Consider the following 123,203-nt stretch of genomic DNA (forward strand, 5'->3'; position numbering starts at 1 on the left):
CAAATGGCTACAATGTGTCCCGAACCCTTTCCATTAAGGACACCCGCAGGGAGGACATGTCAGCACTCACCATATCAGCCTCACCAGCAGCTCGAAGGCTCCAGGAAACACGAGATCATCGCTGGCGATAGCCCAGCGCCGGCCAAACATAAGCAACCCGGGCATCCTGCCGCCGGGCCGGGGGAAGGAAAGAGTGCGAGGGCCCCGGGGGTCCGTATAATCAGCCCCGTAGTTGTTAGGTTGCCTCTGTTTCCCGGGGGACAAGACTCCGTATCCACACCCTGTTTCCTGAGTGCCTCAACAAACACCATTTCCCCATCCCTGCACTCCGTGTGCGGCGCTGTTTACCGTCCGTGCGGAAACAACTGCTGCTACACTAATCAACGTGTCCACCCTTTAATACAATGTGAACGAACAGTAAAGATTATCTATAAAAAAAAAATATTATACTGATGCAAGGATAGAAAAATGTGGTCTTGTTGCTATAACAACCAAAATAATGTTACCACCGATTGGCCCATCCCAATAGTTGCCATGGTGATGCAGCCACTAGCCATCAGCATCACTTTTTTCTATAAAAGGCCCTTCTTGCCTTTAACATTGTAGAGATCATTTAGAAAATAAATATCGATCCGTTACCCGTTTTATTTAATTCACATTAGACCTTCATTTTCTTTATACGGTTAAGAATCCGATAACTCCGCTGTTTCCCTTTTTTATTTAATGATTTATTGTTCATTTTATCGGTAAATATTGCCCAGGTTTTTGAATATAAGTGTAATTAAGATATCAATTTTTTTAAGGACAGAAATTAAAATGCTGCCAAAAATAATTTTTGGGCATCCAATGAGGGGAATAAATTGGGGGATAAATTGGATATGGTCAAAAAACAATAAGCGGAGCGTACATCCCAACAAAAGGCCAGCGGCCGTGCCGATTCAGGGGCTGTTAGCGGCTATTATTGATGGCTGTTTATGTAATTGGGGCCACTTAATGGTTGTGGGTTTTTTTATAATCCTGTGATTAGTACAGAAATGTTAATGTAAAAGGCTATAATCTAAAACTAGGTACTAGATGTAATGTAAGGAAGTTTTACTTTACTGAGATGGTGGTAGATAAATGGAACAGCCTCCTATCAGAAGTGGTAGATGCTAATATACATATCTGAAAGCTCTCTGGGTTTCTCCTGGAGACTCTGGGGGAAGCGCCGCTTGATTCAGAGATAAACAAAAAGCATCTTGATCACTACTGAGCCTCGTGAACGGTTTTACTGGTCTGTGGGTTAAAAACAGACCAACGTTGTAATGTCCCGTATTCAAGCTGCAGAAAACACGGCCATCTCTGTCCGGTTGTGAAATGCATTGATGGGGCTCAGCCTAGGGGTTCCACTGCCGCCCGATCAACACATGCAATGACTAATATGGGGGAGCACATTGTGGGGGTCACCCCGCGAACACCCGAGGCAGACCTCTAGGTCGCTTATATAGTTGGGTCTTCCCAAAGTCCTACTTTTGTATGAACGCGAAGGAGGTTTTGGTTGTTTTTCAGTATTAAGTTCACTTGGCTTCTAGTTTGGGCCCTATTGCTTGCCGTAGCTGGGAAGGCTTCAGTATGTTTTCAACAGCCTCAGATGGTACTTTTTATTATTATTTTATTGAGCTGGGGAACCGTCACCCAAACAATGGAATGCGGGGACTCTGAAGCGTGTCCCTCTCTGCATGACGGCCAACGCATCTCTCGCGGTACAGAGGCTGGCTTTAGCTGTAAAGAAGATACCCATCCAGAAGCAGGCCGGGCATTCACGCCGACAGTGACGCTTCCGTACACATTCGTGTTAAATCATGAAAACGTTGAGGTTTTATTATGACGGGCAGAACATTTTTTTAAACATTTCTTAAATAAAAATGAAAATATATTTTTTTTACTTTACACCATACGAATATTCCTTGTCCCGCAGAGGATCTCAGTTCCATGTATTTTTATGGCTAAATTAAAAGGGAGCCGTGACATCGTAGCTTTTAGGGTAACTATTCCAGTTCTTCTTCCCAAGCATCATGATAGATCCTGCCGAGAGGCCCTCCAACACCAGTAGTGCCTCAAAGTGGAAACCAGGGATGTACGCCTGTTCTCAGACAGGAGAAATATTTACGTGGCTACATCCATCAGGATCACGTTACCTGGGATGAGAATGTAAACCCATATTTTGGTGCACGAAACAAAAAAAAAGTAAACGGCTAGATTTTGGGAGGCTGCCAGAATGATTGCCGCATAAAAACTTTAAAGCCCCCAAAAAGTCTAGTCACCATGGCAACCAATAAAATTATTTGCTTTACTTTACGTGAAATCCCCTGTTCTCTAGAACCAGTCCCTTCTGCTTGGGAACCACCCGTCCCTGTTCTCTACAACTGAAGATCATCTTAGCACTGTGTTTTTGAACAATTAGACCTGTAGAGCATATCACGATTCATTTAAAACGTTCTTTCCAAGACCCCTAAATGTATATAAATGATACGTGTGATGGGAAGAGGATAGATCGTGCAAAACCCACCTTCTCACCCCAAAAATACACAGCTCCAAACCTGCTCAAAAGCCTCCATGAGCCGGATAACCGGGGAAGAATAAAAAGAAGCCGACTAGGGGTTTGAAAGAATGTTTTAAAATTTACAAAAAAAATAAATTACTGGATGATGTAGAGTGCGAGCAATGAAGGTCTTTAAAATCTTAAAGCTCTGAGTAACCCTGCAGAAATACTATGCTCGTATTATATGGATATCACTTTCATTTATTACAAGAATTAATTCGCTGCAAAATAGCATATTTTGCCAAGTCAGGGCTACCAAAAAAAGTTCATCTACTTCCAAGTGTAGACTCCTTAAATATATGGTCCATTTGCCACAACACTAACAAAACATACAACGCAATGTAGAAATCACTTTTATTTTGCTTTGTTAATAGACAAATGTCCTTTTACAAGATGTGGCAAAGGGGGGCAAATGCTGCAGAGGGGAGGGCAGTAGGAAAAAAGAAACAAATGGCATTTTATATATAAAACAGGAATTATACAGAAGCCTTTCACATTCTGATACTGCAATAAAAGGGATATTTTAAAAACCTGCAGAATGTTAGAGCTACGCAGAAAAGACACACAAAATGCTTCCGACACATACACTCGGGATATATTATCTTCAATTTTAATAACACCTGCTTAACAAAGTACGAATAATGAAGACAAAAGTGTTCCGGGGGCAAGGGGCTTATACCTGGCTTTGTAAATCTGTGTGTATGAATGTGTGCGTGAAGGGGAATTATACATTTCTGCTGCAGAATTCTGGAATGCTTCTAGTTTATCTTGACCCAGAACACACAACCCATTATACTTTGTCACCCGAAAAACGGTTCAAAGTGGGATTTTAGGGCAAAAAAATTAGTTTCAAAACAGATTCTTTATGAAAGATACATTAGAGGGTCTTCAATATTAAAAGGTCCGCTCATATAGTTGGTGGGTATCATTGTCTGTTAAGCTGTAGCGAGAGGGGGCCATTTAGTTATTTTAATGAGATATATGATCTGTCATTCTTGTTTATTCGCAGATTTCCCGGCAGTATTTTAACATTGGAAAAAAAAAAAAAAAAAAACACTTAACAAAAACCATTGTGTCAACCAAGGGAAGGACTGCATGAACGCCGCTCCAGTTCAGAACGGTTTCAGGAGCATAGAACATTTATTATTTCAGCAGCGAAAGGAATTATGAAAATGTGTGTTTCTGGGAGTGGGTAAACAAAATAAGTTACAGTGGAATGATGAAGGAAGTCATAGGTGTTAAAATGGATAAATATCATCCAATCAAGAAGCACAAAAATATGAATCAATTTCTCCAAAAAACAAAAAATAAATCAGGGCAGGGGAGGGGTGGATTTCATGTGAATTTAGTTGTAAACGGCACAAAAATCTCACTTTTACAACTATTGAACTGAAACTGTGCACTGAACTTATTGTATGTAAAAAAAAAACATTTTTATACATCATAAAAAACAGGGAAGGCAAGATGCATAAAACAAATCAGCTGGTTTCCAAGAGTCGCTGTTTTCGGAACTACTTTGCTGAGGGAGGGCCTGGCCTCTGGTTTGGTTGGGGGGCTCTCCGGCAGCAAACGGGGCTGTTCTGCATATAAAAAGTAGTGTTTCTGACTCTGCTTCAGGCATCTTACACCTTCACTAGCGGTAAGAATTGTACTGTCCGACCGGTGGATTGGACAGACGGCTGGTCCCAGTCTTTGGCACTTACGCTGGCAAACTCAGCTTCTTTCCTTTTAGTACTGTAAGAGAGAATAAGTGAGAATAAGCACATTTGGACATAAATGTCACAAAACAAAGTTCATTACACTTTCACGCTTTGTTTACATAGTTTAAAAAAAGCAAAAGCCACAAAAGCTGTTTTTTTGTCCCAAATAAAGTATTTGCATTCTGAATCCTGATTGGAGTGTTGTGTCCTTCTTGAGGTCTACATAGCTTTACTAGCTTTCCAAGATGACTGGTCTACATTTAGAGCTTTGGCCTGGAATGCCTCTTGAAAAATAAGATCAACACGGTGTGGGAAGTTTTATGAACCATCAACCAAACGTGTGATGTTGTAGAAGGTGGGACCATGGTCTAAGTTAACCCCCCCCCCCGAGAGAAACCACTGGGACCTCTGTGCCGTCAATCAGGAACAGGAGGTGTTTGCAACGAGGCCAACGTACCTTTTGTAACATACAAGTAGAAGAAGTCACAGTAAAGAATGGTCTGAACCACGCCAGCTACTATGGCAATCAGATCAAAGAAGCCTTCAAAGGAGTAACGCCAAATCCAGTTGAAGAGATACAAGGCACGGTACAAGCCCAAGAAGAACAAGTAATGGGTTGTGATTGTCTCCGCTTCTCCGGTTTTACTGATCATGAAAAGCTGAGGTAGGATGGCCACAGACTCCAGGTAAATGGAGAAAGTCCACAGGATCTGCAAGCGACAGAAAAAAAAATAGATTAATAGTTGGGATTCTTGAAAGGAAAAAAAAATAGAAAATTCTTCTAAAACTATATATTGGAGGGAAAACACTTTAGGCTGTAAAAAGCTCAACAGTTGCCCTCTGGCAGCTTTACCACTATTTATTATAATGTATATGTATGTATAGTTTATTATACTGTAAAGCAGAGAGTTCATCCATTACAGAATCAGTTTCTGAAGAGTAATTCTAGTATATCCCACAAGGGGGCAGCACATGTACATGAAATACCGCAGCTTCCACCAACAGACGTCATCATTTTAGCATTCTTGACACCAAGCATTTTTCAACTTAACATACATGACGACATACATTTAATGCAACCTCCAACGAGAAGCTGCAATTAAAAGTAGGTCTTCCTAGTTTTCTGCAAGTCTGTTTAAAAACCTCTATGGTGTCCAAACATCACAGTTCTAACCAGACTAGCCATTCGGCACACATGGCAAATGCACGTCTGTCCATCAGCACCACACTCACCCAGTCTGCCGCTGTGGCATAAGGCCAATTACGGGATACACCTAGCCGTGCGTTATGCAAGCGTGAAGATGTAAAGTGCCACTTGTCATATCCAGCCTAATTACATGGTTAGGTGGCCACAAGTTTTAAAGTGCCAGAGCTGCCTCACTATACAGCTTTCAATAGCAGAAAGGGATATACCTACAAGGTACAATAATCTAACAGGGTTCAGTTTTGGGTTGATGTGTGGGTTAGAGTACCATGTACTCATTTATTACACCAGCAAGGACTTAGGCTACCAAGACAAAGTACTCAGATAGCAGTTGCCAGGCAACACAAAAGTCACATGCAAACTTTAAGGATCCTTAACACACACCTCAAGAGGAGAGAAATCGTGATTCACGAGGACCGCCAGCCCACCGACAGGAACCACAAGGAACTCCACTCTAAATGTGTCATGATTGCCGTCGTAGGTAGCCTTGAATTTCATGTAGACCAGATAGATGGTCGCATACGAGCAGGCAATGTAGATCAGCTGAAAGGGGAACAAACAGTTTACACACAAGCAGGATAAAATGTGCCCCCCCAATCAAAATAGTCTAAATTCTGGCTTCTAGATGATGTGTTTAGTTACTCCATGGCCATACAGTGCAAGGGCTCACTGCACTTACAGCCCAGCTTGGCAAATGACAAAGGGGTTAATAACTACCAATAAGAATTCCGTTAAGAAGTTAATAAAAGAGTAAGTACAGAGTAGAGCTCCACTCAGAAACCTGGCAAGAGAAGATCATCGGCGAGTATCTAATGCAAGAAAGGTTACCATCTCGATGCACTTTACCCGTTAATGGCAAAGTACAAGATAAACCACCCACCACAATAAAACAGCCCTTTAATATCTGCCATACCTTCATAGATGTGTTGTACAATGAAATGAAGGATGTGAACAGATCCAAGTATCTGGTGGTGAACACGAGTGCAAAGAGAAGCTGGCTCTTACCAGAAATACCTGAAAAGACAGAAGAGTTTATTAGAGAAATAATGGAGAATATGGACATGCATATCAATCCAGTAACCGTTCCCAAGAAGAGTATTAAAATCTCTCGCTCATAAATGTAAAAAAGCTACAACTGGCTGCAGGGCTACCTGTTGACAGTATCAGGACTAAGGTTTCAGGTACCTTGGGTGATCCACATCTCCTGCCAGGCCCTCCGGCCAGCCACCGCTCGGTCACATAGGAAACAATCTCGTGGTGGCACCGCCAAGCAACTGCTTGCCCTAAACAGCTGTCCCTGCATGCTGGCAAATGCTTGTTTTGATTCCCTTACAATACTAGAGAGTGCTATTAATGTTCTAAATGGAACAGCAACTTGAGGAAATTTAAAGAGATTCCATGTATGACGGCGACGATGGCGTAGAGCATCAGCTTCACGAGAAGCCACGGTTACTTTTCTTACCAACGGCAGCTTATTACCATAAAACAATAAGACCCTAAAAACCATAATGATTTCACAAGTGGAAGATCTTCTTTTAAAGACAATCAGCACACAATTCGGCAGCATCCTGTCTCTTTAAATTAGTATGTGTTGCCATAGCAACACAGATAATTGGCAGTTAATTACTGCTTTGTGACAATGACAACACATTGTTAAGTCACGTTCAGCTTACAGCCCGGCCAATATGAGTTCTTCCATGCAATATCAGCAATATTCGGATATAACCTGAAAAGTAGTAGTTAGCGGAGATGTAAAAACAGCCACTCGCTTTATGGCAAACCTGTGACTGAGGTCACCAGGGGATCCAAAACACGCTGATGTCAAATGTCAGAACAGCTTTGAATCTTCCAAATTTAAAGATAATTTGCATGAAGGGCCATCGCATTAAGGTGGAGGGATTGATGGGGAAAGGCCTGCATTGTACTGCCAGAGACAGATTTACAAATCTGTTTGCTTTTCTTATAAAAAAAAAAAAAGGTTTTTCTTTCTATTTTATGCGTTTCAGTCCCGCTAACTGCGGTCGATAACAGAATGCCTCGGTCTTATTTGCCAAGATAGACGCTGACTAATTAAAGTCTCTGGAGAAAAGGATTTCATTAGCATTGCCATGGAGTATCAACTTAGTGTGGTGCGGAAAGTTACCCAAAACATGGACTTGATTTATAATGGCAGCGTCCGGGTCGATAAATTACATTTATTGAAGCAAAGTGAGATAAAACCAGATATTTATCGATAAAATGTATGTCGTATAGTAACCATTATATATGAAAAGCCCTCTGCAGATTTCTATAACTATGTTTCAATCTTTTGCCCCCCCAAAAAATGCATAAATTATAATAATAATATATTATCGGCGGACCCCCTCCCCCGCAGAAGGGCCACTGGTTAATTCGGATTAAGGCTGTATACCCATGCAGACAGCACGTGCGGCTTCAGAGCGTCACGCTAACTCCTGGGGCCGTGCTCAAATTTCAGCAACGCGTATGTCATCGGTGATCACGCTACAACAATTTCACATATTTAACAGAAGAGACGTGTCTTAATTGTTAAAATAAAAAATTTAAAACCTATCCTGCTCCCCATCTCACAAACATTCGCACTTCATTAATCTACTACTGGTTCTTCCTCCCCATAACAATGCTCTGGAAAGTTCTAGATCATGAAATGCACTTATCTAGATATCACGTGTTAACCAATAGATTTTGTGATGATGTGGCGGCATCCCCCTGGTAACCTAATGCTAACGGTGCAAAATCAACACAAACCCGGCCCCCTCCTGTTCTGTATCCGGCAGCTAATTGGTTACCAAATATATAAGAGTTGGCAGGGGCCTCCGCTGAAAGGGTTAAGCGCTGACATGTAATAAGGGGATCGGATGGCTTACGGCTCACCACGCCTTGCAGCCGGCTGCCACGTCACGAGCGGTGATGGCTCACACCAGGCTTCCCCTGCAGGAGCCCGATTCATATACTTCCAAGCACATGCATGGATCAAGCGGAGTATGCCCTGTGCATGGAGAACCCGCCACCTACAACAAGCCCCCGCAACAAAGTATCCTCTTCTCCTTGACATCATCAGTTTTACACTCATGATGTCACTACGTATAGCTTCCATTCTATCAGCTTTTACAGTCACCGTGCCAGGTGGCATCACAGCAGACAATATGCCCCCCTACAAACAAAGCAACCTGTGAATGGCAAGAGACCCATACTACTCTCTTTAAAGGAATGTAAGGCCAGGGGCTATAATGTGACACTCAGCACAGACCTATAGGAAAGTTAGAGAATGCATGGCATGTCTCCAAAGAGACCGAGTCTGCAGCTACCCTATGCATGCTGCACTATGATGCGATACACCGATATACCATTATTTATAATGGAAATACCACTGCAGCAAAATCTAACAATATCACACAATTTATTACCCCGTTGTATCCTACAGCAGTGCATGCACAAGCAGCAATACACCCCAATAATAGGCTGTTGGGGGAAACCAACTTGCAGGGAGAGATTAGTAGATAGAGGAATTAACAACTTATTTAGCAAAAAAAAGGACACAATGCCATCATACTGATTACTTACAGCTCATAGGGCAACATGCAATATAGTGGAAGGGATATGCACTGCCCATTATGCAGTTAGGTGTTGTATAGAGACATGTGAATTATTATATGCAATGTGTGGGGGGATGTAACTCAAATTGCAGCATGTGATATAGGTGAACTATATATGGGGCATTCATTCCCCCGTCACAATATGCTATACAGTGATAATGTATAGGGGTTATATATACTCCACGTTGCAATCTGTGACAGAGAGCCACCGTGTATGTGGCATATGCACCCAGCCTGCAACAAGAGATATAGGGGCATTCTATAGGTGTTGCGTGTACCGAAGTTACAACGTGTAATGCATAGGCAATGTATAGGGGCTTACATAAAGCTGGAATGCATGACCCATGCATCCTGAGACTGCTCGTGCCCGGGAAAGAGCTGCAAGTCTCCCTGTTTGGGGATAGCATTTACCGTACGGCAGCATATGAGTAGAAACGGGAGCAGCACACAGCCCAGCCAAAAATCTCACTTACCGGCACAGGACCGGGTCTTCCAGATCTTCAGCAGCAGGATGATGATGGCTACCAGGTGGGACAAGTCCCCGGTGAGCCTGAAGATGTTCATGTCGGCAGGTAGGGTGCTATGAGTCCAGGGGGCAGGAGAGGAGGGCAAGCTTAGGGACCGCGGAGTTGACTCTGACGCTACTGCTGTCGGGTTCAATCCGTTAAAATGGCGAGCGCCGAGCTACGTGGCCCGGGGACGTGGCCTAACTGCAGCGAGCACGATGCATGCTGGGAAACACCGCTCTGACTGAGTGTCACTATTCTAGCCCCGCCCTCCAAACACGCCCCTTGACAATAATGCAAACCAGAGGTTTTAACTCTATCAGCATCCCTCTGGTACTTAAAGGGTTTATCGTGTTCAGGCAGAAATGATAGAGTCTGGCGGGAAAGTGCGCCTAGAATGTCTCCAGAGCCAATATATCTCTCTGTATCAGCCTCAGCCATTTCTGTCATTGTTAGCGGTTGTTTTGTGTCTCTCTGCTGACCTATAAACCTCAGGGCAATGTTCAGTGCTTATAGTGAAATGACTCATTAATAGGGCAATTAACCCGGGATGAAAAGAACTGGCCTGGTAATGCAATGTATGAGCGGTCAGTGCAGCGGTACAAACCGGCCCTCGATATATTGGCTTCTAATTTGGGCTACTTTGGTGTTCTCTATTGACTCCAAAGCCAGGGCCTGTGGGTTTCCAGAAGATCTAAACCATAATTCCAATGATGTCTAATCGTCGCTTGGTCTACTGACATCACAGAATCCAAGCCTACTACTGCACATAGGGAGCTGCTATATGGACCGCTACCAGAAGCTTAAATGCATTTCAACATAACCGAGAGCACAGATATAGATTCATATATTGTAGAGGAGATCGGTGGCCCGGCTAGGGGTGAACAAACAGGTTCTCCTAATGATGCCCTCACACCTTAAGGCATATGGCCTTATGGTGTGCATTTGGAGATGATGTCACTATCATACGCCTGTCCTTGAGCCCCAACTGATAACTACTTGATAAGTAAATATCAAGAGGACTCCTAATGTATCCCAGCTTCCAGAAATCACTTGTTGGTTCATTTAACATGGAAACTTCCGAGTCTCCAGCAGACTCATATATATATGAAAGAATGGTAGAGTCAACATATGATGGAGCACATCCATTCTTTCCCACCGCACATCATGTCAATACATGTTCGACTGAGGAATGTACTTAGGGGCAAAAGAACAACCCTACACTAAATGTACTTGAAAACATGGGATCCCTGGCACCCTGCATTCTCCAAAGCTGCAATAAACCCTTTCACTAATCCACGGAATAGTAGTGATTTATTCAAACACTTGCTTCAAAAGGGTTATTGATGAATATTTTTCTCATAGGTTAAGATGTCATGGTTCACACTTGCTACCAACCACCATCAATCCTAAAATGCAAAAAGAATAAGGAACATTTAGGAAGCCTAGAGGTCAAGAGTTGAACTAAAATTCCAGTTCACACCCATCAGACAGAGGAAAAAAATAAGATTGAGTGTTAGAAATAAGTTCTTACCCCGGTTTGGCTTATTATATACCTTCTGTTTCCCCAATATCAATCTTGCTGCAGGAGGTAGAATTTCAGCTTCGTATAATCACTAGTCCGCGGTCTCGTGGCTTTTATATTGGCCAAACAGCAGCTCACTTTCAGAGTGATTGCCTGGACAAAATAGTTGATACTGTCTTGCTGACAGAGTCACTAACTTGTCGCCTGTGGCTATATTTAAGATAGGTGCTGCCCTTAATAATTCATTATGATTAAGATATAGTTAGATGTTTGCATAATTTAAGACCATTTTATCTGAAGCGAAGGAGTAATTTTGTATCAGGCCCTAACTGTCCTGACTCGTTCCCCAGGGTGAATGTTGGCAGCCCTTCTTCTGTTTCGAGCATACCTCAGCCCCAGTCCTGGATTTTGAGAGACAGTCCTGATTTTCGCCTATCATCCTGCTGTCCTGTTAGATGCCTCATGGTGCCATCTTTGAGGACATTGGGGAACATGGACAAGCTGGGGGGATCCTGTGATCTCCCTGACAGAGATGGTCCTACCACCATGATTTGCACACCTGAAATCAGGGCCACCTGATTTGCACACCTGAAATGTTGAGGGGTATGTTTTCAGTTTGTAAATCTGGTGCAACCTGAGCCACCAGTTATATACTGATTGGGAACCTGTCACAGGTGAGGAGCAGGAGATACAATGAGACCCCAACACATGCAGTCTGACAGCATTCTGACAGAACTCCCCAATTCTTCACACTACACCATCATACCAAAACCTATTTTCTTTAGAAATGGACATGCCCACAATCCACTCGCTGCACGCGTACTATTTGTTAGAAATTAAAGTTTTTTTTAACATTATTCATTTCTGAAATTTGGTTACGGGAGCATGATTTAAGATAAAAAAAAAGGAAATTGCCATATGGAAATGGGACAATGTGATTCACTCCTATTACAATAACTAGTTGCCATGGTAACTACTAATAATGTCAAAATGAACACAAAAAGCCAAAAAAAATATTTATGAAAAGGAAAAAGCTTTCACAGAAGTCATCTCAGCATGTATAACAGTTATCAGGATTTCGTGAAATGATTGAGCTTGTGTTTGTAAGTGCATCTGTACCGCCATGTAGGAAAATGTCATTTATTTCCATAAAATTGCTTTTACCCTGATTGATCTTGGATGCAAAGTCAGTAAATAAGAAGTACTAAAATCAGCGATTTCCACGGTTCAAAAATTTTAAGGTGTCGTTCCACCTACTCTGCATTAGAGACATCACCCCTGACACTGTTTAATGCTATAACACTTCCCAGATTGAATTATTTAATCAAGTAAATGTTTGCTTCGCTTGTAATTTTTGACAAGATCAGTAGCATCACTAGGGTTGTTTCACCCCATAGACATCCTTCTGCACCAGACAACATACACATACGCACTGTACAGCTACATACTGTTGGACCATACCATTAGTTGTTATAGGAGAAAACTATCTTCAGCACTAGAATTGTTCTTTATAAATAACTCATATCAGTCAATGGAAAGCTCCAGCTAACTGCTCCACCTTTAACACGTTGCATCCGAGTTATTATTTATACATACCTCCCTATATTTTCCAAACTCCACCCTTTGGAGATGCAGAGCCCCGAGTAAGATGATGTGTCCTTAGGTGCATTTTAGTGACTGTGCTAATTCTGCATCAGTGTTGGGTTAGTCAACGATTTCCCATTGCAATGTAATACAAACAGAGAACAAAACAAATCTGTCCCGTAAGCTAAAGCCGCACCTTAAAACAGTCAGCACTTGTGCGGCATCCTGCTGGTAACCGTACTGGTAGTGGAGAGAATGTCAAATGAATACGGTGGGATCTGTCACCTAACCAGCAATTAGAGCATCATAACAAACGGGACATAAAATATTCTTAACATGTACCGTCAAGTTCCTTTGGCCAAAAATATGGTGAAGTTGGGTTTTTAAAGGCCAAGGCGTTCATTAAACACGATGGCAAACTGTAATCATAAATTAACAACATTCAATAAACAGAAGAATAGACTTTCTGTAAACACATAACCAACCAAGCCCAGAGATCTCGCCCATGGAAATTACTCCTAGCACCGCAGTGACCAACACTGGCTGCCTGGGGACACCTGCTTGCTGCCGCCTCCACACCACTGTCCTTACTGCTGGGATATGATGTCATGTCCTGACACTCCACTTGTAAAAGAATCACGACGTAGAAGGAAACAGTAAGACTCAGCACTGTCCTACTTAATGTTAATGGGCTGATTGGGGACATCAGTAATCTCCTTTTTAACCAGCCCATTGAGTAATGGCATTGTGTGCTGAGCTGACTGCCTGAAGACAACCAGCCCCACACTAGGGCATACCTCCCAATTTCTACTCCCCCCCCCCGATTCCAGTTACTCTCTACCTCCTAGGCTATGTTCCCGGTGAATCGGGATGCTGGGGCCAGAGTCTGGGGCATAGAGCATCAGTGGCAGACATGTGCATAAATTCTTGACCGTGGGATTGTGGCCTTGAATCCCTGTCTCCTGCCAAGCTCTACCTTGGCAGGATAGAGTGGCAAATCAGGACAGTTGGGAGGTATAACTAACTCCAAACATGTCACTTGCAACACAACCAGAAAAAGGTTGTATAAAAAAATAAGGGAACCAGAAGATAGGGCATTAATAAAACATACTAAACCCCAACACCCTTTTACCCCATCCTACCAAAACCACTAATTACTTGGGGAAACTCCCTGCCAAACCTGGTCATGCAGCCTTTCACTATTAGGCGCTGGCCTCTCCTTTACGGTAAGATTGTATCAATAGGTTGTAAGCTCTCAAGGCCTGGGCCTCCTTCCATACCAACGCGTCTTGACCTGTTGTCCATAGATATATCAGGTGGACGGCCCTCTCACCATCACATCATGAACACATATGGGGCATTCTGCCAGCTCATTCCACATAATTCTAAATCTTTTTAAACTTGTTCTGTAGCCAATTCTGGACATGAATCAGATAAAATGTTTCCAGAGAGGTAGGGGGGCAATTCATTGTGCCATCTGTCACTAGCGTACAGAGTTCCACAGTGTGTAGGCTTAAATATATTATAAAGAACATCTTATAAACTATAAAGACGTTTTGGTTTTCTGTTAATTTATTTCACATTTATTTGCTGATTTTGTAAATTGAATTCTATATAATACGTATTTAAAATTAAACACATATGTAGATGCTATGTATGTGCCATGCCCAGCAGCCCAAGTGATCTTTTACTTAATGAAGAAGTAAAAAAACCTGAAAAACAATCAAAAGCTACATCCGCTAATGTACAGATTAAGCAAAGCCTTATGAGCCATTAAAAGTACTAGGTACAGTAAGCTTTCAAAAAGACCCTAAAGGCTCCGGTGATAAGACTGACAGTCCGTGATCGGCATCATTAAATAAAACCCGTTCTCCGGCACTAATAAGGCCAAAGGAGAGGAAATGCCTGGATCCAATTTTCTCAATAATAAGGGTATTTGAGAAAAAAAAATCAGTCAGGCTGACTTCCCTTTAACGAATCTCGCTATTGTAATAATAGCCGAAGTCTGATCTGGGCTTGTCATACATCCATGTAATAGGCAGGACTGCCACAAATGCTACTGGCTACAATCCTCTTCCAGAGGGCCCGGATTTATCTTATTTCAGGTTTTTAGAACAGAGCGTCTTTCCAAAAGAAGTCATGCTTTATAATTCTGGAATCTGCTCTAAAGCATTGTTGAGAGTGAAAGCGATGCTCATTTTCTCTACTTCTTCCATTTATCTCTTAAAGTAAAGAAAATAGCAGCCCTTCCAAATAAAGAGCGATTCGGATAATTATTTCGGGCGGGGGAAGTATGGTGTGGGCTATCTTTAATATGGGGCAAAAAGGGCCATCTACCCCAAGCCCAGACCTTCTGTAGTGGCTCATAAAACCTTTAACTGAGAGTCCACAAGCTATTAGAGGTAGGACAGGTATTTTGCATGGTATCCCCCTTTGTTGTTCAATATATCTGTATTTAACATTTTTATTGAACTGAATGATCATTTAAAACTTCTCATCATTTATAATTTTTGGCAGGGAGACTTATTTGCCATGTGACACAAAATCAGGCACTGATAGGTTGGTGGCATAAAAAAAAATGGTGGAAAAGTTTCTGTGTTGTTTCATGTGATTTGTAGTAGGCGTATCGGGTGTTACGTGTCCCTGCTATGTGATAAAAGCCAACGTCGTATTCTTTGGGAATGAAGGTGTTAACTCAGTGTTTGCTTTTTGGGTGTTTACCTGAAAAACCTTCTCAGATCTCTACATGGATTAGCAGTAATTGACTAAATGGCTCTACCACCTCCTCCGCCTGGCGAGCAGAAACGCTTCTATTTCAGTCTCGGAGATTTGTCCTTTAAATCGCCTGCATGGCTGAAAGGTCTCGGCTGCCGGATCCGTATCCTGCAAAGATCTTTCTGCACACAGCACTAGCATCAGCTATAGTATTCTCCCATTTCAACTTTGAACCTTTACTCCCTTTTGTTTCCAGTCAATCACCTAAACTATGAGCACAAAAAACTTACGCTGCAATCATTTAGTGTCAATCCTTAAATGTGGAATGTACTGATTCAAACGCATGGACTCTAGTGCGTATTACTAAATGCGTGCCTTCTTTTGCCACTGCAGTTAGACAGTGAGACTGATTCATTTAACTCCGCCCCCACCTATCAATATTAAAATCAGGAAATGTACTTAAGTACACTTTCTGCACATGCTCTGTAGTGTCCCCATTTCCATCTAGCTGCTAGAGCTGACTTTAAAAAAAATTAAATGTAAATATAAATAAATATTCATCCACTCAGTATAAAGTAGAGTCAGCTCCAGGGTATAGTTACTGGGGGATTTGGGTCCTAATTATGTATTCCCCCTCCTAAAAAGAGACATTTGGAGTTATGTTCGTGTACAAGAATTCCTGCCGTCCACCACTGCTGTAGTCCTTGTCCTTGAGAAAAAATGGTGTCTCTCAGTCATTTTAATAGTAAGAGCGATAAGATTGATACAGCAGGCTACAGGTCGCAGGAGACTGATGGTGATTACATCCAACTTATAAGGCCATTACCATTCTTTTAAATTGGACGCAGTCTAAAGTCTAATAACATAACATGAAATCAGCACGTATACATGGCTTATACAGTGCAATGATCCAAATCTAAATATTAACAAATTATAGTGTTGTATAGTAGCGTAATAGTAGAATTAGCGGGTATGTTATAGGCACACAGAGTGAATGGTCGGCTATGGCCTTTATTTTGTTGCGCCCATCATAGAAGCTCGTTTGCCATGTGATGATGTGTTTCAAGAATCTGGGGCAATTTATAATCATAGCCAAGAACTGTTTGGCATAAACACTTAAAATGACATTGCCGAGTATCCTGGCGTCACCGTGAACCAAACATCGGGGTAAAAAAATCTCTTCTGAATAGTGACCTCTGCAGGCAGGAGGTGAGTATTGCATCACAGGAACTTGAAATAGTTCTTAGCGCATGAAAGTAGGGGAATAAATAGATGTATCAGAAATACTAGCAGCAACGACAGAGAGTCCACTAAAGAGAGAGCCCACACCAATAACAGGTCATTTACTTGTAGAGTCACCAGTCCCTGTTTAAAATAATTGGGTTATGAGGACGGTGGTAGAGAAACAAATTCAGAATGGCTATACGTCATGCCCCGAACCAGCGCTCATTTTGGCATTTGGCACTACTAACCACAGGAGCAATTGAGCAGACCTTACAGGATAAAAGTGGTATAAATGGGAACTAACAAAACCAGTGTCATCTAGATAGTAGCAGAGAACACGATGGGTTCAAAAATAGCTAAACCTGGATTTCCAGTGAGGCGTATGAGGCATGAGCTTACTGAGAGGCAACTGGACAATCCTTAATGGTAGTCAGTTTGATCCATGCAGCGCAGATTTTGCGTACGTGCCACTATGAAGTAGTGCCTAATCTGTAGCGTGGCCTCTACTTCCAGGTTCCCTCGTGTTTTGGAATAAGACACTGTGGCACATCTTTCCCATGACCCCCAGGCTATAAGCTCATTTACAAGCGTGTGGGCTCTGTGTCTTAGAGCAGCCATCTTAACTTCCTGATCTCAGGATCTGCGTTATAATTCTTCCCCATCAAGTTATTTCTCCCCAGTTGTTACATTGCTGATAAGGAGATTCATTTGTTTAGTTAATTTGTTAAACATTGTGGAAGTTCCTCTATAAGTCAGGGCCGCGACCTATAACTGGGTACATGCAGGAGGTATATGTGCTGTTATGCGTGTCTTACCCTAATTTTTTTTCTAGAGCAAGAATAATTTCATTACAGATAATATCATGAGGATATCCACATTTAATCAGTTCCAGCTCCTGGTAATCAGTCCACATTACCCCACTATCAGTGGCTAATAACACATGGATCTCGTGCCCAGGCTGCATTATATACTCTCATACGTTATGCAAAAAACAAGGCAGTTGTTAAAACATGAAGTAGCAGACAAAAGCGGCCAAGATGGAATAAATCCACTGTCTGTGCAGCATCTGTAATACAAAAAAATATAAATTTTCTAAAAAAAAAAAATGGAAAAGCATTCATTTTCATTTATTGCAACTAGAACAATAGATACTTGTCTCGATTTCCACAGGGGACATGTGGGTGTGGCTGATGTTAGTCCTGCCTGTGCCCCGCAAGCAGAAGTGGGTGTGGCTATCCTTAGCCCCACCTTTGCCCGCAAGCAAAATTGGGTGTGGCTAGTGTTAGCCCTGTCTGTGCCCTACAAGCACTAGTAATATTAGTACCAATAAGGCCTGAGCATGCTCTGCAGGTGTCCTGCGTACACAGCAGTTATTATTATAGCTTATATCCACTTGGATTGGATTGTGAGCTCATGTGCGCAGCCCTCATAAGCCAAGCTTTCTTGCCAGGAACTTGACAAGATCAAGGGCAGGGTCCTCACCTCCTGTTGTATCTGCATATGTAAATGTGTATGATGAATATGCTTAAACGAATGATGTCATACACGCTGATCAGGTTTTCTAGCTGGGGTCCTACTTACCCTGTGAGACTGGCGAGGGGGTAACTTTGGTTGTAAAGGGTGAAGTGTGAGTTTCGGAATCTTTTATCCTTACTCTGGCGCCATCAAGTGCCTGACTGAGGCTCTGCAGCTGCACGGCATCGAGCTGCTCACGCTGTGCATCCGTCACCTTGGCTCCATTTTCAGGACCAAGGCTCACAATTTGCTCTGGCGACAGCGCCTTCAAAAAAGGAATTGGCTGTTATCACGGGGTTTTCTTAAAATACCACCCAGTACCTGATAAGGTCCCCCAGCAGAAGTGGCAGATGTTTATACAATAAGGAAATTTAAACATGCATGATTTTGGAAAAAGAGCAGAGATATGATGGAGATGGAGAGGGGTGCTGGAGTAAACTGAGTCGATCTGAAAAAAGTGAAGATCAGGTGGAAGCAAGAAGGGATAATTCAATAAGGAACAATTGTTAAGAAAATTCCATGATCTATGTTAGACCTATACATGTAGGAGTGCAGACATCTTTAAAATAAATAAAATCTTCAAATCAATACCTTGAAACTGTCGGCGGGGATGTATTTAATAGCATCAGGATGAATATAAGGCATCACGCTTGGATTCAGTGACCTTAAGTCCTCTTTGTTTAAACCAGCTAAGGGAGAAAGAAGGTTTTACATTCATTGTCACTGGCGTTTGTTTGGAAAATATAGAATATGGCCATTGGTTTTTAAAGGTTTAAATGTTTTATTTATTTTATTTATTTCAAGGCCATTGGTGGTTGTTTGGGTCAGTAACTGATCTGTTGTAGGGAAAGAAACCTACAGGACAGAAGACCTGGTTTAAGTTTTTCCATGAAACATGAATATTTAGAATTCAGTATCTGGCATATGGTGATATTTGTAGAACACTCTACAGATTATAGCTTTCATTGTTAAATATAATGAACTAAAGGTCCCTAGATTAATATTACTACTTTTCATGAAACTAAGGGAAAACATGAAGTATATCCATCAGCAGTATTTATTTTGTTCCTATTGTGTCCTCTCTGTGCTCCGTCAATCTAATCTGATGCAAATCATTCATACCTTAGCCATACAGCAAGTAGAGCGCGAGTACTTAGTGCGTAATATCTAACCTACTAATAAAAAACAGATACGCTTTTGCCATTATTTCTTTTCTCCGTCACTATTATTGTTAAATAAGAAGTTAAGAGTCCAATATTAAGCATACCAAGATTATTTAACTATCCAAAATATCAAAAGCCTCTTAGCAGAAGGACAGACTAAGGAAATAGGCAGGGGTTCTCCGGCTGCAGAAGGTTAGGTACAAGGTTCTAGATTTCAGGAACCAGTTGGGAGTAAGCAATAGTATCGGCTATTAAAGGAGAACTGGGGGAAATCCATTAACATTCTTTGACCGTTGGGTTTATTGGTACCCCCTGCCAGTTTGATGCGGGGTATATAACAATCACTGGCATTCCAGTATGTGTTATGGGTATATGTCTATAGTTTTGGAGTGACTGCAATATGTGTTAAACATTTATACTGTGTTAATATAACAGGTGACGATGGCCTAGAACATAGCTGAGGTGCCAGATCTCTGTTACCTGCAATATGTGCGATGTCATGGAGAACAGATCGGTTCCATGTTTCAGGCTCTCCATATATCATCTCTGCTTTCTGTTTAAATTCTTGCAGAATGTTCAGGCTGCAGGGCAGAGATCCGATCCTCGATATAACAGCCCTGCAAGGCAATATTCAATAGAGAAGTGAATATACTCTCTATATAAATATATTTATTCAGACCAGAACTTCCAAAAACACAACACACTGAGACTTGTCCTCAGCAAGTGATGCTGCTATAATTGTTTTAGGCAGTCTTTAGTTGACATCTTTTATTGGGCCAACATAGAAAAAGATGTAGAATCGCATTTGCTTTTGGGTCCTGATGTCTGATGTCTCTTCTTTTTTTTTTATCAATATAAAGTATCAAATTGAACTAAATGCTCCATTTTCTCTTGAACTAATACAGCTATATCCAGTTTTTCTTATATTCTAAATATACATCAAGCTCAGATCATTCTTGGATGAATTTACTAAAATGTACCCAAGAACTACTTACCTAAACTCTGTAGTCGGGATCTGGTGTATTTGCTGTGGATCAGCTGCACACAACGCGCCCCCAAGTCCCGCCAGCTCGAAACTTTTCAGATTCTCCATGGATTTTGTAGAGTCATTAAGAAACCCTTGAAAAATGCACCTTGCCTGTAAAAAGATAAATAAATCTATCCTCTGTCAGTCTGAGGCAGAACCATATAATGTGCTGGTTTCATGTAAAACACAAGTTCCTCAGACACCATAAAACGCCAGGTTTACTTCTGGCCTTATATTACAAATAAAATACTCCTATCGCCCCTGAAGAAGCCCAGTAAAGCGAAACGTTTTTATGCTAATATGTTTTCAGATTACATTGTTGTTGAATAAATTGTGTATCTGAGATTATTGACCCTACTATTACTTTCTTCTTAATCGCTCGCACCCGTTCCAATTGTCCATTTGTTTTTTTGTAAGTGTATGGGAACACACTCCCTGATGTTTGCTTAATCTCTCCTCTATCCTACTATCGACCATCTTTCTTTCCTCCCCTTATTCCAGTCTATATTGTCTATATTGTAACTCACCTGAACTTCCGTCCATTCCCCCTGCTGGCCAAGTACTGAAACTGCATCTATGGAGCTTAAATCCAGCAGGTCTATTTCAGATTCGCTCAGAGCTGTTATGATGCGTCCTAGGGATGTCATATGGTAACTCTTCCAATCTGATGGTTCCCCCCACACCTTTTTAAGAAACGCACGTTGTAAGATTACCCAACACTTTTTGTGTGTTGCTTCCATTTTTAACACATTTGAACGCATATGAAAATGACATTCTGTACCTCTTTGGCCTTTTCCTTCAGTACATGGAGTTGAGGCCGCTTTAAGTTTCTTATAGAGCCGAGGATGTGCACAGTCCTCGTGAAGACTTCTCTGCCAATGCACTGCAATTCCACTGTGGACCAAAAGACGTTGGCTTCTGCTAGGATCATAATTTCATCAGCCGTGGGCGATGTGATCCCTGCACAGTCTGTGCATGAAAAGGAATAACGTGTATTTTGTGCTTCTATTATATAATAATATATATAACGACTTTATTGAATTAATTTAAAATTTAATTTAAATAATTTAAATACAAATTAAGCATTTAATGATTTATTTATTTTTTTAAGATTTTTTAAAGATTTAATAATTTAAATAAGATTTAAGCAATATTTTTTTTATTATTATTATTATTAAGGGCTGTTGAATCCTACCAATACATCATTTTCCTAGTGATCTACAAAGCTGATTAAACCAAAAAAAAGATTCTAAACGGGTCTCCAATACAATTCTTCTCTTTCAAGTGAAATAGTTCACGCTATTCTATATCTGAAAAGACATTTTGTCTGAACTTAGCGAAACAATGAGGCTTTTCAGCATCAGAAAGAATAGATTAAAAATGTCGCCTTCATGACGTCTCCACACCACGTCGACAAGGTAGGTTAAAAAAGGTTTACCTGCTGAGTGATGAGGAACAGAGGTATTACGAACCGCATGGAATATCGCTGATAAAATCCCTTTATTCAAAGGAATTTCTACTGTTTCCGATACCATCTGCATAACTGTACCCTTGAACTTTGCGGAGCGGGCCGAGCCAAGAAATTAAGAAGAGAGGAGACAGTAAAAATAAAAAATAGGGGTATACGTGACATATCACATTTAACAGTGTTTGGGTGATAACCCCTGGTATTTATGTTAATGCCATGACATTTTCCCTTTGCTCCCGGATGGTTAACTGTTTATTTTAGGAAATTCCATTTTATTTTCACGGCCAGCCTTTGAAGAAATCTAATACAGATGAATTAAAGATTATCTTCACATTTATCGTAAATTATTGTAATCCTAGTTTACCTTGAAGGTGCTGTCTCATCTGTTGAATTTAACATTTTTGTAATTAAATGTGGTATTTGAAACCTGATTCCTAATACTGTTGGATGCCTAAACCCCTTTTAGAAATATATGGCATAATACATTTTTTTAGCGGATATCATCCAGCGGCACCACAGGGACCACCTACCCGCATCCCGAAGAGGGAAGGCTCAGGGTGGCTTGATCCTGGATGTTGGCAGGTATGGTGATTTTTCCCAACTGGCACATAGTGCAGGGGTGAAACACTGGGCCTGATCACCTAAAAGTGCGATCTGACCCCACGTTATGCTGCAGATGGGATGCCTAGTTTGCCCAGCCTGGAATAACACTGTATTATGTATATATGGATACAATAGATTGTAAGCTTGCAAAACCAGGGCCTCCTTCTTCTTCTTCTTCTTCGTCTTCTTCTTCACCTGTACCAGGTTTTCTTATGTATTTTCATGTTATTGTTAATTTTGTATATTGCCAATTTTAATGTTACTGTTAAACTTCATCTATTGTTATAATGCTACCAAATCTGCTGGTGCACTGTAAAAAAAATGTAATTTCATATATATATAAAGGGTCAGGGTTATCCTGCATTTACTAATTGTCCTTCCTTCTCTTACACTTGAAATGGATATAACAGACCTGGGCAAGACATAAAGGACCGATAGATACCTTCTTTAACACTCCCGTGAACTCGTTTTTTGACAACAGACCCCAGAAGGATACCAAACCAGACGTCCAGTTCGACGGGTCTCTAAAAAAAACACATACAAAACGAAAAGACGAAACACGAGAATGAGAAGTGTTTGATACAAACAATATATTCAGATATTTGCAAAAAATATCCAACGTACCCATAATGTTCCAGAATCTTTTGTTTAATTTCTGTATTTTGCTCAAGGCTGAGGCTTGTACATTTCTTTAACAGATGAATTGTAGCTGCGACCACATCTGTGGCTAGGCCGCTACGTATGGTGCTTGGCGACAAATGGCAGATGAGGTTCCCAAGTACGTCTAGCTGGTAAACGTCAGAAATAGAACTATTCTGGAAAAAGGAAACGTTAGTGTAACGCAACTGCTCTGCTTCTGCGCATAATCCATCTGGTTTGATCGCTTAGCAATTCTTATGAATATGTTCCGGAAGACTAAAACTCATCCAACCCGGCACCTGACGTGGGTGTCCCTGTGGAACGGGGCAGAATTACTAGGGTAGGATATGGGGGTCTCTAAAAGTATCAACATACTCACCAGGCACTGGTGGACTTTGCTAAGCACCATATTCTGCTTCTGGGTATTCAACCCCAAATTCTTTAGATCAATCTTTCCGAGGCCTTTTAGCAGCGGTCCACATGGGAGAGGATGGGACGCAAAATATCCTGAACTAAAATTTAAAGGAAATGAAGGCAGTTACCATCAACAATATAGTTATAATCGACTCTTCAATTTGCATTTAACAGAAGATAAAATGAAAAGACATTGCTTTGAATGCTTACGGCAGAACTGCTAGTAGGAATGGCGGTATGGTTGCTTGCGAAATCTTCCAATATTTCCAAGCCAGGCAATGTATCTAAACATCAAAAGAGATTTGTCCAAATATTCAGAGCAATTGTGATGTTCCCTGTCTCTGTCACAGTTAATCATTGGAAGAGATTTAATGTGGGTCTAAAGAAAAACGTGTGAGATAAACCCCTTAATGACAAAGCCCGTACATGTACAGGCTCAAAATGCATTGTTTTCAATGGGTATAGGGACCGCCCATTGTCCTTAAGGGGTTAACGAGCAATACTGGGCTCCTTAGACATGCGGACTGGTTGGAATGGTACTCTTTGCAGCCCTAATTTCGATGCTAATGTTATATATATCCATGGGTTTTTGTTGGCCAGGTAACAAGAACTCATAAGCCATGTTTTAGACGTAGAGAGCAGTTGGCTTGAGACCACTAGACAGGATGGTTGACCATTATGCATGAATATAAAAACACAACAGACTAGATGAAAGATCTGGTTCCATAGTAGCTGGGCGAGGGACATTGCTGCTTCTCCTACAGTTTCGTACCTCCTAACACTTGAAACAATAGTCTTGGGGGGTTGGTGTTGGCAGCATGGCTGGAAGACGAGGTTTACGTCGACTTTTTATGTGATTAAGTAAGACACTTAAAACAAAAAAAAATTAATTACACAATTTAATTTAATGGACAATGCTTTTTAGATCAGGGAAGGAATAAAGGACAAAGTGATTTGTGTCCCTAAAGAGGTATACTGGTATTTTGCTAACGCCACACTCCCCTCCCCAGTCTCTTCTCATCGTATGATTACAACCATTTAGACTAAATGGGTTAGATCCCGAAGGCCTATCTTTGTCAATTAATACAAGATGTTTTACCTGATACGGAGAAAGTAGGTGAAGATTATTTTCCAAGAGCTTGTAATGATTTAGGAAACTGGGTTTGCTCATATTGTCAATCTGCTCACACGTAATACCTTCCACCATATGCCCTGTACTGGAAAAAAAGTCGTCTGGATCACAAACCAGTAAATATGGCTGGTGCAGTAGTCCAGTTGTTAGAAAAAGGTAGCCAAAAAGGCATGCAGGGTCAGTCATGGAAATGGCGGCGGGGCAGTGGCAGCTCGGATACATAACAGAAGGTGCAAATATTTTATTGCATAGTTTTTTTGCTTTGTTTTAGTTTTTTTGTAAGGTTTTCCTAGGTTTACTGTTTTTATTATTGGCTGTACACGTGGTACTTGTATATATGTGGCTAATTCTGTTCATGGCTGTGTCCTGTACTGAATCGCACATGTCTTCTATATGATATGTATGTTCTGCCTTGGAGTAAGCTCAATATCTATAACTAGGCATTTACGGCAATACAAAACCTTTTTTCTTTGAATAATGAAATTATAGCAATAAACAAATTCAACAAAATGTTACTTTACCTCAACAGGTCCACCAGAGGGGACTTATGAGACATGATTTCAAACAAGTGCAGGGCCTGAAAAAGAAGACTAATAAGGAGCCATTTTCAACTCAATCATTTCAATTTGTTTCCTATCTCTTCTGGTTCTGTATTATAGTACGGTACTTTTAGATCATCTGCAGCTTCACAAAAGGTTGGCTTCACATTAAAGCCAGAAACAGGAATAGGTGAGTTGGCGATGGCAGAGGATGCACCGAGGTGAGGCTGAGGGGGACCCTTGCCTGGCAGACCAGGTCTGTGCATGAGGCAAGACAGGCCACCTCTGGAGATACAAGCCCTACGTGTATCTATACCCAGGGCCCAATAATAAACGGGGGCAACAAGGATCATGTTTCACAGCTGACACATTTCTAGTTATAAGATCCAGCGTGAAAAAAGTATAGTGCCTTCATGTTCAAACTAGAAGTGTTTCACCCAAACTGCTGTTTCCCAGTGCTGCTCTGGTTTTACTCTTTGTTGAATGAGTGCTTCATGCGGAAGGGCCTGTGGGTTAAACACATAATTACCTGACTCTTCCTCATCTTTTTGTCCTTTAGGACTGCAACATTCAGGTCATGTTGTTCAAATAAATTCGAAAGAGGGACTTCTTTAAATAACTCTCCATTCATGTCTAAGACGACTGAAGAGAAATGTCCAGAAGACAGCACCTAATTCCAAATACACAAATGGGACATATTTATGTAACATGTAAGGTTTATCCTGGACTGCTCATCTACACTAATTTTAAATATTAATCTAGGTTGTTTAAGGAAATTGGAGAAAAATACTTTTGCTTTACAGTGAAATAAAATCGGAAACATTTCTTCGAAAAGGGAATGGTTACATGAAAGCTATAAGAAGATCCAAGGTACCTTGCTTAAGATGGCTTCCTTCTGTGCTGGAGATAGACCTGATCCATACTGGTTAAGTCCAACTTTCAGAGCCATTAAGAGCTCCCGTGGGTTCATATCATAAAATGACTGAGCACTAATTCCAGACGCAAGTTCCCCCAGTTGACTGATATTGGAAAATGTTAAAACCTATGTCCAAGAGATCAAATGAGCGTGAAAAATATGTAATTTGCTTATGTCAGAAAAGTTCTCAACAAAGGCAACCACTATAGAGTACACAACTTCCATGAGCTGTAGAGAGTAAAATAACTAGATAATTAGCCTTACCTTTTCAGACTGGAGATATTTGGCAGTCAATACCATGATCTGACTCTTGGTCCACCCTGAAACTTGCTGAAGTGTCAAGATAGCCCCCTGCACAGCCTCGGGTGAAAGAGATTCCAGCTGGGACAGAGTCAGGCCAACTATAGCATCTGAAAGGGATCCGAGGCTCTCATTCAGCGTCTGGTTTAACATCGCAATCTGGAGAAACTCAGACTTCAACTGTAAAGTTCCACAAGGGAACAAGAAAATACATTTGGAATGAGACAATTCATCTTAACTAAAGTTTATTCACCTGTGTATTTAGCCCCCGCAAGGCCATATAAGACCCTCTTGAATATTTAAGCCGCTACCACAGTGGTCAAGTTTTTAAGATTAGTTCTTTTAAATTGAAATATAGATGTGGTCTTTGTACTGGGCCGACAAGTCAAGACTTCAGATGGAAGACACCTTTGCGGTCCCAATAATTTATATATTGTTATTGTAATAATGTTATAAAAGGTATTCACTGCATTTATACAAATAATAATATAATATTAAAAGTAATATTTCTTTCAATTTATGAAGATTTCGTTTTAGCACATGTGACACAGATGCTTTTGAGGGCTTAATTGTGGACATGCATCACGTAGGATATATTATATTGGGTAATTAAGCAGATAATTAAGTTAGATAATGATATCAGAGTACCTTCTGTACTTCAGCATGGTAGCTCCTCAGCTGGTTGCACTTGATCATTTGATGCAGCAAAGCTCTGGCCACTGCTGGGTCCAGCTGTTGAACATCATCATAGAAGCAAACAAGCAACCCAAGCCTACAAATTATAGGTAATGACATATTGGTGTCTTTGTCACGGAACGCTTGTACAAAACATATTCTGCACTATAGACCATTGTTGTCCAACTGGCAGCTGAAGTCCCGGGTTTAGCCATTAGGGTAATGGTGGTGTGGTCTTCACCTGTCCTTATAAAGCTGTGTAGGGTTCCAGGGTATATGCTTCTTAATTGTACGTGACAATATGAAACACATACAAAGGTTTATAAGACACTTGCTAAGATTTCTTTGGCATTTGTAGTTACGGAACTCAAATTTATGGGAAGAAATCTGGGCGTTTAATAGTTCTGAGCTGTTACTATTTAATCACTTTGTATTCTTGTTTTCCAATTGATGTCGTGATCACCATATGACATCACTGAACCCTGACACTAAGGGAGCATGTAATTATGAGATGTTCAGATTGTAATCAACACCATTTCTTTTCTTGAAGAACACTGATAATTTATGAAACGTCCAGCATCTAAGTAAAAACATGTTGCAATCTGATATCATTTTTGGATGCTACAAAGAGATTTTATAAATCTTTATACCCTATAACACTCACAACTGCATCTAACCGTAATGACCTTTATGTATAATGTTTTACCTGTATATGGTTGAAATGTTTCTCATATCAAATCCTGAGGAGTTTATACGTTCTAGGAAAGCTTTTGCGAGGTCTGGTGCAATGTCATATACGGTGTCCAACTGCTTCGTAGCATTATCACAGCTGATAAACATTCGTATCTAGGAATGAAACAATATATCAGAGATTAATGTTCCTGCACACCCAAGCGCAGTCCTGCAAGTCACACGAGAGCACAATGTGTATTGCATGGCTGGTACAGCATAACAGGAGTTGTAGTTGCACAACAGCTGCAGGGCTACCCAACTGGCTACTGAATATCCCAGATACATTAAAGTTTAAGAAGTCCAATCTACATCATCTATGTACTATAAGTTTCAAGCCGAAGATCTGGGCCACCGAGTCAGACATTTTTAATGTGACGTGATCCATGCCATTACTTTTTGTGTGTGCAATAGCAGTCTTTGGGTAGATCTCGTTATAATTCACAAAATGGTAGAACCAATGTTTCATTTGTGATTGTGGTTACTAGTGGGAGATGGACTTGGAGTACTTTTTGGATATTTCATGGGAGGTGCAGAAGAATGGACTGAACATTCCAAATCAATTTACAATGCATTTTCTTCTAAAAGCGTTCTGCTTGCCTCATTAATATGTATTTTCCTGATTTCTTCTAGTGGTAAGAGGACCATGTATCTACTCAAGATCCAGAGGTTTTCAGCAGTGACCCATGATGAGGATTCATTGACATCTGTGAACATATATTACTTCGCTTATTATGAATTATTTTTAGGAGATGAATTAAGACATAATAAAACTTTTAATAAAACATTTTTTGGGTGAAATTTATTAGAATATCATAAAAGCAATCAAAACAAGTTCCCTTGACATGTTGTGGACACATGGACAATGTCTTGAGGATTCAGAGAAGCAGTTTAAGAAGTATCTGAGAAATGTTTAGGTTTATGTTAAATTATGGGATATTATTATTATATTCTTTCTATTATAGCTGAAGAAGTACTGTGCTCATCAATGGTTACTCACAGTCATTAAAAACAACAAAACTTTTGTAGCATTATTTTGGAAAGACCTTCTACAAAAAAGGATCCCCTGACTAGTGCTATAATGATTAGGATCAAGATAAAGGTCTAGCTATAGGCAAGACCAAGGAGGTCTACATTTGGAGTCATTAATTACTTGTATTTAGTGGAATGCTGACTATACCCTGTTTATAAGGTATATGGGGAATATTGTACTTATGTCATAACAGTAATTTAATCGGATACCCAGCACCCTATAATTCCTCACCCAGAGGTAAGGTGATCATGGCTTGCTCTACTCAGCCTCTGTTCCCTCGAGACTATCCTTTTACAATTACAATATCAATCAAAAAGGTACTCAATGGTATGATATAATTTATTTAATTAATGAAACAAAACAAAAAAATACAGTTTACTACAATATTGCACGTTTTTTATTGTAAATCAGCCATACTTGCCGTTACTCATGTGAGTATTTTGGAGGATTTGAGTCATCCATTCATAGAGGGCTCTTCGTTCATTTGCTGTGATCTTGTCATACAGTTCCTTGAACACAGATGACCTAAATGGTGAATACCCAGTCATCAGTATATATAAATATAAGTATATATCACTCAGTAGGACCTGCGATGATCATTACTGTGGACGTTAGTGTTGATGGAACTTCTGTGAGTTCCATTTCTGTTATATATACACTTAATACCCAATATTGGTTATATTTTACAATATGTTATGGGTGGTCTGGCACCATTATTGATGTCTGCCTTCTTTGTTTCAAATGACCGGTTTGTTTTAATAATTTGGGGCCTTACAGATTTCTGAAGGGCTCCTCTGGTAACTCAGACGGTAGACTTGCTATCACATCTGCTTGTAGGTAGCTCTCTCCGAACATCCGTATGACTTGGCTCAGAATGTCCACACAATCAGCTGAGGTCAGGACTGGAAGACACTTCTCCAGGGTTATAAGAAATATGGTTCGGTTTCCCCCAGGGCACTGAAAAACTTTGTCTCGTAGTGTCTCAAAATCCAGGACCATATCCGCCACATCCTAAAGAAGTAGTAACAAACGTATTGGGTTATTTTGTTAGAGCTCTAGAATGACACTGCTTATTCTATCTAAAAGAGAAAATTAGAAAAAGAAGAAAAAAGATGTGGAGTAACAAGTATTACACCATTTGTTTTTGGAAAAATGAGGAAGGAAAAAGCATACTTGCTATCATCTCAAAAGGTCAGCGAGGGACAATTTGATTTAGGGCTATGGTGAGAAACGTGGTCAATGGCAGGATTCTACCAAGAGTTTTTATGTGATTTTGTGACACAGCGAAAGCTGTATTTAAATAATGACATAATATTCTATGTACATAATTTAATTTCTTATTTGTACACCGCTGAACTTTCATACCACCAAACATCCTTAAACGCCCTAGAAAGGAGAAAGAGGAGAGGAAAGGGGGGCTGGTGATAAAATGAAGGCGGAAAGAGACAGACTTTTCTAAGCACACAGATTTTATTTACTCACAAAGTGCTCCTTTTTACCACCAAGGAGATATTTCATTGCTAGCTGAAACTGCTCAGAGTCAAGTTTTTGTAATTCTGACCGGAGAAACTTGGGATCTTCAGAAATATTCTCCAGGTATTGGCTCGCAGATGTCTATAAATGGAGAATATGTAATGACATACAATGCCAGCTGGCGGCCTGGTTATAATATTATATATATAATATTATATGATTTTGACAAAGTATATTAATTCCCTTATTTTTCTACGTCTGCCTTACCTGCAAACCGCTAATAGAAAATACATTTTGAGATGCTAAATACATCCCAACTTTCTCAATTAAGTCTGGGGTCCACGCGCTATTGTTAGAACTGCAAAAAGAAAGCAAGACATTGTTTCAAATTATTTTTTTTTTCACTTTATAAGATGTGTAGGGTACTTGCTCTTGCGAGGGGCAAGACTAGACCTAGACAACCTTACATAGACAGATCATAGGAGGGTGAGCTTCCATGGGCACACAATGATTCTCTGCCTGGAGAAAGCCGACGTGACCGGGAGACCCAGGGAAGTCCTGTCCCACCTGGAGACTCTGAGTTAAACCCCAAGAGCCCAGTTTCTCTACAGTTGAGCCCCATCACCTCCAAAATGTACGGATTCCCTCCTTTCCTCAAAATTCATCATACCCAGCTAACCCTGTTACTAAGCTTCCCAATTTTCCACCAACCTGTACCATTCTTGCGGGATATCTCACATTTACTCGCTTTAACTACCTGCTCTGTCCCACCGACACAAGCTTGTGATGTACTGGAGCTAATAAATTGGCAAACATCATAATGTTACCTCTGGGATTGCAGAATGTCGAGAAGGCCTGTAAGAGAGACAAGTACAAGTTAACCATTTTCATTGACGTTACTCAATGGGGAACGGTCGCTTCCATAGATTTTAATATAACCAATTCCATTTATTTTGGGGTTTAAAAGCAGGGGACTAACTTATAATAATAAGGATTAGATTTGTGGCAAAATGTGGCAAAAGCAGAATAGTAATGAATTCCCTGTCCCAAGCTCCTTCCGCCACATTTACAAAGGCATCCAGAACCAGTGATCTGCCGCCAGAGGGGGAACGTAACTTAACAATAGGGGAGAAATAATTCACTGGGCGCAAAACCATGTAAGTTTTGAGAATAAAGATTATCTATTTACCAATCAGGTATTTGCCAGATAATATTTCTTTCTGGGGAGAAAAAAAAAACAAAATAAATTTTTTACAAAAATTTACCTCAGATTAAAAGATATTAAAAGATATTGAAAATATATAAAATAATAGATTTAGAATACTGACCAGTCCAGCGAGCAGCTGAAAAGGCAAATCTATAAAATAAAAAGTACATTAAATGAAAGTAAAAATAAAAGTATCAAAAGTTTCAGAAAACATTGCATATAAATCTAGGGAAAGGTTTTGACATTTTGTGGAGCATCATAATCCCTGCACAGAAGAGGCTGTCGGGACCAACACATTAAAGGTTAAGGCCCCTGAGTTATATCCTTATTCTGTCACTGACAGACTGAGCAGTTTGTGGTGAAGCAAGAAAGAGACATCTGTGCCATAGAGGCGAAGGTTTGCTCCTTCAATCAGTAAGCACCAAACAGATATGATACGTATGATAACCTCGTTCCCGGGTTTATTAACAATGCATGCGACGATACACTCTGTTAATATTCCTTCTGCAAATAAGAGATAGCCAGAAAATCTATAATTCAGTAGCACCGCATTTTTCATTGACGTTGAGAATTCAGGAGCAGTAATTCTTCGCTGCGGTATCACACTTGGCTTCCACACTGATACCTAACCTCTACAGAACTATTTCACGGGGGGGTTTAATAGTGACGCTAACACTCGATACAAACAGCAATCATACAATGAGATCCATAAAAACGAGATTCTGTCACATTTACTATTGTATGTTGGTCTACGGCAAGTATAAAAATTCAGGGGCATGATTGAAAGAGCGTCGGAGAGGCAATGACTGATGACTAATGAATTTAAAGAGTGTTTTAAAGCAATATTCTTTTTATGATGGTTTATTCCCCCTAAAGGGAATCCTTGCTTTATTGTTATGTTTGTTTCAGTCACATTTATAAGGCACCAATTGCAATCCTACAAAGTACCGGGCTTTGTATATTCACCATCCTACCGACAATTCATTCTAACTCCCACTGATATAAAAATCATGAAACTCATTTCTGTAGAACAGCCCCTGTCTTAGGAATGACCTCAACCTCGTGGTTGAATAAGAGAGACCATTCAAGTGTTACACAGGAGACAGATCTGAGAGCTGCACACAATACTGCACTGGAAACCCGGCCCTTCGGCAACTCAATAGAGGACATTCTGCGGAGATTTCCCTGGGTACCTGGAACAGGAGAGCTCCGGACAGCTGCGAACTCTGGCAGGATGAAAACCATCAGCAGGGGACAAAGCTTCAGTTCTATGCCCATCCTAAAATCAAAAGGGCATTTATGCAATAAGTGGATAAAAGGAACGGGGAGGGGGTTATTAACAATCCATAAATTATTATATCTTGAATGGCATGGAAGAGAACTGGCACAATATCTAGCCCTGATTGTCTCACGTTTCCCCAAAATAGGACTGTACATAAAAGGACACAGAAAGGATCCAGGCATGATGTTAAAGCTGCCCAAAAGACTCATCGTCCTAGTGGCAAAATATTGAATAGCAAGTAGGACCTACACCTAAGAAAAAGAGGTTTCTGGTGGCCCAAATACTCAAAATCATGCCAGCCCATGAAGAGTATGTCTGGGATTTTTAGTTTTTGTTCTCTTGCGCAGAAGAAATTAGCCCTACATTTAGTTTTTCGGCTGCCCGGCGAGTGGAACCAGAGTGATATGCTAATGGAGATTTCTCCTAAAACCGGAGATGCTCCTGAGCGAGTACGCCCTGTAGGGCATGTTATTAGTTCACTGTCTGTTCCTGGTTGACGTTCACCTCTTTGTATGTAAATAACACAGTATTATTCTTTAAATGCCTTATTTCATTATATGAGTAAAGAAAACAAATCTCGGACACAACTGACTTATGCATGATGCTTTTCTTGACACCGAGTTTGTGTCCCAGACGTATAAATCAATGCATTACATTACTTTGTTTGTGTGAAATTATTCTTATGTTACAAGGGCCTTAAAAACTTAGACCGTTTTTGACCATGGCCATCTCCTTGGCAGCCTAGGAGGGTTCAGCTCTGTTTTACACCAAATTTTGCATGATTCAACGATTAAGGATCTGTTCTTGTTCCGTGAATGAGACAGATCTAATTCCATTAACAGGAAAGTACTTGTAGTTACAGCTACAGTTCCCCAGCTCTTTTCAGGACGCTGCAAACCCGTTCACTATACTAGTTTTTCCGTGCTTTGAACAAATGTTCAAACGGAATGAATAATTCCACTGTTACCAAAAACATAAGTGCTTCAAGGGATAACTATATAGTTATAGAGTCATCGGAGACCTTTGATTTGGAGTGTAAAGAGAACGTTTTAATAGGCATTCAAATTCATGTCTTACCCACTGTAACAACAAGTCCTGATAAAAGATAATATTCAGAGGAACACACCAGTGATACGCGTAGCCTCCCTTCTGGTCAGACTTTAGCAGACTTGTTGACGGATGGAAATATCCATCCGCATATCACACTAGTATCGCCTACAAAGGCTGTCTAGAACCAAACGCAAGGCCAATTTATTCCACACAAGGAACCCCAATAACCTCAGACTTAACTACTACCCCTGAGTGTCACCCCTTTTGTATGCACATTCTCTCTTGGGAATCTCTTGGGGTTCCCCCAAGTGTAAATCCAGATGTGGAGCTCTTTGCCCAGAGCCGTCATTCTTCTATGTGTTCATGCGGCCCTCTGGTAATCTCCTTTCCGTTACGGAAGTGTCATTGGCCACAGTGTCAAAAGGCCTGCATTGCTTTCTGCCTCCCTGCAGGGTTGTGTGGATTGCACTGGATTTTTGCTATAAAATGCTATCCTTGAGTCTTTTTATTTATTTACATTTGTTTTTTTGGGGGGGTCTTTTTATTTATTTACATGTGTGAAGTCCTTTTTTTTACATTTACATTTAAATGCCACAGTGGGTCCTGAAGATAAAGACCTTTTTGGTGGGAATGATGGCTTTGGATACCACCTTCCACCTCAAGTTGTTGGACATGAGGTTGTCCATGACCTAGCACAGGGGTGTCCAGCCTGTGGCCCTCCAGCTGCTGCAGGACTACATCTCCCATTCAGCTAAGGGGCTGGCTGAGGAGTATGGGAGATGTAGTCCTGCAGCAGCTGGAGGGCCGCAGGTTGGACACCCTTGACCTAGCAGATGACATTGCATGACTTCCCCATACGTGTAATACAGCAGTTAATATGCCAGGAGAGTGAAAGAAATGGAGTATGGACAGTTCAAAATAATTCAATCCATTGTTAGCCTTTCTACAGGTTAACCACAGCATCTACTTCAGTTCCACTCAACTCGACAGTGACCCAACTCATATCATAACGTCTCTAGTCACCCCTCACTGCATAGGGGGTGTTTGCAAAGGTTTATTTGGTCTTGGGGTTTGATTGCCACTGTGCCCCCTGAAACCAAGGCTTTCAAAGAAGATTTATTCCCATAGATTTCACAATTAATGTCATTTTTAGATGTTTAAATCAAAATGACTAATACACCTTGTGATAGATGGCAGCAACATCTGCATAACTAATAGCCTTCCTACCTTCTTCTCCTTCTTTCAAAGTAACTAGAATCAGCTTTCTGGATTAATTAAGTGAGGGGCACATTTTATATACATCCATGGCAACTTCAGTTACCGAACAATACCTTGGCTACATTAAACCAACATAGTAAGCCACATAACGGCTTTGGGTGTCAGATAAAATGGGTCTAAAGTGCATTGTTTTGCCAAGATGCTTTTAATAGCTCAATGGCACATTACTTAGAGCGTAAGCCTTATTGGACACACCACAACATGTTGTAGAAGCTTAAATGTCAAATTTGGTTAAAATGTTCAGATTATAATTAAATGTAATACAAAGCGTGTATGCATGTATCAATACAAGAATTATACCCGCTTTATCTATACAGGCCAGTGTATTGTATTTTATATAATTCATAAACTACATTATATAAAGCAGAGACAGGACTTACCTGACCAAAGCTGAACAGCAGAATCTGTGTCAGCGGAATGACTCCGACAAAGAATTAACAGCAAAAAACCCTTCTCCGTAATAAGGTCACTAACTTCACCAATAGAGCCGCAGTGTTTTCTGTGCGCATGATGTGGGCAGGGGGTGTAATACCCGGAGATCTGATTACAAACTGCTATTCAGCGAGGGAAATTAAAATACATGATCGCAGCTATTAGACTTCTAACATAAACTAGCACTTGAGAGTTAATTGAATAGATTAGAGTTTGCATAGGCATTTGCTTTGGCTTCACTATGCAATATGAAGGGCAGGACCGAGCGGGCTTCTCCTGCATGAAAACCAACTATAGTATATAAAGAAGAATGCATGTTAACATACATTAAATTACTTTAACATAGCTGCCCTCTTTCTCCTCCATTCACAAGAAGATACCAGGGAAAGCGGGCAAAGGGGCAAATGCCTAATCCCCATACAGCTGCAAAAGGATTCAATGAAAATTCGAGGAGGCCCTCAGCTACCATATTCATTAAAGTGCGTATGATGTCCCTATAACGGGGGCGATTTGTTGAAAGCAACATCTTTGATGCATTCCGGGTCAGTTCAGACCTTGTTGCGGAGTATGTTGAGGAGTTACCGAACCGTATTTACCGTATTTCTCAAATGCGTGCTGAGAAATACGAAAGGTTATTAAGAGATGATCACCACACAAAATGTCTTATTTTTCTTTTATTTCTCAGGTTGAGACAAATAAAACAGCACTGAATAACAAAGACATTTAAGAGACATTTATAAGCAAGTGCGCCCTCTACTGGTAAATATATTACATAAACTGAATTTTCCATTAGTTTATATTATTATTATTATTATTAGATCAATCCTTGGCACGCTCTTTTCTTTCTTATATATCCCCTTCAGCATACCAAGACATTTTGGTAGTTGCTCTGCTTCCAACTCTGTTGGAACAGTTTAGGGAAGGCTCTTGACTGCGCCCCAGCGCGCAAAGTAAGCTCCATAAAAACATGGTTGGATGAGTTTGGGGTGTGGAAGAACTTGACCGGCAGCACAGAGCCCTGACTTCAATCCCATCCAATACCTTTGAACTGGAATGGAGATTGCGAGCCGGGCGTCTCATCCAATATCAGTGCCTGACCTCACAGACGCTCTACTGGAGGAACGGGCAAAAACTCCCACAGAAACTCCCCAAAATCTTGTGGAAAGCCTTCCCAGGAGAGTGGAAGCCATTATGTTATAGCTGCAAAGGGGGGGGGGGCAACTACATATGAATGTCTATGTATTTAGAATGTGATGTCATCAAAGTCCCTGTTGGTGTAATGGTCAGGTGTCCCAAAACGTTCATCCATATAGCGTATCCTGGGTTTGAGCTCAGCCTAACTGGAATAATCGGAAACTTGATGCTTAGTAAAGAACATTCAAACTATACAAGAGCATAAAATATCAAAAGTATGTAAATAAATAAATTGAAAACCACTGTACTTTATTTTTTTATTGACATGGTTAAAAAAATTGTGTGCTTTCAAATGGCCATTCAAACCTTTGGATTAACATGGAAGATTCTTTGCATGTTCTAAATTAACATAGCAAGAGTTTAATGTTTATTTAAACAGATCCGCATGGCATGATGTACATTAAGCAATTGTATTAAAAATGTCCATTTTTGTTGAAAAAAAGGTAGCACTGTTAAATCGGTAAAAAAAACAACCAAATTCTGTATGCACACAATACTCACTCATTCACGTATGATTATATCGACAAGGTTTCTCCAGAAATACAATAAGGTTTGGCATTGGAGCGCTTCACATGATTTGGATGCAGACACAGTCATTACGTTGTAGATCCAAGGAGATCAATTTCGGTTTACGTCACTTGTAAAGTCTAAAAGGAAGGAACTGGCCGGAGAACAAAGACCGCATCATCCAAAACATAATAGTCATTGTACATGTCTCCTTCACATAAATAGGGCAGCCTGGTGAAAGCTTCCACCACAAAACCAGCTTCGTGGAAGACGTCGGCGAGGCTGTTCACCTGCTCTTCCCAAACGGTTCCATTCACTTCCATCGATTCAGACGGCTTTTCCCATTTACCACCTACAGAAGAAAAAAAAACAGAATAAAATGGTCGACTGTATTAAATATAACCCTCTATACAACACACATTTGTATGTTTAGGGTCTCAATCAGTGGGCCCTTTTTGATTGGCTGATGCTGCGCCCAATTGGGAGCTCACGCCTTGCGTTGGCCTGAATCACCGTGTTACAATAACTTGTGCTAACTTTAATTCGGGACAAAGCAGGCAACTAAATATTCTACACATGATTAGGAAACTGGGCTCAGTGCCACCGCATATGTTTCCATGGTAACCATAAAGCTCTATATTATTAGATCAGCTTGCCAGCACTGTGACGTGACAGCATGCCCCACCCACCCATCAAATATATACACACTTAAACATACAGAAACTAAACTTATAGATTTTTTTTTTTTTTCTTAATAAAAAAGCGCTAATAAAGTTTTGCGAGGTACGACTTCTCATGACCCCCAGCCACAATGTTGATGAAAGTTGCTAGAGCTGTAACATGTTCTACCGGTTATGTACAACTGAGCAGATTCCATAGATGTACGAGAAGCTCAGCCCCCATTCACCAAACCTTAGCAACTTTTTGGGGGTCTTTTAGATTTTTGCTGCATACATTTTTGTAAATTAATTTAAAAAAGGTCCTTATATTTAAAAATCTAAGATTTGTTTTGCCTCTGTAGTCTCTTTCTCAAGGCTCTCGTTTTTCCCCCAGAGAAACTTTTTACGCCTAGTTTTCGAGCTGAGATTGAAGAAACGGGAAGTTGGATTTCTAGAAATCGCCTCGTTGGGTGGACCGTGCCCAGGAAATGTCCCAACGCTGCAATAAGATGCACACAATCTTTGCTGTTTCAATAGTTCATTTCCCCTTTCTATCAACTTCAGCTACAGATGGACACACTTGGGTTAAGAGGCTTACTTTTTCTCACGATCTTCTGGATTCAGCTTGGAAACGGTAAGTAAGCAGAATCCCTACATTTTAGGACTGGTTTGTTAGCTCGGTGGATAGCAGAGCAGCAGATCTTTGTGAATGGGACCCGGCTTTCTATTCTATGCGTCTGAAAACTCACAGCTTGGCTTCATTTCCAAATCTTTGTTTAGTTCTTGTTTTCTGAGTTAAGAAGAGAGGCTTGTTGAATGTTGGTGCCATATCATAAAGTGTCTCTCGCTGCGGAGAATAGTATCTCTGGTTACTATGTGTAAAGACCACAGGCTAAACTCACTAGCAGCCAGAAGAACACATCGAAGTGCCTATACGGGTCATTGTAAGGACCAAAATACTAAAGGCGTCTGGGCCAGCGCTACCCTCCTCCAAGCCAGGTGCTGGAATATCCAATTGGTTTCCATGCGGATTATTGTGTATTTAGAACTTTGCACTGTAAGCAATGCCCTGTACATCAGCTATACTTTTTCTGGGGTAATGATAAATGGTAAATGCCCCCCCCCCCTTCATGGATATTTAAACCCTTCTTTATTAAACATTTACCATATGATTGTAAATCCACAATTCCCTTTCTGAAGGAAAGAACTCCAGTGTGGTAGCAGGAGGCCACCCATTCCCATATCAAACTCACAAATAAAACGATATTACGCAGCACTCCGTTACAAAGTGACATTTATTCCACAAGTGTCAATGTTTCGATCCTGTTACGGGCTTCAGAAAGATCCTGTAGCGGGCTTCAGAAAGATCCTATAGCAGGATTAAAACATCACACTTAATTACATCACAAGTGGCAATGTATCAAAATATTGCCACTTGTGATTATTATTATTATTATTATTATTATTATATTTTATTTATATAGCTCCAACAGTTTTCGCAGCGCTTAATACAATACATAAATTCAAGGGGTATAGGACAAGACAAGAATTGACAGACTAAGAGAAACCGATACATTAGGTGGAGAGAGCCCGGCTCGCAAGTTTACAATCTAGAGGATGTAATAAACATCACTTTGTAACTGAGTACTGTTGTTTTGTTTGTGAGCTCAAATTATACAGAATAATATATCAAGAACAGATAAGTCCTAACCAAACTTAAGTGCATGATATATATATGTAAAGCCCTTTCTCTCTGAAAAGTAAATATGTTTATATAAATACATTTATTTACTTTGTGGCTCATTATTTAAAGGGGGGTTAAATCCGACAGGTATGGGTACTAGGTATGGCACCATGGCTGATCCCCTGCATGTTGGCAGGGATCGGACATTTTCTCCAGAATACCGGCTGTTTGATCCAAGAATAAAATCGGACTATCCTTGACCCTTGTGATCGGACTTAAGTTGCCAGCACACAAGGTTCCAAAGCAAAAAGATGATATTTCTGAAATGTGCAGTAAAACCGTTGTTTATGGGAATCAGTCTGCAAAAGGTTACACATACTTTTTGAACCTCTGTCAGAGCCATGTTGGAGGTTTGGGGCGTTCGCGATTCTCACAGAGCAAAGTACAAGATCTTCCAGAAAGTCAAAAGGACTCTAGAACAGCACCCAGGGATCTGCAGGCCTTTCTCAATTCAGCCAGACTACTGGGCACAATAATAGCGGCCAAACAAGGATTCAAACCACTGAAAGAACCATGAACTCGTCGGCATGTTAGGCCATCTGCCCGTCAGCTGAAACGCAACTGGGCCAAACACCAAGAGGCTCGACACACGAGTCTACATCAGAGTTGCGAGAAGCGGAAAGTTTTGGAATTACACAAAGTCCAGACCAGGATGTTGTGGCGGGACTTGAAACCAGAAGTTCATGTGTCCTGCTTAATGCAGAAAATACGTATCTGTGTTGCTTCTTCACTCGAGTTCCTTTTTTTTTTTTCTTCTTCTAATATTATACATATAGAGGCGCGCGCGTTCCTAGGCTTCCAATGTATTCTCTCCTAAGGCCAAGGCTTAACCGGTTACGTTAACCTGTCAGCTCTGGAGGGTTAAGGTGTCCTGCGCAAGGACATGTAGAAGTCATGTGATAACTATTGGACACGTGAAGGGGAGAAGCTTAACATTAAAATACGAAAGCCTTCAAGTGGCATGTATGCTTATCAGAATCATGTATATTTTCTAGGAACTTCCCAACTCTGCCAGGTGACGGTGACACAAGAAAATTACAAGGAAGTAAAGGCGTCACAGAGCAGCGTTACCTTATCCTGCCAGATCACTGCCACCAACTGCGCTCCTTACAAACTCCACTGGTTCCGCTATCTCGAAACACATCATGAAGTCCTTTGTGCAGAAGACTGCAAGGACAGATTCACTTCTACAAAGACGGACAAAAAAGCCCAGCTGGAGATCAGGGGCTTGCAACTTAATGACAGCGGGGTCTACATATGTGGCATCATCCATCCAGATTCCCTGGCTACAGGCAGCGGAACTACCCTGGTGGTAAGAGGTTAGTTACAACACTAAGTTAGAGCGTCTGAATGTTCAACACAATTAGCCGGACTGGATTTCTCCATCTTAGACCAAAATTTAAAGGGGGGCCGTCGCTGACATGCTTTCAACATAACTTAAAACATGTATTTTTCTTTATATTCCAGACAGACACGCTACCATCACGGCAGAGTGCATTGCACTAATCGTGTTATGCGTTCTTCTATTCGCGTACTGCGTTACGGTATATGTGGTTTATGCTTACAGGGTAAGTTAGAGGCTCATACAATACTATATTATTTACCTGTGCATGCTGCGTATGATATGTTACATCTCTACATCCAGGCCAGCAATTCGGCAAATCTTTGTCTGAATACAAGCAATTTAAAGAAAGTTTCACTGAGATGCCCGTGCTCAAAAATTGCGAGACGTTCCTTGCTTTAAACGCTGCGCAAGCCTGTTATTATAAAATAAATGTGTGTGTTATTATATACATGCTGCCGTTCAAAAGTTCGGGCTCGCTTACGAATCCTTGTTTTTGAATGAATAGCAAATTGTGACCATTAAAATAACATGAAACGGATCAGAAACACAGTGCAGATGTTGTTAATGTTGTAAATGACTACTGGAGCTAGAAATTATTTTGTATGGAATATTTTGGTAGGCGTACAGAGGCCTTTATCACTCCCATCACTCCTGTGTTCCAATGGCACGTTGCGTTCGCTGATCCAAGTTAAAAAAGGCAACTGATCGTTAGGAGAAATGTCCTTGTTTTCCATGAAAACAGCTAAGTGACCCCAAACTTTTGAACGGTAGTGTGTGTATAATATATTTCCGTTAATTACTACTGATATTACGTGTACAGTAATGTAATTATGGCATCATAGAAATAATTTACATATCAGACACATTAAGGCATCTTTGATATTTTTTCTCTAGTCAAAATGGAAGCCATGTAGCTTCGCAATGAACAGGAAAACCAATCGGAATGAAGGCAATGTGAGTGACCGGTGGGTTTAAGAGTGGGGGTGGAAACGGGTGGCTTTCTGCAGTCTCTGATAGAACCGTAACTTTCTTTCCTGCAGAAGAGCTTTCCAAGTCGAAGGATTTTTCACGCAATCGCACAAGAGTATAATAAGAGATATCCCCGGAAAACGGACAGCCAAGTAAGACATAGAATGATAATGATTCATAAGAAACTGCTTTAAGATGACAAATTACGCTTAAATCTGAGTGGGTAACAGCAACGAGGGGTCTTCATTTTAGGTGTATACTTATTTTAGAAAAATGCACCAATATCTGAAAAATGGAGAAAAAAAACCTCCAAAAACCTACATATTAACTGTGAATGAAATTTTTAACATAGTGTTTTTCCGTTTTCCCCGTATAGAATAAGGCCAGAGATGATGACACAATCTATCAAAACACATAGGCCTTGGATGATACCGTCCGACTAAAACATCTTTCAGATTAAAAGTCCTCTGCTGGAAAGCCAACAGTGAAAGAGGTTTCTTTGGTATTAACTTATTTAGGACATGGCTGAAGATAACAGGTGATATAAACCGAACAAAAAAAAATAAAAATTTGAGTCGAATTTCAAAATATCCTAGGACTACGGAATGAACTTCGTCAAACCTTTTAAGCCATCATTTGAGGATCTCCGAAATCAGAGTCTATGAACCCTCATACATACGCCATTGGGGATCGTTCGTGTTTTCACCATTATACCAGTCATTCATTAGAACCTTCTTACTTATTTGTTTAATGGATCAAAGCTTGTTTTGGAACAGTGTTGACAAATAGTGTGAGCTATTCTATTATAAGAGATATAAAATAGATTGACAATGTTTTTAACCAACTGGTGACTATAGAGAATCCAATGATTATTTTTTGGAGGTAGAGGTCTTATTGTGAACGTAGGACTATGACCCCTGATACGGCACACGCCAAGACACCTACAGAGCGCCTGCTATCTGGTTTTTATAGTATAGTATAGTGGTCTAGATATGTAATAAGTTGGAAGAGCACGTCCGGTGACCAGTGATGTATTGACATTGGGCGCTGATCCAGCGCAGAACCCGCAGCTGCCGCCTCCACCGTCCTCACCGCAGAGCACAGAGATAAGACTGTGTCGTAAAGGAACCGCGCATCTTTAACTGCACCCTATGGCGAGATCTCCATGATAAACGGCCCAGGGAGCAGTGGCACATTGGGACGATCTGCCCCAGTTTTGCGTAAGGAGACCGCTACCCTGGAACATGTAACATTATACTAAAAATGCATTTCAAGACTCTTGCAGCTTTGGTTTCTAAGAAGTCATTCCAATTTGATATACACATTTTGGGCATTGCTATTGTGAAGAAATGTCACTTAAAAAACTAGTCTTTTTTTAACCAGTCGCATATGTAGAGTCCCAGTTAGTCACTTACCATTTTCTACGTAAGGGTGGAAAGGCAGCACCAGAGCAAGGATAACTCTACCCCTGGTTGGCTCGAGGACGCTTCTCATCTCCTTCAGTAAAGTCACAGGTTGATGACATCGGTCAAGAAGGTTTAAGCAGCTAATGACATCATACTGGAATCCTGTATTTTGCCATTCATCAATATCGAGCACTCTAGAAGTACAAGAAAATGTATTTATGATACACTGTCAAGTTAAAATCGGCTTATTCTTTCTGTGGATTTACACATAAAACCCAAACTTTTTAATACAGAGCTGTAACATAAGACTCGTCTGAAGTGTCGCCTATGTTTCTGTCTATCAGTAATGAATAAGGTTGTGTTTTATCATATATGTACATGTGAGGTAGAGAGGAAACAATCTTCTCCTGCCATTGTTCTGTAACCGTAAAAGTATAAGAAGGTGCTGTAGATAAGAACTCTGATCTTGTGAACAACGTGTCCTCCTATGTCGTCCTTGTCACAAGTACCCCTCTGCCCCAAGAGTCATGTTATTTTCCAAGGGTCCTTATCTTGGAAGCCAGACTTTGGTAGCCCGTAGGACCAAAACTATTTGTGCAACTCGGGGAAGCTGTCAATCCATGTACGACCTGCCATTATTTTTCATCTATTCTGATAATATTTTATAGCCAATAACAGAAACGGTTATTTTCAGAATGTACATGAGAACGACTGCATTGTCATTAGAATGATGTACCTGTATTTCTTCTTTTGAAGTTGCCAAATCATAGTCTGGGACATTTCTGTAACATAGATCTCATCAAAGTGTGGACTCATGACCCGTGTGACCTCCCCGTCTCCTGCTCCTAAATCAAGCAGTCGGTGCGTCTTCCAATCTGGTCCGATTCTGAGAAGTCTCTGGAACTGTTCTGGTGAAAATACAAACATGGACCCCCTTCCAAGTAACCTGTTGGAAAAGAAAGACACTGCTGTACTGGATTTTTATTTTTGATCAAGTCATACCTTATTAATCCCCTAAAATTCTCTTCAGGACCCTACACAATGAAATGTCGCACCCTGACACTGTATAATACATAATTTTTTAGAACCAGGGGCATCAAAATTAGACCCAAAACCGTACCCCTGAATGCACAGCCAGGCAAACGTCTAATTTTATTTTTGGAGAGGTATCTCATAGTTGGCAACTAATTAGAATGGCAGCATGTGCTCTAAACCCCCTTAAAAAAGGATTTCTCTTTTAAATCTAACTATTCTAATATATATATATATATATATATATATATATATATATATATACACATACATACATACATACACACAATATCTTTGTACCAATATCTAGCAAGCTTGAGAAAGTTCCTCTAAAAAAATCACTGATTTCTCAGGGAGATTAAAAGGTTTACAAGACAAGAGCGAAATCTGAATTTGGGTAAAGGGAACTCCGACAGATAACAGAGGTGGAGTTTGTGGTTACAGTTTCTAAATAAATGTTTCATCGCATCTAATAACGTCAGCTTTGTCACGTCCACGCTATTAACATCGTGAACCCTTAGCATCCCAATTATCTGTGCACTAAACCGGAAAAAAGGGATATTTAACTTACTTCAGCCCCATACACAAGTACGACAACATAATCGGATTTCTTTGTAAATGGGACAGATATAAGTAATTTAAAGAAATAACTTGAGTGATCTAATAAGCACCTTAAAGAGACGCTCGCCCCACCAGATCACTTTAATGCATTCGATAACTGCGTGGTCTGTTTTGCAAATGTACGGGGGGGTTCTGCAGAATCGGCATTTGAATTTGCCTTTTCCGTTGCCGCGTTGCAAGGCAGCCTCTTCTGTGTCATTATATACATTTATATTATTTTTGTGTTGGAACGCTTTAATATGCGTTGTTCTTTAGAGGTTGTGCCGGGGGCATTAGACTGTGCCTTTAAGGGACTATTCTAAGCCGCCTAAAAATAACTTTTATTTTGCTTAAAGAAGCAAAAAGTTAATTTTAGGAAGTCTCTGGAACTTTGAAATAGCATCTTCCGCTTTCCCCTCCTTAAAGGAGAAGTTGTGTGCAATTTGTATACATGTGTGTTTTTAATACAATAAAACACTGAAGGAACACTTCAGCCGCCACGACACGTAAAGCTTATTGGCGTCCGTTTTCCAAGCTATGGCAAGATCCCAAGACGTAGAGAAAGCTCCCTCGCCCTACAGGTTTGTATGTAAACACACAGGTGCCCAAGAACTATGCGGAAACTTCCTCTGTTATAGGGTGTGTTTAAGAATCTACGTATATAATGAATAATAATTCAGCATGTTGAACGGCAGCCTTATAGGTTAGTCAAGGGGCAGAGAATTCCTGGGTTTTAATGGTCTTAATTTGTTATACTGTCTCTTCTCCCCGTTAGCCGGTTGTTAGAAGCTCTCCCCCCATCACTCGATGCAATAGAAAGCTGGGCATGGCGGCGTTTTGCCCCTTATGTTAACATCAGTCATGCCTGCCCCAAAAACTGAATTAGCATGTTCTGTGACACAGTAACACATACCCATTGATCGAGGTCCTGGACATGAAGACGCTGAACACGGAAGACATAAAGGAGTGATATAGCTGGATAGACAACCAGCCGGACTTCTCAATGCTCCTGTTTAAGAAAGCTTGAGTTCCTTGATCGAGGAAGCTTTGGACAAACATGGGTCGGAGCGCTTCGCGTAACTTCTCTGTGTCACACAAATACCACTGAAAACAAGAGAAAGGGTAACTAATTGGCATTCGGAAAGTTAGAAATATAGAGTCTGACAGCAGATAAAACCATTTTGGCTCATCTAGTGTGCCTGTAATCACGCCTTGGTCTTGTCACAAATTCAGGATAGCTTTATGCCTTCCCTCGCTGTATTAGCGTCTACCGGCTCTGATGGGAGGCTGTTCCATTTATCTACCAGCCTCTCTGTAAAGTTGATTCAGAATCGTGCGATACAGTCTAGGGCTGAACTAGAGATACGTTTCATCCCTAGAGGTAAGGTTCATCCGGGTTAGGCCACATCCATGCTGCTAGAGCTAACTTATCGACCAACTGACTGGGGAGTAATAAACTGCTGTATTGCTTGTGATCACCTGGAGCTAAACAACAAGCGCTGCGATGAGAAGACAAATCTCTAACACATTAACTATGCGTTTCGTGGAAGGTCACAAACCATCCTGCAGCAGAAAACTGCTCGGTTTTGACGATCTTGCCCCATAGGTAATAGAGCAAGAGATTTTTTCCATCTCACTATTAAGCGAATAAGCCCCAGGACCAGATGGTCTATTTGTCTTATAGTTAAACCGATTTATTGGCCTTAATTTATGTCGTTTCTGAATTAATATACATGAAAACTACAATCAAGATCATGCAGTTTGGATGCCTGATTGTAGACTAGACACGATAGGAAATCAAATGCACTTATTAACACTAGAGGTCTGTCCGTCTAAGGACAGTGTTGGCATTCTTTAATGATTGAAAATGAGATGTCTGCTTTAGCTCCTCCCCCAGCTGCCTCTGCTGAAAGCAGGAAACATACCTCAGTATGCTTCTTGCACATGCTTGATACAGCTGCCATTTTTATGAATGGGAGTAGTAGCAGCCAATCACACGCATGCTACATAAACACTTATGTTTGCTAGCATTCATGTGACTCACTTTGGTGACTTCATAGGGAGTGTTTCTGATCACGTGCGAATACTAATGCTTCCTGGTTACCATAGAGGCAGTCAGGAGCAAAGTTAAATGAGAGGAAAATCCTATTTTCTACCTCAAAAAAATGAATGTCGTCGCTGATTTACATGCAGTACTGGAGTGCAGGCCAAATGGACTTTTAACATAAATAAAAAATAATAATAAAATACAATTGGGATGAATATCCTGCTCCTTTAGTCCATTCCTTCAGAGGCAGAGAGGCTAATACACTGTTCTATGGAGGATGGGTAGGGGGATCCAAAGCAGTATAATGCCCGATACCAAAGCAGGTGTAGGAGGAGGACTGGGTGTGGGGGGTAAAACCTGCACACACTATCTAATGGGCAGTTTCTAGATACTGGTGGGAATGGGGCAGAACATTGTAGTTGCCATGACATGGAGGATAGGGGGTATTAACAGGGCATGGAAAGACAAACAATGGAATCAGAGGGGTTACAGCTTCACTGTCAGCACACGGAGGGACAGGGGTGAAAGGCTACTGTCTGCCACTGACTGTAGGAGCTGACCGGTAACAGTGCCAATGACTACGGAAGGCAGGAGAGAACAATATTGGACAATGGAGTGCAGTCTGCAGACGGATGGATGGCAGCGTGTGTGCCGCTAACATATGCCCCCCAAACCCACGAGTCCCTGTTTGGTAAAATGACACACCTGGTGGTTCCCTTCCCAGTACGTGGCCTGGCTGTGGCTCATCATGTTCATGTACAGAGATCTGCTGAGGTGGCTCCTCAGGTACCGGCCACTCCACATCTTCCTGACCACGGCCAGGCAGACCACGTAGGTGAGCACCCAGCACACAAATAGTTTCATCTAGGCTGCGCCCGCTGACATCCCCCGGCACCAGGCCCGTCCATGGCACGGCAGGATGTACACATCAGCTCTCGATAAAAAGAAACCTGGGGAGGGGAAACATAGTAGGGAGAAGAGGGAGGAGTAAACGAGGAGAGAAGGGGGCGGAACCCTTATGCAAATACCTTGTTTCCGCACGGACACAATTTGGTTACTGATCTTAATAATATCCGGTCTGCGCCATGATTAGCTTCTCTGTACTAATTTACTCTATGGTTCTCGGTGTTCTGGTTGGCGTTTCTGTGCCAGTCTGAATATGTCCGTTAGGGAAAATAAGGGAATAGATGCATGTAATGGCCCCCATCCCTTATAAATTGGAATGTTTCAGTGGGGTCTTGGAATGTGGAAATATGTTTGGAGTTGCATTTGACGTAATGTGTCCCCTCTGCCTAGATACAAAATGACATTAACAATATCCAGAGTTTCTAACAGCCATAGATTAGAGCATTTTGGGGATATGTACTAGTGATGTCATGAGGATGGCAATGATGTCATGAGTTGCATAGATTACTTGTAATAGATCCCATATCCCATTGGGCCATGCCTCAGAATTATTGCACAAAACCCATTAAAATTGCCATTAAAAAGCTGCTGGACGTGCGAAGGAACGGAATTATCAATCTATAAGGGCACCTGACGGAGTAGCTAGAGATGACCCAACAAACATGGCATGATAAAGAGTTATTTTTGTAGCGCCAATCAAAGAGAGAAAGAAGGAATAATTAGTTATTAAAAATTAATTCAATAAAAACAAATTATATTCAATAAAATAACAATCACATCACCCGAGCCAGTGATTTGTGAGGTTATTTTATTGAATATAATACAAGTTATTTTTAAATAACGAATTATTCCTTCTTTCTCTCTTTATGGTTGGTGTTAGACCGGGTTTCACCAGCAATCTCTTGGACCCTGAGATTGTTCTTTTGTGTGAATACGGCACATTCTCTGGTATTCATGCTTGTAGTGGCTTTATTATTGTTTCAGCAACAAGCATTCCATATTAATGCCCAACACCCTAAAATTATATATATATATCTATTCCTTGTCAAATATATGAAATAAAAAGGCGGCACACCTCAGTTACATAATATTTATTACCAACACCAAGATAACACTCGTACAAAACAAAAATTTTGCAAGGAAACCTATAAGACATATGCCATTAATAACAACCTGTCCATTAAAAATGACAACAACTGTATTGGTCCAAAGAAGACATGTCTTTAGTCTAAATGAATACCTTTTGTTGGGCCAACTGAAACACCTCAGAAGTCTTTACTTCATCTGAAGAGGGTCTACACCTTTTTAATGTTGGCCTAATAAAAGATTTAAACTTTAACTGAAAGACTCAAAAAAAGGAAATAGAAACAATTCTACAAAATTACAAGTCTGTACCTGAGAAAAGCTCTCTTTTATTTAAAATTTAATTTAATTGTGTACCCCCTCCCAAAAAAATGAAGTCAAAGTATCTACAACAAACCATTTTGTTTTAAAATGTATATTTTCAAACTCTGATATCCACTAATGGTACAGCCGGGGCATTTCATACGAAATGTCCTGATCCCGCTTGTCATTGATGTCTCACAGGTAATATAAATCTAGAATTTATTGTTGAATTATTTCAGATGTTTTAAAATATAGTAAAGATGTTTTTTTTCCCCAATGACCGTTTATATATATCTTATATATAACCAATTACAGTTCACCTATATAAAAAGAATGAGCAAGAAGCATAATGATGACATCATTGATACAATCTTACAGTGGGCAGGCAGCCCTACTGTTTTTATATTGCACCATTCAATATAAAAATTATATCAAGTTATGAAGACAAAAATAAATTAAAAAAAAAACCTTTTTCTCAAAATAATACATTTTATGTCATTTTTTTCCAAATGTTTTCATTCTGATAAAATGAACAATAACATAAATCAGGAATGTACTCAAATATAATAATAATAATAATATCACTGCAGCTGTCAGTAAACCATTATTGGCAAGGTTCCTATGCAGTCACTGAAATATTTCAGTAACCATTTCTGTTAAATAGCTTTAAATTAGCTTTAAAATTAAGTGCTACATCTAACAGCTTTCCATCATCACAAATATTTCTTTATTATGCGTGTGTAAGAACACAGCAACACTCATCAGAGGAGGACATGATGACACGACCAATTTGTCCCTATCTGTCTGTGGATCCTGCTGAGGACCAGCATAAACATTATTTTTGTTTCCATGGTTACTGCATCCCTTTCAGCACTTGGCACCAGGTCTAACTATGAGACTAAGATCCAGATCCCCCGCAGCGCTGCAGGGGACCCGGATCCTCCTGTCTGGTAACCTCAGCTGGTGCCGGCACTTATCACCGAGTGCCGGCGATAAGTGCTGGCAGCAGCGGAGGTTGTCTACGCGCATTGCGCATACCTTCCCCGGCTCCCAGAGAGAATTCCCCACAGTGCTGCGGGGAATTCTCTTCTCTGCCAGTCGGCGAATGTCTGCTCGATGAACGCAGACAACCCCCGCTACTGCTGGCACTTCCACTTCTATGACAGAGAACTGGCGTCACATGACCTTCCGGGGCTCAGTCACAGAAGCGCCGGTGGAACTAACGCCGGCCTCCACCCGTTGCTCTTACCAGACACCAGGGAGTCAGAAGCACTGGCATATAGGGGGTTAAAAGGCATTTCTGGAGGCAGAGTGGCATATAGGGGGTATGAGGCATTTCTGGAGGCAGAGTGGCATATAGGGGGTATGAGGCATTTCTGGAGGCGGGTTAAGGCATATCAGGGAGGCAGACTAGCATATAGAGGGGTATAAGGTATTTCTGGGGCAGATGTGCATAACTGGGGGGGGCAGGTTGGCAAATAAAACCAAAACATTTTTCTCAATAATAGCATTTCTTAAATATGAAAAAATAGTTTACATGAATTAATATTTACTAGTAAAACTTTTTTCCTATAGGGAAATATATTCAGGCTTTTTTCCCTAAATTAATATTCAGCTTTTGGGGGGTCGTCTTATAATCGCGCAAATACGGTATAATCATCTGTAGCAGTATCTGCGGTCAGCGCTCCTCCATTGCATTAAAAATGTTTTTTTATAGTCATGCTTAACATTTTAAGCATTTGTTAAATGATTAAATTTTCCTATTTAATTGTCCCCCTTTTATTACATCATATTATTATTATTTTTACTGTCCCCTATTCTAACAGCGCTACAGGAGCTGCTATATCTGCGCTATATAAATAAATGTAGTCAGTCCTGACTCACCAAAACAATAGAACCATTTTTTCCTTCATCTAGACTGTTGGCAGTGGGGCATTGAAGACAGCAATTGGGGTGCCAATTAGATATATTAATGTATTAAAGGAATCGCATTATTCGCGTGGCAACAGTTACTTAACCGGCACCTCTAGAGTCTTGCTTGTGATGTCTAAATAAATAGTAGGGCATTATTTAAATGTAATCAGCTGACAAGTACGGGAGAAGCCTTATTGTGATTACTGGTCAAGCCAATGCAGGCATCAGCAAACTCTTGCTTTTGGCTCATTATTTAATGGAGGCATGAGCCAGATCCAGGCAGTCAAGTACTGCATTAGCCCATATAATCAAAGGACCAGTTAAGTGGAATCATTCTATGTACCTGCCGGCACTGACTCACAATAAAGCCACTTCTACTAATATAATATGTGATAATGTGCCGTATGTGGCTCAGAAGTGATTCCGGATCTGTGATGCATCCGCAAACAATCAATTGGATTAATGAACTCCTCTTGGCTAAATGCCCTAATCAATAATACGTAGGATGTAGTATTACTCTAATATGATGATAGTGTTGATAATGTCGTCAATTCATTAAAAATGATTTTCAGATTTAGATCTCAGATCAGACATACACTGCATTAAGGCAGCACCATTAGTGAAGCTGTGTAAGAAGGCACCGCAATGATAACTGAACCCCCCCTGCAAAATATCCAACAGTATGGAATAATAGGCCAAATAGTTAGCTATATAAATAATAAAAACCATGTTTACACAGATCTATGATTAAAGCTGCTGGTAAGGGATGATGGCGCTTCACATGTAAGCAAACAGCTTACCAGGAACATTTAAATCACATTGAACTATTATAAGGCACCGATGTTCTTCCTTTCACAGTGTGCTTAAAAACAAGAGGCCCTGAATTCTAAATATTCCTAATGTGAGGAAACTACATGGCTGGATCGGATTGAGTATGGAGTCCATATAACGATCTGTACAATGGCGATGCAGAGAGGAACGAGGCAGGCCAAGTAAAACATGGCGTCGTGGAGCCCTAAAAACAGACTGGAAGAGAGAATGACCATAAGATTACATTTTATCACTATTTCAGTTGGATGATCACTAATAACTTATAATAACCTGTATAAACAAGCCGTTTGAAAATTATCATATATACCACATAGACACTTAATTCAATGTATTCACAGACAGAACTTACTTTACATACAAGGCAAACTGTGACGCACCACCATATACACTTTATCCAAGCAGAACTGGAGAACACCGGTTGGCCAACATTTCTGATTGCTTGGACTTTATTATAAATTGATTTATATGGCACCATCATATTAAATAGCCCTGTACAATGGGATCTGGCCTTGCTGTATTAATATTAAGGGGCAACTTCATTACCACAACTGACTGTACAATCTAGGAATTAAGCTATATCAGCATCTTCAACTCCTGGGTAGATGGATTAAGCCAAGATTATGGTTTTATGTCACATTATAAACTTCTGTAATTACACCCTGTTAATACCCTTTAATCCCACAACCGCTTTAGTATTATGGGTCCACATTTTGTCCCCCTTGATGTTAAACCTCTACACAACTGTCTGTTTCTCTGCCTATTGTGTGTATTCTGTCATTCCCTCTTGATGAAGAGACCTCCTGAAAGTTTATGGAACCTTACATCTCTTTAATGTTGGGTCAATAAAATGTATGGGATTTTTTTCTTGGTGTTCTTAGCTTTCTCCTCACTTTACTCGTTTTTTTTCGATTTTTAACATTAATATAAAAATAAATGTTGCCAACAAAACAGTATTACCAGAAGGTGGCACCAAAACACAGTAAAATATCCACTTCTCTATGAAACTTGTACAGAATTTCATATAAATAATAGGGAGCCACAAGTTAACAATATGCGACCATGAGAGTCTCTTGCGTTACTTCGAATGTTACCTGGGGTCTGGCTGATCGACTTTGCCGGCTAAATTCTCATACCCATACTGATTGAGAAGATTGACCACCAGCATAGGAGCCAGTGACTGCGCAGGCTTGGTGAAGAGGGCGTTTGTCCCAAAAACCATTGATGAGAGTGGAGATCTGCACAACATAAGAGGAACTTGTTCAGCCTCAACAATCTAACTACGTAACATGACAATCCTGAAAAGTAAAAGCCCATGCTGAGCTCTAGGTGATGATATGGTAATCGCAGTCTCTGATGGGTCAGCCATCAGCTACATACGGGCACAAATGGAAAAGAATCTGTCCAGCAGAACTGGATTTCATAAAATAACATTAGACATTTTCCTGGAACACTACTGACTACTTCAGAAAGTGTCTAAATATATATATATATATATATATAAATATACATTTACTTTTTTTTTCTTCAAAAAGACGACAACAAAATATCTGATATCAGTGAATGAACCAAGTAATTGCCTCCTTAGCATGAACTTTAAATTGCCTGCATTGCCTACAACCCACTTTGTTGGTAGCAGTATGTCACCCTCCAAAGAGAATGAAAAGGAACGCATGGTTTCCCTGTCCATACATACCCAATGGGTGGTCTGGCCTGGACCTGTTCATGTTCAAGTTTTGGAAAAATGTCTTACTCGAGTCTACTCAACGGGAGAGTTTGCTAGATGGTTGTGCTTTCTCCAGCATTAAGGGCTGAGCTGGTCAGGTATAATGTATAATTTAAGGGGTGAGGAGTCTGAAGAAACCATGCTGATTTGACTATACATTAAACAGGGCAAACCAAGCTCTTCCCGCAGTAGAAGCTCACTGGTGTAGGACCTTCATAACATATAGTGAAGTCAAGGAACTAAAACGCAGCTCTCCTGCATTCTCTCGCTTTATTGAATAGACCTCAATGTGTTGATGAATGTATTTATCGTCCAGGAAACATTTTTGTATTAGGGTCTTTGTGAGCTAATACGTAAATCCAGTCCGCTTTTAAGATATAAAATATATTTATATTATATTTAAATTATTTATATTAAGATATAAAAGCAGGGCCGTATCTAGCTCCTTTTTGCGCCTGAGGCAAGAACGGAAAATTGTGCCCCCCAGCTATTTTTTTTTAAGACAATTAAGTTCTACTGTTTTTAAAAGCAGAACAATGCATATATTCCAAGTGTTACATTATCAATGCAGGGAATATAGAATGCTATTATCTCCTGGTGTCTCATCGCCATCTTTGCTTTGTGGGTAATTTGAAAATCACCATGGACAGACCTGTCTTGCCAGAAAATATATTGCAACGTAAACAAGAAATATAAGCCTGACAAACCAGAGCCTGCAACTAAATAGTAGAGCACAGAGAATTTAAAGGGACATTCTGCCACCATATGCACTTTATTGCATATGACAGCTTAGAGGTCCCTTTAACTTGAGTGGATATTTTAAGGCGCCATCATCAAATACAATACTGTAATTGATCTTAATTTTTACTGGTAACTGGGAATCTAAGAGATGTATTTTTAAATTTGTATACAACTGTCGAGGAACTTCTGAGAACTTTGGGGTTCTTTAAGTGTTCATTTAAAAACGACCTCTATTATTTTACCATATGCTGCACATGAGAGCTGGCTTCTTGCGGCCGCACGACATTTAAATGTATTGCCCCATCACAGTGATTTTGTAGTAACAGCCTTAAAGAGGAATTGCCCGGCTGCGATTAGTCTCAAGCAGGTGAAGTCCAGAAAGTTTACAGTAAGATCCCAATTGCTTATTCACTGGGGGGAGCACGGGAAATTAAGAAACAGTTGGATGAATTGTCCTGGCTATGCTTTTGCAATGCATTATGTAGGGTCCTTTACTATCTTAATGCAATTCACCATTTAGTGAATAAACCCCTATGTGTAGTTGATGAGGGTGGAATAAAGTACAGTATATATAGACACTACAGGTTGCTACATCTTTGAATCTGTTTGCAAAATATAAATGATTATAATAGTGGTAATAAAACTAAAGGGATGAGCAGGTATGTAATCAGGAGGACGTGTATAGCGACTAGACACGGTTAAATAGTATATCCCACTTACTTGCGCTTGTATTTCTCCAAGTCAGCATCCACAATATCAGCAAGTGGCAGATTAAACAAGCTAAACGAGGCGTACACAAGAACCCTAGAAAGACAGAGAGACATGTTATTAAAAGAGCACAAGCACTTACGTCCCTACAGCCTGCATGGCTTGGGGCTGTTGACACAGAACCTGTTATTTACCGGTGATACTCGTCTTCGCTGTAAATAATTTGAAAACTGGTTCTTTTTATTTTATTGTTTTTGGCGTATTACATGCGGACGTACATTACATTTTGCCCTGTATAATCCATAATTCAATTTTGTAAGGAGGCTTAGAAGAAATCTTACTTAGAAAGCTTATTGGGGTCGGCTTTTCACACAACTCTCCTTACAGCTCTGCTCTCCCTTTAGTGAATAAACCCCATAAGACTTAACTGCAAACCAGCAGTGTGGTCCATCATGAAACAATTGACATCTACACTGCAGACATTACTACCAGGGCCGGCCCAAGACAAAATGCCGCCTGGGGCGAAGTTTAAAATGCCCCCCCATTATCTACTCCCCCCCCCCTGTACTTACCTTTCAGCATTCCTGCGGCGAGTCTCCCTGCTCGGAAAATGATGTCATCTTCCGGCGCTCAGCATTACAAGTCGGCACCGAGACTGAGCTAGAGGGCTCACAGAGGAGAGCGAGAGGGGCGCCGAGCGGGTACCGACAACTTGGTAAGCGAAAACCACTCGGCGCCCCTCTCTCTCTTCCGCTTTAAAAAAAAAAAAAAAAAAAGGGCTTGGGGCGGCAAAGTGCAAAACTGCATTAATTATGGAAGTATGGATTTACTTACATATTGGTGGTGAGGAATACGGCCAGAACATAGTAATGCTGGGATCCAACTAACAGCATGAGGACAGCAGCTATGACTTCTACATAGAATGCACTCAAGATGACTTTGTAGTAGCCAATTTTCGTCAGTAATGAATGACTGATGAGCACAAGAAACTGAAACACAAACGAGACATATAAGGCTGGATCCCACACCGGAGATAAATCTATTACAGGGAACTAAACGGAAATCCTTGTATAGAAAAACAAGATAAAACAGTGATTTGTGTTATCGCAATTGAACAACCTGGCCCAGTATACCCCTGCTTCTTCAATGCAATGTATGTAAAAATCTATACAATTAGTTACTTAATTCAACCCATAGTTGAACTGGCATGAAAATGCTGGGGCTAACTCTCTGTAGTGGGGGGGGGGGTTACAGTTTTGTCTTTGTATACATAGCAGTATACAGTAATAGTAATATTCAGTAAAGTTTTCAGGAGGTCTCTGCTCATTTAGAGGGGCACAGAAGACAGATATGTAGAACAGAACATCAGCTGCTCTTCTGCTAGACTCCATCGATAGGGTCACTGGTGGTGCAGAGGTGTCCATGCCCCATTGGCCCTTGTGGTGAGGTTGCAACTGCGCACTCCACAGTTAATCTTGGGGTTATAAAGTTCTCAACAGACCGCTTTATTCTTCAACTATAGAATTCTATCTGGGGAAAAAATAACTATAAAATTTTACCTGAGGAAAAATGAAACCAGCTCCATACATGATGCTCCTTACAAAGGAAGGAAGCGCATCTCTGGGGATGAGGTTCTCAGCAAAAATCATCATGAAGTTGCTGCAGAAGGTGGCATGAAAGACTTGGAAGAAGTTCATTGATACAAAAATGACAAAGTTTCTTTGGGTTAATATTTCTTTGGTGAGAGTAAAGACGGAGGACCAAGAGAGCGCGGTGTTTGATTTACTTCTCTCCACAGAGCTGTCCTTTTGTTCATACTGGCTGACTCCAAACACGCCAGTGTAGCACATGCACAGGGTGGACAGGAAAGCCAGAAACACAGTGAATGTCTGAAAGTTGGAGAATTTCTCCATGTTATCAGATACCAGTCCACAAAAGAGGATACTAGAGGAACCGAGAAGGGAGGCTACTTGGTTATACTTGATGAGCTGAAGGCGGTTTTCATGCCTGGTTGAAATCTCGGCAAAGAGTGCACACTGCGCTAGCAGCACAAACGTAAGCATGCCATCAAATACGCAGAGCGCGACCACCAGGTGGACGCCGCTGAGCCAGTCGCCTTCCGTGTAATCTTTCCAGGGAAACCAAGGAAGGAGGAAGGCCAGGGCGTAAAATGGGGCGCCGTAGAAAATGGAGTTGCGGCGCAGGGAGCAGCACGGCACCTTGGAGTTATCTTGAATGTAACCAAACAAAGGGTCATTGATGGCGTTCCAGATCATGAATACCACCTAGAAAACAGAAGACAACGATGAAGTAAGACTGAGAAGCACACAATCATTTACTAAGAACTCAAAACACAATGCTTTGGCCAGAGATACGGTCATCTGAGGGACACATATTCATTCATAATCTGGACATGTATGTATTGTTGTATCCATTATGCCCTTTTAACCATTTATATTTTTTAAGTCTGCAGCAAAAAGTTTCCACCCCGATCTGCTTTCTGTCTTCCTGATCCTGATGATTCCTAAAAACACCATATTTGGTTTTTCTGGATTTATTATTGTTATTTTTAATAAAGCTGCATCATATTCAGCAGCGCTGTACAAAGGGTAAACAGGACATAACAATCTGGAGTAACAGAATATAATCACTTGCAATTGAACCACTTGCTATTACCCTGCAAATCCCATCAATCTCAGATTACCTGCAGCCAAATAAACCCAAATCTGGAATATATTTTGATTATTTTATAGTTTCATGGTTGGTTATAGATATATATATATATATATATATATATATATATATATATATAATATATGCTGCATTACTATATTAGAATACCTGTGCTTGATGAAAGGCTCCCTCCGATATCTTGTACCGGTTCAGAAACAGCTTCACGTAGTAAAAATTAAATATACTGTTCATCATGCCGGCTCCTAACGTGGTCATGCAATAGGCCAGGGCCGGCCAGTGGACTCCTAAGGACAGCCTCATGTTCAGGATTTACCTAACAGAAGGAAGACATGTAGCTGTTACGACGGTTCCGTGCGTTACCCGGAACAGACAGTGTCACATGAGCCGGTTCGCTTGACAATCTCTGATGTTGTCTAACAGGTACCGCGATCTATGTAGGTCATGTATGCAAAAAAAAAAAACCCCAAAAAACACAGCTTGTTAGTTTATGGCAGCCGGGTGTTTGCTGTATGTTTTTTTTCTATGCAGTCTAGATAATATGCATATGCCCGTTTAACCCTTTCAGTACTAGAGGGGTGAGCAACACAGGACTGGCACTGAAATAATGAAAAGAAATGAAAATTGCGCACACCTTTCCGCTTGTTGGTCACACCTGACACTACTATGATTCCGAATTACTGCGGAACCATCAGGAATTACCTATCGCAGCAAATACAGAAGGACTGTAAACTCCTTTAACCCTTCCAAAGACGGAAAGGAATTAAAATCCGTGCCGCACGTGCTGGAACAACAGCATCCTCTAATATTCTGCCAAAACTAAGAACTGTCTCTAAGAGTACGGTACAGTCGGCAGGTATGCTATAAGTTATTCCTGCGTTAAGATTCTAAAAGCAGTGCGTACACAAAGAACCCACTGCTATTGGCTGTTTAAGCTAAAACTAGCATGATGTCATTTTTACTATTATTTATTTATATAGCGCCATCCTATTCTGCAGCGCTGTACAAAGCGTAAACAGGACACAACAAGCAATGCATCACATAACAATTTGGACTTACAAAAACATGTAGAATTTTAAATTAAAACTTACGTTTAATCAATTCAATCACCCTCACATGGTTTTCGATGCACATATTTAACACGTGATGTTGTCAGAGTGAATAAATAACTTATAGACACACTGTAGCTTAGGACAAACCCATTTTTAAAGCAACAGGCCTTAAGAAGATGTTACAATGTAAGGTACGGGAAGGATGGCACCCAGATCTATAGAATTATTATTGATTTAAATTGCTTCTTATTTACAGCACATAACATGTGATCATGATGCCGTCATAACTAAAATAATACGAATCATCGCTGTATCTGCGAAAGAGAGGTTCTGATATTTCAAATAATCACATTTTTTAATCAGCTGCCATTTAAATATATATATATATATAATGATAAATATGCATTAAATTCAATAATACCAGGAAATGACAGCGAGGACTCATGGGCAGAAGGGCCGGCAGATGCTCTACCGACACTCGCACAGGGGTCTGGAGACCTCGAAGCTCCCACCAGCCTGTTGCCCCTCGCAACCCGGATGCTGCCTGAGCATCAGCATAACACGGAAATCAACTACGGGCGTTTTCCACTATTGTATCCATTGAAAGTGAAGCCAGCGCTGGTTGGTCTGCGATGATTCGTGTAAAGGTATATCAATCATAATAACTTCTGACTTAATTGGCTTATTATACGAAGAGTCCCGCCCCTTAAGAGGTTGGACCTTATGGGTTCGGATTGCCACGTTGCGGCGAAGCTTTGGTGATGTTCGGCTGTTTCCGGAGGGGTTCGGGAATAGTGGTGGGAGGGGTAGCAGTGAGGAGATAGGGAGCAGTCGGAGCTGTCAGCGGTAGCTGGAGAAGCCGACGCCTGCAGCGCACGGGAGTCTGCAGAGAGTGCACCGTACCCGGGCTGCCCCAGCCGCAGACATGCTCACCGACAGCAACGTGGAAGAGTTTGAGATCAAGGAGGATGAGCCCTGGTATGACCATCAGGATCTCCAGCAAGGTGAGCCAGGGAGGGGCGTTTAAAGGGCAGCCCGGTACCTCCATGTGCGGCGGGCATTCATCTCACTCCTCGCATTGTGACCCGGGCTCGCCCTTCCTTCATGGCTCGCCCCAAGGAGCGCGCGGGGGTTTAAATGCCAGCTAGCCATGTGGCTTCATTACACCATAACACACTATTTGTGTTTTTTCTACACGAAATCCTTTACTGTATGTAAATACTGTTTGTGTATGTATGTGATAATCTATAATATAATAATCCTATATTGATCTAAAATAGAGATTAGCATTTGAAGCTCGGACCTCTGAGGTCTTGAAAGTTGCTGTGACATCTGTGGGCTCCGTGTGTTTTTTTTTTTTCGTGTTTTAAACCCCGGTTTGTTATTGCGGTCACCGGGCGGACTTCTCCCCTGTCCGCTTCCCATCATGGGCTGTAATCTCAGGTTTAATTAAGACTCGGGTATTACGGATGGGGCATAAAGCAGGCTGTTAATCCTGGAGGCTGGTGATGAAATCTTTGCACTCCGTGCTGAGATAAGGACAATGACTGCATCATACATGAGTTTATTATCAAGGGAAAGATGGGTTTTATGTGACGTCACTCATCAAGGTTAAGAATTAGACAGCAGGTGGTCCTGTTTGGAGTAGATCTGAACTAAACTGCTTTAGACCCCGTGAACCCTGTAGCTGCTGAGTTGGGCTGCAAATCCCACCAACCTCAGGCATCCTCACTTGGCTACCTGCATTTCCCAAACTTTTCTGGTACACTTTTCTGATAAATATACTGCTTTCCATCTTAAATCCTCTTTCAGAACACATTGAATGCATGAAAAGGCTTAAGCTGTTAACTCATCAATCTAAAGATAATGATTAAGCAATGCAGGCGCCGGGGCCGGCGTGTACTTTAACTTGTAACGGATGTGTTGATGTAATCTCTTTAAGAGCAATGGTGCGGGATTCCAGACGCCTCCCAGTGTTACCGAGAGCTGTATTCACTAAAGCTATTTTATATAGCGCCGTCATATTCCATAGTGCTGTATTCACTGATAAAAATGAAAGTGGTGCTGATTGTATGTTTCATGGGGATATTCAGTGTACGCAATAAATTACGCTCTTCTTATGATGATTCACTACTAAACTATTAAAATGAATTTGCAGTTTTTAGCTCCTCTGCAAACAGTACATCCAAGCCTTGTACATACTACTACTTTTATTTGTATTTCATCCAAAACGAGGATCTGCCACGGCTTTCGCCAGAGAGCGATCGCTGAATGTTTTGTTTGTCAATTGGTGTCTTGTCTAGAAAATGTTTAGTGTTAACATTTAAGTCCGGGAACTGGGATCTGTGGCAAAATGTGGCGCAGCTAGTAGCTCAATGATAGGGGAGGAATAATCGCATAGATCCTGAGAACAGAACATTACGGTGGCTGCTGTTATCCAAGGTTTTATAGTTATTTCAGTCTCCCTGCACACAAAAGCCATTCCGGTTTCAGCCCCCGCAGATTCACGATGTAAAGATCTATTGAGACAGATCTGCCATCAGTGACCTCTTAGTGACTCGCACCACGATGCAGCTTTATGCTTCCTTATCGGGAATACAAAAGCTGATTTACAAAGCGAAGATCCTTAACGATTCGCAAGATGTGGGAACGCAAGCCTTAATTTCTTAGTAGGGTCCCTTTAAGATGACCTTGAGTCAGTGCTATGCATTACTTTACATTGTACAGCGCTGCGGAGTATGATGGCGCTATATAAAACATTTGTTTGCAGGAGTGAGGAGTTTTTTTTTGTTTTTTACCCCCGTGCGCTGTCCGGTACCAGCCTGCCAGTTTTAGGAACAGCGTCTCATTCATTCGCGGCCCTTGTGGGCTATAAAACACTAACAGAGTCATTTTCCGTTGCGATCGTAAAACATCTGGAAGAAGGAATGCTCTAAGGAAGTTTCTTCTGCCCCAGATACAAAATCAATTTTTTTTTTTTGTTTGTTTGTTTGGTCCACTTTTTAAATAATTAGTTCCCAGTCTTGTTGAATGGCCAAAACGTTCCTGATTCGCGTGAAATGTTACCTCTTTGATATGTTTCAGCGGCAGCGCTCGTCTTGTGACGCAAAAGCATGGCGGTGGTTGCCATAGAAGCTGCAAAAAGGCTTTTTGAGTTTAATGTGGATAAACCTTTATCGAAGATTTTTAGATCTAACGTATGTTTGCTTTCCGTCAGGCCCAGACTGGCCGCCTGGCACACTGGGCAAATGAGCATCAAAACACGGAGTGTGGCCGCGCGTATCCAGACGGTGGCCACGCCTGCATCACCAGGCGGCCTCTGGCCTTAAAGTGCCAGGGCTGTGTTCCAAAGATGGATAATAGTATGTTTTGTAGTTGGTTGGCTTTACATTTTTTTTTTAAATACTGTGCGTCTGTTCCTGGGTAAGGAAGAGTTAATGAACGTTTAAGTACGAATTCCTATCTCGTTCCTGTGGTTGTGTTAGCGAGGCTGCTTTGACCGAGCGAGAAGGGTTTGGCAGACAGACGGCTGATATTAGGTGTCTCGAGCTGCACCTGCGGTGTAAGAAGGCTCTTTGTTCCAGAGAGAATGGATTGTGCAATTTGATTTCTAATCTGCTTTCCCTTGAGTTGGACTCTACGCGGACTCCTTCCACGCTGTTCGGTTGGCAGGGACCACAAGGTCAATCGCTTGGCTCCTAATGAGCAAATATTTCCTACCGCAGCGAAGCTTCTCATCCCTGCCACGGGGTCTGTCGTCCTATTAATATATGAATTACATCCATTTTTTTGTGGAACTACAACTCCCATTGTCCTCAGCTAGTATCACAAAAGAACTCTCTAGCTGTCTCCAGCTGAGCCTTATGAGTTGTAGCATCAATACATCTGTCTGGATGTCTGGATTTTGGGGGCTAGACTGTTCCTTTAAATTCATTAAAGTAGACCATGCAGCACTTCTGAGATTCGGATGTCGTTTCATCGCTGCGCGGTTTGGTTTGTAGTATAATAAATAGTATCCCCCCCCCATAACCGCCTTCCTTCCTGTGATTGTAATACCCCGCTCTGTGTTCTTGAATGGGGTCTCTGTGTTCCGGAGCGCAGCTGGGCTGGATACGCGTCTTGTGGGAAGCACAGTAATTGTTCAGGAATGAGCCGGCTGCATTTTACCAAAGACCCTTTAAAAATCACAGGACACAAAGGTTATGACACGCGGCGCCGGCGGCGTAACACGGCAAGTGCGTGTTTATTTTAGACCCGCGATGCCAGCGGAAAACGCTGTCCTTCCAGAAATACCACAAATAACTCGCATACCCCTGCAAAATCCAGTGCCGGCACCACAAGCGATACATTCCTGTATAAATTAATTTAAAAACTGCCACGTAGGACTTCTGCATTCTCGTATCTACGTGATTGCGGATCTTGCGTTCCCTTTTCTGGGACACCTTAGAACGCATAACGTCAGCACAGGTGGGGATGTGATGCCACCGGATTTCTACAGTTGCCATCTCCTTATCGTTTTATTACAATCTCATTGTACAGCGCTGCAGAATATGGTGGTGCTTTGTAGAACCATAAACAATAACATCTGGAGCAAATCAAAATGGCTTGCTGGTAGGGCTATAAGCTTGCGCTGTCAGGACTCCCAGGCAGATACGGGACTGTTGGCACCCAGGTTTTGAATGTTTAGATTGGTCAAGTCCTCTTTCAGACCGTTTCAGAAGGTTGGTGCAATCACCACGGAAACCGATGGGCTATTGCTGCACCAGAATTCGCCAATAAAATATTTCCCGAAAGTCTGTGTGTCTTAAAATTTAAAGATTGTTTTGAATGGCTTTGGACGCTTCGTGTTGTGTTCCTCAGGATACCCCACCCTGCTGTGTACGTTACCGATGCGTCTTATCGCTGGTGGAATTCGAATAATGCACAATTGTCTAGATTTTGAAGTAACACAAGCCACGCACCAGGAATGTATGATGTCATGCGCCGGTGTAACACATTGTACAGTTTCCAAAAGTAAGACGCCTCAAACCTTTTAAAAACAAAGATCTTGTCAAGGATTGACATCTTTAGATCCTTTCCTTCAGGATATCCCAAGAGGCTGGCTGAGCATAATGGGGGTTAGTAGTATATGGCAGGTTTTCCAACCAAAGTAAATCCGGTGCTCAAGAAAAATGATGTTAGGAGTAGTCGTTGTAGTGTGGATTTAGATACTTGCCCTAACTTTTGGCGAATCGGAGAGCGATCGAAGCTGGAAATGCGTGATGAGATAATCTGGTAAGAGGCCCAACGTTAAGGTGTACGGCTTCAAAACTCGGTGTATCATGTAACTTGGATCATTTTACAGCCCCGTACGCTGAATAAACATAATGCACGGCTTAAAATAAGCAATACATGCATTGGAAACCCACCTGTGCACATCGTGGGAGCAGCCTTGCCATACCTGCATGATTATTCCTCGCCATAACATAATCTCTTGTAGGATTTGATCAGTCATGCACAAAAAAGCACAGGCTGTAGTTTTAATAAGCAAACTGATGCTGAAAACTGGCGACTGCTCCCCTTTAGTGTTCCTTTTAGGTCTCGTTAAACCTGTTCCTGGGGCTTGTCTATGATCTGTTTTTCTGAATTCCGCATGTTTTATTATCTGTCGCGTTTGTCGGTTCTGACAGCTCATGACTCACGTATTATTATTATTCTGGATATGTTTCTAGATCTGCAGCTTGCGGCCGAGCTGGGCAAGACTCTTCTGGATCGTAACACCGAATTGGAGGAATCTCTGCAGCAGATGTATGCCACCAACGAGGAGCAGATCCAGGAGATTGAAGTACGTGACTCTAGAACACATGATGTACTAGAGGTGGAGAGGTGGAGAGCAAAGCGTAAAGCAGAATTTGAGATCTGAACAGAAGTAGGGGGATCACATCTCAAAAAAAGAAAATTCAAGTCTGAAAGCAATCGCTCGCCAGTCTTTTGCGGTTCTGTTCTTGGTGGTCTGTTTTTCCATGATATGATTCTTGAAAGGTCACCGATGAGGATGCCAAACGAAAGCGAAAGCAGGGCATGGATTTTTAACCTGTTGCCCCCTCCTCGCTCTTGTCCATCTTCAAGAGGGCCAGGTGGCCATCCTAAGGGGTCGGGCCAGAGCCCTCGTTGCTCTCCGAGCTGTATGGTAAATAACTGAACCATTGGTTGGATGATTGCCATAATCGTTGTCTTAACCAATATAGTGATTGTGATTCTGGAAAAGACACCCTTATATCCTAATTCAGCGTATATTAATGCATCTGTCCTCAATAAAGCAGAAATATGCTAACCGTAGCCAGTAGAGAACGGGCTATAAATAGCCCTCTCTGTGTTGTTCTTGTCCGCTGGAAGTTGTTAATCTGAAATAGGTCATATTGAGCTTCTCCAGGTTAATCCATACTTTAAGACAAATCCTTCTCCTTATAGGAAGCCAGGGACACAATCGTCATCCGTATGCATGCAATCCACCATGATCGCTGCTGCCGGTCTTCTTCACCCCCCCTGCTTTCTACCACATCTCCCCTCTGTCTCTTCACTGCCTGCCTTCATTTAAAACCTTTCACAGCGGTTCCCCTACTTACATCTCCTCACTCATCTCTAATACACTCCTAACCCGTCTCTCCGCTCATCCGATGACCTCTGTCTGTCCTCTCCTCTGATTTCTAACTCTCACGCACGCTGCCTTCGCTCCTAAAAAAGATCCCCTGGGATCCGTTTATTTGGGGATGGAGATTTGCACTCATTGGTCTCCAAATACTACTTTAGTCAACAAACAGCATTATAAGAAAAAATCAAACCAACGTTTCGGATCACATTGTGGTTCATTTATCAACGTTGTGTTTAATATATTTGTAGCTTTGAGTATTTCAGTTTTTGTACGTCAATACTCTCCAGCTTTTGCTGGAATCTCTTCTGGATCCTTGCAGATCTGCTAAGTAATACACTTCAGCGTTGGGTATGAGCTCACATTATAAATGTGTGTTTATAAATTCAGACTCAAACATATTCCCCATCAACTGTAGATGTAATGTTTAAAATCCATTTGGCTAAACATCAGTTACTGACCTGATGAGTACCAGGGGAACTTGGTCTGCCTCCTTACAAGCAATTTCCATGAGTCCAGAATGGTGCGCTTTCAGTAAGTGACGAATGTACAGTCTATTCACGGTTTATAAAATGCTTGTTACAGACTTCCCTCTAATATCCGTTCTTCAATAACATATTTCTAAAGTGCTGGACCGGTGGGGCCCCTGTTTCTGCTAAATGAAATACTTTTCATGCCAGTGGAAGATAAGGGCTGAGATGCGAGATGCCTTCTTCCACTAGCTGGACACGTTTTGCCAGACTTAAGCTTTCAAATAATGCTAATGATTGTGTATTTCTGCCAGCCTGCGCATGACGGAATGTATAATCTATATGTTTGCATTGTGTTTTGCTCTTAGTACCTGACAAAGCAGCTGGATCTCCTGCGACGGATGAACGAGCAGCACGCCAAGGTCTATGAGCAGCTGGACATCACTGCCAAGGAACTGGAAGAAGCTAATGAGAAGCTGGTGCTGGAGAACAAGTCGTCCCAGCAGAAAATAACAAGGTACGGTGCCGAGCAGAGAACATTATGGACCTCTCCTTCCTGCAAATACAGCCTTTGTATTGTTCTGTTGAAAGAAGCAAAGGTTCCCAAGGGTAAAATGCTTCTTGAGTCTTGGATATATAAATTAGCCATGACTACACAGATGTGCTGCCGTTAAATATTATCAAAAGGGTTTCACTAAACCCTGAGGTGAGCTAAAGCCTCGCACCTTGTATGGTGGTGATCCAACCCAGGAGAGCATGTTGGCTCTTGGGTCATTACAGTTCTCCATTTCTAACTCTGGAGGGTTTGCTCTGCCCTTCACGATGGAGAATCTCACAGGTTGACCGTTAATATTGCATTAATAAATCTGTGAGACAATGGTTCATCTCTCCTCCAGCTCATTGTTTAGTGAGTTCTGTATTATAATACAAACTGAACTTTAATATGAGCCAAGCCATATTGTGGGAAAATAATATAACCATACTCGCTGACGTGGGACGTAAAAATAACTTCTGCTTGCTCTGTTTAGCTTGACAGAGACTATTGAGACCCTGCAAAGTAACATGGAAGACCTCCAGAAGCAAGTAGATGATCTGAAGAAACCAGGTCGTGTCTGTCGCAGCCGTGAGAGATTTGAACAGTCTCGGTCAAGTCAGAGCTTCTCCTGTCTGAAAGAACTGTATGACCTGCGCAAGTAAGTGCCCTGTCCAGAACATCCCGATGAAGCTCTGCAATGAGAGTCCAACAGAGCCATGCTAGCACTAATTAAAAGAAATATAATTTCTAGTTCAGTCTATGAAACTCTTCACAGGATCTACGCATTATGTCAGGTAAACGTATAATTGGGGCACAGAGAGAGTGTGTGTTTTGTGTTTGTTTTCTCCAATTCTCTTTAGCTTAACCTTTCTAGAAATAAATGTAAAATGTATCCCCCCCCCCATATAATTCAATTTAAAACCTCCTATTGCCCTTTGATGTAAAGAAAATACATATTTTCTTTTCTTTCCTTTTTTTTTTTTTTTTTTTGAAGAATGGACAAATGTTGTGACTTGACATGCGCCGACATGGTTTTGGGTGTAGGGAGCGGTATTTCTTGATTTGGAAGATCGTATCGAGAGTTCCATGCATACTAAACTTGATCTCACTGGTGATATTTTCTGCAGGTATTTTGTTTATGATCATGTGTTTGCTGAGAAGATCACCTCGCTTCATTCCCAGCCTGGTCCCCTTGAAGAGGAAAACTGCAGCTTGAAAAAGACCTTGTCTGTTCTAGAAGCACAGCTAAACCTTGAACGTAAGAGGAGGGAGAACTTAGAAGAAGAGTTTCAACAAGTCTTCAAGGAGAACTTGGAGTTGGAGCAGGTCCTTTCTGATAGGGATTCATGCCATGCTCGGGCTGAAGAACTGGAAGCTCAGGTGGCTGAAATGCGTGAGATTGTCCGCACTGACACTATATTTGCGAGCAGTGTTGAAAAACTTATACCGGAGTCCATCTTCATCTCCTTCAAGGATACTTCAGACAAAGACCCAAATCAGGAGGTGGCCACACCACCCCCTGAAGCAGAGAAAAGGCCCCTAAGAAGAAGCAGCAGTGAGATGGTCTTACCCACTGTTACAGCAGAAGCCATCTTAAATGGTCATGAAGAAACCTGTATCAGAAGGACAGAGGCAGTGAAGCAGAGGGGTATTTCCTTGCTCAATGAAGTGGACTCTCAGTACAGTGCTCTCAAACTCAAATACGAAGAACTTCTTCAGAGGTGTCAGTTGGAAGATGATGACTTTAACCATAAGGCCGTCCAAACGGCAAAGCCTTCACAGGTTCTCTCCAATGTCAATTCTCCTGGTGAAGATTCACTACCACGTTCTCCAGAAAAACCCAACATAGGTTCCCCTGTAACACAACCAGAGTACAAGCTTCTCTTTCAGGAAATATTTAGCTGCATTAAGAAAACCAAAGAAGAAATTAACGAGCACCGAACAAAATATAAGTTTATTCCAGAATCTGTAAATAGTTAAACAGTATTAATGGTTCCTCTCCCCCCCCCCCCAAAAAATATTTCCTTGGAGACGTATCCAGTTTTGGAGAACAAAACACTGCTTTTTTATACTTCAGACTTTGTTTTTTTTTTTTTTTGTCTTGATTTTCCACTTGAGACCTCAAGGACTTGCAACATCTCCTTTGTGAATACATCTTTGGTCTGTTAATATGTAACATGCGATGACCTAGGAAAAATAATTTTGTATCTTTTCTTGGAAATGCTATAAGCTTTAACCCTTTCAAAGCCTAATGCAGGAGTACTGTGCTCAACTCATTGTGGCACTGAGTTAACCCTTTATTGTCACACAGAACCTTTAACAGGTTATACATATACCTTTTTCTATAGTTAAGTAACACTTTCCGTTTCTTCTTAGAAGAATCTGTGTAAAAAGCACCACTATGGTGTGAAACCAAAACATCTTTTGTAGTTTAACACACAGCTTTGAGCTGGAAGCTAATTGATCTCCTAAATATGTTTACTATTTATGCATGTGGGCAATGTAGAAAGCTGCTCGTCGATGTGAGTGTAAATAATATATCTGTTTAATTAATATTAGAGATTTATTCCTAATTTTAAAAAGAAACCTTTTGGGTACTTTAGTTTTTTTGGCCTCTGTTTTGAGGACGTATAAGAAGTTTACTGTGAATTTGCTTAACAGAAGAAGAAAAAATTGCACTTGACTGTAAAGTTTGAATTGATGGGTTCTCTTGAATGACTTCTAATTGGAGTACACACGGAGTACACATGTTTAAGCTTGTTCTAGAGGTTCCACAATATGTTCTTTGGTTCTTGCCATCTGTGCAAGTTCTCAGGAGCTCTTGGCAAAGGCTCTAGGAAAACGCACAAGCGGCTGTATGATCTGCTTGTCCCCATATGAGAAGAACCTGGCTTCTTGCACTGATCAAGGTCTTGAGAGCTGACTTCAGGAAGCACTTGATGGTGACGATAAAGATTATCACTATTGGCTAAGGAATCACCTTTTTATTGGGCACCAAGAGAAAGCTGTGAAACCGCAGCTTTCTCACTAATTGTAAAGCTGATATTTGTCAGCCATATTGTTTTTTTTTGTAAGAAACAGAATGGAGGCATTTCCCCCCCTGAATTAAGCTATATGTTTTTTAACCTGCTTAAGAGCAAGTGTGTATAAGCTGCTTGGCTTCACTATGCATTTTGAAGGGCCAACCCCAGTGAGCTTCTGCTGAGGAAGGGTATTGCTGGCTCTATATAATGTTGATGAGACTTCCCCAAAGTCTCCTTACACGTTGGTCAACTCTTCCTGTTTGAGAAATGTGCCAGTGTTTGTCTTTTGTAATGAATAGCGAAGTAAAGTTGCTAAAACCACAATTATTTTCTCTGAAACAAAAATTCAGCCTCTGATAAATGAAAAACCCAGTATTGTTCATTTGAGCAATTACATCTCGGTGATGTAGAACCTTAAGGAGAATAAATGTCCCCTATGAAAACATATTTTACACGTTAAAATAGCAATGCAGGTAAAAAAAAAAGATCTGGAATGGTTTAGGTGAAATGTTTCCAACTCCAAAGAAAAGAATTTTGAAGAAGGATGGAGGTGGTGATTAAGAAATGAAAGAAGGAAAAGGTATGTGTATTGTAGGTAAGGGAAAGAGCTAGAACACTAGGCAATATATAGCGTCAGGATTGAGAGACGCGTCTTGGCCGTCTCAGCTTTATTGGCTATTAAAAAATGCCTTTTGGAGCAATGTTGGATATTGAATAGTAGCCGTTTTTTTTTTTTTTTTCTCACACACTGTATTAACGGTAGTAGTGCTAGAAAAGCTGCATTAATGTTAAGTATTTTCTAACATATATTTATGGCTTATAAAATGGTGATATAATGTATTTTTTATATCCTGTAGTACATGCTGAAGAATAAAGACCATCTTATCTTTCCATATCACTACTTGAGTTTGTGTTATTTGTTATCCAACACTGGAGTAAGTAACATGAAAACTGCTTACCTGGTGGTCTCTGAAAACTGACTTTATTCCATCCTTGCATCCCACCATCAGTTCAACATGAGATGGCGTTCATTTACTGAAACCATGCGTGTGTTTTTAGGTTTTAAGATCTGTAATTGTTGAAAATGCTTGGGATAACACTTTACTCCACAAAACTGTGATCTGAAACTGTTCTCAAAATAACCTTAATGTACTTTGGGGTCTTGGTCTGTACTTCTGACTCCTTTAGAAAGGCTGCCTAAACCCATCAGTTTCTACCAAAGGGCAGAAGTAACTTGGAACTGGAAGATACCGATAAAAATCCACTAAATAGGAGTTGAAACTTGAGGGTCGGTGCAGGAAAATCAGATTTTAAGAAGTTTACAATGGAGCTTCAAAGTTCTTATTTTATCCCACCGGGTTCACTCAATGGAATAAAATGTAGAATAGCTATGGTGGGTTTTTTTTTTTTTTACCCTCCTATTTTTATATGAACTCAAGTTGGAAGATCCAGGGTCAACCTTCTCTCTGATGTCTACCCCATGTGAACAATCTCCCCCTTCGCCCCATGCTGCCTCTCTTTTGTAGGAGGCTTTCCTTTGGGCCAACAAAAGAAAGGGCTAAAAACCAGCCATTATTTAGGAAAGTGTAATCTAGCCATCAAATTAAATACTTTTCTTTAAAAGAAAAAAATGTCTAGAGAAGGGAAAGCATGTTTTGTCATGTGCAGTAGAGTATAATTGTATTTTGGGAAAGTGGTTGATATAAAGTTGCTACATTAAAAAATAATCTACTTAGCTGTAGACTGTTAGACTAAATTTCCATGTGAACAGAGACTGGCGTGCTGTCGCTTGAGTGGATTTATAATAATGGAATATGACAATAGCGTCGGGCTGCTCATGACCCAGGCGCCAGCTAGCCTTAGCTGTCTTAAATTTAAGTATCTTAAAACAGTAAGATGTTTTCTTATGTGAGAATTTATCTACAATACCTTGTATTAAATTAGTGGGAATAATTACAACGAAAAAAAAAAGTTCCTTCTATGCGGTAGGGAAAAAAATGGAGCATCCTTAATGCGAAGGAGCGACAGGATAATGGAGGAGGAATCGCAGGGAGTTGGTTAAGCGGGTGGGCGAGAAACATTCGGTCTCTTCATTAAATGGAAGAAGCGTCCAGAGTAATTGTACGTCAAATGTGTGTCACAGGAACCCCAGCCATCCTGAGGAGATGTATAGCGGCCATATTGAGTGGAACTCTTACTATATGCCCTCGGCGGGTCTCTAACAAGAAGAGCTAACCTGGCCCTGCCTCAAATTCAGTTGTTATGGTGACCAAATAAATCTCCCTGAGGTATACAGGTCACCGGCTTCTGGACTCCAAAATAAACCCCGGCCCTGAGTTCAGTCTGGGAAAGTAAATATTTTGATGTTAGTTGGCCAGTCATAAGGAACCAGGCGCAGGATACGTGATCAGCTGCGGAAATAACTTACAAACTGAGGAAATGCAGCCTGTAAACATACAGCAGGGGCTCGCAGGCCTAACCTCCCTGCCCCCGCTGTGTGATCAGCCTCAGGAGGGGGCAAAAGGGAGCCAGGTGAATAAATAATCCATACAAGCCACCTGAGGTAACAAAATACCTACTGAACACTCATCCAAATGAGTGAAATACTAGGTCCTGCCAAATCGTGGTTCTCTTAACATACATAATTTAATCAGATTATATATGCAGACAAAAAAGATGAGGTAACGATGTCCCCAAATAAGCCCTGACTCGGGTCCTCGCTGGGCAGGTGCTCTGCCCCCGTATAAACATTATTCCTTGACAAAAATCAATTGCTAATATCTTGTTATTAAATTAGTTGGCACTAAAATACATTTTAAGTCTCCCATTTCTATAAATACAGTTAATAAAATTGGTTCTACTACCTGTTTTCTATAATTTGAGGTAATGTCTTTATTATCAGTGAAATTCTGGTCTAGATTTGAAAAGAGATCTTATTACCATAGCAACCAATGCAAATACCCTAGCAACAAGGGGATGCCATTGGTTGTTCTGGTTGATTATGACTATTTTTGACTCTTTGCACCAGAAACACTTTTCATCATAATCTTAACGGGCCTCCAGTAGAAGCCTCTGTAACGCCACAATTCATCTTTCTGTTTGGTAAATTCAGCTATTAAATGACCTTTAAGAATCTCATGCAGTTTATTTTTTTAGTTCTATCACATCAACACTGTCACATTATCCATAACCACTATGACACTTACATACTTAATAGCACTCAAGGCAAATATAGTGTATGGTTAATATTTCACAGGCTTTTTTCATTAATGGTTTAAAGAACTTTGAACTCGAGCCTCTCTGTCCCATAAACAGGTCTTGCCCTTTGTGCCGCAAATTACTTTCACCGCTACTTGTAGGGGAGCGACCAGCGTGCTGCAGCGGAAACAATTGTCTGCAAACGTGAAGTTGCTCTTCCATGTTCGAACGGTTACAAACGCAGCTTCCATCTCAACACAAGCTTATTACATGTGCCAATGTACACAGCCAGCCAATTCCAAATATTCTGTGGCGCAATCTCCATGACAACCACTAAAATAAATACTAAACTCTCTGCTTTTCAACTTCGGCCCAGGGTCTCTAATCTCTACATGGGTGATGCTCTTCTCTCCATCTGATGTATAACACTCAAGATGCTTTGGTTGGCTGAGCATTCTGGGAGTTATTTTACTTCAGGACCAATAATTATTTAGGTGGAGATGGATTGCTGGAGCAGGTTATAGGACAGAAAAATATTGTTAATGCCTTAGGAGAGAATACAGAAATTCATTTTTATTTTAGTTTTATGATGCCGTTAAGTACACACAAAATGAGACCATTCACAACTGAGGGCATATTTAATAATCAGCATAAATAATATTTTGCAGTGTTGATTACACAAGGAATTGACATTATAGGAGGTGGCGAGCGCAACATTCCATGCTTCTGGGTCATAAAGCGTTAACCCTTAGAAATCTTTATGATGCCCTTGATTGGTTCCATGGTAAGGAATGGCGGGCGCTGCCCACATCTCACATTGGTAAACAAATTAATTAATGATATGGAAGACATGATGTGTCCTGGCCATTGTGATTCAGGGAATTTTTACAGAAATCTTGAAAGGTTTCTAGTGGAAACACAACATTCTCTATTCCCTTAACTACAACAAAAATCAAATTTTTTGTTTTCTTTTTAATAAATACGATGGCACTATTTGTAAACTTAAATTTCACCCATTCTCTCTCTTTTTCGGATGTGCACACTTCTGTTATTTTATTGGGGAGCTAAACACAAAAGTGAGGTTTACAATAAAAAAAAAAATACATGAAAGATCCCAGAAAGTAGCCTCCGCTGACTCGGAACATTCTGCCTTCTGTAGCGCCCGTGGTAACATTGTCATGAGAGGGTGTACTATCCTGGCACTTTACAATCTTGGGCGAGGATCTGCCCCATCAGTCCCTGGGTCCGCTGTGCTCTTCGTTTGCTGCCAGTTCTCCAGTGTTATCAGGACTGTACGGTGCCTTTAAGATACCACATTCCTCCGTAACACACACAACAATCCTGGAAGAAAAGAGTTAAAGTCATATTAAGACTAAGTATGTTGGACCGAGGGACAATGACATTATTTGTACCCCTTCTCGGCATCAGAAGGGTTAATTAGGCATTCGTGAGCTGATAAGCCGATTAAATGGTTCATCAGAACGGTGCTTACAAATGGGTTTAACTCTGTGTTTCCTACCTTCAACACCTTGTCCAGCTGCTGCTTACTAAGGCCGTCTCCAAATTCCTGGGTCAGCTGTGCCTGGATCTGCTGCCTGCGTAAGCGGTAACTCTTCAGGAAAAGCTCGAGCAGCGTCTGCCGTTGCTACAAGACAAAAAGGCGGCTACATAAGTGAATGCCCCCTTTTCATTAGCCGAGATACTGGGCTTTAATCGCTTAACCACTTATTAAGGCGAGTTTTACATCATCAATAATAGTAATCGGAAACATTTACGGGGGGGAGCTTTCTGCAAAGTATCCAACAAGTTTGTCTACTCACTTTGTCGGAAGCGTCTCCACTTGTCCAAAGTGCGAACACTTTCTGCTCCTCAGGTGTGGCAGTCGTCTGTGGGGGGAACTAGCAAAAAAATATATATATCTGTATCAGTATCCATATCAGCTGGGGTAAAGGGTAAATAACCCTCAATCTCAATGAAGTAACTGACATCTATTTGATTACCCCCTTCTTTCCCAATAAAAAAAATGTATAAAGAGCCCTTTCAGGTGAGTAATCAAGTACGGAAACCGATAATCAGGAAAAATATGTACTCAAGGCAACCCTGCGCCTCTCAGAAGGGCATTAACTGCTTCAGCGCCGCGCCAACACAGAGTGGAAATTCTGAATGTTCAACTAATTAGGTTAGGCTGGGGATTAATATCGTTAAACCTACTTTAAATAAGAACTATAATTCTGCTGCTTTTTCTCTCGTTCCTGGGCACGTTTACATATACAGATCGGTATAAGCCCTATTTTTACAAGATCATATACAGGCTATGAAAATATGAGAACAAGTTTGCCTCTCACAGGCATCTATAAAGCCCAAACGGAATCCTTTCAAAGTTAGAATACATTGGGCATAGGTTAACACCGAGACGCTCCAAACCTGAATGTAACAAAAACTACTGAAAGAATTACAACTACAACGATGAGAAACTACTACAACAACGATGCTATGGAGGATGGGTTGAGAAACATTAATTTACAGGTGTTTTTTTTATGTTCTTTGAGCAGTTAGTTGTACTACAAGAGACTCCTAGCGAATGATAAACTCCAAAAAATTATACGTAAAATAAGGGAGTAGCAGGATGATGTTCGTTCCTCATGTGTCGTCACAGCGGGTTAACAGTAACCAGACACACTAACTTGGATACTAGAAGCAGAGTCTGAGCAGACAAAAGGCAGGACTCTCTACAGGCGAGGAATGCGTTCCTTTGTGCATATTCCATTATCCTTCGCAGAACAATAAATCCTTTCTAGTGGATAAATAATCCAGGATCTGGGGCTTTTAATTAGATTGGCACAAAAGGCTCCTTGGAGCAGGGACTATAAAAACGCGTTGGGTCCTTCAAGTAGCTTTTGGAAAAGTATACTTCAGAGGACTTTCCAACTCAATAGTACGGCTGGAAATTCACCATTACTTTGTGCAAAGTCCATGAAAAGACGATTGAAGTGACCTGGGCTGGAGCCAGAACCACAAAGCAGCATACATTTCGCTATTACTTTTATTCTCCTTTCAATTTGTTATATTAGGGCTCACCTAGAAAAAGAGTATTTTCCTCAGACCTAGTTTGATGCAAATTAGTATAGGCATTATAATAATCATATAATAATTATAATTTCATAGAGCATTGCTTTGTATGATAATCAGCTGATCGTAGCTACCGCTCACACCTTATGAGAACAAACCAGCAGTCATCAAAACTTAGGGCCCTGAACAGCAGAGTCTCTACTTTACCAATTTTTGGATGAAAAACCTCACGCACCGGAACAAAGAGACTGAAGCTGTTGAAGCGTCCAACTAATTTCATGCACTGATGATTGTAATTTAAACAAAATCACTTCAAAAGTGCTGTTCCACTCAACACAACGTTCTCTGACGTGTTAACAAAACAAACCTTTAACAGATCTGCTGCCGCATTCTCTGCCTGAAGTATCTGCCCATGTGCACAAGTATAGTGAACGCGTGAAAGAGAATTCGAGATTGAACCCGCTCATCTAGCAGTTTGTGCCACTGGCATTATTTCCTCCATTTTATGTTTCTTTAGACAAAGGAACTTGAAAAAAATAAATGCATCTACAGCCACCTTAATAATATTGGACAAAATACCCCCTTAGTGAGACAGACCGACCAACATCCATCACTAATGTCACCAGACGTCTTATAGACCACAAGTCAACAAACATTCAAATCCGACTAAATATCTTAAAATTGTTGCTTTGATAAAATAAAGCATAAGATGACTACTTACTGGCACCTGAATCTGCTTACAGCCAGAACTTAGAACCGTTTCCTGCAACATTTTGTCTGAAATACCACTAAATAGAGTATGTCCAGGGGGAAGCCCAGCTAAATGGAGATTAAATAAACGTTTGAGTTCGTTCATGGTCAAAACATATTGTTTGCGAAACGTTGAGGTCACAAACTCTCTGAGTTCTTGTGCAACAACTTCTCGGTCTCCTTTGGCGATATGGCCATTAATGGAGTCCCGTGAGTTTTCGTCCGCGTGAATTCCGTTGACCAGCCCGTTGTTCAGCCCGTCGCACGTAGAAGTGTCCATAGCTTCCTCGTCACTCATAGGTTCCTCTTTAATGTGGACATCGGCTGCAACGGTGAGGCTGGAAGAGCCCTGTTTCATGTGTTCCTTCTTCCTTTTCAAGTCCTTCTCCAACTGTGCTTGGTTCTCCTTGGCTTTCGATCTAGCAATGTTCACCACTTGGTCTCCAGGGATCACCGCCGCTTGAGCTGTAAACCGCAAAGCACAATTAAACACATGAAACGGGTTCTGAACAAGCCGCACGGGATAGTTGAACATACTATTGTAACCAATTTAATTTATTTTAACCCTTTCTTGTCACAAAAGATAGAATTTACCATAGGAACCAGCAACTAATTGAATGTCTATATTTTACCACTGGGAACCAGAGTTTCATCCTTAAGAAATATAATGACATAGCGACCCATATACACAAGTATGACAGGGAAACAGAATGGGGTGGAGGATATTTGGCAAGTTATTTTCCTATTTCATGACAATTGGAGTCATTCTTCGCCTGTACCACGTGTGAAGAATATCTTGACGTTTAGGGTCGGGCAGATGAGCTTGCAGATGCAGGTGATATACCTGTTATTCTGTTAGCCTACAATACCTATAGTCCTGTGAGTCGTTTGCCGATAGTAATGGGAGTTGCAGACCAATAAAGACTGGATTTTCACATACCGTGTAACCTTTTAAGCAAGGTGATAATCACAGCGATTTACTCGGCTGTCAGCTCTGTTGCAACAGGCAATAATGTTCATAAAGAGGTGTTCTCAGTAGTCGGCTAAATCGCATAATCAGATTTTATTTAAATGAATGGGCAGGAGTGGATAGGATTGAGATAATCCCTGTAAAATACTTCCAACCCTGTGTACCAAACCAAAACTTGTGATTTAACAAATCCGTGTTCCAGTTTTGGTGCCAATTCCGGGATCTATTACTTTGTTGTGCTATAGCTTTACAATAATGACTACTTTACAGTCTTAAAATTGTAATGATGTGAAAACACCTAAAAGGAAAACAGATAATGGACTGACAAAGTCAATTATGTTTCCATCCAGCACGTCTCCTTGCGCCAACGGGATTGTGAAAAAAATAATAGCATTTTAAAAAACAGACTCAAAACGTACAATTCCCGCTCTAGGAGATCTCACAGAGCAGCGTCTCAGTTTAAGGTCACTGCACAGCAAACACCTCTGTCGTTATCAGGCTAATTCTGCCCAGAAAGGCAGTCTAGAACCAGCATGATGGAAACCCATGGTGCGCGTTCCTGCCTTTGTAAGCCTCGTCAGAAGAGTTCAGCTGGTATCACCCTAGGCTCAGTGAACAAGGAGGTCCATGCCAACACTCATGGAGAAAGCGGCCAGAGATTTCCGAAGAGATAAAAATATTCACAACAAAATGCTGGTCTAGCTCAACCAAGAACAGAATATTGTAACGTCTATTGTTACGTCTATTATACACAATACTCAAAACAGTAATCATCACAAACAATCTGGAGCTTACCGGAGGCTGGATCTGACTTTTTGGGCAGCAGATCTTCTTTTGATAAACTATACACTTTCTCCAACCTTAAGTGAAAAATAAACACATCAGGGTATCATTTCATGGAAATTGGGAATAAAACATTGGCAATGAGGGTTAGGCACATCATCTAAAGTACATGTGATCATCCCCCAGTTACAAACTACAGGAAAAATAAAAACGTTATTACAGGGTTATATGACTTGTACCCCTCGGGTAATTAAAACTCTGAATGCTTAGAAAGACCAAAGACAACAGGGTGCTAAAAACACCAAGTAACAGCTCGGTGAGCTATTGATATAGGTACGTTTCACTCACTTGGACTGAATGCCCTTCCATAGCATGGTCTGTCTCTGGACCACATCTGGGTGCTTCTTCACAAACTCTCCATCATAAGGCAGAATGAATTCCCAGCCTTTGTTAATCCTTGGAATGGCCATATGCTCCAAGAATTCCTTTACATCTTCTTGGCACAGCTAGGAGTAAATCGTGAGCATTAAATGGCAGTACAAAGAACACCTGGGGCAGTAATGGCTAACCGGTGAACAAATGATGCTCACGCAGACTAGCTGCTCGCTAAGTATCTCCGGAACGTTAGTCTGCACGAAGCCTTATTACCCTATTTAATACCAACAACGGAGAGTTCCACCGATAAGCAAAGGTCGTTTTATCTAACGGAACACACTGCCTGCTGCTCTGATACAAACAGATCAACCGCTCTGAACAAGATATAGACTGTGAACAGAAGATACAGTAACTATTTTAATAAATCATAATTTATATTCTCCTAAATGCACAATGCCAGTCCAAACAGCCTCACCATGGAAACACTCCGCTATAATATCCAAAGGAAATCTTGAAGGCGATTGAAACTAAATTGGATGCAATTTACAACCATGTTTTACCCTTTAATGTACGGATTTCTCTCACTCCTCTACACATACTGTATTTATAGATAGAAATCAGGAGAAAAGTCGAGTCTTACTTTTGTCACGGTTGCAATCTCCTTTCTCACCACCCAGCGGCCCAGAGTGAACTTCCACATCTAAAACGAGAACAAGAAAATGCTTATTAAAACAATGACTCAACAGTGCCATTTGTAACTCCCTTTCCCATGAATGCATCCAAGCATTCCTCCAATGTTCCTAGAGGATATACTGAAATTATACAAAGATCTGGCAATTCTCATTGAATCCTGCCATAAGCCATTTCCCAATTCAGCGTGCGTGTGTGTATATATATGTGCGTGGGTGTGTATATATATGTGCGTGGGTGTGTATATATATCACATACACACACTTTGATTTACCACTGTTTCAGTGTAACCTACTTTTATTATTATACCCTTTGATATTTTGCACATTTCACCCACAATGGTTTAATTATTATAGCCAAGTGTGTTTAGTATTATTATTAGTATTCAGGATGATATGCAAGTAGGGAGGGTGTACAGTTGAGGGATACTTATGGCATCATAAGATTCGGTTGTCATATAGCATATGTATAATATACACTCTCAGCAGACATTATTAACTCGTTATGCAGTTGTGATGATAGTTTTGTTTATACCGCTAGCAAAATGCAAAGAATGATCATCTTCGGACACTTACAACAAAGTCCCTGCCCCGACACAGAATTTCTGCTGAGACTCCACTGTGTGGACTGGATGACTCCTTGGGGTAAACGACATCACTGTGTAAGAAAGCAGAATATACTACTTAATTACAGTCGTAACAGCAAAAGTGAATCTTTATGAAGATAATTACCCAATGCTACAGGATGCCGGAACACACCCAGAAGCATTAATCAGATCTGGTTAAGCAAATGCTGTTGTCAAATCTCCTTTAAATGTTACCTTTTTACCACCCAGTTTCCTTGGACCAGCATCGCCACCTGCTGTATGCATCGCAGAACTGCAATCGATTCTGTTCCAGCAGCCATCAGTCCCATGAGGTTTGCAAATGGCATAACTTTAACTGCATAAAAATATTAAGCGCAGCTCATCATACAGGCAAAATAACTAAGCTGAGTTTCTCAACATGAAGGACCAGCTTCGACTAAATTAACCCTTTTATTTAACACATGACCTAAAATAGTACTGTTCAGCCCTCATTTTGTCTCACATGCAATTAATGCTACATGCCCACTCTCTCCATAACACATGCTGCATAAGATCAAGGCCATTGGGTACAGGGATCAGCACGTATATGTAAGAGTAGGTGAACCCACCGTTTTTCATGAGAATCTTTATCTGGTCTGCCAGCGGCAGGGTTCTTAGCTGAGCCATCGACAGCACATTGCTCGGAGACACAATCTTCTCGCTAGCGAAAGGGAAAACAAAATCAAATTACATATACTGCTGGTTTAACTGTCAGAACACTTCCAACATATGAACCGCAAACCACATAAGTATTTTACAATGGAGTCTAAAATGTATCTATTATTCATATTTGTTTTCTTTTAACTAACAATTTATCAACTGTTTTAATCAGGATTTCTCACATTCACCTGTATGTTTAGTTACGGGCCAACTAAATCTAAAATTTAAAAAGCCCCCTTAATAGGTTTAAATAAGAAACATGGAAATAATAATAAAAAAAGTTCTTACGCTTCTTCTTCAACACACGGAGGCATCAGCATCTCCAGATACTCACTGAGTGAGAAAAGAACAGATCAAAGTACAAATCACCACGTCCATGAAATTAAGTAATTAACACACATTCTGTTATTATGATTTGCTCCAGCGTGTGAAGGCATTGGGAGAGCTGGAGCTGCGGTGGCGGGCAGTTCTCCTGACCCCGGATAAGAGCAAAGCATTGTTTAGTGCTTTTAAATACAGGTCCAAATTCAGAGAGCAATCTTTTCTTTGTGTGTGAAATCTCATTTCTTATATTTTCAAGGAAGCTCAATAGTTCCACTTATCAAATTAATAAGCATTTATATTAAATAACAGAAAATAGAAATAATAAAATGTCTACCTGGGAGATTTTATCAGTTCCAAGTTGTCTGCTGTGTTGGTATTCTGACACAGCAAATACTGCCTCTCAAGTTCTGTACGACTGTCCTGGACAACAATAAAAAGAGTTGGATTTTGATACAGAATCAGAATACATATATAATATGGATTGTTTTGCCCATTATTTAGAAGTCTAGATCATGCCGTACACGTTGAATTAATACAATGGAGCGCCAGCTTTCCCTGCAGGAGGCATAATGCATACCTTGATGTTGTAATAATGAAGATGGACCCAGTACTCCTCGGCCTGCTTCTTCTGTAAGAATTCATAGGACTGCGCTTTCCTCTGCTTCGCCTGTTCAGTCTCCGGCCGTGAGAAACGCACCTACAAGAAGACGGGAACGGGAATTAAGGTCCTAAAGTCTCTTTGAAGGACAACTAGTTATGGAGTACCAATTAGGTGGAAATCAACACATCAAACTCTGCTATAGGAGGGATTAGTATTTAAGATGCCATTCTCGTCACCATGGTAACCGGTGGAACTTTCCTGCAGATTGGACTAGCCCAAAGGTTGCCACGGTAGTAAGACCCCTCTTTAGCACTGCCAAAACAGAATAATCCCACATGAGCGTTCGATGAGCGAGAAGTTGTGTCTAGTTTTCCCATTTACAGAAAAGACGGGTAAGATGGATGGTACATACAAGTACGCACAGACAAGCATTTTACAAGTAAACAGTGATTTTAACGTTCAGTGATCACTTTACTCCCTTAAAAAATGTGATGTCATCAATAAAAGAGTAATGACGCATCAGACCAAAATCCTTGAATCTGGTGGAAACGTAATGTTAAAATCTTTCCATGGGTCCCCATGTTCTCAGTTCTTAGAATTCTAATAACCACGACAAATGTCTGTCAAATGATAGATTTCTACAGAAAATACTCCAAAAAATTAGGAATATATCTTAAAACCACATCTTGTAGTTTTGTTTTTAAGGCATTGTTCCTTTGTTACCTATAGCTTTAAGATCTCACCTCTCAAACGTGTTTGTATTGAGCTCGATACAAATACCCAGACTCCTAAACATTCCTAAACCAACCCCAACATTTGGTGATTCTTTATCCTAATGTTACAACATTATATACATTTTACAACATATAGAATCATCGACTGTCGGAGGCACTGGAAGTTTGGCTTCCTAAAGGAACATTAAGGAAAAGGTCCAGGACAACTAAGTCAGACTTACAGTCACTTGCTTTACGTCTTCCTCACCTTCATCCTGAGAAGAGTCGCCGGCTGCAAATAAAACAAAAAAACCCCAATTGGCGTTCCGTGACTCTACAAACCGAGCCAGATGTATCGCGCGGCAAAACGTGCGGCTCCGCTACCTTCATTAGCAGCTTCTCTCTCTCGAAACTTGGAGTCGGCCTTGTCAAGGTACGTGAAGCTTGGACGCATCTGCAGAATTCCATGAAGCGGCGTCACATGAATTTCTCCTGTGTTAACATAACATGTAATAAGAAATTAACATGAATTAGAAAAGCAGGCAGGAAACCATGCGCAGAAAAGCTCGGGGGTTCTTACAGTTGTACCATCTTTAGTACTCTTAGGTTCAAGGCAATCGAAACGATCGTTATTATGAATATTGCACTGCGGCAATTTAAGAAATGTTATAAAGGAGATACTGCACCCTGCCACACAACAATATCCATGATGTATGTATGTATGTATATACACATATTATATACACATCAAATATTGTTTCAACATACACGTAGATTTTTTTCTGTTCACTCACTTTGCATTTTGTTGAATTACACAAAAACTATTAACACATCTACAAACAATACATTTATACATTGCAGCATTTTTACCTAAAGCTTTTGCACAGTACTGAATTGGCCGATAACGTAAGAAATAAGGCATTTAATAAAATCTGTTGAAGGAAAAGACTCTTTTTCCGGCATAAACTTTAGCACCCTGCTAAGCGTAATCGTTCAGTCCTGGAGAGATGTCAAGCTCGCTTTTGTGAACATTAGATCTGATTTTTTTTGTTTAAATGCTGTCTTAAAAAAAGGAAAAACACAGCACTGAGAAACAGACCTTTACGGTAAACTGCTGCTGCGTACCGACTTGTGTTGCTTGCAGCTTGTATGGAGGAGAACGTCTGTTTGTCCATAAGTTTCCTGTAACAAAAAAAACAAAACATTTTTCTACTAAAAAAAAACCAAAAAAACAGAAACATGCAGCTGAAAAAATCCAAAAGTTAAAAGAGATACAGCAGGATTATGTTTTAAAAAAGAAAGGTAATTCTGACAATCAATGAAAACATCCAGAATATGGTGATGACATCATCCCCCAAATCCGTGATAAACATGTCAATTATTAGTATTAAGTTGGTTGGGCGTTATGTACTTACGTAGAGTAGGTGCTGGTTTCATCTATGCAGGTCCCATCCACATTCAGTGCGATCTGCTCACCCTTACTGCGGCAGTAATTGGGACTCATGGTGTTAATGGCCATGTCGATTTCCACCTAAAAGATTATTATTATTTTATATGAACCTGAACCGAAAGTACAGCCAGAGAGCGGCAAGGAGGAAGCAGCATCCCATGTCAAGCCACAAATGAAAGCGCGTGTCCACGTACCTTCTGCTGCTTCGGTTTAATCCTCGCTGATAAATGCGGGGTGCTGTCATAGGTCATCAACGACGGGCGGACGGGGTACTACGGAGCAAGAATCGGGGGAAGATTATAGATGACAGAATACGGATGCATCATACGCAACCATCGAAAACAATACTACATATACTAAAAAAAAGGTTAGTGCTCAAGAGACTAGAATAATCAAACGAGAAACGCTAAAGCAACAGTCTGCAACTCGAAAAACTATTCCACTCATCCACCGCCCTCCCAGGGAAGAGACTTCCAACAGAAGTCATTTTTTCATTTCATTTTTCCTTTAAACGCAGCTTAGGTCTCCCTCAACGTACCTGTAGCAAGTAGAGTTTCTCTGCCAGGCTTTTGGCCAGGAAGACGTCGATCTGAGAAGAAAACAGAACTATCAGCAGATGTGTATGTAGCCAAACGTAACGTACCGAATCACCATATGCTAGGAGGCTACGGGGGTCTATGGGGTCCAGTAACGGGAACAGATTTATTTTTCTTCCCATTCCAGCGCTGGCTTCCCCGCACGTTCCACATTAGCCTGTCTATAGCGCCTGTCGGGAGGCAGACAGCACCCTTGGGCTTTAACTAAAACCCCATTCATTCCACCGAAAAAAAAACATCAGTGGGGCCCAATGCTGTTTAGCTGCTGCTGGGGGGGAGGTTACAGTATTCATGTACGTCAAAGCGTAAAAATATATGCAAAAATGTACATAAAAATAAATCATTGTATTTGAAACTTTTTATTAGAAAAACGACAGCAGATACCCGTTGGGGAACTTTTTTTGTTGTGAATTTTGTTTTGTTTTTTATGATTTTATGAGGACAAAAAAATCTTCAGCACTAGCATCATCCACAATTCTCTGTCCTTCTAACCAAAATCTGGCTAAAAAGACTATATCATAAAGACAATTGTATAGAAAGTATAGACAGCATTATTAACCCTTCCTCGTACCTCCTGTATAATTGGGTCGTCATCTTCATTTTCCATACTACTGTGGAACGCAGCAGCAGCAACCCGAGTTCCTCTCGACTCTGGGACAAAGAACAGCTCCTTGACATGGAAAAAACAATATCGGGTTTACCTTTACAGCCAGAAAATAATCTATTTCCCTGTCCTGAAGCCCCTCGCACATTGGCTTCTACGGCTCCCAGAACCAACAAGCTTCCGGTCATCGAACGGGGAGGAATAACCATGCATTTCCTGAAACGCTCCCATAATATACACATTAATCAATGTAGAAACACCACCGTGTACATTTATTTAGCATAGCTATACATTATAGGATTTAGGAAAGACCCTTTTAATTGCAAAGGTCAAATAAGACATATTTAGACCGGTAAAAAAAAAAGAAAAAAGTAGTAGTTGAGAACATATGAACTTATTTTTATTCCAATTCATTAACCAATTGCGGACGATGTACAAGAAGAACATGCTGTATGAATATAACAGAATTACGGCACTTCCACAACAAAGGAAAACAAAATCATTTAAAAGGAATTAGTGACGGCAGAAAATAATCGATGCATGTGTAAATTGCATCACTGTATTAATCTCTACCACCTCTGCTGGGAGGCTGTTCCACTTCTGCTGGGAGGGAGAACACTAGGGTGCAGCGTTTGATCATTTTTATAGGCCTTATACATTGATGGGTGAGGGTTAATAGGGATTAAAAAAAAAAAAGTAATTCTGGCGCAAAGTTTGAAAAGTGGTCTAATCGTCATAACAACGAATACAATGGTGTAACTGACAGGAACATTCCATTAGTTCTACAGGGGTGATAAGACCAACACAGCACCAAAATCTCTTTATAGATCAAACCTCACCGTCCCCATTTCTATACCAGATATACCGCCTTGCCGATATAGTGAATGGCTGCGACGTGATGCTAAATCGGGGTCCAGGCTACGATACCAAAAAACTCTATGGAGTTAAAGGACCCCACTTGCGTTTCTTGGTCTAGACCAGGTACTTTGACAGCGTATTATCCTTAAAGTGACGCTGTAGCCATCATATGCATTTTAAAGTATACAATGGCTCAGACGTCCCTTTTACATATACACGGGCCATCTGCAGCTTCCTCCTCGTACACATTTGCTCCTTTGCCCTCCCCCCTGCAGGAGATGCATTAGACCGAACACAGGTAACAATTACACGTATCAGACATACCGGTCTGTAAACACGCTATAAAAATAATAGACCCTGACTCAGCTTTAGGGCTCTGCTTCACTGCCCCTCCCTGATTAGGGTGAAGAATTATAAAGCGAAGGAATTATCTAATTCCTGGGAGCGTGAGAATTAAAATGAGAAAAAAAGGGGAATGTTACAATCTCTAGTACAGAACAGAAAGAATAACATGAGAACAGAAAGAATAACATGAGATCTGGGTTGTAAGAAGCCTAATTATTATCATCATCTTTTATTTATATAGCACCAACAAGTTACGCAGCGCTTAATACATTACATATATAGAGAGCTGGGAGCTCACAGGTTACTAGCATTAAATATATAGAATTGCACACATTGCATATATAATGCATATATTGGGGTAACTGTTAGCGATGGGATCCATGGAGGCACCTGGGATTAATATGGGGCAAGAGGTCACCTAACTTCTGAAATACTCTTTTTTATTAATCCAGAAGCAGTTGGGTTCAAGAGAGGAAGGTATTGATGGCAATAAAATGATGTGAGGGAGCCAGATACAGGCCTGGTAGGAAATATGTTTTAAAGCAGGGGGTCACCTCATTGCATAGAGTGACTGGGGCTGTTATGCCAAAGCCTGATTACATCAAATATTAAGAAGTTATAGGCCTTAAAGCGGTAACAAGCCGCACGAAGCGTTACACTGCATTATGCACCCTAACTACCACCCCCAGCAAGCTTCGGCCGGGTTAAGTACTGCAGACCGAGGTTACCTAGCTGCCAGGCCCTGCTGCTCCGTCACTGCTCCCGGTGCGTACGTCTCACAATCCGGCTCTCAGGCAGCAGCCATACTGCATGCAACACAGACACGTGGGGAGCGGCTCCTCTTACCCAGAATGCTCAGAGAGGTCAGAGACAGCAGACACCAGGTGGCGCTGTAACCCCAATGCAAGGTAAAAAGTTCTTTAATTCTTACTGCAAAAACATGATGGCAGCGGTGGGATTCGAACCCACGCCCCCGAAGAGACTGGAGCCTTAATCCAGCGCCTTAGACCGCTCGGCCACGCTACCTTCTTGAATGGAACGTTTCCGTTAGGACATATGTCACCCGATCAACTACGCCTAGAATATCCCAATCTGTGTTACCGAAAGCGAGTTTTGATTTTATACAAAGTTCAAAAGAGAGAAAATTCCCAGAAATTAAACATAAGAAAACAAATACATGTAAAAAAAACATATATACAATACAGAGTACGGAGAGTCATGTTTGAGTTAAAAACAGGGAGCCCATATTTCCTTATATAAGATATATATAGGGGCCTGTGGCACCCATTAGGGGATGGAGGCAGAGGCACCCAGCCCGAAATAGAGGAATAGCTAAAGAGCTGGATACACTTTGATGCACTAAGGCCTGCCCTGGGCCCCTTTATTACTAGAGGTGGCCCTATGTAGGAACTGGGGTTAGCAGTTAGCAAGCTAACTGAGGGCTATTCAGTAATATACAGTATATTTAGTGAATAATAGTATGGTGATGACATACAGGCCATCTGGACACCGGCCAAATGCTCCATACCCACCAGACCTGCCGTATATACCCGGCCTGCATGCTGAGTGAGCTTCAAAACATAGCGTTCAGCCTCTCATATCCAGCCAGCTGCCCTGAGGTGATAGGGCTGCCCCATCATCCCGCGTCCGGCCATGGGGCCATATATCCATGTGTGGGCGTGCAGTAGGTTCTATATATCTATGTGCCGGCGTACAGTGGGTTCTATATATCCATATGCCGGCGTACAGTGGGTTCTATATATCCATGTGTCGGCGTGCAGTAGGCTCTATATATATCTCTGTAGGCGTGCAAGTAGGTTCTATAGATCTGTCAGTGCAAGTAGGTTCTATATATCTGTGTCGACACAGAAGTAGGTTCTATATATCTATGTGTTGGCGTGCAGTAGGTTCTAGATATCTGTGTCGGCGAGCAGTAAGTTCTATATAACTGTGTAAGCACGCAGTAGGTTCTATATATCTATGTGTCGGCGTGCAGTAGGTTCTAGATATCTGTGTCGGCGAGCGGTAAGTTCTATATAACTGTGTAAGCATGCAGTAGGTTCTAGATATCCATCTGTCGGCGTGCAGTAGGTTCTATATATCCATGTGTCGGTGTGCAGTAGGTTCTAGATATCCATGTGTCGGTGTGCAGTAGGCTCTATATATATCTCTGTAGGCGTGCAAGTAGGTTCTATAGATCTGTCAGTGCAAGTAGGTTCTATATATCTGTGTCGACACAGAAGTAGGTTCTATATATCTATGTGTCGGCGTGCAGTAGGTTCTAGATATCTGTGTCGGCGAGCGGTAAGTTCTATATAACTGTGTAAGCATGCAGTAGGTTCTAGATATCTATGTGTCGGCGTGCAGTAGTTTCTAAGTATCTGCCGGCGTGCAGTAGGTTCTAGATATCCATGTGTCGGCATGCAGTAGGTTCTAGATATCACGGTGGAAAGTGTGACATGGTGGTCACATTGGAGCGGCAGTGGAACCCTCCACTGATGTTAGATTGTAAGCTCATTTGAGCAGAGCCCTTATTTCTGTAAGTGTAAATTGTTACGTGAAGCACTTCTTGTTATGTCCTGTTACCCGTTGTACAGCTCGGTGGTATATGATGGTGCTATATAAATCAATAAACACCAAATGCACTGCTCCGTTCAGATGATCTCCCCAACCAGTCCACGTTCCCCAACACCCGAAAAAGCAGCACAGTGGGCCCGCTACGAAGGTGAGCGCCTGAAAATTGGGACTGCACCTTGAAAAACATTTTATACACAGGTTTCTATACAAGTTTAACCCTTTGTAAGCACGTGTATTTGTAAAATGTAGACGCGATCACACGGCTTTATGAAACAGAGTCAACTGTTTATTTGACAAAATATTATATGACAAAGAACAATTCATTAAAAACTCATACAGTTCCACATACACTTTAAACACAAAAAATCCTCTGCGCGTTCAAACTGGTTTTCAACGATAAAGCAGAATTTAGGTATTTTAATATTATTGTAATTAATGTGTTTTTTTATTTCATATCTATTTATTAGCATCATAAAAGATATTCTATCATATTGCATATTGTTTCTGTAAACATATCTTGTGCAACTGTACGCGTTTTAGATGCCTCAAAGTCAATGAAAGTTTGGTGTTAGTCACGTGTTTTACATGATGGAAAAAAACATTTCTAAGTGATATTTAAGGGATCATAGTTTCCATATATATATATATGAAATTATGCCTATTAAATCCAGTTTTGTGTAAGTTTTATATATCTAATAATTTCAACCGCTACCAGCTAATTTCCATATATGATGGTGGAACGACAAGGGGGACTCCAAGGCCAAAATGTGGAGGCGCTATGGAGGTGCCGAACTGCCGCGTCAACGTATTATTGGGTCAAGAATTCCCCATGGGTGTCACACTGATGACATCGAGTTCCCATTGGGGGCTATATATATATATATATATATATATATATATATATATACATATATAAAAAGGGGGTGACGGGTAAATTATAGTGTCTACATTCTGATGACATCACAGCAGCTGCGGGGTCTTATCATCCATAACCAAATTTCCCGTAGTAAGGATAGGACCACGTACTTTGTATCTTTGTACTAGAATCACTTTTTATACTTCTATAGTGAGATGGGGGGCAATATTTATCAACCAACCCCAGATTTTTATTTTTTTTAAAAATTGTATTCCATGGCTTGCAGTTTTGGGGAGTAAATCAAAATCTAGATTACAATAAAACAGGTTTATGGGACAAGATCTGTTCCATAATTTGCAAGCAGAGGAGTACCCCTCCAATGTAAGAAAGCATAGCCCCCGCTAGCATCCTATCGGTTCTGATTTAGAACACTCACACGCAGATAAAGATGTTTTAATCACTTCTATTAACTGTCATTGTCAAAGCGAACGGCGGACACTAAAAGATGACGCATGCATTTTTTTTTGCTCCAAAATTGCTACGTTAAATGAACCACATAGTATTAAAACCCCATCGACAAATTTGCAAAAAACCAACTAGCAGAACCCTTTTAATCAACACTGAGTTTCAAGTTACCCAGCATTTAGGGGGTTAATGTAAACATGCTAGGATAAGCAAAACTATATAAAAAAGAACAAATTCACCTTTTTCACCTGTACGCTAATACTTAATTCCGCAGAGCTCGTACAAATCAAATACACGGAATACCAGACTATTTTCTGAAACGTGCTAATGATGGATTAGTTATTGATAAGAAGCCTTCTCCATGCGACCCCCCCCCCCAAGAAATTCCATCCGCATGGATCTGTAGCCATTTGTAGACCACCAGGGAGTCTGAGATTCTTAATACTAATAAAAAAACCTGAAATTGTAGGATTAAAAATAAAAGACAAAATTTTTTTTTGCATATTGATATATGGACAGCTTTGTAGATGAAGCCCTTTGTATCGGATAAGAGTAAAGCTGCGGCACAGAAGAAATCTAACCGCAGAAAAGTTATTTACAGCATTGCATTTGGTTCCAGAAGATCCGCCTTGAGGCTTGTCCACAAAATCCACCGAGCTGGCCTGGGTGACATAATTGCCTGGTATTCACTAAACTGCCTAAAGGGTTAACTCCAGCTATATCAAGAATAATCTCAACAGGGTCACTAGGCACCCCTGGGAAGAAGCTATATGTGCCACATATCTAATCGAAACCCACCAGCTCTCTGATCAAAGGTCCTAAAACGTTTAGGTTATAGAATAAGCACCATAATCATGTTGATAGCAGTGAGGGAGTTAAATCCCCTTTCGCAGAAAAGCAGTCAAAAGAACTACATTTATAGCCCGTAAAGATTTCTGAAGATGGCCAGTGCAGGCCGGCTCTGGCTAGTACCAAACACTTTGTCAACCCTACAATATCATAAAACGTTAAGGTGTAGGGGAACCTGGATTAATAGCGTCTTCCTATACGGTTAGTGAATAACCAGTTGACTGCAGGAGTGAATGTTAAATATATTAAAGGTAAAAAATGTACTCTTTAATAGCAAATCTGGAAAGGCATGAGCCACATCAGGGTCGGGCAAACATATAACCATGCCCAGTGCCACATTTACTCTCTAAAAAAATATATAGATTATTGGAAATCCAAATCCGGGTGATCAGAACAGTATCACGGCATCAGATATTCATAGAATGCTCTGGATTGTGTATGTGGCGATGTAAACAAGCGTTAGAAAGTGGTGTCCAGGTCTCAGGAGCCGCAAACAGGACATCATTTGTGTGAATCCCAAAAATAATTAAAGGGACACTCCAGCCATCAAATTGATTTTAATGCATATGGTAGCTGCGTGGCCGTATGACATTTTCATAATGCATCGGCCCCCTGGCCCTCGTTGCTAGTTTCCATGCAGTAGATGTCTTCAGCCGAGCACGTGACATACTCGGCACCAGCCAGCTCCAGCGCTGGGAACACTGTGGGTGGGGGTCTGTGGAGACCCCCGTGACCCCCTGCCACTGGTTGGCTGCACCTCGTGGGGTTTTTTTAATTTCTGAAGAATGCATATTAAAGCAGACAGAGAGCGCTTTGATTTGCATTCTCCTTCAGTCGGGCTCTGTTTCCAGACAGGACTCACAGAACCCCTGTCCTGTTTGCAGCCCAGAGGCCTGGACTTACTGCATTACTGCATTAGAATCACCCAGGGACCATACTGTCCTGGAGTTACGGACTGAAGTCGTGCATTATTTTTGCATGGTGCATTAGCTGAGCTGCCATCGTTATTCCTTTTAACCAAAGGGATTATTCTTCCATCAGCGCCCAAGCTTCCTCCGCTTTTTGATAGTACTGGTTTGCCAATCTCCCCTTCATGGCTTCCATGGCGGCTTCAGCAGCTTCTGTGTAAAGATCACCTAGAAAGAAAACAACAGTTCAATGATCCTAATTTACTTGGGTCCTTCTATACAGCCGTTATGTACAACCGTCTGCCGCCGGCACACTATCCTGCTCAACAGACTGGCGTGTGCCAGATCACAAAGGGTGAAGGAAAGCCTTATTATATAAAGATTTATTCCACAGCTTTGGTTAAAAACGGGACGACTTGTGAGGCTTTCAAGAGGCTTGAGTGTCCCTAGAAGACAATGTGCTGACCGGGCACTTTTTTAGGACTCTCTGTTACGACATTAAAACAACCTCCAGCTTGCATTTGTTTTTAGGTCCTCCAGCAAGGGGCAGATCACGCTGGGGAGGGGCAGATCACACTAGGGAGGGGCAAACAAATAGTCTTTGGATAAATATCAGCAGGACAAACACTAGCGAGTGATCAGAGGACAAAGGGGAGTGCGTGTGATCAAACACCGACACGTTACGTTAACATGTGTTTGCATGTTCTCAAGTACGCGCAAAGCACATGTATATAACATGCCTAGAAGTGCAAACATGCCAAAAAGAAACAGATGTGATGGGCGTTACGCTGCAAATATAGTATTTATCAAAAATAGCTAGTTATAAAGCAAATATTAGTGTCGATGATGGTTTAGCTGTAAAGCATCATTCCAGGGTGATGAGGATGATGGGAGTTACTGTCTCTTATCAACTAGGTAGTTAAGTTATCTACAGCTTGCTATGGAAATAAGAACACAAAGTTGTTATTGATCTTTACCGGATTTCTGTGGGTCTTTCTCCAGTTTAAACCCCCCCGTGAGTAACATTTCGGCTTCTCGAGCCAGCAGCAAGTACTTGGGCTCGTCCTGAGTCCCGTCGTATTCTCCTCCTTCGTCGTAGTCGGTCATGTTGAGGGCAGAGTTGTACCAGAACAGAGCCTGCTGCCAGTCTTGTAACCTGCGGAAAGAGCAGCCAACAAGTCTCTAGCTGCCGCACTACAACTCCCATGAGGTTAAGCCAGCATACTGCGCGACCCCTAAAGAAAGCCTTTCTGTAATGCAGTCGGATTAAGATGCCACGGAGCCCTAGACTAGCTTGCAAATGAACCCCACCAAGCCGCCATGATAGACTTCATTTACTAAACGTGTCCAGTCAGCATGCGCAGCTCTGTAATGATTTCTGTGGCCCCCGGCAGCACGGCCCTCAGAGCCGCTAGGCATTAGCACAGGCTATTTTGTGAATAATTGCAACTCAGCCATTCAGTATACATTTTTGCTTAACCAGGGTGAGGCTACAATATGTCAATGCACATCTTTTTTAAGTAATTTACAGGATTTAGAAGAATTTGTGTGTTTGGAGTGCGCTGCTTGGAAGAGGCTTGGGATCCTGCCACGGCAGCCCACTCAGGGAGTGGATTTCCCACATGATGTCATTGGCAGGGCCATTAGTGACCTGTGACTCAGGATAGAGCAAAGGAAGTCCAAAGATCGGATCCAGTTACGGAGGATCTGTCAGCTGCGAGACCTTTCCATTAATCATTAGCACACAAAAAAACTTTCTGCACTTTGTTTTTAGTTCTTTCCACTACTCAGCGGTTTTAACGGGATGCCGACTACCAAGCAGTAACACAACATATAATAACATACCTCCCAACAGTCCCAGACTTATGGGGACAGTCCAGATTTTTAGGAGTTCTCCCACCTGTCCTGCTTTTGCGGACAGCGTGGCTCATGGGCCAGTTGGGGAGATACTCCGATCCAAGCTGTAAAATGCATGGAGGTCTGTGCCTCGCCAGCAGCTCCCGCGTGGCTTTCGCTGTAAGACGTGTGGGTAGCTGCACCCCAACCATTAACGGCCCCAGCCCTACCTCTCACCCCCCAACAAAGGTGTTGTAATTTAGAAACAGCGGAACCGTTGGGGGGTATGTAGTAATGTTAGTGCATGAAGGAATTAAATTACCTGTCTGATCCCAGGTTTATTCCAGTATCGTAAGCTCGAGCGACGTGAATCATTGAAGGGCGATCTCCAGCCTCAGCTGCCATCAACAAATAGTTAAACCCCTTAATTTTGTTCTTGTCTGTGTCCTTAAAAGAAACATAAATACATATGCAGCAGTTAATATCTTACCTACTACAGCCCATAGGGTACCAATTACGCTCTTATACACAGACTGCTTCCAGTTCCGCAACCTCCGGATCGCCAGAGCCCAGTGAGCTAAACTGTCCCTGTTACGTGTCCATCGGAGTTGTGCTATGATGTCATTAAAGTGCAGGTACCTTTAAAAACTCCCACCAGGGTGCGCTGAAGACCCAACACGTTACCTGCACAGTGACTTCGGTCAGAATATGGTGGGGTAGCTGTGAGTACATCAGTCCCAGGCCAATAATGCCTTCCAGTTCCCCGCAGTTAGCCGCGTGTTCCAGGTGAAAAATGGCCGACTCTTGGTCCCACTCTTTGTCTTTGTCACAGAAGCGGCCTGCTTCGTGGTACCGCACCATGGCCAAGTGAACCTGCGAGGAAATGGCAACCGCATTCATTGTGACCTCACAACTTTAATACATCTTTTTAAAATAACAGACAAATGATCTGTAAAAATCAGAAATGTGATCAGAAATAGTAATACGATTTACAGAAAAGTGAAAAAAATACAGATGTCAAAAAAAAAATCAAACCCAAGGAAGAGGGCTTTCTTTAATGAGTCGTATCCTGAACAATATCTTTTGGGTTTTTTTATCTTAAGGGGTAAACGGGCCAATTAAAGCATTTAGTGGTGAAATATATGGCTGTGACATCACCTTCCCCAGAATGGATTTGCCGATTTTCTTCTCGAGTTCAAGAGCATTGAGTCTTTGTACCTCCATCGCCACGCAGGAGGGTCGGTGAATGTGGACACGAGCCGCGTGGAACTGGTTCCACTTCTCCACGGAGACCTAGAGAGCAAAATTCAACGAGTTCAGCTAACTTTCTGCCAGCATCCCCATCCCACAGCCATGCTCTGGCTGCCTCAAGATGATGAGAGTTGTAGCCTGCCAACAGCGCAAAGGCTATCTGACCCCTATAGTCACAGATAAGATTAACATTAAAACACAGTCAACAGCCATTCATCCAAACACCCGAAATATGAACATTTCCAAATCTCATTAACCATTTGCATACACTAACAGAAATAAATTAACTGTTTCGTTTAAATTTCTGTTTCGTCATCACATCAGATTAAAGCACACAATCCCATGCTTAACATGACATGTGACCTTTGACCATAAGAGTGCAAGAACAGCGGTCCAATGCACTTCTGGCCTTCAGGGGGCTAAACTGAAATAAAAAACCTTAACTCGGCTTAAACTAACTTTTCAGGACAACATCTTCTTAATGACCAAATACAAATCATATATGTACAATAAGCATCAAATGTATAATAAAGCCATGTAGTGGGCCCAGGTATCTGCATGCTTTATGTACCGCAGGGGTATTTAAATCCCCGCTGCGGGGGCTGTTTTAAACCCTAGAGGGGCTCCATAATAGATGAAAGACCATCACGTCAAACACACACCTCTGTCTTGTTCAAAGGTTCATCGTAATTGCTGGACCGGAGCTTTAATAATCAGCTGACAGCTTTTTGAGCCCCATGGTTGGATGGCTGGTATTCTTTTAAACACCATGCATTCGTTTGGTTGATGGGACTAAGCATGGCTAACTCATCTAGTCTATGCTCATCTAGTCTGCCCCTTTCTCTTGATGTAAGACTCGGATCTTAATCAATCCTTGATAATCATCTTCGGTTATGCCTATCCCATGCATAAGTTCCCTCACTGTATTAGCATTTACCACTTCTGCTGGGAGGCTGTTTCATTTATCTACCACCCTCTCCATAATATAAAAACTACCTGAGACTTTGACCCTCTAGTTTTAGACTATGATCTCTTGCTCCTACATTTCAATTCTAACGCTAAAGCCAATTAAAGTATACCTGCGTGATGTCAAATAATGTTCGGGTTAGGATATAAAGCCATCCAAACATGTGCGATTAAACGGAAACAGACTGAAACAGATGCAGAGAATCGTGGGAGACTCTGACAGAGGGTGGGGGGTCATGCAGAATCACCAGTTTACTCCGGGGGCTGTTTCTAGGGTTCACATAGGCTTTATTTACACCTTTGCTCTAATTGGAAAGAAAAAGATCAGGAAAGGAATAGATGAGGATGCAGGTCAAGGAAGAAATCGCCAGCGCTACAAACCCACAGTCCCATAGTCATTATTAGTAATTCATTGAGAAGAACGGCTCATTATTTATATTCAAGATGGCTGCCATGAACAATGTATTTTATTATTATTATCTTTTATTTATATAGCGCCAACAATTTCTGCAGCGCTTCTTACAATCCGAACATAAAAAAACTAGAACAGACAAACTACGAAGAACCGGCGCATTAGACTAGGAGCGCTCGGCTCACAAGCTTGCAATCTAGAAGTGTCTTCATGTTCATATACATTAATGGCATATTCCCTAGGCTTAATTAAGGCCATGGGGGTCCCACATTATTGAGGGTGTACCCCACAAACACCTCCTCCTACTACACAAGGCTTCACTGTGGTCCTCAGTTATGTATAGGGGGGCCTGTGACACGGATCGCACTGAAATATGATGTCATATCTCACAAGAGAAAGCACGAGGGAGGAATGACTGACGCGTGCGGCTCCAAATAAACTCATACGTTCTTCGTTTTCCTTTTTCATGACTATGGGGAAGAAGGAGTAGCGGCACGGGATGAAAAAGGAGGAGGACTGTTAGATGAATGAGCTTTTTGGGGGACAGCAGGGACGAGGATGACAGATTATAGCGGTGTGTTGTATCTAGTGATTGAAAGAAGGATATATTTGGGGGAAAAGGTTATGGTGGAGAAATGGAAAGGCGAGATGTGTAACTGTGTAACATTGTGTTTATGCTGCTATTTTAATAATTAACGAACGTAAGGGATGAAAAGGGCTTGGTTTTAGTATAATAAATGATTTACCTTTCCAAAACTGTCTTCTGATTCTGATTCAAGACGTCTTCGGTTGTGGTTGGAATGATTCTGTATGCAAACAAATAGACGTTTTATACAAGTACTCAATGGAGGCAAAGTCTTCACATGAAAAACTGTAATTATACTCATCACAAAATGTTTACAAAAAAACCTCTAAAGAACACGGGCAATTCAGAACTTACCCGAGGTTCCATCTCATCCGATTCACTTCTCTTTTCACTGGGACATCCGCTGTCACCTCCATTTTCTGAGTCCTTTAGGATGTAAAATATTCTAGTAACTAATTCATAGTAAAAACAATAAATCCATTCAACCAAAGTCAGTGAAACTGACCAAAGCAAGCAACTGATTTAATTAATTAGGCCTTAAGGGTTAAGAACGTGTTGGCTTTGGATGAATTTAGTCAGGTCCAACAGATGAGGCTGACACCACCGGAGTTCCAAGCTCAGCCATGAATTCAGAAAGGATTCGGAAAGACTTTATTCAACTTGATGTCCAAAGTATTTGACCCCGATATTGGCCGAGCTGTATGCAAGTTGTTTCATATTTCAGCTCCCTGTGTGGGATCTAACTCTGGGCTTAGTGAATACAGCCCTGCAAGCTCAACACAGCCAACAGAGAGTGGAGGTCAGCAGCATTTCAGCCAAAATAGATTTCTGACGGAGACCGGAGTTCATCTAAACTGAGAATCATACTTTAAATTGTTTTTATTTTTATCCCGAAAACCTGCATGATTAAGACTAGAAAAGATACGTACTCTGTGATTATCGCTGTTGTAGTTGTCTTCATGAACCAAATTATCCACTTCATTGAAAAAGGGCCAGCCTGTCCAGAAAATGAAAACGTCGAAAGTGAATCGCTCTGGAATGATTAATTTCCTCACAACAGCAAAAACACACATGTACTACAACCCATAACACGCACTAGCACCCTCGATTATTATTACATGTACATATTGCGGTGCACTGTTACTGTCTCCTTCTCTGTAGGTGCACTTGGCATCATAGCATGTTTTCCAAGACCACAAATACATTTAGAAGGTACAGTTAAAGATAATTTACTGCATGAAGCCCACAGATGTGTGGAGATCTCCAATATATTTGACGGATCCTCATGCTCAAAGGTTGGACGCAACTATGAAGGACAACTCTACTGTCTACACTGACGTAGAAAGAACTTGGCAAGCTACAACTTATAGGAGTCATTGTCTGCATTCCTAGTCATATAATTTAATATTACCCACAAAATGTGTAAATGTTACATTTTCAGCTCTTTGCCTTAATTAAAAAACGCTGAGAGGTTTGTGTAAGGAGCGGTGGGAGAAACGTGTAGGATTTGACAGCCAATTAGTTTTCTTCTGGAATGAGCATTCTTTATGGAAACACAAATGACCCGCGTTGGAAGCAACAGAAGGTCTCCTGCCTGTCTCTTGGAATTGCTTGGGGAGAAAGCTACACGCAGACCTTAGACACATCAGCACCTTCTGATCTACTCCGGCAATATGTTCTCATGATCATGTACCTACCGTGCACATCAAACCTGTGACCGTGAGGAGTGGCTGGGGACGGCGAGTTGGGCAGAGAGTCGAACATCACGTCGCTCATGTTCTCATCTCCCGAGTTCTCGGAAAGCCGGGAAAGCAGGGGGGGGCGGCTGCCAGACATGGTCCTGACTCTGGCGCTGCCACATGTTTCTTCTATGCCACGGAGGACAGTCTGGGCAGATTGCTGAGCAAAACACCAGAGGCAGTCAGCTGCGAGCGGGTGAACGCACGTAAACCATGCGCTGACTTACAGACTAAAGATAAGTCATGCGTCTCATGATACTAACAAACGGAGCTTTAAGGTGCTGCTCCCCTTAGACAAAACATTACGTGAACTCCTTAATGTGTATAATTTTATACTTTTCTCTTAATCACATAAAAACAACACAGAAACTTTACACCAAATCTCTACATAAATCAGCGTAGTCACAACCAACCAATGGAACGCAACCTTTACTCAATCGCATATACATTCCTAGAATTATATTTTCTAATTATAGTCATATTTTGTTTCAAAGTCCGTCATAGGGCCCACCTGTACGTTATCTTAGGTCAGCGGAAGACAATATGACAACAGTCCTGTCTACGCCAGGGACAAAGACCGTCGCACACATGATTCCCATCCCCACAGCCGGACAACGTTTTGGAAATAAGTTAAATATAAAGCTCCAGGAATAGCTTAAGCTCCTCGAACAGATAGAACAGAATGCAAGTTATAAATATTTGGGTTATCTCTTGTACCAGATATAGACGTGTTCCAGGAGACAGACCACGGAGCAATCGCACAACTTATTTCCCTACAGTCTCCAACGGGGAAAAAAGCGGGTCGGGATAGAATATTCTCGAAGAGAGGAACAGCAAAGGGTTAATCAATTCCTCTATTTCGGTGGAAAATAAAACGGAATGATAATTTCCTTCACTTTTTCCAAGACCCGTACAGGTCCATAAGTGTAACGTGTAATGCATTCAGCGACATGAAATGCACCTCCTGGTTTAGCGAATACACCCCTAATTTCCAGTACAGGCACAATTGTCATTAGGCATTGGAATAAACACTAACCAACATTTTAGCGCAGTTATCCAAAAAGACAGTCTCTCTTGGCGAAAGGTCAAACGGAGCCAGCTTCATGCTTTTACATATCCGGTTGCAGGTGTGAGAGTGAAAAAACAGGGCCATTCCTCGGACCCCTAGACATATTTCAGAAAGAGACGTGAATAGAAAACGACCAAATAAATACATATCACATCATTTAACTAGCCAGCAGCTAAAAACGGCCAGGATAAAAACTAATTTTACATCCAATGTTAAGTAAAAGAAAAATCTATATTTTTGTATTTCTTTGCTACGTTTTCTTTGTCGTTATAGGCAAGCAGACTTGTGGAAACGATAACCAGACATATGTAACTGTTTAAGCGTCAACACACAAAGCTGATTAAAAAGTGCAAAACTTACTACAAAGTATACAATCTTATTATAGCCGCTGTGTGGATTGAATATAGTAACCCCCCCCCCCAAATAACCATCTTATACGTCTTCCACTCACAGCGGCACACAGGTCAAATAGAACGGTTTATAACGTATGGAGCGATCTGTTAAGTCCACTTGAGTAGAACGTAACGCATTAATTGTTCTATAAATTATTATTGTTTTATATAGCGCCATCATATCCTGTAGTGCTGTACAAAGGGTGACACCTGAGCCACAAAATGTAATACCTAGGTTGCCGTCTCCAAAATCCGTCCCGCTCTCAGTGTGGATCTGTGGGTCGGTGTACAAGTCCCCGACTCCCTGAATGTCAACGACAATCAACTGGTGTCCGGAACGCTCAAACGTGAAGTGGCTGAAAGCCTGAGAAAATTATATATATATATAAACAACCAAACGATCTAGAAACCGGCTATAAAATACATAAAACATATGATAAAAACTTACTATAATACGTATCTGCCCAAATCTTATCAGTGCTTACTAAAGCAAACATTTAAAGGGCCAGTGACTCCGGACAGTAATCTCTACTCTGCCAATCTTGGATCGCTGTCTGCAAGCAAGCAGTGCCGGTAACATGCGCCGCCGGCAAAACACAAAAAATGACTAGTACCTCTTTAAGTTGCCAAAGCAATTTTTTAAGTTTACTGGGCGTTTTTAATACGGCACAAATATAACATATAAATTAAACCGTTGGAAAATGATTCACAAGGTACCTGCGGGGTGAGGCGGATGTTATCATCTCGGACAAAGCCAGAATTTGAGTTGTATTTAATATATTTTCCCTCAATGTAATGCTCCAGGTGGAAAAGCGGCTTGCCTGGTCTGTCCTTCATTTCGATGATACACATCTGCACAATGTCGACCTGCGGTGAACATTATAGACATTAATATTCATCTCTCTCCATACTATATACCAAGATCATCAGTAACCAGGAGTCCTAAAGAAATTACTCATCAAAAATAAATATCTAGGACAACATCTCTAAATGTATCACTTCCATATTTACTAAAGCATGCCTCAATGGAATGTCTACTAAACTGCGCTGTAATCCGCAGCTACTGCGGGATTCCTGTTGGGTTCCAATGACGGCCTTTTTCACGTCAATGCTTGGCTGAAAGGCATCACATGTACTTTAATGCATATAATAGCTGCATGGACCCTTTACATTGTTGTGTGTGTCCCATGCACATGCATTGGGGTATTCTGCAGAATCCCCCCCGTAAGCATTTGCCCCGTTTCTCACTCCTAGCTACTCGCCGTGCGCTATGGTTATATACGGTAACTCCCGATTTTAATAATTAGAATTAATACAAAAAAATTATTAATGCTAAAAATTGAAATTAATATTGAAAAAATATTTTTTTAAATTGGGATTTTAAAGAAAAACATTTGATCCAAAAAAAGTAAAAAAAAAAAAAAGAAAAAAATTCACTCATACATATCCTATTTATACATTCACCGGAAATTAAAATGCACTTTTTATGCTGCAGATGATATAGTTAAATAAGTAATGTTTGTGCAGTTGAAATAAAGGCAGATGACGGCAGAATGATTAGATAACAGATGAACGAGGAGCAGCCGTCAGGCAGTGGGAAGCCGGCAGGCAGTGGGAAGCCGTCACACGGGGAGGGAGCCATTGCCTTCTCTGGCTGGCTCACGTTTCAGCGGGAGAGGCCTGTAGAATGTAAATAAGCCCGCACACAATACGCGCTCTCACGTACGCCACGTCTCACGTCCAAAACATATGAGAAACCTCCCGGAGCTGTTTACAGCCTGAGCCGTGGACATGCTGTACTTTCACAGAGCTTCAGCTGTCGGTTCTCACACACGCGTGATCTACAGCCGCTGACACATGACATCATTAACATATACGTTAACACAGAAGGACCGCAACCGTACATTCTGCATCTTTCTTTATTATTAAGTCATATATGCTAAGTTAATTCTTTTATTACTGTCTAAAGCTGGAATCGTCTTTATAAACACGCTATGGCTTTACGCCTATAGAGGACTGATGGGGGTCTACGGCGAAAAGCGCTACACAACAGCTGCCGTAAAGCAATCCCCTTACTGTGATCAGTAAGCCCCTTGTCAGCGGATACGGTATTGTTTTTTACCTATACATTTTGCAGCACAATGTATAACTCAAGTTATAGATATAAAACGGTTTCTGTAATGATTGATAGGGTAACAGCCGGGGGGGTTACCTGTTTGGGTGGTTTATGTCGGTTGTATTCCTCTCCCCACAGTTTAGCTTCCATTTGAAGTCGAACATCTTCAAAATACACGTCTCTGTCTACAGATTCTAAATACCGTTTGGCGACGTAATTATACGCGATTTTCCACTGCTGCTTGTGTGAGAAGTTGGAGAGTTTTTTCCTGCCAGGGTAAATAGTATTTCGCTTAGTAAGCCCATCCGCTTTTACGGTTTAGAAAATGTAAAACCCAGGAGAACTTCGTGGCAGCTGACGTTCCACATACATTAGAGCGCTGCATATTATATGACACCGATTTAAAGCAGCAGTAATGACTGCCTTATACATTCAAAATTAACTTTAAATGACTTTTTAAATTCTGCCGAGAAGCAAGTAACATAGTAAATAGCTGGTGGCTCCTACATACCGCAACCAACAGCTGTCCTGTAAGATTAAAAGACCGGTTGCCATTGTGGCTTTTAACATTACTAAGCTTATTTCGTTCCTGGACTGCTCCTTCCGTGAGGACTGCTCGTTTTGGCTCAGACATTATAGAGGGTATCTAGTGAAGATCCCCTCTATTGATCTAGGTTAAAAATGAGCTACTTGCTTTTTCATGGTGCTTGCCTTTAAAAATAATACCCATATATTGAATTTCCTCCCCGGTTGATAAAACACATTATTACATGGCTGAATCACGCGATGGAATGTATAGAAAGGTTAATGTCTGAAGCTGTGGAAAGGCCTTATCAGTGTCCCTGGATTCTTATCACAAAGCGGCAGCAGCTGCAGTAAAAGAGCAAAACCTTCCGACCTTCCCGGTCTGCAAACCCTGCTCTGGCCAGACAGCGACAGCATGATAAACTGAATGATACAATTATTCCTCCTCTCAGTCTACATTCTGTTTTAAGGGGGGATCCATAATGGTTGGTTGGACACGGTGTTCTATTCTTATCTCGCCAGCCCAGTTAATAAACGTTTATCATATAAGCATCCCTATACTGACAGCGTTTGGAACGTCTACTCATTGCATTATCCTTTGTCTGTAAGAATTTAATCTAAACGCTCTAATGAGTCTGGAATCGTATCAGCCGTCACACACGGCTTCATTGGGAGATGAGAGGAATAGTTTGAGCAAAGATGGGTAATGGATAAAGAGGCTGATCAGAGTATTTGTGAAGAGACCGCAGCCTGTACTCACATGGGGAGATCCTGAAACCAAGACAGCTGGTAACGGACCTGCAATGTTAGCTTCCCGAGTTCCCATCAACTCGTGCCAAAATCTGCCATTAATAATTATATCTAGAAAAGGCCTGTACAAAGAACCATCTCAGGCATATACCCGGGAAAACCAGAACAGGTTCCAAGCCAACACCTGACCAGTGGAGAGGAGTACAACAAGCCAGATCTAGATCCTTCTCTATGGTCAGATCTAGATCTCCATGGACCCTCGCTAGGACTTTCATTCTGTTGGCCAACATGCCGCTCCCCGAGCACTAACAAAGATCTGCTCAAACGAGCTTAAAATCTAGAATTACCCATTTATCCACATGTTCAGTCAGAGGTGAATTCATACCAGCATGTCAAAAAGCCAAGAGCGTCACTGGGGTATACTTACGTCCTGTAGCATTCTCTCATAGCACCGCGTCCGAAGGGCTGTTACAAAACAAATAAAATACAGTTAAAATAACAAAAAAAATAATCATATATGAAAAAAAAATTCATATCCAGACACAGCAAACCAAAAGTTTTCTTGAGTTGTGGGTACTAGAGAGTTGTGGGTACTAGAGAGGGCACCAGTACCAATTCGGTCGCTAACGGACATTTAATTCTAATTTAAATGAAGGGTGGCCAAGTGGCCCGGCACAAAACCAGCTCGGCCATGTCCCACTCCCCATCCTGAGACACAGGTCTTCATGTACGCCCGGTATACCAAAAACTCCCAATAATAGGGTAATAATAATAATAATATTCCCACCCCAGCCTAATTATAGGTCAAACATAAATTTTATAGTAAATTAGGAATTTGTAGCAGTAAGTAAAACGTCAGAGGGGTTTATTGAGGAAGATTGGGGGTAGACGGTATAATTATAATCCGTTATTCACTCATAGCCAAACGGCAAAATGAGAAGTAAAAGAAGATATAATATGGGGCAAGAAGGGGCCACTTACTTGAGAAGCCATTTTAATCAGTACTTCGTCTTGCACCCACTGACCAGACACAGCATTGTACCTAAAAAATAAAAATGGATATTATTCTTATACACACTGTGGTTTACATAAAAGCACTAAAATACAAAAAGTATGACATCATGCGTTTGGTAGTGTTAGCCATTTTGCAGGGCCATCTTTTTTTTAGCGGGGGAAGCTCTTTGGAGATGTTTTTGCTGTTTAAATTGTCAGATCAGTAAGATGAAATGGTTAAACTCACTGGAACTCACAGTTTTGTGAATAATCCCCTTACCCCTAGACCTATCTATTAAGAGTTACCATCAGCAGTGCGCTTGGATGTTCAGAGGCTCAGACGTCATGTAAGAAAGTTTTACTTTACTGAGAGTGTGGTAGGTTAGTGGAACAGCCTCCCAGCAGAAGTGGTAGATGATAATACATTAAGGGAATTTAAAAACACACAGGACTGGTACAGGGCTCGCGCATCACCGAGGACTGATTAAGGTCCGAGTCTTTACAGGAAGAAGGAACAACAGACAAAAAACAGGCATACTAGATGGTTTTTACCTGCCGTCACATATAACATAAGTGATGTAAGGGCCCTCCTTACCCCTTGTTTCCAAGTCGAATTTTTGGATTATATACTACTTGTTATGTCCTGTTTACCTTTTGTACAGGGCCGTGGAATATGATGGCGCTTTATAAAACAATAAATGATAATAACAAAGTAATGCTTTTTGAAATATCTGGGAAAATGACATGTTCTAATACCTGTATCCTCTGCAGTTGTATAAACTTTATTCCATTGAAATTATATATATATATATATATATATATATATATATATATATATATTTATATATATATATATATATATATTTATATATATATATATATATATATATATATATATATATATATGTATACATATATATATATATACACACACTGTATATACATATACATACATATCCCCATCAGGCCCCATCTCAAACTTTGGAGAAATCTTTAAAAAGTTCTGACTTACTAACAGGAAGCTATACGTCCTTCATGATTTATTTTCTTAATGTTTTATGGAAAAGGATTGATTCCGACCAAGACATTCTGTCCCCGCTCTGGGAAACATTTTGGGCTACAATGTGGCAGCCCGGAGATGGATGAACGACATCCCACACGGCGCTCTATTCTGATCTCTGTAAGAACGACCCCGTGATTTTTACCCTGGAAGTTCACTTGTATCTAAACAAACCCCGGGACTATTTTTAACGACAGCGTCAGAGAATGACGCGGGGAATGAATCGCAGTGAATCCATTCCAACACACATGTGTGTGTGTGTATGTATACACAGTATATATATATATATATATATTCAAAGATCCCCTCTCTGTAACTGTTCTCTCTCCACGACCCCCCCCACCCCCCGCTGCTTGCATTGCACTTGATGCATTATAAAAGGATATCTGTGTAATAGAATGAAGAGCCATTCCTACTCCTCCTGCGAGTGACGTCTTCGGCAAAAACACATGTGATGACCCATGCAAACCGAAGAGTGCAAGCTATCCGGTCCCATCAGCCAAAAAAAGGGAGCGCGACCTCCTCAAAAGTCCTGCTATTTCTAAATCCGGTGGAATGGGGCCGTCAACCTGACCTGACCCTGCTAAAGGTTACCACTGCTATATATATATATATATATATATATATATATATATATATATATATATATATATATATATATGCACCACTATATAAATGAGCATACTAAACTCTAAATATAAGGTCTGGGAAAGTGGCATCTCTCAGCAGTGAATTAAACGATATTTTGGGTCTGAGTTTGGAAGCCCGTGGATCAGCGTTGGGTTGAGGTGGGACCCAAAGTTTACAGTTTGTAGAACAGAAGGATTATTATGTAGGACACAATGAGGTTGGCAAGGATCCCAATGTTTCTTTAAACATAATCATATATGTGTTCCTTTAACTTCACTCGCATCTTCTCCCCCAGTACTAACAAGTTCTCGAAGATCCTACCGCTTAATGTTCTTCCTCTCTATCTGGATCGCTGTCGCTCTGTTTGTAGCCAGCTATGTTCTGCGTATATACTGTACTCTTGGCCGTGTGCGTGTAACTGAGAACCTCTCCAGATTTATTTGGGGACATACCAGGCACCGTCCCAAGATCCTAAGTCTGCGAGCCAGACTGCCTTTTAGATTGCTGGCCTTTAAATACAGTACGTCGAGTGTCACTTGAACTGCAGTAAACAGAATGGGCTTCTTCACTTATTATAATTCAATCCTGAAGATGCAAAGACCTCGAAGAACCGCATGAGAAGACAGGACGTCCTTCAGAAAGGATCGGCCGTGTTTTTACGTGGGGGGGGGATCTTTTTTACAGATGAACACCTTTTATTAGTAATACTTTGCCTTTGGCTCTCTACATCATCCAGCCACATACACAACATGCCAAAAAACATCAAGCGAAGACCTCTATAATAATAACAATCTTTAAAACACTTTTCCTCCTAAGGCTTATTAAAGAGTGCAATTCATTTTTAGTCTAAGTGGAACAGCAGCTTTAAGTTCCATCAAGGAGCGTGAGTATTTAGGAGTTTATTGAGTGCCCGTCCTGGGGTTTCTGGATGAATTTTTAAGTATATCTGATATCTCGGGGCTACAGACCTGTGTCGGACGGCATGCTCGGTCTCTATGTCTTCCAGGTGGAACTCAGCCCAGGGGTCAGGCATCTGCTTGGCTTTCTGTATCGCATGTTTCCAGGCTTCCTGCGGAGGACACAACGATGGAAAGTTACTAGATTAATTTAATCTAATCCAAAAAAAAAATAAATCTGGATTTATTAGAATTTGTGAGAAATTGAAGATTCCATTGATTATGGACACGTGGAGTATTATGGAGGTACAGAGATTTTTTTTGGAATAAAACCTATATCAACCATCAAAAAAAATAAAAAAATTCAAATAAAATTTATTAAGGGCTGGGAAAAATATCAACGTGGTGGACCAGCAAGCAGAATTATGAAAATTATGGAAAATTACTGGTGAGTGGACAGGGATGAATTTCCAGCCCAGTATATGAATATTATATAATATTATAATTATATAATAATATACTATTTTAATAAGGGGCAGTGTAAATGGTAAGAACAAGGTGATTAGACAGATCGATCAGCACAATATCCTAAAACAGCCGGGATAAAGAGACTTAAAGAGAAAGTTCATTAAGTATCCCATAACCAGTTATACAACAGAGTTTTGTTGGCATAGCAACAACAACCAAAGCGTATTAAAAAGTAGCGTTAGGATTGTCAAAGGTTTCAGGAAGCTGTGGAATGCAGCACATGATGGAATTTCACACGTAACATACAAGATGATGTAAGAGGGAAGAATGAGATAAATATTCGGGAATATATAAAGAAGGAGAATGAAAAAAACTAATATACTTAAGGGTCCCGTTCTCTTTGTCCTTTATCTTAACCCCTTAAGGACAATGGGCGGTCCCAAAACCCATTGAAAACAATGCATTTTGAGCCCGTACATGTAGTCATTAAGGGGTTAAAGAATGTTTTTCATGTTATACAACTTTGCCACAAAATACCAAATATGTGGACAGAAAATGCCCTTTATTTCTACAAGTCTGGGCCTCTAAAATATGTACAGTAAAGTACCGTATATGAATAAAATGCAATTAGCCATAAAAGGGTTAACTGAAAGATCCCCCCCCCCCCCCGGCGTTACTTAAACCTGAACGGTGCATGGAAATGAAGTGTTGTTTTTTGGAAAGCAGATTTGTTTCGCAATGATTTAAGGATGATGTGTCTGGAACCGTGTCCTGGATTTATTGCAGAGAACTGGGTACCTTAAATATACTGCCTGAAAATGCTAGTCGGAAACAAAAAAGGGGAAAGATCCAAATGAGTAATCACACGTACCCGACCTCGATCAGTCAAGCAGCCATGCTTAGAAAACTGACGTTTGTCATTCTAGGAAATGCACGAGAAACATTAATGGAGACGGTCACGGAAAGCAGAGTATAACGCAAGCAAAGCGCGCTTCGAAAGCACATTCAAGCAGTCATAACAAGACTTAGAGGTTATTGACGAGACTACTGGCTACTACAGGGCAACGTTCTGAACATGGAACAATCTTCCTAGAAACCAATGGGGTTATTAATGTCCCCAATAATGGATCATACCATTGCTTGGTATGAAAAGAGGACCACGTTCAGAACTTTGCATCAAAATACAGAATTTTATGGGATCTTTCTAGCAGCAGAATAAGTGGGTCTCTGGGGTGGCATTTGATATGTAGGCAGAAGATGAATGAGGCCCCGCCTACTCCCTACCCAGGTCCTGCCCACTCACCACCCCCTGTCAGGTCTATTGTGAGCTAGCCCCACCTCTGTGTGCAACTAGTCCCGCCTCTGCGATGCTGAGCTGACCCATTAACATCCAGAGAGCCCCCCCGGGGTTCAGACCTGGTCTGTTCCCAGGTATTGCGGCGTGACCCCCAGTATCTCATGGCTCTTGAAGCATAAATTAAACGCTTAATAACAGTGTTGTCATAGGTTACCGCATTAAAGGTAAAGTTTAGTTACTTTAACCCTTTGCATGCCCATCATTCTTGAGCAAGGCACTGCACCATGGTACGCAGAGGGTTAACATGGTTTATTATCTTGTTTGCTCTTGGCAGCGCCCCAGTATGAATTCACAAAACAGTCCTTATATTTTTATATTTGCTTTACAGATCAATAAATATTTAAATGTTGTTCTCTTTACCGGTGTATGATTTAACTCTTTAAGTAAATAAATAAAAATGTTATCTGACTCCCCTACTGTAAAAAATATAGATCTGAGATCTATTCGGAAATATCTCATGTAAATGGCCGCAGTTTTAATCATACAGGAAGCAGAAAAACAAGACAAACCGCACAGTAAGACGGCGGGCAACTGAAACATTATAAACAAAACAAAATGCAATTGCTTTGCTCCAAACTACCCAATATCTTCACGCACGTTTAAAAATTAGATCGTCGTTTATAAGGAGAGCTGGGAACAAAGCAATGGATGGCGACGTATGGTTTAAAGGGACAGTCTCGTTTTTTTCTCAGCCTCCATGCATGGAAGCCCAATTTGTTCTCAATCAGAAACAACACTAAATAAAAAAAAATAGATAAAGGAAAAAGAATTTGGTTTCCATGACAACTGCTCCATACTCAGCACCGCAATCTCCTGCCCCCTAGGCATTAAACCTCTACATACAAAACAAGTATTATTATTATTATTGTTATTTGTACCAATTATTACTATAGAAGTCAGATTAAAAATATATAAATATATTTTTGGTCATTCTTTATTTCTTGGTGGATTTCCCCCTCCACCTATTTTGGAAATAAAAATACCAGCCATCTGATTGCTTCCATAGGTTTTTTTTTTTTATTATTATTATGGGGTTTTTTTTTTATTACCATTTGTTTACATCGCAATGTGTTGTCTGCTTCACTAGCACATAAAGGGTTAAGGGCATGTGTTTTGATGTGAAGACATGTGTGAGAACAGACCATATAACCTTCGACCTCTATAGGAAGACCGAAGCAGGCGCTGCTTCAAACTAGTTCTGACCGGCAATGTTTGGCAACAAATCCTTCTCCTTTGGAAAGGTCTTTAATACATTATTAACCCTTTAATTCCCACTGAGATTATTCTCACTGGGATTATTAACCCTTTCATTCTCACTGGGATTCCGAATGTCGTATATAAAAAGTGTTTCTCTTGTGGGGGAGCGCAATACATTGTTTTGTGATTTTACAGTAATAGTTCTTATCTTCAGGTTAATGAGCTGATTATATATATATATATATATATATATATATATATATATATATATATATGTATAATAGAAGAGTATTGTGTTAGATGTGGAAAGAAAAGAATACATTTCGAAATGATAACTATACTATCCATTAGCCAGGCTGGTTAACTCTTTGCAACACACACGTAATAAACTTCCCAATTAGGTTAATTCGTACGAATGTCCAAAAGCTAGGTGGGACCCCAATACAAACCAAGCAGAGATCTCAGAATTTTTGTTTGCATTTCATTGCCCACACTCTCTCTCACACTAAACACTCTTACTCAATCTCTCTCACACTCTCATTCACTCTAACACTCTTACTCAATCTCTCACACTCTCACTCACTCAAACACTTACTCAATATTTTAATGGTTTTTGGTCCATTTGCACAAGTTTAATGGGTAACTCTGCTCTTGAATCAAATACACAGATAATATCTCATTCTTAATGTTGAAATTTATTCTAAAATGTAACATTATTTATGTATTTACAGTTAAAATACACGAACATTCCTTCTGCGCTTCCGATATTTCACATAGAGCTGGTTTTGTTGATAATATTACAAAGTTTTTACACTAGCGTGAAAATGAAAATCTAACCCCTTTATCACATGCATGTGTAAGAAAATGACTCCATTCCATGTATCTACTACTCCGCTCAGGAGACTACACAATTCAATAGCGACAGCAAGCGGGGCAATTTATAAAATGCACCAAAGAACCAAACCATATTCGATCCAGTAACCACCACACGAGGACACCCCGAAGGCAGCATTCATAAACCCGAGCATATTCCGATACACACCTTAAAGCTGAAGGAGTTCCTGGGAGAGGAGCTGCTCCCGTACTCGCTTTCCTTGGCCAGCTTGCTGAAGAAGTCCGCGTTCTTTTTGTTCGCGGCGTGATGTGACGCCAGGTCGTCTGTTATGGGGCAGATGAAGAAGTTGTCCTCATCGTCGCTGTCAGCCTTGTTGTAATCAGAGCGCCGTTCGTTTTGTAAACGGTTGTTGTCAAGACCTTCCATTCGGAAGATGAGATCTTCGTCGGCCATGTTCGCGTGAGCTCCGGGCAATGAGAAGAATATATCGGATGACTGGAATATCCAGAGTGTTGCTGTGTATAAGCATTCAGTGAAGGGTCTGCAAAACCAACGCAAAGGAAAAAAATCCATCAACGTTATTATATTACAGATTTTTATAGTATTTTATATCATATTAGTATACAGATTATATATATATATTTTTATAATATAGATTATATATACTACATTTTGTATATAGTATAGTATACATCATACTGTATATAATATACTTTGTAGAATATATTAGTAAATAGATTTTATATATCCCATATTTTTATATATTAGTAAATAGATTACCTATCCCATATTTTTATTTAGTATTAGTATAAAGATTATATATATTATTTTGTATATAGTATTAGTATAACGATTATATATATATTATTTTTTATACAGTATTAGTATCTAGATTATATATACTATATATTTTTATAGTATTAGATATACTATGTTTTTATATAGTATTATAATATAGATTATATTTTTTATATAGTATTTGTATATAGATTTTTTATACGATATTTTTTTTTTATTATAGATTATATATAGTATTTTCCAGTGTTGGTTTTCAAGTTGTCCCTGAGAGTTTATTATTATTATTATTATTAAAGAGGTGTCTCGCACCATCTCTAGACTGATGCAAACTGTTTAAATCGCCCTGAAAGAAGAAATGTCTCGACACCATTCCTGTCCCCGTCTCCCAGGTTTTCAATGTCTGCTTGTACCGGCACAGGTGTGCCAGCGATTACCTGGCGAATACATCCGTGTTAATAAAACAGCCACCTGTTATCATATTAGGGGACGGCTGGAAAGATTTAGCTTGCGAAGACCTGGGACGTTAATGTCTCTACACCCAGAACCCGGTGCACGTGATCCCGTATCATATAAAATAAAGGTCTGCCAGGTAGAGCGTTTGTGTCGCCGACCCTTCATACCAAAATCATGGTTTAACCCAGGGGTCCTCAAACTGTGGCCCTCCAGCTGCTGCAGGACTACATCTCCCATACTCCTCAGCCAGCCCCTTAGCTGAAGGAGCATTATGGGAGATGTAGTCCTGCAGCAGCTGGAGGGCCGCAGTTTGAGGACCCCTGGTTTAACCAGTAGTTCTAGGCTCCAGTAATCAGCACTTTAAAGATAATGGAGATGACACTTGAAGGAGAGCCATACAGATGACGGACCTTTTTCATATACTGTCAACTATATTGTTGTTCATCGCTACTGAATCTGCAGGCGCTCTTATCAAATAAAATGTAACAGAACCCTAATGTGATTGACTATAAGAGGCAGCGTATGAGCTTATTGACCTAGAGCACATATATATATATTCAGGGCTGTAAGGGGAAAGGTTAAAGTTCACAAGCTGTTTAAAGGTACAAAATACCCTTAAAAAAAGAAATAACCAAGGAGCAGCACAATGGCTTCAGCTTCAGGCCAAACGAGCTCTCAGGAAGCCTTTGTGAGCCCAGCAATTAGTCAAGAAAAGCAAGCGGAAAATCCCTCTCGAGGAGGAGAAGGGGAAAGAAAAATGGCCGAGAACCTGGTATCAGCGAAAGGCTAACACATCCTCCTCCGCACAACACTGCACAGTGTTATTATACACAGTCCGGTACATGAAATAACCCTACATAACGTAACATAGGCCTATGCATTTCCCACGGGAGCAGCCATCCTGACTTCCTGTTCCCCATAGGTAGACCTTCCCTTGGGGTTATTCCTCCCCTGTTGAGTTACTCTTCCCTTTTGGTGGCAGCTGATTAGTTGTGGCTGCCTTTGTGAGGCTGGGGAGATAACATCATGGGTAACATGTCATGGGCAACGTGTCATAGGTGTGCAGGTTGCCTCATTTTTCAGGTCTCAGCCTCGCTTCCTCGTGATGGAATTTCGGTGACATAGACGCCCCCCCCAGTCCTTGTGTTACAGGAGATGCGTCCCATCGAGCACACTCACCACCAGTGTGCCCCACCGCTGGATCATGCATGAGTCCCAGGGGCTTTGACCCCCAGCGCACACGGACAGAAGGTGCTCCCAGTGATTTCAATGGGGAATTCTTTCCTGCCAGAGAACTCCAAGCAGCCAGAACCGGCAGGATTTATAGAAATGTATATAAAGGTACAGTCATATACGTTCATCGCTGGCGGGGCACTAAAAAGCTGCTCCTCTGACCCAGCGTACAGTTATCCAGGCGGAGAGATACTCTACCGCAAAGGGAAATTTATTTCACCCCACCAACAAAATGGGCTGCAACACAAGCATTCTCACGGCAATGTCTCTCCCCGCTGACTGGCCGGGGGCCACAATAATGCTGTCAATCGGTCCACTCGAAGGTGAAAAACAGGGTGTATGTATATCCACTGATACAACGCATTATCTGAAAGATCTGCCTGCTTTTAATAAAGTCTCTGCAGCATCTCTTTGTCCAGCAGACTGTGAAACGCGCTACAACAGATAAGACCCATTCGGCCCGTATAGTCTACCTGTTTTCCCTGCTGTAAAGACTCAGACCTCAATCAGTCATTACTATACCGTGCACGATTACATTCCCTCACTGTATTAACCCTACCACCTCTGCTGTGAGGCTGTTCCATTTATCTACCTTCTCAGTAAAGTAAAAAGTGTGATGCACTGCTTGTTATGTCCTGTTCACCCACTATACATCGCTGAAGAGTACGACAGCGCTATATAAATCAATTAATACCAAGAACAATCGAACCCTTTCAGTGACAGACTGCACAGGAAAGATGAACAGACTGGAATTTCAGGTACGCCGAGAGATATTAGAGGTTATAATCCTGGCCAACCACTACGTTACATAGAATTACGGCATCCTCGGGGAGGAAATACACAGACTGCATTCTAAATACCTACATAAACCATATGGCGAGAAAAAAATTATATTTAACAGCCTTTTGATCACCTTGTGTTCTGACCCCTGCAATTAATACCCTAATGTAATGTTTTTGCCCAATCCTGATGTAACATGAAACTATTTGCTTGGGTATTATTTGGTGAATCAGGCAGCGCAGACAGAACATCTGGTGCCAGGCGATGCTCAATCCATACATTTTTCCTCGTCCCACCGTTGACTCGCCTACAATACCAACAATCGAGCCCCTTAATCATATTTTCGATCCATAACACACACATAGGGTTAAATACATGACATTGAGTCATTTCCCTAAAAGGCATTAATGCACATACCGGGCTGCACGTACAGGGCTGCACACACCAGCTGCGATCCCTGCCCGGAGCCAGGCCTTCAAAACAAAAAAACTCTTATTCTCGATGCATGGAATCTGATGCACACAACATGCTCTGGCCAATCATAACATGTGCCATGATATGTTTAACCCATTCAACTCCACCTAGAACAACACTGCACCGCAGTGCTGCTGCATTAGGGAGGTTTTAAAAATGATCCCCACTGTAAGTGGTTAATAGGTGCCTGATGATAAGGTGGTAAACTACAGAAAGGCTGCAACATCAATAAGATGATGATGAACCCTCTGGCAGCTATAGGGTTAAACTGTTCGATCTGTGAGTCTTTAGACATCTGACTTCATCATGGTGGATCTAGACGGCCAGTAGGAACTCTGGATCTTGCAATATACCAAGGGGCATGGCTTGCTTACCCTGCACAGATGGCACACCCGGCAGTCTTGCAGATCTTGGAATGCGGGGATCTTGGTCTGGAGATCCTGATTCCCCGCAGACACAATGGACGAGCACAAGGCCAGCAAAGGGCTGTCACAGGAACTCGGGGTCTCCTTGGCCAGTGATCGCACACTGTCTAGTGTGCAAGGAATAGTCGCTGCTTGAGACCCAACTCCTCCTGCCTGACAGTCCCACCCACACGCCCACCCATCCAGGGCAACGTTCCATGCCACCGCCCACTCTACAAGCCCAGCGTTCTAAGCCACCGCCCATTCTGCAAGCCCAGCGTTCTAAGCCACCGTCTACTCTGCAAACCCAGCGTTCTAAGCCACCGCCCACTCTACGAGCCCCGCGTTCTATGCCACCGCCCACTCTGCAAGCCCAGCGTTCTTAGCCACCGCCCACTCTGCAAGCCCCTCGTTCTAAGCCACCGCCCACTCTACGAGCCCAGCGTTCTAAGCCACCGCCCACTCTGCAAGCCCAGCGTTCTAAGCCGCCGCCCACTCTGCAAGCCCAGCGTTCTATGCCAAACATCTCCCCTAGCTCCTCGCACGTGGCTGGCTGGCGGAAGGATTAGTTTTGGGTTATTATTATGAGATTTTGGGCAGTCACCCAATCGCTGGTTTATTGTATAATCTCTTTAAATCATGCCATTGCTGCAAAAGAACGGGAAATCAAAGCTGTTGGAATGAGCACATTAGAAAACGTTGATCGAGGACCTCTCGGGGGTTCAAATTAAACTCTATTTGTATAGGCATGTCAATGGAGTTAGATCAGTTATGGAGCTCCTGTTGAGCATTTTTAAACGTTGCACAAATGTTTAGTATAAAGAATAGATCATGAGAGCCTTCCCGGGTAACATACTAACTTGTAACATATGCATGCATGTATGTGAATTATGTTCCTCTGCAGATCATGTGGTTTTGGGCCGTTGGTTTGTATCGCGCAGGATTAGGATTCTCCCTTGCAGGCAGAGTGCATAGCAAGCAGGGCGAAAGACACGCGTGTGATTGAATTGTAACACGTGCCGCCCAATGTCTAGATATGCGTGGCCACGCTCTATGTTTGTATTCTGATGTGATGTGCGTCCCGGCGGGAGGGTATGGGGTGTCAAAAGCCCACTGGGCATTGTCCAGATGGCCCGGCCTGCCGCTTCTTACATACATGCGAATAGGCCATCCGGTGGCAGATTATCCATAATGCACAATAGGCGGGTGTCTAGGGGACCCGGGGCACTAATCTGCCAGCACCCCACCACCAGCTGCTGTCGGCACTGTGCTGGCTATTGGATGGGGGTCACGTTACATCAAGACCCTGCCATACCAGTACGGGATGGTATGTGCACATGTGCGTGTTCTGCCGCATCATGTGTGTGTCGCTGTGGTAGGCATGTTCCGTTGGGAAAACAAAACATAGGAAGTGTTCTACAAAAGCAACATCATCAACCCCCTGCTCGTGACATGCAGTGAAAAGTATATGTAATGTATAAATCCTGATCACATACATCTAAAGTACGTGGAATTTGTACCAGATAAAGACATTACGAAAGATGGCAACCCGACGGAGACCTGGAGAGACTCCGAATTACTGCGGGTCTAATCGAATCCCGATGGCAGCCGTGACATGCGCCAGCCGCTCCGGCCGTAGGCTACGTCTGGACAATCACGTAAGCAATTCATTTAAAAGACAACGATCCTCTGGTAACACTCGTTTCGGTTAAACTCCCCGACATCTGTATCCCTGCGCTGTAAGCGAATTTTACTCTGAGTGCAGTTTTCTCGTTATTGTCATTTACGAGGCGCCTCGCTGAGTTCGTCTTCTAATAAAATGTCGCATTGTGAGTGCGGTGCTTGGAACATAGGCCAGAAAAGCAAATGCGGTTAAACCGCTAATTCACTTACTACCGGTCACACCATCTAGTACCGTCCAAAACTCATAAAAGTAACAGAAAGGATCCAGACGTTACGTAAATCCCGCCTGAAAGCCCCTTCTGGCCTTAACGCTGGGTATCTCGGAGCCCCGAGTGTCTCAGAGCCCCCCATGCTTGGTCCGGCCTGGACGAGTGCGCATATTTCAGTGGTTGTGCTCATATTTAAGCGCACTCTGCACTTTTGGACCCCTTCAGGCACTTTTTATTTTTACACGGCACTTTCCCCAGCCTTTTTTAGGCTAGGTGTGCGCCGCATGTTAAATGTTTATTACACCAGCCTGGAGCTTTCAAAATGGAGCACTTTGTATGTAGTTTTTATATACAAGATTGCAGTTTTTTTGCACCGTGCGTGTGTTTTTATGGATTTTCTGATTTTTGTTCACGGAATGTTCACGAACACCAAAAACACTATGCTGAAGCCAGGTCCCGGCTGTTCTGGTGAGGAGGGGAGATAAGGAGCTCCTCGAAGCGTTGGGGTGAAATAAAAAAAAAAGAAATACAGGTGAAAGTTTCAGAGGTTCAATGGTGCCCTCGTCAACCAGGCGGTGCTGTGAAAATGTGACCCCGTACACCTATGAACGCGTGTCGAGCACCAAACTGGGGGCTCCAGAGCACACTTGAGGATACCTGAACCTTAAGGCCAGAGGACCAAGCTTCCCTTCCTTCACAGGTACTCGATTTTAGCCAAAAGTCTGAGAAGCTACGCTATTCAATGGCCTCGTTAAAGGGGAGATGACTACTCTCCCCGACCAACCCATTCACACTATGGAGGGCTGTACTGGGTCCTCCCAGCCACCATAGTTCACCCACCCTCGGTGTCGCGATATGGTGGAAGAGGTTTAGGGCTGCACAGAAGATTGATATGGTGCGGCTCTGACGTCTCGCATTGATTTCTATGACGACCAGAGAGGGTTGTGGCCGAGTACGAGGCGGGCTGCTCTCTCCGTGTTTATGCTACGTGTATGTAACACGTCTTGTCGTAGATGACAGGTCTATTTTAAGTGTCGCTCAAGTTACCCATCGTTTTATGATGTATGTGGCTCTCGACATGACGTGACCTTTTTGACTTGACCTTTGGTTGCTACACATGACTGAGATGCAGATATAGAACACAGGACCTGGTCAGATGATGCATGGCACGTATTCCTCGAACATACGGGCAGCACGGCAAAGTCAGCCGCAGTATGATGGATGGGTGGCCTCTGGGAAGTGCTCCCTCACCCTACTTCCCAATAATGAAACACTTGGAATTTGAGAGACATTGAGGGTCAGAAAGAGGTTTCCAAGAGGAATTTCTAATCCAGTAAGGATGACGTACGTGCGGCCGATTGCTGGATATGCGCGGCTGCGTGTTATGTTTTTATGCTCATGTAGTGTGTGTTCAGGTATATCCAGCCAGTGGCCGTACATTATAGCACCTGATCGGGATGCAGCCAGGGCTGCCCACTGACGTCTGTGGGCCGTAGCGCTGACGTTGGGCCAAACCCAAAGAGTTCCCAGGTATGCTGAAAAGGGGCACTGTTGGCCAGTGGCCTACTGGGCATTTGCCTGATGGCCAGTCCAGGCCTGGTTGTTTTCTTTTGGATTGTTATACCTGGGAACTTCTGGGCTCCGGCTACGCGGAGCCTTCCTTTGCGGAACGCGGCCAGGACAGCACACTAACGTCAGTGGGCGGTCCCGTGATGTCGGTGGGAGTTCCCCCTGATGTCGGGGGCGTTCCCACTGACGGCAGCGGGGAGCGCCTCCTTGTAAAGGAAAAATGGGTGGGGCGTGTCAAGACCCTGCGACCCGGAGAAGCGGGTGCTTCACCCAGTAATTACATATATTAAGAGTTGCTCTTGCGTGCACGTTTCTCGATACGGGCACCATGTAGGTGCAGCTACCAGTTTTCCCAGAATTTAGGCATACGGGTCAAAACAAGACTCGTCAGGGATGCCCTAGGGCCAAGCATGCATAAGTTGCTGGTTGGTTTCAATGAGCATGTATTAGTTTTACTGGGTGGAACTATGGTAAAAGCTTGCCTGGGTTCCCACTTGGTATAAAGATGTTCCCCAATAGTGACAAGATATGGCTGTCCTCGGGGTATGGTCTGGATTTGTCCCTAATGGCTTGTAGCTTGTTGATCATAAATAAGCCGCTCCCCAGGTTACAATATTTGCTTCCAGTACTGCCCGAGCCTTACTCGCAGGAGTCTAAGTAAAGAAACATTCTTGGAACAGGAGGTGTCCCGCACATCTCGTCCTGTAAATAAGGAAATATTGACACAACTTTAAAAAGAAGAACTCAGAGGAACCGTTCTCACTCCTGCTGGTCTGTATTATTTTAATAGCCATCAAATAAAAGGCAACAGCTTCTTTCACTTTATATCATCCATAAACCGAGGACCCTATGAGGATCGTTCAGTTGATGCTTTCAGAGGCCTTCACAAAACATTGGAATCAAATGCATTGCAATTATTGAAAGTGTTTGCGGCATACAACAGAACTTTACGTTACTTTTGTCCCTTGTCCCCGATGTAATAGGGATACTTCCTAAAAAGTTCAGCCAACCAAAAACACTGGAGTCCCCTAACCTGATGCCAACATTTGCCCCTTTGCTGTGCAGGGGATGTGTTTGGCTGAACATATCTCTGTGCACGTGATCAGGGTAGGCACCAATATTGCCCATGGTGGGCATTTATTGGGCTCTGCAGTGGACAATTTAATCATGTTTCATGGACCTTCACCGGTGCGCATGCATTGCAAGGCCTCCCTCTGATTTCAATGGCTGTGCTTTCCTTTCCCTGATTGGCTACTTCAAGCCGCTTAGAAGGACTGTAAGTCTGAATAGATTAAGTGTTTGCAGCAGGAAAATGGGCAGATCAGATGGGCCGAATGGTTTTTGTCGAATTTTGTGGTTCTATGGAATGAAATAATTATCTCTCTTACTTTTACAACATCTGTAAAGCGTTCTGTGAATTAATGTTTAAACTGAAATGTATGTCACAGGTGCAGAACTATAAAATCCTGAAAAAAAAAAATTCACTAATTAATTAATATGTAAGATGCAAATGTTAGGAGAACCTGGGGCCTAAGAGGTTAACACTATTACTCTTCCACCAGGAAGAATGCTGTGGTTACTGCTTATTGTGTAGATGCTGACATCTAGTGGCAAAATAGTGAATAGCATCTGTTTACGTTTGCATTTCATCCGTAATTATGTTGGTGAGAAAGTGACGTTTGCTCAGAAAAAAGGAGAAAACGTGGTGAAAATGTAACCATTCGTGTGCGCAGCGTGTCAGAAAATCTGTGTAACAAACAAGTTTTGCTATAGAAAGGGACATATAGCTGCTAGAAACGTCTATGAAATTTGGAAAGTATAACTGATGTATGGTAGCGTGGCCGAGTGGTCTAAGGCGCTGGATTTAGGCTCCAGTCATTTCGATGGCGTGGGTTCGAATCCCACCGCTGCCATGATATTTTCGTGATGCTGTTAGATATATATATTATATACTGAGATTGACATATTCATTTTTAAAATGGATGTATACAATTTTATATAACGAAATCACAAAAGATCATCCGTATAATGGCAGTTTTATTAATGGGTAAGCGTACACAAGCTCTCAAGTATTTCATTGAGCACATCAGGTTGTGCAGTGGATTATGTATACAAATAATTTTAAGATGGTTGTATATACCGTATTTGCTCGATTATAAAACAAGGTTTTTTTAGTGCAGATTTTTCATTTTTCGCTTGTCTTCCAGGAACCGTAGCACCTGCTACGCTTCTGTGTTTCTTTGTTGCCCTCGGCAGCTTCTTAGTTTGTTCATATGGTGGGGCCTTGCCTGTGGTCACCGTGCTGCATTGTCATTCCAGCGCTGGTTTGAAAAACAGAAAAATTGCAACTTGGGGTGAACGCTAGTTGCACCATTAACTAGCCAAGCCAGCCTTCAATGGCTGACGTTGACTGTGTGATGGGATCTGGTAGAATCATGTGGCATATGGGGGAACTCTATGGATTTTACCAGGAGGCTCCAGAAATCACAGCTGATTACCAAGCCTTGTTTGTCAATATTAACTCTTCGGATGGGCAGAGTGGCGTTTGTTTATGCCCATTCCCCACCCAAGTCCAGAGCAGAGGCACTCCTGACCCCATGCATAGATAGAACCATAACTTAACGCCGCCACATTCCTTGCCTCCTGTGGGTGCAGGAAAGGAAACACCAAGAGGGCTAACTCTGTGAAGTCCCTAGGCATGTCAGGTAGAAGTTTAAGGGCAGGGGAGAATACCACGATAACTGGCCACTGACTACTAATGGTACTGACTGGGCAAGAAATTTACTGTTTTTCCCAACTGGAGGAAGGGTACATAATATACCCTTAAACAATAAACAACAGACAAGGACTTACAGTTAGGTTTTTTTAAAATATTATTAGATGGAAGTAGGGCTGAAACAACTAATCGATAAAATCGATAATAATCGATAATGAAAATCGTTGTCAACGAATTTCATCATCGATTAATCGGATCGATTTTTATCGATTGTAAAAAGAGGTTTTTTTCAGAGCAAATGCTCTGAAAAACTCCTCTCCTTATATAATCCGACCTCAAACAGAGATCGGATTATAACACCGGAATCCAGATCCCCCGCTACGCTGCAGGGGACATGGATTCCCCTCACTGTCGGCCGGTCTCTCACTTCCTTCTCTCTCCCCCTCCCATCTGCCTCCTCCCCCCTCCCATACACTGCTCTGCCTCTCTACCCGGCTCCGTTACTGAAGGCACTTTCACTGCAGCTTCATAGAAGCCTCAGTGTAAGTGAAGGTGAGTAACGGAGTCTGTCTGTGCGATGCAGACCCCCACCGGCTGACAGAGAATCATCCTCTCTGATGGCCGGTGAGGGTCTGCATCGCACAGACAGACTCCGTTACTGCCCTTCACTTACACTGTGGCTTCTATGAAGCTGCAGGGAAAGTGCCTTCCGTAACAGAGCCGGGTAGAGAGGCAGAGCGGTGTATGGGAGGGGGAGGAGTCATAGGGGTGTATGGGAGCCACCCTCCAATACACCACTCTGGCTCCTCCCCCTCTCATACGCCACTCTGCCTCTCTACCCGGCTCCCTGGTGTCTTGTCAGAAACGGAGGTTCACAGGAGGCAGAGTGGAGTATGGGAGGGGGGAGGAGGCAAAGTGATGTATGGGAGGGGGGAGGAGGCAAAGTGATGTATGGGAGGGGGAGGAGCCAACGTGATGTATGGGAGGAGGCAGAGTGAAGTATGGGAGGAGCCAGAGTGGAGTATGGGAGGGGGAGGAGCCAAAGTGATGTATGGGAGGGGAGGAGGCAGAGTGGTATATGGGAGGGGGAGGAGGCAAAGTGATGTATGGGAGGGGAGGAGCCAAAGTGATGTATGGGCGGGGGAGGAGGCAGAGTGGTGTATGGAGGGGGGAGGAGGCAGAGTGGAGTATGAGAGGGGGAGGAGCCAGAGTGGTGCATGGGAGGGGAGGAGCCAGAGTGGTATATGGGTGAGTTATAGTGGTGTATGGGGGGTATTATGAATTTTTAGGGCATATAGGGGGTATAAGGCATATGGATATTAGGCATATCAGGGGGGCATAAACATATCTGAGGGTAAAAGGTATATCAGGGGGCTCAGTGGCATATAGGGGTATAAGACATCGATATTAGGCATATCAGGGGGGCATAAAACAAATCTGGGGGTAAAAGGTATATCAGGGGGCTCAGTTGCATATCACTGGCATATAAGGAGTATAAGGCATATCAGGGGGCACAGTGGAATCTGGCATATAAGAGGTATAAGGCATATATGGGGGCAGAGTGGCAAGCTGGGGGTCAGATGTGCATAACTGGGGGCAGTTTGGTAAATAAAAAAATTTAAACAAGGCTTTTTTTCTCAGTTTTTATTAAATATGAAAAATAGTTAACATGAATTAATATTTACTAATAACTTTGTATTAAAACCTAGTTTGAGAAACACTGTGTTTGGGTTCTTGTAGCTTTTATTATTATGTCAGTAAAATAAGAAGGTGAATAGAGAGAGGCCATTGCAATAAAGAGATGAAAGTGTAAATTGTACGTTTTTTATTGCAATTTTTCTTCAATTTAAAATAATGTATTTTTTTATCCGATTAATCGATTAATCGACAAAATAATCGGC

The 123,203-nt window shown here is 41.4% G+C and overlaps 8 protein-coding genes and 2 non-coding genes across 12 annotated transcripts in view; 2 read left to right on the forward strand and 8 right to left on the reverse strand.

Moving 5' to 3' along the window:
* The window catches only part of DAGLB (diacylglycerol lipase beta), a 14,574-nt gene extending 14,232 nt beyond the window's left edge, over positions 1-342 (reverse strand). Inside the window, exon 1 of the mRNA XM_053471218.1 lies at positions 71-342. Coding sequence (XP_053327193.1) covers positions 71-165 — 95 coding nt within the window. The 5' untranslated portion in view covers positions 166-342. The remainder of the gene's footprint in view (positions 1-70) is intronic.
* Positions 343-2,921: 2,579 nt separating this feature from the next.
* KDELR2 (KDEL endoplasmic reticulum protein retention receptor 2) lies at positions 2,922-9,809 on the reverse strand. Its single transcript, XM_053471226.1, has 5 exons — positions 9,573-9,809; positions 6,399-6,499; positions 5,870-6,028; positions 4,739-4,991; positions 2,922-4,315 (listed from the first exon to the last, which is right to left on the reverse strand). Exons 1-5 carry the CDS (start codon positions 9,661-9,663, stop codon positions 4,281-4,283), a joined length of 639 nt encoding a protein of 212 aa, XP_053327201.1. The 5' UTR covers positions 9,664-9,809; the 3' UTR covers positions 2,922-4,280.
* Positions 9,810-17,523: 7,714 nt separating this feature from the next.
* Positions 17,524-32,764, reverse strand: OTOA (otoancorin). The gene is made up of 28 exons (XM_053471997.1): positions 32,680-32,764; positions 31,608-31,636; positions 31,469-31,499; positions 31,107-31,134; positions 30,547-30,637; positions 30,289-30,420; positions 29,582-29,817; positions 29,228-29,331; positions 28,374-28,480; positions 27,751-27,890; positions 27,018-27,141; positions 26,334-26,549; positions 26,028-26,195; positions 25,683-25,823; positions 25,136-25,191; positions 24,582-24,699; positions 23,693-23,766; positions 23,448-23,580; positions 23,054-23,244; positions 22,872-22,953; positions 21,797-21,914; positions 21,140-21,327; positions 20,886-21,041; positions 20,327-20,469; positions 19,812-19,948; positions 18,760-18,857; positions 18,235-18,433; positions 17,524-17,719 (listed from the first exon to the last, which is right to left on the reverse strand). Exons 1-28 carry the CDS (start codon positions 32,762-32,764, stop codon positions 17,634-17,636), a joined length of 3,411 nt encoding a protein of 1,136 aa, XP_053327972.1. The 3' UTR covers positions 17,524-17,633.
* Positions 32,765-36,952: 4,188 nt separating this feature from the next.
* On the reverse strand, positions 36,953-48,017 carry METTL9 (methyltransferase like 9). Its single transcript, XM_053471225.1, has 5 exons — positions 47,737-48,017; positions 45,898-46,088; positions 44,089-44,298; positions 43,362-43,546; positions 36,953-37,581 (listed from the first exon to the last, which is right to left on the reverse strand). Exons 1-5 carry the CDS (start codon positions 47,893-47,895, stop codon positions 37,370-37,372), a joined length of 957 nt encoding a protein of 318 aa, XP_053327200.1. The 5' UTR covers positions 47,896-48,017; the 3' UTR covers positions 36,953-37,369.
* A 3,890-nt stretch (positions 48,018-51,907) lies between these two features.
* Positions 51,908-59,537, reverse strand: LOC128501660 (transmembrane protein 180-like). The gene is made up of 7 exons (XM_053471219.1): positions 59,405-59,537; positions 58,082-58,247; positions 56,800-57,525; positions 56,075-56,229; positions 55,253-55,336; positions 53,160-53,303; positions 51,908-52,263 (listed from the first exon to the last, which is right to left on the reverse strand). Exons 2-7 carry the CDS (start codon positions 58,232-58,234, stop codon positions 52,134-52,136), a joined length of 1,392 nt encoding a protein of 463 aa, XP_053327194.1. The 5' UTR covers positions 58,235-58,247; positions 59,405-59,537; the 3' UTR covers positions 51,908-52,133.
* Positions 59,538-59,790: 253 nt separating this feature from the next.
* CDR2 (cerebellar degeneration related protein 2) lies at positions 59,791-68,623 on the forward strand. Of its 2 annotated transcripts, XM_053471221.1 has the most exons (5): positions 59,791-59,987; positions 64,695-64,807; positions 66,450-66,598; positions 67,110-67,274; positions 67,744-68,623. In XM_053471221.1, exons 1-5 carry the CDS (start codon positions 59,909-59,911, stop codon positions 68,594-68,596), a joined length of 1,359 nt encoding a protein of 452 aa, XP_053327196.1. In that variant the 5' UTR covers positions 59,791-59,908; the 3' UTR covers positions 68,597-68,623. The 2 variants fall into 2 exon arrangements, with proteins under 2 accessions (XP_053327196.1, XP_053327195.1); XM_053471220.1 differs by lacking the exon at positions 59,791-59,987 and having other exon boundaries at positions 64,478-64,807.
* Positions 68,624-73,395: 4,772 nt separating this feature from the next.
* POLR3E (RNA polymerase III subunit E) lies at positions 73,396-87,094 on the reverse strand. Its single transcript, XM_053471217.1, has 21 exons — positions 86,979-87,094; positions 85,015-85,113; positions 84,386-84,436; positions 84,042-84,119; positions 83,813-83,928; positions 83,497-83,579; positions 82,782-82,889; positions 82,640-82,689; positions 81,661-81,780; positions 81,418-81,503; positions 81,048-81,092; positions 80,669-80,760; positions 80,295-80,415; positions 80,050-80,131; positions 79,425-79,484; positions 78,758-78,915; positions 78,422-78,486; positions 76,628-77,121; positions 74,658-74,735; positions 74,357-74,482; positions 73,396-74,178 (listed from the first exon to the last, which is right to left on the reverse strand). Exons 2-21 carry the CDS (start codon positions 85,048-85,050, stop codon positions 74,122-74,124), a joined length of 2,106 nt encoding a protein of 701 aa, XP_053327192.1. The 5' UTR covers positions 85,051-85,113; positions 86,979-87,094; the 3' UTR covers positions 73,396-74,121.
* Positions 87,095-87,194: 100 nt separating this feature from the next.
* Positions 87,195-87,276, reverse strand: TRNAL-AAG (transfer RNA leucine (anticodon AAG)). The gene has a single exon. It is a non-coding gene; the product is annotated as a tRNA-Leu (tRNA).
* Positions 87,277-91,965: 4,689 nt separating this feature from the next.
* Positions 91,966-115,240, reverse strand: EEF2K (eukaryotic elongation factor 2 kinase). 2 transcript variants are annotated; one of them, XM_053471215.1, is made up of 19 exons: positions 115,096-115,240; positions 111,191-111,524; positions 107,199-107,299; positions 104,529-104,589; positions 103,975-104,012; positions 102,369-102,540; positions 100,874-101,023; positions 100,388-100,520; positions 99,732-99,859; positions 98,654-98,855; positions 97,886-97,953; positions 97,311-97,382; positions 97,117-97,176; positions 96,207-96,263; positions 94,900-95,034; positions 94,426-94,614; positions 94,064-94,188; positions 92,883-93,061; positions 91,966-92,133 (listed from the first exon to the last, which is right to left on the reverse strand). In XM_053471215.1, the coding sequence occupies exons 2-19, from the start codon at positions 111,434-111,436 to the stop codon at positions 92,024-92,026; spliced, it is 2,226 nt and encodes a 741-aa protein (XP_053327190.1). In that variant the 5' UTR covers positions 111,437-111,524; positions 115,096-115,240; the 3' UTR covers positions 91,966-92,023. The 2 variants fall into 2 exon arrangements, with proteins under 2 accessions (XP_053327190.1, XP_053327191.1); XM_053471216.1 differs by lacking the exon at positions 96,207-96,263.
* Positions 115,241-120,417: 5,177 nt separating this feature from the next.
* TRNAL-UAG (transfer RNA leucine (anticodon UAG)) lies at positions 120,418-120,499 on the forward strand. The gene has a single exon. It is a non-coding gene; the product is annotated as a tRNA-Leu (tRNA).
* Positions 120,500-123,203: the final 2,704 nt, after the last annotated feature.

The sequence above is a fragment of the Spea bombifrons genome, chromosome 7 (assembly GCF_027358695.1).
Source record: "Spea bombifrons isolate aSpeBom1 chromosome 7, aSpeBom1.2.pri, whole genome shotgun sequence".
Classification (NCBI taxonomy): domain Eukaryota; kingdom Metazoa; phylum Chordata; class Amphibia; order Anura; family Pelobatidae; genus Spea; species Spea bombifrons.

Excerpts from the sequence above, each read along its gene's own strand:
- CDR2 (XM_053471220.1), top strand. The coding sequence starts at position 64,592 with ATGATCTGTTTTTCTGAATTCCGCATGTTTTATTATCTGTCGCGTTTG. Across the intron at positions 64,808-66,449 it reads AGCAGATCCAGGAGATTGAA|TACCTGACAAAGCAGCTGGA; the intron begins GTACGTGACTCT and ends TTTTGCTCTTAG. Across the intron at positions 66,599-67,109 it reads TCCCAGCAGAAAATAACAAG|CTTGACAGAGACTATTGAGA; the intron begins GTACGGTGCCGA and ends TGCTCTGTTTAG.
- KDELR2 (XM_053471226.1), bottom strand. The coding sequence starts at position 9,663 with ATGAACATCTTCAGGCTCACCGGGGACTTGTCCCACCTGGTAGCCATC. Across the intron at positions 6,500-9,572 it reads GAAGACCCGGTCCTGTGCCG|GTATTTCTGGTAAGAGCCAG; the intron begins GTAAGTGAGATT and ends CTGTCTTTTCAG. Across the intron at positions 6,029-6,398 it reads TGTACAACACATCTATGAAG|CTGATCTACATTGCCTGCTC; the intron begins GTATGGCAGATA and ends TTCCCCTTTCAG.
- LOC128501660 (XM_053471219.1), bottom strand. The coding sequence starts at position 58,234 with ATGAGGCTGTCCTTAGGAGTCCACTGGCCGGCCCTGGCCTATTGCATG. Across the intron at positions 56,230-56,799 it reads CTGGTTTCATTTTTCCTCAG|TTTCTTGTGCTCATCAGTCA; the intron begins GTAAAATTTTAT and ends TTTGTGTTTCAG. Across the intron at positions 55,337-56,074 it reads GTATTCCTCACCACCAATAT|GGTTCTTGTGTACGCCTCGT; the intron begins GTAAGTAAATCC and ends CTGTCTTTCTAG.
- OTOA (XM_053471997.1), bottom strand. The coding sequence starts at position 32,764 with ATGGGCATAGAACTGAAGCTTTGTCCCCTGCTGATGGTTTTCATCCTG. Across the intron at positions 31,637-32,679 it reads CCGGAGCTCTCCTGTTCCAG|ATTTGCCTTTTCAGCTGCTC; the intron begins GTACCCAGGGAA and ends TTTATTTTATAG. Across the intron at positions 29,818-30,288 it reads GTGGTAAAAAGGAGCACTTT|GATGTGGCGGATATGGTCCT; the intron begins GTGAGTAAATAA and ends CTACTTCTTTAG.
- METTL9 (XM_053471225.1), bottom strand. The coding sequence starts at position 47,895 with ATGAAACTATTTGTGTGCTGGGTGCTCACCTACGTGGTCTGCCTGGCC. Across the intron at positions 46,089-47,736 it reads ACTGGGAAGGGAACCACCAG|TGGTATTTGTGTGACACAGA; the intron begins GTGTGTCATTTT and ends TCTTGTTTTCAG. Across the intron at positions 44,299-45,897 it reads TCCAGGACCTCGATCAATGG|GTTACTTGGAAGGGGGTCCA; the intron begins GTATGTGTTACT and ends CTTTTCCAACAG.
- POLR3E (XM_053471217.1), bottom strand. The coding sequence starts at position 85,050 with ATGGAAAATGAAGATGACGACCCAATTATACAGGAG. Across the intron at positions 83,929-84,041 it reads TTAAACCGAAGCAGCAGAAG|GTGGAAATCGACATGGCCAT; the intron begins GTACGTGGACAC and ends ATAATCTTTTAG. Across the intron at positions 81,093-81,417 it reads GAACTGATAAAATCTCCCAG|TGAGTATCTGGAGATGCTGA; the intron begins GTAGACATTTTA and ends TTTCTCACTCAG.
- EEF2K (XM_053471215.1), bottom strand. The coding sequence starts at position 111,436 with ATGGCCGACGAAGATCTCATCTTCCGAATGGAAGGTCTTGACAACAAC. Across the intron at positions 99,860-100,387 it reads TTTTGGAGACGGCAACCTAG|GGGTCCGAGGAATGGCCCTG; the intron begins GTATTACATTTT and ends AAATATGTCTAG. Across the intron at positions 97,383-97,885 it reads ACAACAGCGATAATCACAGA|GACTCAGAAAATGGAGGTGA; the intron begins GTACGTATCTTT and ends TACATCCTAAAG.